Source organism: Lampetra fluviatilis, chromosome 3, assembly GCF_964198595.1.
Source record: "Lampetra fluviatilis chromosome 3, kcLamFluv1.1, whole genome shotgun sequence".
Lineage (NCBI taxonomy): Eukaryota > Metazoa > Chordata > Hyperoartia > Petromyzontiformes > Petromyzontidae > Lampetra > Lampetra fluviatilis.
Genome location: NC_136277.1, coordinates 28,931,155 through 29,047,576, shown reverse-complemented (window position 1 = coordinate 29,047,576; position 116,422 = coordinate 28,931,155). Strand labels below are relative to the sequence as shown.

The 116,422-nt window shown below is 46.0% G+C and overlaps 5 protein-coding genes across 11 annotated transcripts; 3 read left to right on the top strand and 2 right to left on the bottom strand.

Moving 5' to 3' along the window:
- Positions 1-549: 549 nt before the first annotated feature.
- LOC144930975 (histidine decarboxylase-like) lies at positions 550-22,169 on the top strand. 3 transcript variants are annotated; one of them, XM_078854797.1, is made up of 12 exons: positions 550-734; positions 6,821-6,993; positions 7,134-7,247; positions 7,988-8,110; positions 8,538-8,678; positions 8,943-9,086; positions 11,088-11,154; positions 11,435-11,597; positions 12,502-12,592; positions 13,770-13,868; positions 13,989-14,090; positions 19,187-22,169. In XM_078854797.1, exons 1-12 carry the CDS (start codon positions 707-709, stop codon positions 19,415-19,417), a joined length of 1,476 nt encoding a protein of 491 aa, XP_078710923.1. In that variant the 5' UTR covers positions 550-706; the 3' UTR covers positions 19,418-22,169. The 3 variants fall into 3 exon arrangements, with proteins under 3 accessions (XP_078710923.1, XP_078710925.1, XP_078710924.1); XM_078854799.1 differs by lacking the exon at positions 7,988-8,110; XM_078854798.1 differs by lacking the exon at positions 13,770-13,868.
- On the bottom strand, positions 20,974-26,876 carry LOC144950244 (long-chain fatty acid transport protein 2-like). Its single transcript, XM_078880305.1, has 6 exons — positions 26,870-26,876; positions 25,955-26,079; positions 25,297-25,476; positions 24,315-24,405; positions 21,922-22,004; positions 20,974-21,150 (listed from the first exon to the last, which is right to left on the bottom strand). Exons 1-6 carry the CDS (start codon positions 26,874-26,876, stop codon positions 20,974-20,976), a joined length of 663 nt encoding a protein of 220 aa, XP_078736431.1.
- Positions 26,877-31,111: 4,235 nt separating this feature from the next.
- LOC144949670 (histidine decarboxylase-like) lies at positions 31,112-62,548 on the top strand. 3 transcript variants are annotated; one of them, XM_078879669.1, is made up of 12 exons: positions 31,112-31,234; positions 52,150-52,322; positions 52,463-52,576; positions 53,309-53,431; positions 53,954-54,094; positions 55,160-55,303; positions 56,534-56,600; positions 56,881-57,043; positions 57,450-57,540; positions 59,986-60,084; positions 60,206-60,307; positions 61,790-62,548. In XM_078879669.1, exons 1-12 carry the CDS (start codon positions 31,207-31,209, stop codon positions 62,078-62,080), a joined length of 1,536 nt encoding a protein of 511 aa, XP_078735795.1. In that variant the 5' UTR covers positions 31,112-31,206; the 3' UTR covers positions 62,081-62,548. The 3 variants fall into 3 exon arrangements, with proteins under 3 accessions (XP_078735795.1, XP_078735813.1, XP_078735804.1); XM_078879678.1 differs by lacking the exon at positions 31,112-31,234 and adding an exon at positions 35,133-35,241; XM_078879687.1 differs by lacking the exon at positions 52,463-52,576.
- A 2,496-nt stretch (positions 62,549-65,044) lies between these two features.
- On the bottom strand, positions 65,045-71,257 carry LOC144950237 (long-chain fatty acid transport protein 2-like). Its single transcript, XM_078880293.1, has 8 exons — positions 71,242-71,257; positions 70,453-70,577; positions 69,778-69,972; positions 68,187-68,277; positions 67,815-68,013; positions 67,265-67,362; positions 65,945-66,075; positions 65,045-65,221 (listed from the first exon to the last, which is right to left on the bottom strand). The coding sequence occupies exons 1-8, from the start codon at positions 71,255-71,257 to the stop codon at positions 65,045-65,047; spliced, it is 1,032 nt and encodes a 343-aa protein (XP_078736419.1).
- Positions 71,258-75,690: 4,433 nt separating this feature from the next.
- Positions 75,691-109,011, top strand: LOC144949651 (histidine decarboxylase-like). 3 transcript variants are annotated; one of them, XM_078879640.1, is made up of 12 exons: positions 75,691-75,796; positions 98,611-98,783; positions 98,924-99,037; positions 99,769-99,891; positions 100,414-100,554; positions 101,620-101,763; positions 102,994-103,060; positions 103,341-103,503; positions 103,910-104,000; positions 106,448-106,546; positions 106,668-106,769; positions 108,252-109,011. In XM_078879640.1, the coding sequence occupies exons 1-12, from the start codon at positions 75,769-75,771 to the stop codon at positions 108,540-108,542; spliced, it is 1,536 nt and encodes a 511-aa protein (XP_078735766.1). In that variant the 5' UTR covers positions 75,691-75,768; the 3' UTR covers positions 108,543-109,011. The 3 variants fall into 3 exon arrangements, with proteins under 3 accessions (XP_078735766.1, XP_078735782.1, XP_078735774.1); XM_078879648.1 differs by lacking the exon at positions 75,691-75,796 and adding an exon at positions 77,904-77,908; XM_078879656.1 differs by lacking the exon at positions 98,924-99,037.
- The last annotated feature ends 7,411 nt before the right edge of the window (positions 109,012-116,422 follow it).

Below are 116,422 nucleotides of genomic sequence, written 5' to 3'. Positions count from 1 at the left end.
AATGTGCAAATGTGATTGTCAAAGACAAAGATGGTTTATCAGTAGTAGAATTGGGTTTAAGAGAGAGGGTTATTGAATGACCACGCGGATATACCAGTCACATGGTTAATGGCGGCTCGGGAGCAAGATTGGTTGTAACACACGTGTTGTTGCAGTTTACAGAGTGACGGTGCTGTTCTTCTCAAGATTAATATTAACCACAATAAATAAATGTGCTTGCCCTCGATTTGGAGCACCTGCCCACGTCCTTCATTTCGAGTGTGTAACATTTATTTATACCAATTTGTTTTTCAAACTTAATTCGTTATAAGTTTATGTTTCAATGAACACCATAGAGTTCAAAAGATCGTGTATTCACATATATTGCTGGAACGAATGGTGTTTATCTGTTTAATCCTGGAATGTGACGAAAGACCGGGACAGACCAAACGTTCTGGTACTATTTCTGTGGAATGTGTGCTGATACCTTAACCTACGATATAGAATACCGAGCATTCATTATTTATTTTGTCAAATATAAAATGTACACGGGAAATACATGGGCATGACATTTTTTCAGACCACACCGACGGCCCCCACTGCACGTCAACAGCTGCTCGTTCTATAATTAATCTGAGTTTACCAGTCTATTCAACAGCGCAACAGTTGAGGTGTAGTCGCCAACTTACCAACTCGGCATCTACATCAACACCAGCCTGCCACAGCCATGGACGCCGAGGAGTACAAAGTTCGAGGTGAGTTGATTTCTCTTAATAAGCATGGCACCAATTAGTCAAACTTTCTCTCCATGCCTCGATGTCCTCTATAATCTATCGAGACCAAAAGTGTAATTTCTAAGGGCAAAACAATGGCAGTACAGCATAAAAGAAAAAAATGTTTTAAGGTACAACACAGGCATACAGTATTGTCAAGTTTGCAATATGTCTATGATTTACATGGAAGTTGTAGTATTTTATGGTTATTATTGTACATAGGTATAGAGTACTTTTAACGATTTATAGTGGTTGCAAATATGATGCATAAAATATGCTTGGACTTATGGGTGCATAAAATATGTAATTGTTAACCTGTCAGCTATCCTGTAATGTAAGGTTTACATCCACAACTTGGAAAGAGTATATAATCACGTCAGGGTTAACATTTGGAAAGAGAGAAATGGGAAAGCATGAAGAAATACAGGCGCACGGGTAAGAATTTTTAAATAACCACTTGCAATGGCATGTATGTTGAACTTCTTTAGCACTATACGTAGTCAACCGTGCTAATCGGAGGTGCGAATTTACAGTGGCAATTAAGTACACTATTTTACATTTTTTAAATTGACATTGTAAACAAAAAACATTTACAGTAAACACAACAGAGGTACAAAATTAAGAAATAAAATACATTTTACTTGGTTAAAACTCCAAACCAAAGTTAGATTATGCAAATTCTAATCACATTCGTTAATGACACTGCCTTCCGAACATCCTCAGGAAAATGCTATAGGTCCTAATTTTTTTAAATGTTCATCTATAACACGAGCGTTTAAACGTACTTTTGACACGGGCGAACTGACCTCGATTACCGGCCATGATTAACATACATACGTGGATTGGTAAACTCCTGTAAAAATTTTTTTTAAATGTCGACAACAGAAAATGGTTATCATCAGTCTAAAATCGGCTTTAGTATTTATACTGTATTCCTGTCCAACATTTATATAATAGAAACATGTAGTTAGTATAAACTTTGCAACATGTACATATCTACAAAGTATTAAGGTCCACCCTATTGTTTTGTACTGATGATGTGAATGGTATCACAGTGCCCTTGTCCAATCATCAGAAGCTCTTCTGCGTTGCGTCATATTCAGAATTAAATGTTATTTTGGCATCCAGTTTGGACTGAACATTTAATAATCACATGTCATACATCATTAATATTAACTCCGCATATCCGACAACCATCAGTAGTCATAATATGCAACTAATGCCACAATCCACCGGATTGCATCAACACCTGTGTAGTGGGTTCACAAGCGACAAGAGACGGTGTAGTCGAGGCACACTATTATAACTTTATACTCGGCACAGGGCAACGTATACAATACTGGAAGGGGTAACGGCCCCTTCACCCGTACTGGACTGGGATACACCCCTAGGCTATCTGCCTAACTGTTCTGCTCCCAGGTCCTCCGCTAAGGGTACTAGGGGAGGCTATCTGACCCGGCCCTGGTCAAGGCACAGGTCACGACACCCAGCCAGACAGACCCGGCTGTTAGAAGAAGGCTTTGAGGCTCTGGGGCCGCACCACTGGCTTGCTCTGCCCGGTCCTGAGAAGGACAGTGGGTCAGAAGAGTTCCAGGGCCTATCTGCCCGGTCTTCAGTCTTCACTGGTTCTTCGCTCCTTAGCTCCCCAACACTGTTCCCCAAGCTGTCTCGCTGCCCACCTTTTATACCAACTTGCCACCGAGGAGCGGGGCCGCGTGGTATTACAGCATCTCTCCACAGCCCCCCAGAGCAGCAACCGTTTACGGACGTGGATGTAGACACTCCTGTGCACTTGTCCGCTTCCTTCCCGTAACACCCCTACACCTGCATAGGTATGTAGCCATTAAATGAGGAACGTTGGGTCAACGTTGGCCCAATGTTGCAAATTTACTGGGTTTTGAGCACCTGTTGTGGTATGTTTAAGTACAGTTACAAGGCAGATGTTTAAGTGATGAACTCCATTAATGAACTGAAGAGTTATAGTATATGAATGAATGGAACGCCATTAATGGACCACTGTACAGTACAGGTAGTCCTCTACTTACGATGGAGATGCGTTACGACAACCCCATTGTACGTCGAAAATATCGTAAGTCGAGAATGGCATAGCCTACCCAGGAGTCTTAAAGAATGGTGATAATTTAGCAAAACAGAGCAATTTACAGTACCGTACTGTATAAACTATATACTGTATGTATTTATTAATTACAATACTGTATTGCACAGTAAAATGTAAAGTAAAAAACAGGGTAAATTCTTAGCCTACGTATATGAACTGCAATTTAATAGAAAGTTTTTTCAGGAAACAATCGTATCTGCTATAAAAACTTTTAACATGCATTGAACGTATCGTATCGTGGTAACCTTAAAATGAAATCGCTGAAGCTACGTATCACACATGCATTTAACGTATCGTAACGTATCATATTGTACTGTCCTCTCCAAGATTATGTCCGTCGTCTGCATACTTTAACGATGTTAGGTTGTTGATGGCAATTTTGTCGTATCGCCATCGTAAGATCGAAATATCGTAAGTCGGACCATCGTAACTCGGGGACTAACTGTACTTTATTTGTTCTCAATAGCATTTACTACAGAGGTCGTTGGGCTCGCTTCTCAATCTATGTTCTCTGCATCAACATGATAGATGTCACGTTTTACCGAAATATGTTCGAACTAATGTATTGCATCGTGGACTGCATGTTGATAATTCAGCAAAGTTATATTGCAGGATAACGGCAAATACATTGTGCCCCATTATACAGGTAGGAACAACAGTTCCACACTGCCCACCAGGAATTATTTGTCTGTCTGTTGTGCATAGCCACGCCCTCGATTTGTATTTCATAGAGCGCTTCAGGCGGGCTCAGCACCACGTGATGCGCCGCCCCAAGCAGCTTGTGCCGCGTGACACGGATCGCACGAATGCGCTGCAGCGCTGTCCAACCAATTTCCTACCTTCCCACTCCGAATGAACGTGTTTTAAAAAGCTATTTATACTTATTTACACTATTGTCATATACGGAATAAATTACGTTCTTTCACCAACGCACATTTTTATTACGAGCATTACAAATGTGTTATGTATTTGTATTATATTATACAGGGGCGTACTGTGCTGTATAATGCTTGTGGATTACAGTACAGTATAGCTTATCAATTTCAATGGTAACCAGGATAACTGACGTGTATTATTGTAATTCTCTCAAGAGTCATGCTTAAGGGCAACACTTGAATATGCTTTACATGTAGAGGGCGTGCTTGGACACACTGAGGTGATGTAACAGATTATAATATTTACTACAGAGATTATAATCTGTTACATAATTATTTTGTTGCTATACATGTCCACGTGAAAAGCCACTTCCTTGAGCTATTATTTTTGGCAAGGTCACTTCTGAAGTAGAATATAATAGCTCAGTAGGCTTTACCTGGTAAGCATTTTTTTATTTGCATTTGTATATTATTTAAGTAATTTTTTTTATCTCTCCTATATTTTTAACTCCTTTAGTGTTTTGTATTGTTTGTTGTTGTTACATTCTGACCCACCCCTGCTAGAAATCTGTGACAAAGAGCTTTATAGCTCAACAGATTCCCAAAGTATAAATAAATATTCTGATTCTGATGCAGAGGTCATGCAAGGGACAGGGGATCACACCCAGGAAAATAGTTAAAGACGCGAAAAATGGAATTTGGAGAAAAAACCCAAAAGATACATAATGGCGGGGACTGAGAGGAGAGGACTCTGGGAAGAGGCTAGAAGTAAACTACGAGTGTATGTGCCTTACAAGTGTTCTTATCAAACTCACTTCTTCTCCATGGCCCATTCCAATCCTCTTTCTTGCCCTCACCCCTCCACTCCTTCCCGTCCCTCGCCTGCAATTTCGTGACCTCCAAGTGCCTCCTGTTACGGTCACTCATTCCTCGGCCCTTGCACACCTTTGCCATCTAAATCACTTTATTTTTGTTACTTCTGTAATGCGAGCGTAAACGGCCTCACGGATATGACGTAACAGGTGGGAGAAGTTGGGTCACGTGGGGAGAGGGAGTGCTTTTAAGGGCAGGAACCGGAAGGGCTAGGGGAGAGTGTGGGAATAAAGACAGGAGGAGGCCATGCAGGGCAGGAGGTGGAAAGTGGCGTGATCGCCACAGGTCGGGACTCGGCACCGTTGGCCAGCGGTGTCCGGGCACAGAGGAGACGGAGAGCCAGCAGCAGGGCTGCATAGAGAGCAGCCGTGGGGCTGCAGGTCGGAGGCAGAGAGGCTGAGTGAAGAGCCAGCAGCGGGGCTGCATTGTGAGCCAGCAGCAAGTCTGCGGGAGCGACGGCAGCAGTGGGGCTGCCGAGCGGGAGACGGAGGAGACTCTGAGCGAGACGCCGTGCGGGCAAAGTTGTACGAACCACAATGAAGGACAACGGAGACAGACCCAGTGCAAGAGTCCTTTATTACACTTCTTTTAAACTATGTAAAGCGCATCGAGGTAAGGCGCTCTATACATATGTATTGCCATAAGAGGGAGGGGCTGCTGGGGGCTCTGGGATCCTAGCAGGGGCGGTTTCTTCATTAGGGCGATTGGGCGACGCACCACCAATGTCATTCAACCACAGAGTCACGCTAGCCGTCACTGTGCCTCTGGATATAGTCCAATCAGCGTCATGCTACGTTCTGTGGAGTACCGCCTCTTTTTGGGCGATTTCCCTCCAGCTGAGAATCGCCCCGAGTGGTCCCATAGACTTACATTCAAAGATGTTTTTTTTCGAACGGGGGCGCTGCAATGCATTCTCTATGGCTTCCGGGAGGGCTCGCCCTAACGTGCTTACGTCATCATATGTGCTTACGTCATCATACGTAAGTACGTTTCATCCAACAATATAATTTGTCGCCACCTAGTGGAATCTTTAATAAAAGAAACTTGAGTGGTTTGTTTCAATAGTGAGTATAGAAACAAACAAGATGTATTGTAAGAGTCACTTTATTTTTCATTAATATTAAAGAAGTGAAGTTGCCTTTACATGCTTAAGCTGTTAATTTATCCATTGCATGGGTGGACCTTATCCTTATCAATCATCCAGACATTTGCCCCCTGAGAGATTTTGCAGGAGCCGCCACTGGATCCTAGGCAGATAAGCCCTCGGCGCCAGGCACTAGGATCCCAGGCAACCCAGACGCTTAAGCCCCTTGGCGCCACCAACGGGGGGGCTGTGTGTGCTCTGTGGGATATCTGGGGGCGCACACAACCCCACCCCTCGTTGGGGACGAGGCATAAAAGGGCAGCTCCCTGGCCGATCGGGGCCAGTCGCAGTTCAAGACCCAAGACCAGCCAGCTTAGGACCTTGGACCCCCTCGTCCCGCTTGTCCTTGTAAGGGCCGGGATGCTGTGAGGGCCAGTGGTGGGACTCTGGGACTCCCGGCTCTACGTCCTTGTAAGGGCGAGTTCCGAGGAAGCCAGAGTCCAGACCCGCACCTTGGCTCGGTCGGGTCAATTAGCCTACCCTAGGGTAATTGTAGCCGGAGGACCCCAGAGCGTAGCCAGAGTAGTGTATCTAGGCTGTGTACCTAGGCTGTGTACCTAGGTTGTAACAGAGTATCAGGACTGTTGGAGTGTTGTATTGTAATAAAGAAATTACCTCTACAAGTGTCTCCGGAACCCATTACACATATAAAAAGTAAAAAAAAGTGTTTCAACGTACAGACTTTTTTTGCACTCAAAAGTAGAAAATGAATTATTGTCACCCCAGAAAGAGTAAAATTTGATGTGCTGAATAAAAGTGGGTGGCTTGCATAAAGAAAATTAAACATATTGATCGGAGTCTGCATCAAATATCAAATTCCTCGTGTCCTGTCCATATCCCGCCGCTGCTTCACCTTCCCAGCTGATGCTATGATTGGTGAATCCAGAGCTGTTGAGGACTGTTGTTCAGGCTTAGCAACCATAGTCACTTACATGATTTTATTTAAACGTTGTACAGAGAAGCAGCATCGTGCGACAGAGAAGCACCGAGATTCAGATGCAGCTTTGATTCAGTAAATGGTCACATGCAAGTATGTACTGCATTGTTTCATGCACAGGTAAGGAGATGGTGGACTACATCGCCGCGTATCTAACTGGGCTACGTGACCGGCCTGTAAACCCATCCGTGCGGCCCGGCTACCTGCGTCCCCTGCTGCCCCCTGGCCCCCCGCAGCAAGGAGAGCCCTGGGAGAGAATCTTTGAGGACGTGGAGCGGCTCATCATTCCTGGGGTAATGCACCCAGCCACAGAAACGTGAATAAGATAGGATCAAGCCAAGATCATGCCTTACAACATGTGGTGCAACCTGAAAACACATCGGAGCACTATTTAATTTCTGCTGTATTAATGCAAGTTGTGGCGTGCATGCAGATTGTGCACTGGCAGAGCCCACACATGCATGGATATTTCTCGGCACTCAACTCGTACCCATCGCTTCTTGGTGAAATGCTGGCGACTGGGATGAATGGTGTCGGCTTCACATGGGTACGTCTGTGTGTAAAAGTGCCGTATTTGCATAACGACTGCAACGACCATTCACCACTAAGTGGCGGTGACGTCACCACACAGCGCTTGTGCCAGGCTAGGTGCATACAAAATAAGTGACAGTACATATTAAACAGATCGATGAACAACCATCAAAAATCATGTGGGAACTCTTTGAGATATGCATCTTAGTTAAATGAAGACATTTGTAAACATTTTGAGAAAACAAGATGCAAGGGTAACAATACAAATGTACAAATTTAACTAAAGTTTGAAAACATTTGCTAAATCGTTTAAATAGTTTATTACACAATCATTACAGCGAATTAAGTATATACATTTTATATAAAATCGCGTAATGTTGAAGAAAACGTGTTAATGGATATATTTTAAGGTATGTAAGTAAAAATATATATTCAGTGAATAGGGGGGCCCAGGGAAGATCGGATATTGCTTGCCACGAATGTTAAACATGGCCAGACTAAATCTAGAAAGACTTAATCTGGCCCAAAAAAATATTCAGATTTTTTTACTTACAGAATAAAAAAACACGTGCAACAAACATTTTTTTTTACAAATTCAATACAAATTTTATTTGCAAGCTGAGACTGTAGGTAGGTTATTTGACTCAAGTAAAATACCTTGTTTTATTGGTTATTGAGCAGCTCCAACACCATGATTAAAACTATGGTAATAAGGGGACCGTTTGTGTTTTGTAACTGTTGCGTGATTTGGGCCAGGCATCTAACCCGGCCTCCACGGAGCTGCAGATAGTGATGACGGACTGGCTGGTGAACATGCTGTCCCTCCCTGACACCTTTCGACATGATCACCCAGATGGATGTGGAGGTGGAGTCATACAGGTCCTTCATCTATATCATCATCATATTTGCAACACTTTGGTTTACAAAGCAGTACATTTAAAATCTAAATACATCTAAAACGATAAACAGATTAACAAAATAGGCAAGAAAGATTAGGAGCAAACATTTAAGGGGTGGAGAGTGGAGACAGACAGGATAATTGATAGGATGGCGCTGTGGGAAATACAAGTTGGAAGTGATGTGTTTGAGAAGAGATTTGAATGCTGGAAGGGGCCAATTGATATAAATAAGTGATAGCAATTGTCATATTAACCGCAATGTAATAGTGACATACTGTTGCGTGTGTAGCACAGTTGCCTCCAAGGTCAGTGGACCATTTTTTTCAACTTAAGATCAATTATAATTATTAATGGATAAATTTGTTCCACAAATCCCAAAAATGTGTGTGCGCGTTTTTGTTGAACAGAGCTCAGTGAGCGAATCTACCATGCTGGCCCTCCTGGCGGCACGGACACGCGCTCTTACACAGTTACGCGGGGATGTGAACCAAGACGTCGGCAATGACGCACTCCTCAGCTCACGACTTGTGGGGTACACCTCAGACCAGGTGTGCCAGTCTACACTCTCTAATGCCCGTGTCCACCTTATGTTTTAAAATTAATATTTTCACCCCACAAATTGTACTTTTAAGAGAAGAATATTGAGCATTATCGTACGCTTTTGATGCATGATGCTTCAATCAGAGCGTGTGGAAAATGCTCCCTGCTTCTACTTATTTTCGTAACTTTGGCTACGGACTGTGCAAAAGACGTTCAACATATCCATACATAATTAAAGAATACGAATGAAGGTGAATTCTGACTCCCGCCAGGCTCACTCGTCAGTGCTGAAGGCGAGCCTCGTGTCGCTGGTGAGGCTGCGCTCGCTGCCCACAGACTTGGAGTTCTCGCTGCGCGGGGAGACGCTCCGACGCGCCGTGGAGGAGGACCGAGCACAGGGACTTGTCCCGTTCTTCGTGAGTTACTTAACTCCAAGCGTGAATTTGTTTATCGATGCAATGTGCACCAACATTTATGATTACAGTACTGTACTTGATTGGATTACCCAGAAAAACCCCATCACTGAGTGTCTGGGGCAAATTAGACAATTTGTTTTTAGAGAATTTTCATATGTTTATAGGATACTGGAACATCTAAGAGCCTACACATGTGTAGAGGTGATAGCTACTCATTATTCGGGGACCTACGGTACAGTGTTGCCTCCCTCGGTAAACGGCCGGGGTCAGGGAGAGGTGAGAGCGGATCGTAATCACAGATTACCGCCAGACAAACGGCCAAGGGTCAGATAAGGTGAAAGAGGATTCAAACAACAGATTGGGAAGAACCTATCAGAAGGGTCCACAAAGTAGCGTGGGATTGGACAAGCCCAGCCACGAACCAACCAGTATAAAAGCCAGAGCGCTGAGAGACTCACACGAAGACCGAAGCCCAGGCTGAAGAAGATAGGACCCTGGACCAAGCCTTCCAGCCCTTCTAAGGGCTTAGGCTCTGCGTGACCAGAGATCGGGGACCAACCGAGCCAGCGGGGGGTCAGTTAGCCTCCCCTAGGTCCCAGCAACAGGACGCTAGGTTATGCGGGTAGACTCGGGTCTAGTTCCCGCCAAGTCCGGAGGCTGTACCTCCTTAGGTTAGCAGGTAGGCTGTGTGTAGATCCCACCAAGCCCGGAGGTTGTACCTCAGGTTAACGGGTAAGGGGACCGTATACCCCATTGTGTGTTAGGGACCTTGTCGAAAGAAAGGCAATAAACAGTGTGTGCCTCAAAGGAGTTTATTCGTCCGTGATTCAAGACACTACACATGCAAGGCAAAACACTGAAATTCCACACATATGTCAGAAACCTACTTGTCGTACAGTACTGTGTTTGACTGCCTAGAAGTTACTGAATTACTCATAATGGGGTTTGTATTTCTATTGAGATTCTGCACCACATGCTTGAATGTTTGTTCACAATAGTCATATAGTACCTGTATTGATTCTGTTTGAAAGATTCTTAACTTTTAAGCTTCACACACATAGCAACTGTTACTTATCAACATAACTTGATGACATCACGTGCTCTGGAAAACCCATTCATTCAGTCATGCTGCAAGAAAGTGCCTTGTAATACAACCAGGCCACAATATGAACATGACAAGGATGCAACGACTTCCACATTAATTTAAATGTTGGCTTTGGTGTGGTTCAATTAGATGTGGTACTTGGTGTCACTTGCATGGAACAAAATACATGATGGGGGTGTAATTTACCTGCTAATTAGCCATGTAAGCTGACAGGATATATGTATAGAGGTATAAATTGGCTATGTGGGGCAACGAGGAGGGACTGCAGACACTTACCTGCAGGGTCAGTTGCAGTATCACTAGCCCCGGAGCAGGAGGGGCTGCGGGGTCTTCCTGGATCCCACACAGCCCCTCCCAACGGGTGGGGGCTGCGGGGTCTTTCTGGATCCCACACAGCCCCTCCCAACGGGTGGGGGCTGCGGGGGTGTTCCTGGATCCCACACAGCCCCGCTCCTCGGTGGGAAAAACGTATATAAACGGACCTCTCCAGAGGTTCGGGGTCCAGTACGAAGACGGAGCGAAGAGAGGACGGAGCAGCCCAGCTAGGACCCTGGGAACCCCTGGCCCGACGTCCTTATCAGGGCCGGGTTTGAGCAGGCCAGTGGTTGGGACCCGCACCCTGGCTAAATCGGGTTAGATAGCCTCCCCTAGGTAATTGTTAGCCGGAGGACCCGAGAGCGTGACCGGTGTCAGGCACGCTAGCCATTAGTTGTATTCCCGTACGGTGTGTTATAATAAACAAGTGTGCCTCCAAGACAAGTCTCCAGAGTCTGCAACACTACATATGCAACACGAACAGTATGGCTCAGATGATGATAGCTCTCTTGGTAAAATAACTACGTGTGTATAATGCTTTCGTGCTCTCACCACCGTGCATCTTGTGCGTGCGTGTATAGGTGTGCGCAACCCTTGGCACAACAGGCGTGTGCGCGTTTGACAACATGGCTGAACTGGGCCCAATCTGTGAGATCTGGTCTTTGAATTTCTCTTATTCCTAACACCCTAAGTTCATAACGGTTATAATTGCACCTCCGATTATCAAGGTTGGCTACGTACGGTGCGAAAGAAGTTCAACATACATACACACAAACTGAAGTCCTTACCTATGCCATTTAAAAGCAGGAGCTAAATGTTTGCTTACTGTAACTAATTTGTTTAGACCTAGTTTAGGAAACCTTTTTACAAGCAAGAGCCAAACATCAGGGTGAAACACGGTTATTTGCTTTTCTTGCGATCCACTCAGGTCGCCACGAGGGGCTCTGGCTGCACGTGGACGCGGCGTACGCGGGCACTGCCTTCCTGTGTCCCGAGCTGCGTGACCCCCTGCGCGGGGTCGAGTTTGCCGACTCGTTCGTGGTCAACCCGGGCAAGTGGATGATGGTCAACCTGGACTGCGCCATATTTTGGTGAGGCCTCCGTGAATCGTGCAAAATACGTTTTGGACAAGATCGTGTTGGCCTTGTTGCACGAAACACAAGCTGTTAAGGTTTAATAATAGGGTTTTTCCCCTTTTTTTCTGGCAACAAAACTGAAACCTTTTTACAAGGAATCATGTGTGCATTAACCACAATACCTGTGGTCAAAATGCAAACAAAAAACACACTGATAATATATGCATTGTCCTTTAAACTGATTGGTCCACACCGGAGACGGCTTTCTTTTGTGCCTCGTCTCAATTGGTGCTAGACCAGGGGACGCCAAAAGGCGTACAGCTCAAAGACAATGCACTATCAAAATAATGAGGGCTCGGGTAAGCATCTACATCATTAGACCTCCTTTGCCAGTACCAAAATATAATAATAGGGTGTGGACCAATGCATATATTATCAGAGTGTGTTTTTTGTTTGCATTTTGACCACAAGTATTGTGGTTAATGCACACATGATTCCTCGTAAAAAAGGTTTCAGTTTTGTTGCCAGAAAAGGGGGAAAACCCCTATTATTATATTTTGGTACTGGCAAAGGAGGTCTAATGATGTAGACTCTTAAGGTTTGTTCATTTGGATTTTATTTTTCACTGCTCAATGTCAGATATTTATATGACCTGGAAATGACATTTACCTGTTTAATATGCTTCGATTTCCTGTCTTCTCGGAAGTGAAGTGCCAAAGAGTGCCGTGACAGCATTCCCACCCCACTAGCAACCGACTGATCGGTTTCTCGAATGCTACAAGGGCATTGAATTAAAGAGATCCCACCCACTGACACCTCTTTGAACCAACTGTCATAGTTCAACTACGTAATTGCATGTCTCTTATTGGCCAGCCTCCCACACTTAACCGCACGCTAAGAGCCCGACTCACTGTGCCAGGGTGGTGGACAAGCGGAGTCTGCAAAGCACGTTCTGCGTGGAGCCGCACTACTTACAGCACGAGCACTCCGGTTCGGTCACAGACTTCATGGTGGGTGAATCTGCTGCACTAAACATGTTTTGTTCATATAATGGCATGCATTCATGGAAGGGAACAGTGTATGCTCCATTACATTATGTCTAGGCGTACCAAGCCAACAGCTCTGATATTCTTGGTGCAAAGAGTATGATCGTATTCATACAATCTTAAATAATTTCACAAACATACCCGAACATTTTAAGTGGGTATATTTGCTCTGAGAACACAGCAGATAACATCAGAAAGCACCATCTTGTCAAGATGTCAATAAAATTGGTTAATCTTGCTTTCTCTCTTTAAAATAACATAGTTTAGCTATGTCTTTCTTTGGAATTTTCACACTTAAATTCTAACTTAGCAATCTTTGAAATACGTAATCGACCAGGCTATGCGTTAATTGTGTGTTGACCGACTCTCTGTGTCGTTTTACATAACATTTCGATACTTTGCTAGGTTATTTAATTTTAGTGTGTTTCTTTCTCCCTCTAAGCCTGCGTACTTCTCTACGCGTCTCCTCGTACTCATTGACATGTAAATTTTGTCTCTAACCCCTCCCTCTCGCTGCCTCCGCCCCCCTCTGTCTATTTAAGGCCACCCCACAGAGACGATCACCCCTCTCTGTACCTGTGTTGCTCGCTCTATGTATCTTGGTGATATCTGTCTGCTTATATGTCTGTCTATAGTTTTCTGGTTAGATTTTATGTCGCTATTTCATTATACCTGATGATGATTGCTTGTGTTTCAATCGAAACGTCGTATGCTATTATTTAATTTATTATTTTATCTTTATACGTGACTTTACCGAAAGAACCAAAGAATAGTTTAGCTAAACAAATTGACCTTAATATGAAAGTGTATTCTGATGTATTTAACAGCGGTTCCGTTGTATTGAACATGTTTATTGGCATTCTGTAAGAAAACACATATAGAATGTCATTTTTGCTGTAACCAGTGACACCCAAGCCTTTATAATTTTGCTTAGATATGTGGGAACGTTGTGGAAGTTGGGAGGGACGGGAGGTGGACATGGGGGCCCATATCAAGTAGTCAAGGGAGCTAATGAGCACTATTAAATGAAGGGGGCTCATATTTTCACCCACCATGATTCAGCAACTGTCCTCATGCCAAGTACAGTACATGATTGTGCTGTGAAATTTGTGTTAATGATTGGGGTGGTGTTTTCGTGCAGCACTGGCAAATCCCCCTGACTGTGCGTTTCCGCTCGCTCAAGCTGTGGTTTGTGATTCGCTCGTTCGGGCTGGACGGCCTGCAGGAGCACGTGCGCAGGGTGAGGGCCTCGTGTGACACGTGCTCCTAGTCACTGACACTCAGGACAGTTGAAACAATTATCATATTTACTGATACTAATTGTGGAAGGGGTATATCAATGATGTATGTTTTTCTACAGACCAATAAACTTGCAAGGTATTTTGAAAGCCTTGTCAGGGAAGACCCCCACTTCGAAATTCCAGCGAAGAGCAACTTGGGACTCGTTGTGTTTCGTCTCCAGGTGAGATTTTACAGCTTTTCCCCATGAAATTGCAGATGCAATGGAACGCTTTTAATTACTGGTCTCCACGTTAGACTCTCCCCCTCGCTTTCCTCCTTTTGCTCTGCCCTCAGGTCCTTTCTATTTTTCTTCTTGGTTCTTTCGGTAAAGTCACGTAGAAGGGAAGTAATAAAATGATAACAATAAAACACAATAAAATAATTCTCACGACGTTTCGGCCACAACGCAAGCAGCCGTCCTCAGGTGAAAACCAGGTCTGTCGAGGCGACAGAGTCTGAATGAAACAGCACACGAGCTTGGAGCATATATATAAGCTGGGCGCCTTGACAAAGGAATTTGCATATCAAGAGGAATTTAGCATATTTATGGGAAATGCTGCTGCTGCAGTTGCTGCTGCAGTTGCTGCTGCTGCAGTTGCTGCTGCAGTTGCTGCTGCTGCTGCAGTTGCTGCTGCTGCTGCTGCAGTTGCTGCCTTATACATTTTAATATAACACTATGTATTATTCTACCCACCCTAATGTGTATCACACTGCTATATATTCACTATACAATTACGATACCATACACTACTCTGCACACTGCACCAAGCATACAAATGCCTCTTCAGCTGCCGCTATGTCGACCAAATGTAAGGACAACTTGATTTCCAAATTCGATCGCCTCTCAAACAAGAAACCGGACCCACACATTGAAAAGCTAGATGTTAACAAAGTCGTAATTAATCGCAGTAACAGTTCTATTTCTGAAGGCCTGAAATCCGTTTTAGCTAAAGGACTAAACTTTGAAGTCACACCTAGACACATACCAGTTAATGATATAATTACTAGAGTAGATGTAGCTCTCAAGGGCCTGAGTCACATCGCTGCAGACGTAGCAAGATCTGAAATCTCTGCAACCCTCAAAAACGCTAAGATGCCAGCTAGCAACATCAGCAAAGATGAGCGTTTTGAATTAGCTCAATTAAAAAAGAGGGATGACATTGTCATCCTCTCAGCCGACAAAGGCAATGCCACTGTCATCATGGACAAAACAGAATACAACAACAAAATCCAAGAACTACTCAACGATGGCAGCTATACAAAAATAAAAAGAGACCCCACCAACAGCCTTGTCTCTAAAACCAAGCAAATCATTTCTGATTCAACCGCATTAATTGATCAGACCAAACAGTTCTCGTTGAAACCTTCTGCAGCCAGGCCACCAAGATTATACGACTTGCCAAAGATACATAAAGAAGATACACCTCTTCGTCCCATTGTCTCTACTATCAACTCCCCCACCTATAAACTGGCTCGTTTTTTGTCTGAAATCCTACGGCCTTTCACTGGAAAAACCACCTCTGCGGTACTAAACTCTACTGACCTGGTATCGACAATCAAGGGGATTGCCCTGTCCCCAGACGACCTGCTTGTCAGTTTTGATGTGGTTTCCTTATTCACCAAAGTTCCTGTACCTGACACCATCGCAATCATTGAAGACTTGGTTCATCAAGGACTGAATGCTGGGGTACCCCCCCTGGTGAGACACTGCTTAACCAATACATACTTCACCTGGAATGGAACTTTCTACAAGCAAACTGAGGGCACCCCAACATCTTCATGGAGAAATTTGAGACTGACACCATCAAGACTGCCACTCAACGCCCAACCTTATGGAAGAGGTACGTAGATGACACTTTTGTCATCTGGCCACATGGCCGGCCTGCTCTAGACCAATTTCTCGACCACATCAATTCCATACACCCAGCCATCAGATTCACCATGGAAGTCGAAAAAGATGGCAAGCTACCCTTTTTGGATGTCCTAATTAAAAGGAGACCTGATGGTTCAATGAGCCACTCTGTCTACAGGAAAGCCACCCATACGGATGCTTACCTAAAACCGGATTCCCACCACCATCCATCCCAGAAGAATTCCCTCATCAAGACTCCATACCATAGAGCCCAATGCATTTCCGACCAGGAACACATTGGCAGTGAACTCAAACACGTACGCCAAGCTCTTAAGGCTAATGGTTACTCCAACTACACAATCCGCAAGGCCATCACTCCAACCATCAAGAAGGATCCTGTTGAGGAGCCTTTCAAGACCATCACCTTACCCTACATTGCTGGGGTCACAAAAAAGATCTCCAAAATCCTGATTAAACACAAGATCTAGGTCCGATTCAACACAGTACATAAGATCCGTGATCTGGTCCCATCTGTAAAATATGTGGTTCCAGACATACAGTACCCTGGCGTCTACAAACTAAGTTGCCTCTGTGGTAGCAGTTACATTGGAGAAACCAAACGACATGTCTCGGACCGCATCCGTGAACATAAAGCAGACCTGAAACACGGTAGGACAAACACCTCAGCTGTGGCAGATCACTGTTACAATTCAGTGGGCTCACATGACATTGACTTCTCCAAGACAGAGGTTATCTGCAAGCCATCTGGCTATCATGAGAGATTCGTTCATGAGGCGATCCACATATACAAACACAGAGACAATTTCAACCGAGAAGATGGATTCTGGCTTAGTAATCATTGGAAGGACATAATAAACCATTTCTGATCTTAACTGATTGTGTTCACGTTTACGGTGACTTTCAGACCGCGTTCCACTCACTGGCATTGTATTCTCCGCAGGGAATGGATTCTTTGCTCCGCTGCAAGTTTCCTCCCACCACTCACCCATTGACACGACGGTCAATGGTACAGTGTATAGTGGCAGATGGTGTGGCATTTGTATGCTTGGTGCAGTGTACAGAGTAGTGTATGGTGTCGTAATTGTATAGTGAATATATAGCAGTGTGATACACATTAGGGTGGGTAGAATAATACATAGTGTTATATTAAAATGTATAAGGCAGCAACTGCAGCAGCAACTGCAGCAGCAGCAGCAACTGCAGCAGCAGCAGCAACTGCAGTAGCAGCAACTGCAGCAACTGCAGCAGCAGCAACTGCAGCAGCAGCAACTGCAGCAGCATTTCCCATAAATATGCTAAATTCCTCTTGATATGCAAATTCCTTTGTCAAGGCGCCCAGCTTATATATATGCTCCAAGCTCGTGTGCTGTTTCATTTAGACTCTGTCGCCTCGACAGACCTGGTTTTCACCTGAGGATGGCTGCATGCGTTGTGGACGAAACGTTGTGAGAATTATTTTATTGTGTTTTATTTTTATCATTTTATTACTTCCCTTCTACGTGACTTTACCGAAAGAACCAAGAAGATGAATCCCTGCAGTCACGAAAGCTTTAAATCAAAATCCTTTCTCTTTTCTATCACTTATTCACTTCCACTGCCTCCACCCCTACCGGTTCCTTCCCCCGCTTCTAACCCACTCCCGGTCCACTTCCTACTACGACCCTAATTCCTGACCCGGCTCCCACGTCTCATTTTCTCTATGTGCACCTAACCACATCTCTCCCCCAGCCATCCACTGTGCTCCTCAATCAGCTTAACTCTCCGGCCACCAGACCTCTGCCCCTACTACCCTTCACCTACCCTCATCCATGTCCAGCCATACCACCTATCTTACCACTTCACGCATGTGCCCTATAACCAGCTGCCTCTCATCCACGTTGCACCCATCTGTCACCCTCATTCACCATCACACTCCACATTATTACTCCTTCCCTACCCCTGCAACATTATGCTCCATTCCCAGCCCCTATCCCACTATCCCTTCCATCACCCCCCTCACTGACAGCCACTCCACCCCATCCGTTGCTCCACTTTTGCCCCTTTGTGTACCGCCGTTAGCTTGCATTGTAAAGTGCCCTGGAAAGGGCCCTATATAAATCTTAAATGTAATTTATTACTATAATGAGCCAAGAATGTCTGTGTGTCCTGCGTGTGACGTCACTTCATGTTGGCCAGCCCCCCTCATTAATAGTCATGAACAGGTGATGTCTTCCAAATGGACACATCCCCCTCCATTAATAGTAATTAGCGGGTGACGTCACTCCACATGGGGGGCCGAGGTGCCTCCTCCCCCCTCCTCAGCATCAACTTACAACCTTGACTACAAAAGCAGAACCCTCACGTCACGCGATCTCCGTAACGCTATTGAGACATAGACATAAAAAGGACGTTATGATTAACAAGGAATTATAACCTTTAAATGAATTAAGTCTGTGTCACCGCAGCCTTACAAATTGCACACGAATTGATGCAATCACGTCGCGGTCTGCTTTTCGCTTGCAAGTTTCAGATTTACTGAAATACACCCGTCCTTGGACGGGCAAAAGGCTAGGAGAATATAATTAGTTACCTAGCCTGTGGCTTTGTCACTCTTTGAGTTTTCTTATCCATTTGTTGAGTAGTTCCGACGGACTTACTCGGAGACGGAGGTAAGTTATGGGCTTTCGCCAGGGTTTATTAAAGCTTATCAATAATACACAGGGTACACAACTCCCAGGGGCTAGGGGTCCTACTCTGAGTCCGGGTCCCTGCTGGCTAGCTCCGGTCTCTCTCGTGTCGGATCGTGGACTCTGCCGACTTCACCGACCGGAGAGAGAAGCACCTCTACGGCTACCACCGGCTTCTCCCCAGACTCCCTATTCGATCCCTGTCTCTACCCCTGGTTCCCTCTTCACCCTGCTTACTCTACCCGTTCCCACAGTGACCCCGCTTACGTCACAGGGTATCCCTTAAGTACCCTAGGAGACGTGACATCATGTGCACTGTCCAGCGCGCGTGACCCCACGTCCCGTGACGTCATCACACTGGACAGCGCACACGACGCCACTACTCTCCTCTACTCCTCTACACATTTATACCCTCTTACCTTCAGTTGTGGCCTGCAAGGCCGTTAAGCTCATACTCAGAACTCTTCGACTGGTGGAGTGGTAGACTAACACGGTGGATGACAACCAACCGATGTAGATGGCTGCAGGCTAGGAAAGATGTGAGCGTATCTATGGGACCATTTTGCCAATATCAAAGTATGAAAAATAATAATAGGTTTTATTGCCAGAAAGGGTAAAACCTATTCTTATTTTTCATCGCTGTTAACCTGTTGAGATGTACAAAGGTTTAACGGCTGCAATAAAATAGATATTGCTTTATTCAAGCACCTTATTATATTGAGCCTGTTCTCGTTGCAGGGCCCAAACGAACTGACAAAGACACTTCTCAGGCGACTCAATGAGTCACAGCAGCTGTTTGTGGCGCCAGCCATGGCCAGGGACAAGCTCATCATCCGCTTCGCCATCACGTCTCAGTTCACCACAGAGGTGGATGTGCTACGGGACTGGCGGCTCGTGTCGCAGGCTGCTACAGACCTGCTGCAGGGCTCAACAGCCAAGGACGACGCGAGAGGAAGAGACTACCTTTGACCATCAGAGTCAAGTCAAGGGTGTCTAGAGGTCATGGCACTGGCCAGGAGTTAGGAGCTCTCTCGTGCCAGATGGTGGAAATCTCCCTGATATTCACTAAATAATGTTGTATTTACTTGAGGGCCTGACTTAAAAAGTTTTAGATTTTATGATCACCCCCCCCCCCCGCCTCCTAAAAGTGTCTAGATCTGCCTCCATTGATATTTTCAAAATGTTATTTGGAAGCGATGTAATACAAGTTGTGGGTACTGAATGATGGGGGCATATGGATAGATGTTCTTTCCTAAACAATTTTAATGTAATTTTATCTGATACATAGTTTTTAAACTTGAAATACACATTTGTCATTGGGGAAAAAAAGGTCAAGTGATTTCGTTATAAAATATCATTAATTTGGGAATGTACTGTATACTATCACTGCCTGGACATGCTTTAAAACCTCATGCCCATTGGTCTGTATTCCATGGGTCAGAGGAGAAATTGGTACCACCTGTGGTTAAAAGTCTTTAGTTATTGAACAGTTATAATATATAAAGCTATAAACTTTCATTTAGCAGGTCCAACCCGATCAGCTATTAGCTCTTTTTCAGAAGCGACCTGGTCACAAATGATAGCGCAACGAAGTGCTTATCACGTGAAAATGTATAGCAGCTAAATAAACGAAACAAATGTTTCTAAAGTGGAGGGGAAACCACAGGGAGAGAGACACGAAAACTCCAATATACAGCAGGCGTCAGGGTTGGGATCGAACCCACGACCGCTTGCATACCCAGCAAGGGAGATAACATTTCTACACCGCGGTACCCCTCTCACCACCTAGTTTTGGGAGAAGTGGATTCAAGCCATACAATTTAAATTCCGTTTGCACATAAAGGCAACTGCTGAGGTGGCATTGCACAAAATATCTTGAATATCCCTAAGCGCCATGACTGTAATCACCAACAGCACTATGAGATTGCTCAGTTGTAAGTTACATCCATTTAACGAGCAACTGCTGAATGAAAACCTCCCAATTCCATATTAGTCACAGGGGTTGTTTGACCATAATTTAGCATTACGGGCAGTGCAGGTTAGAGAATGGTGGAGGATACCGCCCACCACAAAGTTGGCCATGACCAGGAATTGAATCAGGGTCGCCGAGATCATAGCATAGCACGCTGACCACCATTGGCACATGCAGACTGCGTGAGGATCATCATGTGTTGTAAGGCACCTACCTTCAAGGTTGCCAGCAAATGGCAGTATAGATATTTGTCATTACATATTATGTGTAGGTGTTCGCTCATAACTCTGTTTTCGTATGACACAAAAGACTAAAAAAACTGAGTTGGCGCAGTGGCTCAGGAATTGAGCTGGATTAATACAAATCTCAACTGGTGTCAGATATCAGCCTTATATTATTAAAATGAGGCATTACTTCTGACTGACCTGCCCCGACTGGACATCTATGAAAAAAGAGCTTCATAGCACATCGGATTCCTCCAGGATGAATACAGATTCTGATTCTGATCCCTCATCTGAGAAATGACTTGGCTCAAAACCCTCACGCTCGTCACTCAGAGCTTCACTTTGTCGCTGACGATGCCCTCGTAGATTTGTCGCGTTAGCGGCGTGTAGCTGCATGCTGCATTGTCCAGGTAAAACTGGGGCGCACGGATGAGCGCCGGGTTGAAGCCCTCCTGCAAGAGGTGCGTCTTGATCTGCTTGAATGTGCTCGTCAACTCCAATGCTTCCTGTATGACAAGGGGTTCAGGGTGTGACATCCGGAATGGTAAAATAATTAGGAAAACACACTACGAGTAAACAAAATAATCATAGATAAAACCTGCCACTGCTGGACATCTGTGAAAATGAGTTTTGTAGCTCATCGCATTCCTCCAGTATAAATAAATATTTTGATTATGATTTAGAAATTACAATAAAAATGTGTAAACAAACTAAAGAATGCCTGCTGTTCTTTGGTATAGATTGTATCAAATGCCCATATGTTTATGTAATGATGTTAACATTTTGAGCATGTACAGCAAATATTATTTACAACATTGCCATGATCTGAAAATAACTCCAAAAGCCAGAGTTTTTCTACTCAAGTAACCATGGGGCAGTGATCCTCAGGAGTATGTAGCCCTTAGCAAGTGGTGAAAAGTCTACATTCCTATGGCAGGGTGAGCTAGTATGTACTTCTTTTGCACCATACGTAGTCAACCGTGCTAATCGGAGAGATGTGGGTGAAGGACAAAAAATCTAACACTGTAAAACTCAGTGGTAGCACAGTGGTTGAGTGCAAGCCTTGCAATCAAAAGGTTCTAAGTTCAAAGCCCTGTTGGGGATCGACCTGAGCCCTTCATCCACCCATCCATCACGATCAGCCATAATCAAACTGCTGGATTCAGGCCTCTCCATATCTCACAATCCGGCGACGCCACTCTGTAGGCTCCATGGCAGACAATCTCTACCTGCAAGCGGATGAAGTAAGGGCGGGCCTAGGTTGGCAAGTGTCCTACAACGTGGCGGTACAGCTCCAGGCCGTTGAGCGAGTGGCCCTCCTCGAGGATCACAGCTTCCATGCCGGCCCGGCCCTCGTCATCTGAGAACAAAAAACGCAGCCATCAGAAGCAGTGGTGGTGGTTAATAGTGATATTTTTTTATGGTTTCAAACTAAGGTTCAAAGCGTTTATGCGTTCGCTCTGTTCATCCAGAACTACAACTCTCGTAAAGATGATCCAATAAAAAAATGAACCTGTGGTATAAAGTTGTCTTACTATTTTGGACTTTCCTTATTGAAAACAAGATAAACTGATCAAAGAATTGCTCAAAACGTTTGTCTTGATGGTTACCCATCAATTTCTGTACTGATAATTACACACATTGGTGTTAGAATCCTCTAGGCCAGGCATGTCGAAAGTCCGGCCCGCGGGCCAATCACGGCCCGCGGTCAGATTCCATACGGCCCGCAGCTTCGGTCTAATAAATCATAAAACTTTAAAGATGTAATTCCTCCTTTCACCACACGGTGACAGCACCATTCTAATTCTATCTGGCTCTGCATCCGTGCCGCAAACCCTTCTCGAGTAATTTCTGCCATGGCGACTGCAAAAAAAGAAATGCGGTCATTCGCTAAGAAAATGCTGAGCTTATTCGGCTCCACATATTTGTGTGAGCAAACATTCTCAGTCATGAACTTAAACAAGAACCAATTGAGGTCAAGGATGAGTGACTCCCACTTGCGTGGCATTTTACGCATCTCAACCACTGCCCTCAAGCCAGACCTGGTCTCTTTACTGAAATCTAGATTTCGATTTAAAGCTTTCATGACTGCAGGGATTAATCTTCTTGATTCTTTCAGTAAAGTCACGTAGAAGGGAAATAATAAACTAATAAAAATAAAACATAATAAAATAATGTTTTATTTGTATTTTATTATTTCCCGTTTACGTGTCTTTACCGAAAAAACCAAGAAGATGAAATCTAGATCTCAGTATCACCCTTCTCATTAGTGTCAGCAAGTTATCTGTTCCTTGATCAATCTCAAATTGAGTGTTTTGAACGGTAACATCTGTCACTATTAACAGTGAAAAGCCTAAAGCACACTAATGCACTTGGACTTATGGCACTTGTTTTTATTAAACTCTTGAATAAGATTTGGTTATAACTGTTGATGTTATGTACCTGTAGGTGTGACACAAACTATTGCTTTCTGAAAGATCTTGTAAAAGCCAGGGGAAAATTTCACTTGATTTAAAGTTTAATGATAACAGACCACTTTGCATTACTTGTAACTCCTGTTTAAAATGTTCATGAGGCAAAGATATTTAACTCATAGAAATTTAAGGTATTCCAGACAGTTTGCTCAATGTTATCTGACTGAATGAAAGTAAGAATGGTGTTTTTAGAGTTGTTCACGTCTGCCTGAGTGGCTTATATTTGCTTACATTGTCATTTGAAAAATAAAGGTAATTGTGACAATGAAATTTTTTTATAACAGTGTGTATTTTCACTTAACTTTTGTGGTTAAAAAAATGTAAAAAGGAACTATTGGCCCCCGGGCATCTTCACTTTATCAAATTTGGCCCTCTTTGCAAAAAGTTTGGACACCCCTGCTCTAGGCCTAAGTGTTACTTTTTATAACTTGTTTAACTACGTTCATTATCAACAAGAACAACGAGTGAAGACAAAGATTCATAACATCACAAAATAGAAAATAATATAAATGTATTTAGTGCCTATAAAACGTTTCTTAGCATGTGGTTACTCCCATGAATATCATATTGACTACATAATGATTGATGACCACTTATAGATAATGCGAACATATTATTCATTTGGTGAGGGCGATCCGATACATGTTTTACTTCAATAACTAGGGGGAAAAATGAGATCAACGTTGATTAAGCTCGTCAATAGGGGAAGGTAGAACGTTACAACAATCGATACAAAACACGATAGCAGTGCAAAGTACAAGAAAGATAAAGAAATCAACCAAAAACATACAATTAAAACGAAACACATCCCCACCCTACCAGGCGAAGCCCACTGAGGTAGTAATTAGTCTGGAAGATTGAGTCCCCAACATGGGAGCAGCAGGAATCACTGAGTGAAGTTCACGAGGACAGCGATAGAAGAGTGGCAAGAAGGTGAGCAGGTGCTGAATCATTCATAAATCTGCTTTCCATTGAAGTTTTGTTTTAAAGTCGTTCATTAGCTGCACCACCAACTTGGGATGGTGACACCGTACACTGTGACTTCCTTGATGAAGTCCAGGTCACTCAGAGTGTCTGCCACCTCCATGGTCGAGACTTCTCACCTTTCCACCTTATCGACAGAAACAAGGAATCATTCAATCTTGGTGTGTCTGCCTTGTTATTAAGATATAGTCGCCAGTGTCTGGTGCCCTCACCTCTGGGTAAGGGGATGCAGAAGCCCTTGTCATCACGCACGGTTCCATCCTTTTCATGTTCATACTTAACCAGAGCATACTTTATCAGGAGCTGAAATAAAGCAAAGCCATACGAACAATTTCAAGGTCACTCATCTTTCCCTTGTAGTCCTCCCACACAAGGTATAGTTGTTATCCTTGACTGCTGGGGCAAAGGCTGTCTTACAAATAATTTTTAGGTCTTTCTTTAATTCCACTCAGGAAACAACATTTTTGTGAATTTTAAGACACTAGATTTAAATTACTTTGTTTGCTGCCTTACAGTTGTGATAGTTCATTTTCTGCAAATTATACTTTGTATTGTATTTCTTCTTGATTTGCACTTCATGTCTTGCTTACAAAAGAAATGTTTGTCTTTTGGTATGTATTCATTTGCATTCTTAATCATACAATATTCAACGTGCCAAAGTCCATCTTTGTAAAATGCCTGTGGATTTGTCCAGGGCTTACCTATCGACCGTTGCTCATGATGATCCTAATTTGAACAAACCCTGGAGGGCCCTACTCAACAAGCTCCAAATGCCCAGCAACAGCTAAAGCAGCATTTTCCCGTCTCATGGTGGTCAAGAGTGTTATGGGTCGATAATAACCAGGAAAATAGATTATAGATGATACTGTGTTAGCACAAGTAACAAAAACTCAAAACGTTTCTTAATAACGCTGCCTTAAAATTTAAATATATTAAATATTTGTGCTATAAAGAAGGGTCATTGCCCTACACATCACCAATTTCTACTATTTTCCTTTATAAGGGCTTAGAGTTGTTGACGAACGTGTTGAGTTTTTGTTAACATCGTCCCAAGACAGCACACCCAAAATACAGGCACACTCCCTAAGCTAACCTTGGTCCAGGCAGTCTGCGAAGAAGGAGGTATGGCAAGAAGCCAGGATTTGACTGCGGAATGACAACAATAATAACAACGGCTGAGAAATTACAACGCACACGCAGGAAGGGCAGGTCCCGGCCACAGGCCACGTTGACGAAGCCCACGTTGCCCTCGGTGGTGCCGTAGATCTCGCAGAATCTCACGTCCCCTTGCCGCTCAAGAAAACGCGCCCCCACGTCTGCTCGCATTCCGTTCCCCACGGTCATACGAACCGAGTGCACGCGGTCCAACTTGTTCTTGACACGGCACGCGAGGGAGGTAGGGAGGGTGGGGAAAAGAATGTTCTTTGAGCGAAAGTTTGTTTTCGTAGCATCTATGGAGAGAACATGATAGTGTGTGTGCCATCACTGACAATGCGGAAAATGTATAAGGTGGTGTACTATCAGAGTAGGTATTTTGGCACTTATGCTGTACTGTCTCCGATGTGTTTTCGGTGTTGTTACCGTGTATCGTTGGGCATTATGTCTAACATTTTGCTCCGCGTGCTTAGGAGCTTCTTCACTGAATTCCTGAACTGAATTCACTGAAGTATGGTCAAACCCTCCACACCCCATGACCCACATGCCATTGAGAAGCCCTCCTCATGCAGCAGTGCCTTGACAAAAAGGGCCGTACATGTCCACACACATGGTCCTTATTTTGAGGGCCTATCACCCGCAATTGCTTGATCAATTTTCAACGCGCATTGATCGTTAACGAGACAACACTTGGCACCTTGGGCTGGCTGAGGACGTATCGGCAGATCTCGCTGACGTACTGGAACACAGTGACGCCGTGCTGGCGGCAGTCTCCCCAAAAGTGGCTTGCGGACAACTTCCTCCACAGAACCAAGTGCGCACCTGCAGCCAGAGGGATGAGACGACGAGACAACACGGGGGTGGAGGGGGGGAGAATGGGATCAGTGCTGGTGTCAGTTTAACACGTGGTAGGCTTTCACAACCAATATCATCCATAATAGGGTTTTTTTGGGGTTAGATCACGTACATTTTTAAATGTGTTAAAACCCTCCACCACCCGACACAGCCAACGAGTAAGGGTTGTCACGTACACAGAACGTGCCAATTCTTCACGAGTACATCACACCGGTTTGTTGGAGAGCCAAGCCACAACATTTACAATCTGAGTACGACGTTTCGCCAGTAATTACAACTATATAGAGGCGTAGATGTGGTGACCACGCTTCTGCCCTCTTGCGAGGTCAGGTATCATATGACCTCAGTCAACCCACGGCACCTGGGTCTGTCCCGTTACCTCTTGCCAGCGAGCCTTCGACACGTGGCTTCAAAGTGCACCTGGTCTGGAATAAATGCCGTAAGTCACCGCCACTTCGTGGCGAATTGCAGATGCTGTTGTTGGTCTGGTGTCATCCCATAACCCGAACGCAAACTCTAGACCTTGTCCTAATCTTAACCCAACCCAAGTCGTAACCCTGTGCTCACTCTCATATAAACCCATGTTAAAACCCTATTCATGCCTGACTCCTCACCTCAACCCAAAGCCTCGGGTTAACCCTATTCGTTATGCCCTAATTCGTGGTTCCCACCCTGTGGTCCGAAAAGGCTGTGGGAAGTGGTCCACGGAACTGCTAGATTTTTTTTCTTCTTCACAAAGCACCGTATTTTTTTTTACTGCCCATTGTACAACTATTTCGATTATATCGCGACTCGTACACACAAGTTGGCGATTGACTGAATCTGCTCATTTTCTGACATTGGTTTACTGACGTTATAACGCCTCAAATTGTCACGGTTGGCTACGTACGATGCGAAATAAGTTCAACATACATGCATATTTGCATGGTGGTCCACCAAACTAACCCGAGCACCGAATAATATTCTTACCCTCGGCTTATTTCCAACAACACGAGCGATCACCCTCTCCAAACCAGGGCAAAGATCCCCCGTGTAGCCTTTAACAGACTGTTGGGGTAAGTGCTGTTAGCGAGCACCTGTGAAGGCCGGCACTTGTGGCACACGAGGGGGATGCTGGTTAGCGCCACATCCGGTCACCTTTGTCTCCCTCGTGTGGCGATGTTGACACATCAGACCAGGTACTTATTTTAACGCTGAGTCGACCTTTCAGGAGGAGGCCCAAGAACGGTTCAGATAATCGTCACTGGTCTTGGCCGTGAGCGGGAATGGAACTCGGGCGGCTGGGTTCGTAGTGCAGCGTAGCGCTAACTGCTCCCAACGACATCTCCCCACGCAAGCAGAGAAAGTGAGACCCACAGTGCCCCCTCCTGGATAAAGTTATATAAGTGTGCAAGATGAGCAAGCAGCCAACGTTCATCATTGGAAGTCCCTTGTCAGGATCAAAATATAAGAATAGGTTTTACCCTTTCCGGCAATAAAACAGGTGTGAAGATGTATAAACACCAAACTGTGGTAATATCTGGTTAATGCAGACATGATTCCTTGCAAAAGGTTTCAGTTTGGTGTTTAAACATCTTAACACCTGTTTTATTGCCAGAAAGGGTCAAACATATTCTTATAACCAACGTTCAGTTTAAATCTGAACAATGTAGTGTGTACATGCGAGGCAATGCAACTGACAAATATGCAACTGCCATTGCAACCGTGATTGGCTCTGCTGGTGGAATTCAGTGTAATAAACTCCTCCAGGATAAATAAAGATTCTGAGTAAAGATTCTAAATGACATGGTCAGGTGCAAGTTCACAGTCGGTGGGAAGAAGGGGGGATCAACCTTGGCCCACAGAAGCGCTCTCATGGCCCTGGCTGCTTTCTTGGGCCTGGGTGCGGGGGCCTTGGACTTTATGGTTGCTGAGCAAATTTTAGCACTGGCACAGGCCTTAAGAATAGTTTAGCCAGTCAATGATGAGGACAAGCAGACCTCCTTGTGGATTGCGAAGAGCATAAGAGCCCATGAGGAGGTGATGAGGCCACACCGTGTCGTCACGCAAATAGCAGATCCATCAACCCATCAAGGACTAGAGAGGGTTCAGAGAAAATGGAGCGTGAAAGAAGACGCCGAACCGGGTTGTATTTAGTCGAGGACGACTTTTTTTCAGAAGGGGGGGAGGACTTGATGTAGTATTGATACTTACGTGATCCGAGGGTAGAAATACACGCGTGATTTAAGGGTAGAATATCAGAATGACATCACGAGAAAAGAGAGAGCGGTGACGTCATCGAGAGAGGCGGGGCGATTGTAGCCTTTCTGGGAGAGGAATGGAGCAAGGTGGACACGTACGGCGTGAGCCCACGCGAAATTAAGAAAAGTGTCGACCCTCAATATTCATCTGGTGGACAACTTTTTGGCGTCATCTGGTCCAACCCATGTGAGACTAGGCTCTAAGGAAAGCTGTCTCGGGTGTGGACCAATCAACTTCAAGGACAGTGCACATTATCAGAGTTATGTCTTGTGTTTGTATTATGACTGCAGGTATTGCGGTCTATGCAAACATGACTCCTTGTAAAAAGGTGTCAGTTTTGTTGCCAGATAGAAGGGTAAAAAACCAATTATCATATTTTTACTGGCAAATGAGGTTCCCATAGTGTAGATGCTTGCCCCGAGCTCTCATACTCTGATGGTGCATTGTCTTTGAGTTGTGCGCCTTTTGGCGTCATCTGGTCCAACCCATGTGAGACTAGGCTCTAAGGAAAGCTGTCTCGGGTGTGGACCAATCAACTTCAAGGACAGTGCACATTATCAGAGTTATGTCTTTTGTTTGTATTATGACTGCAGGTATTGCGGTCTATGCAAACATGACTCCTTGTAAAAAGGTGTCAGTTTTGTTGCCAGATAGAAGGGTAAAAAAACAATTATCGACTTACTGGACGTCCATGAAAAAGAGCTTCATAGCTCATCACATTCCTCCAGTCTAAAGAAAGAGTCTGATTCCCTATCCACAAATAAACATGAATAATTAGGATTTACTTTCACTTCCAAGCAGTGCAATGGCTCGGATATTAATGATAGTGGATTGATAATAGGAAATAGCACAGATCACTTGGATAGTATGGATAATAGAAAACATGTATAACACGGCCTCGGATAAGATTCAGGAGTTTCAGTATAAAATATTTACGCTGTGGTTAATGTAGCCCAGTAGAATGTAAGTGCAGAAAAACGAAAGTTGATTATAAAGCTGTGTCCACGAGTGTTCCTTTTTCCACAGCTTTTAGTATTATTGTGAATAATGAACTATATATTTGTGCGACAAACACATTAAATGTATCAAATATTCTACCAATGTGGTGATGGGCATAATATTGTTATTAATGTATTGGGGAACAGACTATAACTGGTGATTGAATGTACAGTACTTGTCAAAAAAATAATGAATTAATTTGATTTCTCTATATTTTGTATAATGTAATGAATTCATAATTGTGAGCAATCCTAGTTAATCTGACATTTTTGTGAAATTTCTCCAAATGACAAATCAGAAGTCGCTGCTAACTAAACTTTATATTTCACTAGCTTTACTACCCGGCTTCGCCCGGCACTTGGATTCACCACGCCCGGCCCGCCTTTGTCTCCCCAGTGGCGATGTTCACACGCCACACCAGTTACTCGTTTGAGGTTGAGTCGACCTAGGGGAGACCCAGTACCGGTACAAATAATCGTCACCGGTGGTGGCCGTGTGCGGGAATCGAACTCGGGTGGCCTGGTTCGTAGCGCAACGCGCTAACCACTACACTACAATACGTTACGCTTCCACATGCGTGGGTCACGTGACAGATTTGACGTCACAGATCACTTGCCGTGCAAAAATATATGCATTATTGAGCTCCCCCCCCCCCCCCCCCCAAAAGTATATATTTATAATTTTTGCATGGTGTACAGTTTGGAAAGTACCCACATGGCAAATTTCCAGTTTGTTGCATGTCGGGAAGTACGCTAAACATTTTGAACAGACACACATTCGCAACTTTGCCTTTTATATATATGGAGTTAAATGAATTCTAAACAAAACTTCAGTCAACATTGACTGATTCACGTATTTTCATTATTTGGTCGTATTTATAACTCTGATCCAAAATTCAGTTGTATTCATTTATACAAATTTGTTTTTCCAACCTAATTCGTTATAAGTTTCTGTTTCAATGGACACCATAGAGTTTAGAAGATCGTGTCTTCATGTAAATTGCTGGAACGAACGATGTTTAGCTATTTAATCCTGGAATGTCACGCAAGAACAACAAACGTTCTGGTACTATTTCTATGGAATATGTGCTCGTACCTTAACCTACAATACCGAGCATTCATTATTTATTTTGTCAAATATAAAATGGACACGGGAAATACATGGGCATGACATTTTCTCAGACCACAACGACCGCCCCCACTGCACGTCAACAGCTGCTCGTTCTATAATTATATAATTATGTAATAAAGGTCGTGGAAGCGACTTCTGGAATCAGGGTCTTTATTTGTCTTTCATTCACAACACTCCTTCATATAAATTCCACTCCTGTCTTACTCCTTCACGCTGCTAACAGACAGCGTGAGAGGAAGAGAGAGACTCGTGCTGCCACGTGGCAGGCCTGGACCCCCGCTCCAGTGTGGCCTCTTCGTTAGTTCCAGATCTGACCACGTGTTGTCCGTCTCCACCCCTTTTAATACCCGGGTCACGTGGTACCTTTCCACCAGTCCTGGTTAACCTCCATGGAATCTTCCAGACTCCATCGTACGATCCCAGGACCACGCCCCTGACTCGTCCCCCCATTGGCTGTGACTAAAGCCAGCAGATCCAATCCTCTACTTGCAGATGTCACCTTCCCATTATGTCAGGGCCACGCCCCTAGACTTCTCCCCATTGGCTATGGGCCAGGACCGGTAGAGCCAATCATCGTAACGAGGTGTGATCATTCAACCCCCCGGTTATACCCTCACATTACAATTAATCTGAGTTTACCAGTCTGTTCAACAGCGCAACAGGTGAAGTGTAGTCTCCAACTTAGCAACTCGGCATCTACATCAACATCAGCCTGCCACAGCCATGGACGCCGAGGAGTACAAAGTTCGAGGTGAGTTGATGTTTCTAAATAAGCATGGCACTAATTAGCCAAACTTAAGTTGTGGTATTTCCCAAACGTGTAACAAGTTGCTTGGGTTTTTTTCTCTCCATGCTTTGATGTCCTCTATAACAGTTTGGAATCTATCGAGACCAAAAGTGTAATTTCTAAGGGCAAAACAATGGCAGTACAGCATTAAAGAAAAAAAAGCATTTAAGGTACAACACGGGCATTACAGTATTATCAAGTTTACAATACGTATTTGATTTACATGGAAGTTGATGTAGTATTTTATGGTGATTATTGTACATGGGTATACAGTACTTTTAACGATTTATAGTGGATGGAAATTATGCGTAAAATATGCTTGGACTTATGGGTGCATACAAGATGTAATTGTTAACCTATCCTGTAAAGTAAGGTTTACATCCACAACTTGGAAAGAGTCTATAATCACATCAGGGTTAACATTTGTAACGAGAGAAATGGGAAAGCATGAATAAATACGGGCACATGGGTAAGATTTTTAAAATAAGCACTGTTGCAATTGTATGTATGTTGAACTTCTTTAGCACTATACATGCTAATCGGAGGTGCGAATTTACAGTGGCAATTCAGTACACTATTGTACATTTTATAAATTGACATTGTAAACAAACAAAAAATTACAGTACACAAGACAACACAACAGAGGTACAAAATGAAGAAATGAAATACATTTTACTTGGTTAAAACTCCAAACCAAAGATTATGCAAATTCTAATCACATTCGTTAATGACACTGCCTTCCGAACATCCTCAGGAAAATGTAATAGGTCCAAATTTTTTTGAATTGTTCATCTATAACACGGGCGTTTAAACGTACTTTTAACACGGACGAACTGAGCTCCATTACCGGCCATGATTAACATACATAAGTGGATTGATAACATCATGTAAATTCTGAAAAAAAATGTCAACAGAAAATAGTTATCATCAGTCTGAAATCGGCTTTAGTATTTATACTGTATTCCTGTCCATCATTTGTATAATAGAAACATGTAGTTAGTATAAACTTTGCAAATGTACATATCTACAAAGTATTAAGGTCCATCCTATTGTTTTGTACTGATGATGTGAATGGTATCACAGTGCCCTTGTCCAATCATCAGAAACTCTTCTGCGTTGCGTCATATTCAGAATAAATTTTCTTTTGGCATCCAGTTTGGACTGAACATTTCATAATCACATGTCATACATCATTAATATTAACCAGCGTTTCTGACAACCATCAGTAGTCATAATATGCAACTGATGCCACAATCCTCCGGATTGCATCAACACCTGCATAGGATTGTAGCCATTAAATAAGGAACGTTGCGTCAACGATGGCCCAACGTTGCATATTTACTGGGTTTTGAGCACATGTTGTGGTAGGTTTAAGTACAGTTACAAGGCAGATTTTTAAGTGATTAGCTTCATTAATGAACTGAAGAGTTATATGAATGAAAGGAACTCCATGAATGAACCACTGTACAGTACTTTATTTGTTCTCAATAACATTTACTACAGAGGTAGTTGTGCTCGCTTCTCAATCTATCTTCTCTGAGGCAGCATTTTAGATACGTCATGTTTTCCCGAGATTGGTTCGAACTAATGTATTGCATCGTGGACTGTATGTTGATCATTCAGCAAAGTTATATTCCAGGATAACTGCAAATACATTAAGTGCCCCATTATTTATAAAGCTATTTATACTTATTTACATTATTGTCATATACGCAATAAATTACGTTATTTCAGCAACGCGCATTTTTATTACGAGCATTACAAATGTGTTATGTATTTGTATTATATTATACAGGAGCGTACTGTGCTGTATAATGCTTGTGGATTACAGTATAGCTTGTCAGTTTGAATGGTAACCAGGATAGCTAACGTGTATGATCGTAAATAATTATCTCAAGAGTCATGCTTAAGGGCAACATTGTAATGTGAGGCTATACCCTCACATTACAATTAATCTAGGTTTACCAGTCTGTTCAACAGCACAACAGTTGAAGTGTAATTTCTATTTAAAGCTTTCGTGACTGCAGGGATTCATCTTCTTGGTTCTTTCGGTAAAGTCACATAGAAGGGAAGTAATAAAATAATAAAAATAAAATATAAAATAATTCTCACGACGTTTCGGCCACAACACAAGCAGCCGTCCTCAGGTGAAGACCAGTTCTGTCGAGGCGATAGCGCCTAAATGAAACACTACCACGCTTGGAGCGTCTATTTAAGCTGGGTTGGAAGGGGGGGAAAATGTGCCTTGACAAAAGAATCTGCATATCAAGAGGAATTTAGCATATTTATGAGAAATGCAGGAATGCGTATAGTGCTAATTTGTGAAATGTGTTGGAGGTGGGCGGGGGGTTTTCAAAGTCATATTATGCCAATGCATTATGCAGGATTAGCAGCATCAAAGGGAGGGGGTAGGTGTAGCATTAATAAAGGGAAGGAATGTTAATAGTATGTAGCTGCAGTAACTAAACAACCACGTAAAAAGTATAAACTACATAGTATTATCAGTATGCTAAATATACTCTCAATAAGCTGAGCTACCAACCGTAAGCAATACATTACAATTCTAGGTCGCAAAAAATATAATGTGCTTCCAGCTAAAATTTTTAAACTTTTTCCTTACATCACACGGGTCTATCCCGTACTATATGTTGCCATAGACAACCCCAACATTAAATTGTATACTGTATTACTATACACTACCCTATGTCTTACAATAATACATAGTGTAATATTACACTATGTATTATTCTACCCACCCAACTGTATACCACACTGCTGTATATTCACTATACAATTACGATACTATATACTACCTTATACATTGTATTAAACATTACACTTTAATACTATTTATTATCATACACTATACCATTGACCGTCGCGTGAAAGGTACTAAGAGGAAGCAACGAAATATCACCACTCTCCCATTGACATATTTCGTTGCTTCCTCTTAGTACCTTTCACGCGACGGTCAATGGTATAGTGTATAATAATAAATAGTATTAAAGTATAATGTTTAATACAATGTATAAGGTAGTATATAGTATCCTAATTGTATAGTGAATATACAGCAGTGTGGTATACAGTTGGGTGGGTAGAATAATACATAGTGTAATATTACGGTTGGTAGCTCAGCTTATTGAGAGTATATTTAGCATAATACATAGTGTAATATTACACTATGTATTATTCTAAGACATAGGGTAGTGTATAGTAATACAGTATACAATTTAATGTTGGGGTTGTCTATGGCAACATATAGTACGGGATAGACCCGTGTGATATAAGGAAAAAGTTTTAAAAGTTTAGCTGGAAGCACATTATATTTTTTGCGATCTAGAATTGTAATGTATTGCTTACGGTTGGTAGCTCAGCTTATTGAGAGTATATTTAGCATACTGATGTTACTATGTAGTTTATACTTTAGCTTTTTACGTGGTTGTTTAGTTACTGCAGCTACATACTATTAACATTCCTTCCCTTTATTAATGCTACCCCTACCCCCTCCCTTTGATGCTGCTAATCCTGCATAATGCATAGGCATAATATGACTTTGAAAACCCCCCGCCCACCTCCTACACATTTCACAAATTAGCACTATTCGCATTCCTGCATTTCTCATAAATATGCTATATTCCTCTTGATATGCAGATTCTTTTGTCAAGGCACATTTCCCCCCCCTTCCAACCCAGCTTAAATAGACGCTCCAAGCGTGGTAGTGTTTCATTTAGACGCTGTCGCCTCGACAGAACTGGTCTTCACCTGAGGACGGCTGCTTGTGTTGTGGCCGAAACATCGTGAGAATTATTTTATGATATTTTATTTTTATTATTTTATTACTTCCCTTCTACGTGACTTTACCGAAAGAACCAAGAAGATGAGTTGAAGTGTAGTCTCCAACTTAGCAAATCGGCATCTACATCAACACCAGCCTGCCACAGCCATGGACGCCGAGGAGTAAAAAGTTCGAGGTGAGTTGATGTCTCTAAATAAGCATGGCACTAATTAGCCAAACTTAAGTTGTGGTATTTCCCAAACGTGTAACAAGTTGCTTGGGTTTTTTCTCTCCATGCTTCGATGTCCTCTATAACAGTTTGGAATCTATCGAGACCAAAAGTGTAATTTCTAAGGGCAAAACAATGGCAGTACAGCATTAAAGAAAAAAAAGCATTTAAGGTACAACACGGGCATTACAGTGTTGTCAAGTTTACAATACGTATTTGATTTACATGGAAGTTGATGTAGTATTTTATGGTGATTATTGTACATGGGTATACAGTACTTTTAACGATTTATAGTGCTTGGTAATGATGCATAAAATATGCTTGGACTTATGGGTGCATACAAGATGTAATTGGTAACCTATCCTGTAAAGTAAGGTTTACATCCACAACTTGGAAAGAGTCTATAATCACATCAGTGTTAACATTTGGAACGAGAGAAATGGGAAAGCATCAATAAATACGGGCACATGGGTAAGAATTTTAAAATAACCACTGTTGCAATTGTATGTATGTTGAACTTCTTTAGCACTATACGTGCTAATCGGAGGTGCGAATTTACAGTGGCAATTCAGAACACTTTTGTACATTTTATAAATTGACATTGTAAAAAAAAATTACAGTACACAAGACAACACAACAGAGGTACAAAATGAAGAAATGAAAGACATTTTACTTCGTTAAAACTCCAAACCAAAGATTATGCAAATTCTAATCACATTCGTTAATGACACTGCCTTCCGAACATCCTCAGGAAAATGTAATAGGTCCAAATTTTTTTGAATTGTTAATCTATAACACGAGCGTTTAAACGTACTTTTGACACGGGTGAACTGAGCTCGATTACCGGCCATGATTAACATACATAAGTGAATTGGTAAAATCCTGTAAATTCTGAAGAAAAAAAGTCAACAGAAAATAGTTATCATCAGTCTGAAATCGGCTTTAGTATTTATACTGTATTCCTGTCCATCATTTGTATAATAGAAACATGTAGTTAGTATAAACTTTGCAAATGTACATATCTACAAAGTATTAAGGTCCATCCTATTGTTTTGTACTGATGATGTGAATGGTATCACAGTGCCCTTGTCCAATCATCAGAAACTCTTCTGCGTTGCGTCATATTCAGAATGAATTTTCTTTTGGCATCCAGTTTGGACTGAACATTTCATAATCACATGTCATACATCATTAATATTAACCCGCATATCTGACAACCATCAGTAGTCATAATATGCAACTGATGCCACAATCCTCCGGATTGCATCAACACCTGCATAGGATTGTAGCCATTAAATAAGGAACGTTGCGTCAACGATGGCCCAACGTTGCATATTTACTGGGTTTTGAGCACATGTTGTGGTAAGTTTAAGTACAGTTACAAGGCAAATTTTTAAGTGATTAACTTCATTAATGAACTGAAGAGTTATATGAATGAACGGAACTCCATGAATGAACCACTGTACAGTACTTTATTTGTTCTCAATAACATTTACTACAGAGGTAGTTGTGCTCGCTTCTCAATCTATCTTCTCTGAGGCAACATTTTAGATACGTCATGTTTTCCCGAGATATGTTCGAACTAATGTATTGCATCGTGGACTGCATGTTGATCATTCAGCAAAGTTATATTGCAGGATGACGGCAAATACATTAAGTGCCCCATTATTTAAAACGCTATTTATACTTATTTACATTATTGTCATATACGCAATAAATTACGTTCTTTCAGCAACGCGCATTTTTATTACGAGCATTACAAATGTGTTAATGTATTTGTATTATAGTATACAGGAGCGTACTGTGCTGTATAATGCTTGTGGGTTACAGTATAGCTTGTCAGTTTCAATGGTAACCAGGATAGCTAACGTGTATTATCGTAATTAATTATCTCAAGAGTCATGCTTAAGGGCAACTCTTGAATATGCTTTACATCTAACCTATAAACGTCACTTTTTGTCTGTCTGTCTGTCCGTCCGTCTGACCGTCTGCGTACGCTCGCTTCCGGGGGATTTGGCTCTCGGACCGTGGGGTTCGACGAGATTAAATTTTGCCCTTGGGCACGCCCCCGGCCCCGCGATGAACATAGGCATTTCCGATTTTTCGTCTCTAAACATTAAATCGGACCATTTATCGATTTAGTGCGATTTCTCTTTATTTATTTACTACTGCCGACCGGCATGTGACGAAGCACGCCGTTGCGCATGCGCGAAGGCGGCTGCACCTGGCAACGGGCGGTTGGCCCCTGGCAACGGGCGGTTGCCCCTGGCAATGGGCAGCAACGCCATTTTTAATTCCCGTAAAAAATATGCACACGCATTAACACGCGACGCTGAGGTAAATTCAAGTTTCACGTCCTCTTCACTCCCCCCCCCACCCCAATGTGTGCAATTACTATTATAGGGTCGGTAGATAATAAAATATAGCGATTAGACAGTATTATTGTAGCGCGGGGGGGGGGGGGTAGCGGCCCAAGCACCCAGCCTCGGCCGGGTGGGCAATCTAGGCGAGGCCGAAGGCTCTGCACGGTTCAAGTTCATTTATTAGGTATAGCCCTGTGAGCCATTGGGCTCTTGAATCGGGTGCAACCACAACAAACAACAAACAAAAACATGAACAAAAAATATCAGAAAGTGAATATGTGACTAAGTGCAAACAGAAAATCCAAGAAAAGACTGCAAAATATTGCAGAAAAAAACACCGTACACCAACGCTGTGTGCAAAAATCCCAGTGGGATGCAAGTCAAACAACAACAACCATAAGACAACTTAGATTAAGGCCATCAGTCTAACTCTGTACTACAACAAACAAACATGGCTAAACCAATACACTTTTCGAAAATCACCAAAATAAAGCCATGAAAGCAATGAAAAAGCAATTATAGGAACTGTGACGGAATTTTCACAATAAATGGCATAAACATGTACAACCAAAACCTTGCAGCCATAGCTGGCTGCATGAGCCACTCCACAACAGCAGGAGCATCAATGGGAGTATTATAATTTTTCAATGCACCTTTAAGATCAGCACACTAAATCAAAACACAGGTCATACTTTGTATCGATCATCCGGAGCGAAACATTTTGTTTTAGGCCACTGAATAGCACTGGCAGCTAGGGGTGTACAACTCCTCTAGAGCAGTTTTGAGTGAAGATCTCATAGGTAGTGACTCAAGTTTCAATTTATTGGCAACAGCATTCTAGACCCTGGGGGCATCAATAGCAAAGGCCCTTCCTCCAGTATATGTACGGCAATAGGGAATGTTAAGCTGGTAAATGAGTGTAGACCTTAGGTCAAATTTGTTCTTTGAAACAGAGATGAGATCCAGCAGGTAATCTGCGGATTTTTTGCAAGTACATCATGAATAAATAAGATCTGGTGCACAAGCCGTCGAACATTCAGAGATGTTAAGTTTGACCCAATGTAGAGATCACAGTGGTGAGTCCTATATGGGCAGTTCAATGCAAATCTTAAAGCCGAGTGATACATTGAGTCAAGCTTCTTCAGTACAGTACTTGGGGCTGATTTATACACAATGTCACAGTAATCAAGTAGAGGCAGTATGGTAGCTTTTATCAATTCCAAACGGAACATAGGGGGGAAGCAGTGCTTGTGTCGATATAGAAAACCAATTTTTATTTTTGTCTTTTTCCCAATATAATCAATGTGATCTTCAAAATTCAGTTTTGAATCCAGGATGACCCCAAGATACTTATAGATCTTGACTTGCTCTATTTGATCATTATTTAAGGAATGTAATTGGGGGAAAAGAACTTCCCGCTTTAGTCTTGGTGAGAAGCATAGCACCTTGGTTTTGGCAGGGTTTAGGACTAGTTTAAGAGCCACTAGCTGATGTTGTAGTTTGTTGAAATCACTTTGAAGCTTAGCAATCACGTCATCTGGAGAGTGGCCAGCAGTAATCATCACCGTGTCATCTGCAAAAAGATTAACCCTGGAATAATCCAGTTCAGTGCCCAAGTCATTTACATAAAGAGAGAACAAGAGGGGGCCGAGAATGGAACCCTGTGGAACCCCTTTTGTTATCTTAACACTGTTTGACCTCCAACCATCTGTGAATACCGTTTAAGTGCGAGAAAAGAGGTAATTTTTTAACCATTCTACTGTGTTTTCGGAAAAACCGAGGCAACTTATTTTACTAAGCAGGATGTTGTGGTCTACTGTATCAAAAGCTTTGGACAAGTCAAGAAAAAGACAGGCGCAGTACTGCTTATTATCAAGGCTACTGTAAATGTGATTCAGAGAGTCTAATGCAGCAGATGTGGTGCTGTATTTTTTTCGGAACCCAGATTGTTTTAGATGTAATAGATTGTTGGCGGACAGGAAACTGCTAATTTGGTAGTTCAATAATTTTTCTAAAATTTTCATCAACGGGGACAAAATTGAGATAAGTCGGTAGTTATTTGGATCATCTTTAAGGCCCCCTTTGTGGACGAACATAGGAATGTTTCCAATCTAGAGGAACTGATGCTTCTTTGATGGACAGGTTGAAAATATGGGCTATAGGTTTGTATATTAGGTGACCAACAGTTAGTAGAGCAAAGACGGGAATACTATCTGCTCCGGTAGAGGAAGACCCTTTGAGGTAGGACAGTTGTTTCAGAACATTACTTTCGTGGATTGGCTGAAAACTAAATTCGCTTAATGTTTGGATAGGGGTGTAGGAATTTGCATGAGCAGGGGTGACTCCCAATACATGATCAAATAGGGTACCAGCTTCAGAAAAATGAAGGTTAAAATTGTCAACTATTTTTTGGGGATCTGAAAAATATTGCCCATTTCGGTTAAGCTGAACGAGCAGATTATCTGTTTTGGATGCCTTTTCGATACATTTGATTGTTTTCCAGAAAATCCTGGCATTTCCATGAGATTCAAGGAGAGTGGAAGAGAAGTAGTCATTTTTTGTATGCCATATTTTTTTGACGCATCTATTCCTTAAAATCCTGTATTCTAGCCAGTCATTGACCAAATTACTTTTCTAGGCCTCGACACCCCACACTTGTCAGGCGAAGACTTTGTGCTATAAACTCGATATACCCAGCGTTGCCCAGGGGAAAAATACATTTAAAATCTTCTGAAAACTTTAAAACATAACATACCAATGAAAATACAACTGTGTAATTTTAAATTTAAAACCGACCGCGCCAAGAATCGATTCTCTGAATTGCGCAAAGGAATCAAAGGTTGTCTGTGGACTCCTTTAGAATCGGCTTATTCCCGTTTAATATAAGTTGGTTATAGAGTTGATATAAACTGCTACGAATGGGAAATATCCGGCGTTGATCGGGGCAAAAATATAATTAAAAACTCCTGAAAACTTTTAAACATAACACACCAATGAAAATAAAACTCTGTAATTAAAAATGTAAACCTCCTACGTGCCAGGAATCGATTCTTTGAATTGCGCAAAGGAATCATCGAAGGTTGTGGATTCCTTTAGAATCGCCCTATTCCCGTTTAATATACTTACGTGTCGCCAAGTTTGCTTAACATTTCCAACAGACACACACATTCACACATTTAGCTTTTACATTTAATATACAAAACGTCAGCATGTACTGCTGTCATCATAGGCAAAAATATATACACCTTCACTACTCTCCCTCACCACTCTCCCTCACTCACTATCACTCACCACACACTATCAGTGACCACTCACACTCACCACTCACACTCACCCTCACCACTTACCCTCACAACTCACCCTCACCACTATTCCTCACTACTTACCCTCACCACTCTCCCTCACCAATCACCCTCACCACTCACCCTCACCACCACCACTCACCCATACCACTCACGCTTACCACTCACCCTCACTACTCACCCCTCACCCTCACTACTCACCACTCACCCTCACTACTCACTAATCACCCTAACCACTCACCCTCACCACTCACCACTCACCACTCATTCCCACCACTCATCCTCACCACTCACCCATCACCACTCACCCTAACCACTCACCCTCACTACTCACCCCTCTCCTTCACCACTCACCCCCACCACTCACCCCTCTCCATCACCACTCTTCCTCACCACTCACCCTTACTACTCACCCTCACCACTACTCACCACTCACTCTCACCCTCACCGCTCACTACTCACCCTCACCACTCACCATCACTGTGGTGGTGGTACCTGCTATGATGACAGTAGTAGTACAAGCTGACGTTTTGTATGTTAAATGTCAAAAGCGAAATTAGTGAATGTGTGTGTCTGTTCAAAATGTCAAGCATACTTGGCGACACGTAAGTTTTTAAAACGGGAATAGGGTGAGTGGTGGTGGTGAGTGTTGAGGGTGAGTGGTGAGTGGTTAGGGTGAGTGGTGAGTGGTTAGGGTGAGTAGTGAGGGTGAGTGGTGAGCGTGAGTGGTGAGTGGTGAGCGTGACTGGTGAGCGAGAGTGGTGAGGGAGAGTGGTGAGGGAGAGTGGTGAGGGAGAGTGGTGAGGGAGAGTGGTGAGGGAGAGTGGTGAGGGAGAGTGGTGAGGGAGAGTGGTGAGGGAGAGTGGTGAGGGAGAGTGGTGAGGGAGAGTGGTGAGGGAGAGTGGTGAGGGAGAGTGGTGAGGGAGAGTGGTGAGGGAGAGTGGTGAGGGAGAGTGGTGAGGGAGAGTGGTGAGGGAGAGTGGTGAGGGAGAGTGGTGAGGGAGAGTGGTGAGGGAGAGTGGTGAGGGAGAGTGGTGAGGGAGAGTGGTGAGGGAGAGTGGTGAGGGAGAGTGGTGAGGGAGAGTGGTGAGGGAGAGTGGTGAGGGAGAGTGGTGAGGGAGAGTGGTGAGGGAGAGTGGTGAGGGAGAGTGGTGAGGGAGAGTGGTGAGGGAGAGTGGTGAGGGAGAGTGGTGAGGGAGAGTGGTGAGGGAGAGTGGTGAGGGAGAGTGGTGAGGGAGAGTGGTGAGGGAGAGTGGTGAGGGAGAGTGGTGAGGGAGAGTGGTGAGGGAGAGTGGTGAGGGAGAGTGGTGAGGGAGAGTGGTGAGGGAGAGTGGTGAGGGAGAGTGGTGAGGGAGAGTGGTGAGGGAGAGTGGTGAGGGAGAGTGGTGAGTGGTGAGGGTGAGTGGTGAGGGTGAGTGGTGAGGGTGAGGGTGAGTGGTGAGGGTGAGTGGTGAGGGTGAGTGGTAAGTGGTGAGGGGTAAGTGGTGAGGGTGAGTGGTAAGTGGTGAGGGTGAGTGGTAAGGGGTGAGTGGTAAGTGGTGAGGGTGAGTGGTGATTGGTGAGGGTGAGTGGTGAGGGTGCGTGGGGAGAGTGAGTGGCGGTTGTGAGTGGTGATTAGTGAGTGGTGAGGGTGAGCGTGAGTGGTGAGGTTGAGTGGTGAGCGGTGAGGGGTGATTGGTGAGGGTGCGATTGGTGAGGATGAGTGGTGAGGGTGAGTAGTGAGGGTGAGTGGTTGTTGTGAGGGTGAGTGGTGAGGGTTAGTGGTGAGCATGAGTGGTGAGGGTGAGTGTTGAGCGTGAGTGGTGAGTGGTGATTGTTGAGGGTGTGATTGGTGAGGATGAGTGGTGAGTAGTGAGTGGTGAGGGTGAGTGGCGGTTGTGAGTGGTGATTAGTGAGGGGTGAGTGGTGAGGGTGAGCGTGAGTGGTGAGCAGTGAGGGTGAGCAGTGAGGGTGAGCAGTGAGGGTGAGCGGTGAGGGTGAGCGGTGAGGGTGAGCGGTGAGGGTGAGCGGTGAGGGTGAGCGGTGAGGGTGAGCGGTGATTGGTGAGGGTGTGATTGGTGAGGATGAGTGGTGAGTGGTCAGGGTGAGTGGTGAGTGGTGAGGGTGAGCGGTGAGGGTGAGTGTTGAGGGTCAGTGGTGAGTAGTGGGGGTGAGGGGTGAGCGTGACTGGTGAGTGGTGAGGGAGAGTGGTGAGGGTGAGTGGTGAGTAGTGAGTGGTGAGGGTGAGTGGTAAGTGGTGAGGTGAGTGGTGATTGGTGAGGGTGAGTGGGGAGGGTGAGTGGGGAGGGTGAGTGGCGGTTGTGAGTGGTGATTAGTGAGGGGTGAGTGGTGAGGGTGAGCGTGAGTGGTGAGGTTGAGTGGTGAGCGGTGAGGGTGAATGGTGAGGGTGAGTGGTGATTGGTGAGGGTGTGATTGGTGAGGATGAGTGGTGAGGGTGAGTAGTGAGGGTGAGTGGTTGTTGTGAGGGCGAGTGGTGAGGGTGAGTGGTGAGGGTGAGGGTGAGTGACGGTTGTGAGAGGTGATTGGTGAGTGGTGAAGGTGAGTGGTGAGGGTTAGTGGTGAGTGTGAGTGGTGAGTGGTGAGGGTGAGTGGTGATTGTTGAGGGTGTGATTGGTGAGGATGAGTGGTGAGTAGTGAGTGGTGAGGGTGAGTGGCGATTGAGTGGTGATTAGTGAGGGGTGAGTGGTGAGTGGTGAGGGTGTGATTGGTGAGGATGAGTAGTGAGTGGTGAGGGTGAGTGGCGGTTGTGAGTGGTGATTAGTGTGGGGTGTGTGGTGAGGGTGTGATTGGTGAGGATGAGTGGTGAGTAGTGAGTGGTGAGGGTGAGGGGCGGTTGTGAGTGGTGATTAGTGAGGGGTGAGTGGTGAGTGAGGGTGAGCAGTGAGGGTGAGCAGTGAGGGTGAGCAGTGAGGGTGAGTGGTGATTGGTGAGGGTGTGATTGGTGAGGATGAGTGGTGAGGGTGAGTGGTGAGGGTGAGTGGTGAGCGGTGAGGGTGAGTGAGGGTCAGTGGTGAGTAGTGAGGGTGAGTGGTGAGCGTGACTGGTGAGTGGTGAGGGAGAGTGGTGAGGGAGAGTGGTGAGGGAGAGTGGTGAGGGAGAGTGGTGAGGGAGAGTGGTGAGGGAGAGTGGTGAGGGAGAGTGGTGAGGGAGAGTGGTGAGGGAGAGTGGTGAGGGAGAGTGGTGAGGGAGAGTGGTGAGGGAGAGTGGTGAGGGAGAGTGGTGAGGGAGAGTGGTGAGGGAGAGTGGTGAGGGAGAGTGGTGAGGGAGAGTGGTGAGGGAGAGTGGTGAGGGAGAGTGGTGAGGGAGAGTGGTGAGGGAGAGTGGTGATTGGTGAGGGTGAGTGGGGAGAGTGAGTGGGGAGGGTGAGTGGGGGTTGTGAGTGGCGGTTGTGAGTGGTGATTAGTGAGGGGTGAGTGGTGAGGGGTGAGTGGTGAGGGTGAGCGTGAGTGGTGAGGTTGAGTGGTGAGCGGTGAGGGTGAATGGTGAGGGTTAGTGGTGATTGGTGAGGATGAGTGGTGAGGGTGAGTAGTGAGGGTGAGTGGTTGTTGTGAGGGTGAGTGGTGAGGGTGAGTGGTGAGGGTGAGTGGTGAGGGTGAGTGGTGAGGGTGAGTGGTGAGGGTGAGTGACGGTTGTGAGAGGTGATTGGTGAAGGTGAGTGGTGAGGGTTAGTGGTGAGCATGAGTGGTGAGGGTGAGTGTTGAGCGTGAGTGGTGAGGGTGAGTGGTCATTGTTGAGGGTGTGATTGGTGAGGATGAGTGGTGAGTAGTGAGTGGTGAGGGTGAGTGGCGGTTGTGAGTGGTGATTAGTGAGGGGTGAGTGGTGATTAGTGAGGGGTGAGTGGTGAGGGTAAGGGTGTGATTGGTGAGGGTGAGTAGTGAGGGTGAGTGGTTGTTGTGAGTGGTGAGGGTGTGGTGAGGGTGAGTGACGGTTGTGAGAGGTGATTGGTGAGTGGTGAAGGTGAGTGGTGAGGGTTAGTGGTGAGGGTGAGTGGTGAGGGTGAGTGGTGATTGGTGAGGATGAGTGGTGAGTAGTGAGTGGTGAGGGTGAGTGGCGGTTGTGAGTGGTGATTAGTGAGGGGTGAGTGGTGAGGGTGTGATTGGTGAGGATGAGTGGTGAGTAGTGAGTGGTGAGGGTGAGTGGCGGTTGTGAGTGGTGATTAGTGAGGGGTGAGTGGTGAGGGTGAGCAGTGAGGGTGAGCAGTGAGGGTGAGTGGTGATTGGTGAGGGTGTGATTGGTGAGGATGAGTGGTGAGTGGTCAGGGTGAGTGGTCAGGGTGAGTGGTGAGGGTGAGTGGTGAGGGTGAGTGGTGAGTGGTGAGCGGTGAGGGTGAGTGAGGGTCAGTGGTGAGTAGTGAGGGTGAGTGGTGAGCGTGACTGGTGAGTGGTGAGGGAGAGTGGTGAGGGAGAGTGGTGAGGGAGAGTGGTGAGGGAGAGTGGTGAGGGAGAGTGGTGAGGGAGAGTGGTGAGGGAGAGTGGTGAGGGAGAGTGGTGAGGGAGAGTGGTGAGGGAGAGTGGTGAGGGAGAGTGGTGAGGGAGAGTGGTGAGGGAGAGTGGTGAGGGTGAGTGGTGAGGGTGAGTGGTGAGGGTGAGTGGTGAGGGTGAGTGGTGAGGGTGAGTAGTGAATGGTGAGTGTGAGGGGTGAGTGGTGATTGGTGAGGGTGAGTGGTGAGGGTGAGTGGCGGTTGTGAGTGGTGATTAGTGAGGGGTGAGTGGTGAGGGTGAGGTTGAGTGGTGAGGGTGAGGTTGAGTGGTGAGGGTGAGGTTGAGTGGTGAGGTTGAGTGGTGAGGGTGAGTGGTGAGCGGGGAGGGTGAGCAGTGAGGGTGAGTGGTGATTGGTGAGGGTGTGATTGGTGAGTGGTGAGGTTGAGTAGTGAGGGTGAGTGGTGAGTGGTGAGCATGAGTGGTGAGGGTGAGTGGTGATTGTTGAGGGTGTGATTGGTGAGGATAAGTGGTGAGTGGTGAGGGTGAGTGGTGAGGGTGTGATTGGTCAGGGTGAGTGGTGAGGGTGAGTGGTGAGCGGTGAGGGTGAGTGGTGAGGGTGAGTGGCGGTTGTGAGTGGTGATGGGTGAGGGGTGAGTGGTGAGGGTGAGTGGTGAGGGTGAGTGCTGAGTGGTGAGGGTGAGTGGTGAGAGAGTGGTTAGTTTTGAGGGTGAGTGGTGAGGGTTAGTGGAGAGTGGTGAGTGGTGATTGGTCAGTGGTGATTGGTGAGGATGAATGGCGAGTAGTGAGGGTGAGGTTGAGTGGTGAGGGTGAGTGGTGGTTGTGACGGTGAGTGGTGAGGGTGAGTGGTGAGGCTGAATGGTGAGAGTGAGTGGTGAGGGAGAGTGGTGAGGGTTAGTGGTGAGGGTTAGTGGTGAGGGTTAGTGGTGAGGGTGAGTGGTGATTGGTGAGTGGTGATTGGTGAGTGGTGATTGGTGAGTGGTGATTGGTGAGTGCTGAGGGTGAGTGCTGAGGGTGAGTGCTGAGGGTGAGTGCTGAGGGTGAGTGCTGAGGGTGAGTGCTGAGGGTGAGTGCTGAGGGTGAGTGCTGAGGGTGAGTGCTGAGGGTGAGTGCTGAGGGTGAGTGCTGAGGGTGAGTGCTGAGGGTGAGTGCTGAGGGTGAGTGCTGAGGGTGAGTGCTGAGGGTGAGTGCTGAGGGTGAGTGCTGAGGGTGAGTGCTGAGGGTGAGTGCTGAGGGTGAGTGCTGAGGGTGAGTGCTGAGGGTGAGTGCTGAGGGTGAGTGCTGAGGGTGAGTGCTGAGGGTGAGTGCTGAGGGTGAGTGCTGAGGGTGAGTGCTGAGGGTGAGTGCTGAGGGTGAGTGCTGAGGGTGAGTGCTGAGGGAGATTGGTGAGGGAGATTGGTGAGTGGTGAGTTGTGAGGGTGAATGGTGAATAGTGATTGGGAGTGGTGAGGATGAGTGGTAAGGGTGAGTTGTGAGTGGTGAATGGTGAGGGTGAATGATGAATACAGTCAATATGCACTGCTGTAATCATAGCAGGTACCACCACCATAGTATGTACTGCTCTCATCAGAGCAGGTACCACCACCATAGTATGTACTGCTCTCATCAGAGCAGGTACCACCACCACAGTATGTACTTCTGTCGTCATAGTAGGTGCCACCACACTCGGTATGTACTGCTGTTATCATACCAGGTACCACCACCACAATATGCACTGCTGTCATCATAACAGGTACCAACACAGCAGTATACACTGCTGTAGTGATAGCAGGTACCACCTCAGTCGGTATACACTGCTGTAGTGATAGTAGATACTGCTATCGAGTTGGTAGATACCGCTATAGTAAATACTAAAACAGTCAGTATATACCACTACAGTCAGTCAATACTGCTACAGTCAGTATATACTACTATACAGTCAGTACATACTACCACGGTGAGTAGCTACTAGAGTCAGTAGATACTATTATAGAGTGAGTAGATACTGCTATAGATTTTGTAGTTACTACTATAGTCAGTGGATACAACTATAGAGTCAGCAGATACTATACAGTTAGTCGTTACGAGTATATAGTCGGTAGATACTACTGTAGGCCCAGTAAATACTACTATGGTCAGTAGTTATTACAGTCACTAAATACTACTACACAGTCAGCAGCTACTACTGGCTCAGTAGATACTACGGTACAGTCAGTAGATACTACTACAGAGTCAATAGATACCACTTCCTCTGTTGTATGTAAGGTGTTGTTAGTATATATACTTACGAGGGGTAAATATATTTTTTGAGGTGGGGGGAGACCACAATTTTCGGAAACCTTTTGACATCAACTATTTACCCCACACTTTCTGCAACTTTTTGGACTTGTGAAAGCCTCTTATATATTTGTTGGTGGAGAAATGTACAAACAGCCCACCGGGCTTTGACAATACCTTAGTATCTGTGTATATATATATGTAAGGTTTTTAAGAAATATATTTTTCACCCGGGCAAAGCCGGGTACTTCCACTAGTATGTAATAAAAGACTTCCACGACAGGTTGAGACTTGCGTCCTGTATTTAGTGATGACTGCTCAGCTCCGCACTCCCTTCTGTATGGTCACCCTCTTTCTCTCTCGTCACATGCACGCGCTCACTGCTCCTCCGTTCCCACGCGGCTTCCCTCGCTCTCGCTTCCCCGCGCACCGCTGGTCGACGGCGCGCCGGGAGTCAGGAGAGCTTCGGCCCTCGAGGCTGCCACGTGGCATGACGAGATGGCGGAAATGCAGTCCGAACCCAGGCTTCCACACCGACCCCAAGTCCTCCCCTTGCCTCTTCTTATATCCCTCTCGGTGGAGCAAAGCGCCACCTCTAACCACGCCCCCCCTCAGAACCTTACCGATGGTTCCCACATGTACCCATGAGCTCCGCCTATGAACTTTGGCCCAGATGGAACCGTTTGCCCTGATTGGCTATGACCGATTCAGAAGTGCATATGCAGCCCTCCGTCGCCCGTCGGTGTGCTCTCATTACACCCCCCGCCCCTCCGGGATAAAAAACACTAGCCATCCCGGCTAGGAAGAAGGTTAACCCAAATTTCGATTTAAATCTTTCGTGACTGCAGTCTTGGAGAAGTCAATGTCATGTGAGCCCACTGAATTGTAACAGTGATCTGCCACGGCTGAGGTGTTTGTCCTACCATGTTTCAGGTCTGCTTTATGTTCACGGATGCGGTCCGAGATATGTCGTTTGGTTTCTCCAATGTAACTGCTACCACAGAGGCAACTTAGTTTGTAGACGCCAGGGTAGTGTATGTTGTGGTTCCAGACAAGACAGAGGTTCTCTGCAAGCCATCTGGCTACCATGAGAGATTCGTTCATGAGGCGACCCACATATACAAACACAGAGACAATTTCAGCCAAGAAGATGGATTCTGGCTCAGCAATCATTGGAAGGACGTAATAAACCATTTTGAATCTTAACTGATTGTGTTCACGTTTAAGGTGACTTTCAGACTGCAGTCCACTCACTGGCATTGACTATATATCTTTTATTCTCCGCAGGGAATGGATTCTGTGCTCCGCTGCAAGTCTCCTATCACCACTCTCCCATTGACATATTTCGTTGCTTCCTCTTAGTACCTTTCACGCGACGGTCAATGGTATAGTGTATAGCAGATTGTATAATAATAAATAGTATAAAAGTGTAATGTTTAATACAATGTATAAGGTAATTGTATAGTGAATATACAGCAGTGTGGTATACAGTAGGGTGGGTAGAATAATACATAGTGTAATATTACAATGTATAGTCTATAAGCATATTAGTTGCTGCAGCTCCATACTATTAACATTCCTTCCCTTTATTAATGCTAACCATACTCCCTCCCGTTGATGCTGCTAATCCTGCATAATGCACGGGCATATTATGACTTTGAAACCCCCCGCCCACCACCTACGCATTCCACAAGTTATGACTAATCCCATATCTGCATTTCCCATAAATATGCTAAATTCCTCTTGACATGCAAATTATTTTGTCAATGCGCTCTTCCCCCTCCAACCCAGCTTAAATATACGCTCCATGCCTGGTGGTGTTTCATTCAGACGCTGTCTTTCCGACAGACCCGTTCTACACCTGAGGACGGCTGCTTGCGTTGTGGCCGAAACGTCGTGAGAATTATTTTATAATGTTTTATTTTTATTATTTTATTATTTACCTTCTACGTGACTTTACCGAAAGAACCAAGAAAAAGGTTAACCCAGATAATGGAGATAATGGGAGAGCAATACCGCAGAACCCGGCGAGAATCAGAACAACAATAACAGAATGCATAAAATTGAACGCAACGAACGAACACGAAAAAACCAGCGTGAAATAGGAAGGATTAACGAAATCGGCTCGACTTGGAACGTGCGGCCTCGCTGGCTCCGACGCAGCCAGAGGTGGAAGTGCCGACAGTGCGGCAGCGGATGCAGCCAACGTAGGGCTGGCTCGAGCGGAGTTGTCAGCAGCAGAAGTCCTCAGGGCCTGGGCGGCTGTGGGCGGCAAAACAGAGTCTTTCGGGGGATCAACCGGCAACTGGGTTGGCGCGTCGGATGCATCAGTCCCCGGCAAGCCAATCTTTGGAGATGACGAACCGACGCGCGGAGGAAAGAATGGTTTCAACCGGGACGTGTGAACGAACCAACGACGGGATCCCGCCCGGATGTGCACACAATGAGGATGCCGAATTTCAACCGACTCCACAGGCCCCTGCCACAGCCTGCAAAATTTGAGAGAGATGCCCAATGGCCAAAGGCACCTCTCCCAAAGGCATCTGAGGGCAATGAAGCCAGGCCCGATCACCCACAGACCACGGCATTCCGCGGCCAGACCTTCGTGCACAACGCTCGTTACGAGCTTGAGTTTTGGGCGATGATGGTGATCCGTCGGAGAAACAGCAGGAGCCGGAGCAGCAGGCAGAGTCGGCGATCGAGGGCAGCCCCTACACTCCCTCACGAAGTGGCCCAAGCGGCCACACCTGAAGCAAGTGATGGCCGTCCGCCGGGCATCCCCATCCTCCTGCTGATGCAGACCACCGAACCTCCGGCATCGCGAAGGGTCATCTGAACCCCGACCCCAACGAGGCACAGCAGTGGCCAACTGCCCTCAGCAGTTGCGTGCTCCGGTGGGATGTCCACCACTTTAGTCGGTGACCACCCCTTGGGCTCACCATCCCGAGCATGGTCGCCCGTCCACGCAGCCATCTGGGACCAGCACTGCAGGCTCTTATGCGCGTGAAGACACCTAGCACATCATGCCCGCAAGAGGGCAAGACCACTCCAATGTCCCTTGCCAAGGCCAACATGCAGTCCATGACCAATGAGTCAAGAACCTCCTGCTTAACATCGGGGTAGGCGGCCAAAGCCAATGCTATAAGGGCACTTCAGTAGGCGAGCGGAGACTCTGAGCTTCCCCTTCTCCGTTGCATAAACTTTCATCAGGTGCTGGAAGGTGGTTCATAGACCTCCGCAATTTTGGCATAAACACTTTCAAGCGTCTTCTTCTTCTCAGGAGGGATCGATCTAAAGACCGCTAGAGCATTGTCGTCCAGGACAGTTGGAAAAGCGACCAGCGCCTCCTCCTCTGACCATTGCACCGACTGGAACGCTGCATCAAACCTCCAAGTGAAGGCACTCCAATCACCGCCGGCAGCGATGAATTATTTTACGTGCGGAAGCTGGCGGGTACGCTCAGCCCCGTGTTGCCTAGCAGGAGCAGCAGCCCCCGCAGCCAGCGCGCACCGCGGTTCACTGGAAATGGCGGGCTCCGACCGCGCCTCAGCCACGCCGCCCAAGATGGCGGCGTCCTGCCGCGTGGTCTCCACAGCGCGCGTAATGGCAGAAGCTTCCCCAGTGCCCGCGACGGCGGCCGTCGTTTCCGCAGGGGGACTCTCTGAGGCTCCAGTCTGGAGCCTCTGCACGTCACCCCTCAGCAGTACCTTCTGCGGGCGCCCTGACGACGTGGACGAGGTGACGAGCGATACCAGCTGGAGAAGCACTGTCCGCAGCGACTCCAGCTGCTCTGGCGCGGCAACTTCACCAGCCGTGGTTCCTGTAACCGGGACCATGGAACCCGGGGTCGGCAGGTCCTGGGTCACCGCCTCGTCATCGTCGGAAGAATCAACAGGTGGGTTCTTCTTCTTGAGATGCTTGGACATTTCTCTTTCTGTTGTATGTTTCCGTCTCCAGAAGAACCACTTCTGACTCCAATGTAATAAACGACTTCCACAACGACTCTGGACTGGTGTCTTTTATTTAACAGAATGTCCACACAGCACTGCTCTCTCTCTCTGGATGGCTTCTCTCTCTCTACTGCCGTGACGCACGCTCTCCCTCTTCCACCGTCGCGGCACGTCTCTTTCTCTCTCCACGCTAGCTGCAGGCTGGCAGCGCGCTGGGAGGAGAGAAGGCTTCGCTGGCAGAGCCCGCCACGTAGCCGTTGGCGAGTAGAGGTAGGTGATGATGCAGACCGGACTCCAGGCTCCCCACACCAACCTCGAGTCCTCTACTGCCTCTGCTTATATGCCCCCCGGCAGAGCTAAGCTCCGCCTACAGCCACGCCCCCTCGTGGAACCCTCTAGTTGATTCCCGAATATTCTCCGTAGCTCCGCCCATTACCTTTGGCCTAGATTTAATCCCTATTCCCGATTTGGATACCGGTTACCCAGCGGTGGCCGTGCAGATGTCCCCTGTAACCCCCTAGGTGGCGCTCTTTCATTACACAAGTATTGTATTGTTTCTAAACAGGTAAGGAGATGGTGGACTACATCGCCGCGTATCTAACTGGGCTACGTGACCGGCCTGTGATCCCATCCGTGCGGCCTGGCTACCTCCGTCCCCTGCTGCCCCCTGGCCCCGCGCAGCAAGGAGAACCCTGGGAGAGAATCTTTGAGGACGTGGAGCGGCTCATCATGCCTGGGGTAATGCACCCAGCCAGAGAAACGTGAATAAGATAGGATCCAGCCAGGATCATGCTTTACAACATGTGGTGTAACCTGAAAAAACATCGGACCACTATTTATTTTCTGCTGTATTAATGCAAGTTGTGGCGTGCATGCAGATTGCACACTGGCAGAGCCCACACATGCATGGATATTTCCCAGCACTCAACTCGTACCCATCGCTTCTTGGTGACATGCTGGCGACTGGGATGAATTGTGTCGGCTTCACATGGGTACGTCTGTGTGTAAAAGTGCCGTATTTGCATAACGACAGCAACGACTATTCACCACTAAGTGGCGGTGATGTCACCACACAGCGCTTGTGCCAGGCTCGGTGCATACACAATGAGTGACAGTACATATAAAACAGATCGATGGACAACCATCAAAAATCATGCGGGAACTCTTTGAGATATGCATCTTAGTTAAATGAAGACATTTGGAAACGTTTTGAGAACAAGATGCAAAGGTAACAATACAAATGTACAAATTTAACTAAAGTTTGAAAACATTTGCTAAATAATTTTAATAGTTTATTACACAATCATTACAGCAAATGAAGTATTTACATTTTATATAAAATCGCGTAATGTTGAATAAAACGTGTTAATGGATATATTTTAAGATATGTAAGTAAAAAATATATATTCAGTGAATTGGGGGGGGGGGGGTCCAGGGAAGATCAGATATTGCTTGCCACGAATGTTTAACATGGGCAGACTTAATCTGGCCCAAAAAAAATTCAGATTTTTTTTATTTACAGAAAAAAAAACACGTGCAAGAATTGTTTTTTTTACAAATTCAATATACAATTTATTTGCAAGCTGAGACTGTAGGAAGGTTATTTGATTCAAGTAAAATTCCTTGTTTTATTGGATATTGAGGAGCTCCAACGCTATTATTAAAACTATGGTAATAAGGGGACCGTTTGTGTTTTGTAACTGTTGATGCGTGATCTGGGCCAGGCATCTAACCCGGCCTCCACGGAGCTGCAGATAGTGATGACGGACTGGCTGGTGAACATGCTGTCCCTCCCTGACACCTTTCGACATGATCACCCAGACGGATGTGGAGGTGGAGTCATACAGGTCCTTCATCTATATCATCATATTTGCAACACTTTGGTTTACAAAGCAGTACATTTAAAATCTAAATACATCTAAAACGATTAACAGAATAGGCAAGAAAGATTAGAAGCAAACATTTAAGGGGTGGAGAGTGGAGACAGACAGGAGACCATACTCAAAAGAGTATGGATTCCTGCAGTCACGAACGCTTCAAATCAAGACAGACAGTAGAATTGATATGATGGCGCTGTGGGAAATACAAGTTGGAAGTGATGTGTTTAAGAAGAGATTTGAATGCTAGAAGGGGCCAGTTGATATAAATGAGTGATAGCAATTGTCATAGTAACCGCAATGTAATAGTGACCTACTGTCACATTTGTTCATCAGGGTGCTTGCATTGCCTGCATGTGTAGCATAGTTGCCTCCAAGGTCAGTGGACCATTTTTAAAAAAACTTTTGATCAATTATAATTATTAATGTATCAGTTTGTTGCACTCATCCCAAAATTGTGTGTGCGTGTGTACTTGCGTATTTGTCGAACAGAGCTCAGTGAGCGAATCCACCATGCTGGCCCTCCTGGCGGCACGGACACGCGCTCTTACACAGTTACGCGGGGATGTGAGCCAGGACATCGGCAATGACGCACTCCTCAACTCACGACTTGTGGGATACACCTCAGACCAGGTGTGCCAGTCTACACTCTCTAATGCTCGTGCCCACCTTATGTTTAAAAAAAAAATTATTTCTCCCCCCCCACACACAAATTTTCATTTTAATTCACATATATAATAGCCCAGATCTGTCCTTCTGTGACTGTGATTAACACCCCCGGATTGGTTGAAGTGCGTCACGTGACCGCAAGCTAGCAGCCAACCAGAGGTACGCCCTCCCAAACATGTACGCTCCCAGATTGGTTGAAGTGCGTCACGTGACCGCGAGCTGGCCACTTCCGTATGTGGTGCACCCCGCACCTCGGAGGCCCGAGAAGCAGCAACATGACGGCCACAGCGCCGGAGACGCAGCCACGGAAAGCTGACGGTCGATCCACTCACACACGGCTCACTCATACACACAGCTCACTCACACACACACGATCACATGCAGCTCAGAGGAGATGGGTGAGTCAGAGTGAGGCAGAGCCATGCTCCGTCCACTGCTGCCCTGAGGGACCCCCGTGCTCTCCACTGCTGGCTTGAGGGAGAGCCGCGCTGTCTCCACTGCTGCCGTGAGGGAGCCAGACGCACTCTCTCCACTGCTGCCCTGAGGCAGAGCCGTGCTCGCTCCGCTGCTGCCCCGAGGGAGAGCCATGCTCTATCCACTGCTGCCCTGAGGGAGAGCCGTGCTCTGTCCATTACATTAGTATTCGAGTTTTTTTGGTGCTTAAATCCACTGCTGGATCAAGGCCCACCGCACGCTGTGCGAGTGGATCACTTGACCAGTCTGTTGGGGGGTGCTGCAGGCTGTGGTTGTTCAGGGACGTTGCAGGCTGTGGTTGTTAGGGGGCGCCTTAGGCGCCCCCTAACAACCTAGTAAAAGAATATTGAACATTATCGTACACTTTTAATGAATGATGCTTCAATCAGAGCGTGTGGAAAATGCTGCCTGCTTCTACTTATTTTCCCTCTCTAAACTTAAATCTAGTCACACCTCCGATTAGCACGTTTGGCTACGGACTGTGCGAAAGACGTTCAACATACATCCATACATAATTAAAGAGTACGAATGAAGGTGAATTCTGACGACCGCCAGGCTCACTCGTCAGTGCTGAAGGCGAGCCTCGTGTCGCTGGTGAGGCTGCGCTCGCTGCCCACGGACTTGGAGTTCTCGCTGTGCGGGGAGACGCTCCGACGCGCCGTGGAGGAGGACCGAGCACAGGGACTTGTCCCGTTCTTCGTGAGTTACTTAACTCCAAGCGTGAATTTGTTTATCGATGCAATGTTCACAAACATTTATTATTACAGTACTGTACTTGATTGGATTACCCAGAAAAAAACCCCATCACTGAGTGTCTGGGGCCATTTAGACAATTTGTTTTTAGAGAATGTTCATATGTTCATAGGATACTGGAACATCTAAGAGCCTACACATGCAAGGCAAAACACTGAAATTCCACACATATGTCAGAAACCTCCATGTTGTACAGTACTGTATTTGACTGCCTAGAAGTTACTGAATTACTCATAATGGGGTTTGTATTTCTATTGAGATTCTGCACCACATACTTGAATATTTGTTCACAGGAGTCATATAGTACTTGTATTGATTCTATTTGAAGGATTCTTAACTTTTAAGCTTCACACATATAGCCACTGTTACTTATCAACATAACTTGATGATATCACGTACTCTGGAAACCCCATTCATTCAGTTATGCTGCAAGAAAGTGCTTTGCAACACAACCAGGCCACAATATGAACATGACAAGGATGCAACAACTTTCACATTAATTAAAATTTTGGCTTTGGTGTGGTTCAATTAGATGTGGTACTTGGTGTCACTTGTGTAATACGAGAGTTCACCGACGGTCGCCGATCGGTGGGATAGGCTCCGCCGCTTCAGCCATCAGCCAATTAGATGGATACGCCAAGTTCAAGGGCGGAGCTGAATGGTTCTTGTGGGTAACCATCCAGAAGGTTCGTGAGGGGGCGTGGCTATAGGCGGGGGAAGCTCGGGGTCAGTGTGTGGAGTCTAGAGGCGAGACCATGTCTCGCGCCTCCGGCACGCCAGCGGCCACGTGGCGGGCTGGAGCGGGGAAGCGTGAGCGAGTTGTGCGCGGAGCAACAACATCTAACGCACGGAACGAGAGTGGAGCGGTGTCTGTGTGAAGAGAACACGGAGCTGTCCAGCCGACGAGAAATACACAATAAAGAAGACACGAACTACAGATCATCGTAAAAGTGCTTTATTACACTTGTATGGAACAAAAGATATGATGGGGGTGTAATTTCCCTGCTAATTAGCCATGTAAGCTGACAGGATATATGCAACAGAGCTACTCGGTTTGTTTGATCGTTTCCACAAACAATATGGCTCAGATGACGATAGCTCTCTTGGTAAAAGAACTACGTGTGTATTAATGCTTTCGTGCTCTCACCACCATGCATCTTGTGCGTACGTGTATAGGTGTGCGCAACCCTTGGCACAACAGGCGTCTGCGCGTTTGACAACATGGCTGAACTGGGCCCAATCTGTGAGATGTGGTCTTTGAATTTCTCTTATTCCTAACACCCTAAGTTCATAACCATTCTAATCGCACCTCCGATTATCACGGTTGGCTACGTACGGTGCGAAAGAAGTTCGACATACATACACACAAACTTAAGTCCTTACCAATGAGATTTTAAAGCAGGAGCAAAATGTTTGCTTACTGTAACTCATTTGTTTAGACCTGGTTTAGGAAACCTTTTTACAAGCAAGAGCCAAACATCAGGGTGAAACACGATTATTGGCTTTTCTTGCAATCCACTCAGGCCGCCAGGAGGGGCTGTGGCTGCACGTTGACGCGGCGTACGCGGGCACTGCCTTCCTGTGTCCCGAGCTGCGTGACCCCCTGCGCGGGGTAGAGTTTGCCGACTCGTTCGTGGTCAACATGGGCAAGTGGATGATGGTGAATCAGGACTGCGCCGTATTTTGGTGAGGCCTCCGTGAATCGTGCAAAATACGTTTTGGACAAGATCATGTTTGCCTTGTTGCACGAAACACAAGCTCTTAAGGTTTGTTTATTTGGATTTTATGTTTCACTTCTCAATGTCAGATATTTATATGACCTGGAAACCAATCATATATACCTGTTTAATATGCTTCGATATCCTGTCTTCTGCGAAGTGAAGTGCCAAAGAGTGCCGTGACAGCATTCCCACCCCACTGGCAACCGACTGATCGGTTTCATGAATGCTACAAGGGCATTGAATGAAAGATATCCCACCCACTGTGACACCTCTTGAACCAACTGTCACAGTTCAGCTACGTAATCGCATGCCTCTTATTGGCAAGCCTCCTACACTTGACCGCAAGCTAAGAGCCCGACTCACTGTGCCAGGGTGGCGGACAAGCGGAGTCTGCAGAGCACGTTCTGCGTGGAGCCGCACTACTTACAGCACGAGCACTCCGGTTCGGTCATAGACTTCATGGTGGGTGAATTTGCTGCACTTAACATGCTTTGCTCGTAAAATGGCATGCATTCGTGGAAGAGAACAGATTATTTCTAGATTTGAAGCTTTCGTGACTGCAAGGAATCATACTATTAGGTTTTTTCGGTAAAGTCACGTAGCTAAAAAAATTAATAAAAGTAAAAATAGAAATAAAATAATAAATCACGTTTCGGAGGCAACACAAGTCTCCGTCATCAGGTAGAACCGTCACAGCTAGATTTAGTGTATCAAGTGTGGCAAAAAATTTCAAAATACAAGTTCATAAATACAAGTTGAGAGGGGGAGGAGCTTATCTGAGTGTTGTAGCCAATGAATGGAACGTATTGCGGGGGGGGGGGGGGCTAAAAGAGAACAACAGGTCACATGCTAAAGGTGCACATGATGCTAGAAGAGAACGACAATGCACATGTTGTTTTACCCAGTGTTGGTGGCCATCCAAATACAAAAAAGGAGAGTGCTGTTAAACACTGGGGATGTTAACACTCGGTAAAGTAGAATAGTACCTGTCAAATAAGATGGTCCAAAATGTGTAGTTAAATCTTTTTTTCATGGTTAATAATATCTTTCCAATGATTACTCAGTTTGTACCCATCATCACGGTTGAAATTATGTCTGTGTTTGTATATCTGGATGGCTTCGTGTACAAACCTTTGATGGTAGCCAGAGGGTTTGCCAGAGCACCTTGGTCTCGGAAAAAAAACAATATCATGAGAGCCCACAGCGTTGTAGCAATGATCGGCAACGGTGAAAGACTCAATTTTGCCGTGTTTCAGATCTGACTTGTGCTCGCGGACACAATCAGAGACATGACGTTTCGTTTCCCCAATGTAACAATCACCACAGCTGCAACTCAGTTTATAGACTCCAGGGTATTGCAAGTCAGGGATGACATCCTTCACAGATGGAATTAGATCACGGATTTTATGTACTGTACTGAATCGGACTTGGATCTTATGTTTGTTTAGAAGTTTGGAGATCTTTTTGGTCACGCCTGCTATGTATGGCAACGTGATAGTTTTGATCGGAGTTTCAAGTGGCTGTTTCTGTATGGTGGGAGAAACAGCTTGGCGGATGGTGCGGTCAGAGTATCCGTTCATCCTGAGGGCCTGATGTACATGTCTTAATTCACTGGCCAGGTCGTGTTGGTCAGAAATGCCATGAGCTCTGTGGTATAGCGTTTTGATGAGATAATTCTTTTGAGATGGGTGGTGGTGGGAATCGGGTTTCAAGTAGGAATCTGTGTGGGTGGCTTTCCTGTAGACAGAATGTCCCAAGGATCCGTCAGGTCTCCTCTCAAACAGAATATCTAAGAATGGTAGTTTGCCATCTTTCTCCACTTCCATGGTGAATCTGATGGATGGGTGTCTGGAATTGATGTGGTCCAAGAAGTGGTTCAATGCTGGGAGGCCATGTGGCCAAATGACGAAAGTGGCATCCACATACCTTTTCCACAGGGAAGGACGCAGGGTGGATGTCTGGATGGCGTCTGATTCAAACTTTTCCATGAACATATTGGCTATCACTGGTGACAAGGGGGAGCCCATAGGGGTACCCTCATTCTGTTTGTAGAAGGTGCCATTCCAGGTAAAATAAGTGTTGGTGAGGCAATGCCTAACCAGCGCAGGTACATCCGAATTCAATCCATGTTGGACCAAGTCCTCAATTATTGTTAGGGTGTCAGGCACTGGGACTTTGGTAAACAGAGATACTACATCAAAACTGACGAGGATATAATCAGGAGATAGTACCATGTCCTTGACCATAGAGACCAATTTTTATTTTATTTTTTTACCTACGTGACTTTACCGAAAAAACCTAAGAACAGTTTATGCTCTATTACATTATGTCTAGGCGTACCAGGCCAACAGCTCTGATATTCTTGGTGCAAAGAGTTTGATCGCCTTTATACAATCTTAAATTATTTCACAAACACACTCGAACATTTTATGTGGGTATATTTGCTCTGAGAATACAGCAGATAACATCAGAAAGCACCATCTTGTCAAGATGTCAATAAAATTAGTTAAACTTGTTCTCTCTCTTTAAAAAAACATAGTTTAGCTCAGCAATTGACCTTAATATGAAAGTCTATTCTGATGTATTTAACAGCGGTTCCATTGTATTGAACATGTTTCTCTGCATTCTGTAAGAAAACACAGATAGAATGTCATTTTTGCTGTAACCAGTGACACCCACGCCGTTATAATTTTGCTTAGATATGTGGGAACGTTGTGGAAGTTGGGGGGGGGCGGGAGGTGGACATGGGGGCCCATATCAAGTAGTCAAGGGAGCTAATGAGCACTATTAAATGAGGGGGGCTCATATTTTCACCCACCATGATTCAGCAACTGTCCTCATGCCAAGTACATTACATGATTGTGCTGTGAAATTTGTGTTAATGATCGGGGTGGTGTTTTCGTGCAGCACTGGCAGATCCCCCTGACTGTGCGTTTCCGCTCGCTCAAGCTGTGGTTTGTGATTCGCTCGTTCGGGCTGGACGGCCTGCAGGACCACGTGCGCAGGGTGAGGGCCTCGTGTGACATGCGCTCCTAGTCACTGACACTCAGGACAGTTGAAACCAATGATCATATTTACTTATACTAATTGTGGAAGGGGTATATCAATGTTGTATGTTTTTCTACAGACCAATAAACTTGCAAGGTATTTTGAAAGCCTCGTCAGGGAAGACCCCCACTTCGAAATTCCAGCGAAGAGCAACTTGGGACTCGTTGTGTTTCGTCTCCAGGTGAGATTTTACAGCTTTTCCCCATGAAATTGCAGATGCAATGGAACGCTTTTAATTACTGGCCTCCACGTTAGACTCTCCCCCTCGCTTTCCTCCTTTTGCTCTGCCCTCAGGTCCTTTCTTTTTTCTATCGCTTATTCACTTCCACTGCCTCCACCCCTACCGGTTCCTTCCCCCACTTCTAACCCACTCCCGGTCCACTTCCTACTACGACCCTAATTCCTGACCCAGCTCCCACGTGTAATTTTCTCTATGTGCACCTAACCACATCTCTCCCCCAGTCATCCACTCTGCTCCTCAATCAGCTCAACGATCCGGCCACCAGACCTCTGCCCCTACTACCCTTCACCTACCCTCGTCCATGTCCAGCCATACCACCTATCTTACCACTTCATGCACGTGCCCCATAACTAGCTGCCTCTCATGCACGTTGCACCCATCTGTCACCCTCATTCACCATCACACTCCACATTATTACTCCTTCCCTACCCCTGCAACATCATGCTCCATTCCCAGCCCCTGTCCCTCTATCCCTCCATCACCCCCCTCACTGACAGCTGCTCCACCCCACCCGTTGCTCCCCTTTTGCCCCTTTGTGTACCGCCGTTAGCTTGCATTGTAAAGGGCCCTGGAAAGGGCCCTATATAAATCTTAAATATAATTTACTACTATAATGAGCCAAGAATGTCTGCGTGTCCTGCGTGTGACGTCACTCCATGTCGGCCAGCCCCCCTCATTAATAATCATGAACAGGTAACGTCTTCCAAATGGACACCACCCCCTCCATTAATAATAATTAGCGGATGACGTCACTCCACATGGGGGGGCGAGGCGCCTCCTACCCCCTCCTCAGCGTCAACTTACAACCCTCACTACAAAGGCAGGTCCCTCACGTCACGCTATTGAGACATAGACGTAAAAAGGACGTCATGGTGAACAAGGGATTATAACCTTAAAATGAAATAGGTCTGTGTCACCACGGCCTTACAAATTTCACACGAATTGATGCAATCACGTCGCGGTCTGCTTTTCGCTTGCAAGTTTCAGATTTACTGAAATACACCTGTCCTTGCCGGGCAAAAGGCTAGGAGAATATAATTAGTTACCTAGCCTGTGGCTTTATGTCACTCTTTGAGTCTTCTTATCCAGTTAAACCCTCTTACTTTCAGTTGTGGACTGCAAGACCGTTAAGCTCATACACAGAACCCTTCGATTGGTGGAGTGGTATACTAACACGGTGGATGACAACCAACCGATGTAGATGGCTGCAGGCTAGGAAAGATGTGACCATATTTATGGGACCATTTTGCCAATATCAAAGTATGAAAAATAATAATAGGTTTTATTGCCAGAAAGGGTAAAACCTATTCTTATTTTTCATCGCTGTTAACCTGTTGAGAGGTAGAAAGGTTTAACGGCTGCAATAAAATAGACATTGCTTTATTCAAGCACCTTATTATATTGAGCCTGTTCTCGTTGCAGGGCCCAAACGAACTGACAAAGACACTTCTCAGGCGACTCAATGAGTCACAGCAGCTGTTTGTGGCGCCAGCCATGGCCGGGGAGAAGTTCATCATCCGCTTCGTCATCACGTCTCAGTTCACCACAGAGGCGGATGTGCTACGGGACTGGCGGCTCGTGTCGCAGGCTGCTACAGACCTGCTGCAGGGCTCAGCAGCCAAAGACGACACGAGCGGAATGGAGACCTGCATTGTGGGCGGCAGAGAGGAAGAGACTACCCTTGACCACCAGAGTCAAGTCAAGGGTGTCTAGAGGTCATGGCACTGGCCAGGAGTTAAGAGCTCTCTCGTGCCAGATGGTGGAAATCTACCTGATATTCACCAAATAATGTTGTATTTACTTGAGGGCCTGATTAAAAAAGTTTGAGATTTTATGATCACCCCCCCCCCCACCTCCTAGAAGTTTCTAGATCTGCCTCCATTGATATTTTCAACATTTAATTTGGAAGCGATGTAATACAAGTTGTGGGTACTGAATGATGGGGGCATATGGATAGATGTTCTTTCATAAACAATTTTAATGTCATTTTATCTTTTATTATTTGTTTCTTTCGGTTAAGTCACGTCTAAAGATAAAATAATAAATTAAATTAAATAATAGAATACGACGTTTCGATTGCAACACAAGCAATCATCATCAGGTATAATGAAATAGCGACATAAAATCTAACCAGAAAACTATAGACAGACATATTAGCAGACAGATATCACCAAGATACATAGCGAGAGCAACACAGGTAACAGAGAGGGGTGATCGTCTCTGTGTGGTGGCCTTAAATAGACAGAGGGGGGGGCGGAGGGTTAGAGAAAAAATTAGCATATCAATGAGTGGTCAACAGACGTGGTGCTGCGAATGCGATGGCACGGCAAGCAAGCCTGAAAATCAGGAGAAGGACACACTAAAATTAAATAACCTAGTAAAATATCGAAATGTAATGTAATACAACACAGAGGGTCGGTCAACACACAATTAACGCATAGCCTGGTTGATTACGTATTTCAAAGATTGCTAAGTTAGAATTTAAGTGTGAACAATCTAAAGAGAGGACACAGGCAGAGAAAACAAGTCGCCAGAGAGAGAGAAAAAAGATAAGCTTAAAACTTCCCCGTAGAAGTGGTTCAATCTTAATTTTAGAACTTTCGTGACTGCAGGAATTATTATTTGTTTCTTTCGGTTAAGTCACGTCTAAAGATAAAATAATAAATTAAATTAAATAATAGAATACGACGTTTCGATTGCAACACAAGCAATCATCATGATGATTTATTATTTTATCTTTAGACGTGACTTAACCGAAAGAAACAAATAATAATTCCTGCAGTCACGAAAGTTCTAAAATTAAGATTGAACCACTTCTACGGGGAAGTTTTAAGCTTATCTTTTTTCTCTCTCTCTGGCGACTTGTTTTCTCTGCCTGTGTCCTCTCTTTAGATTGTTCACACTTAAATTCTAACTTAGCAATCTTTGAAATACGTAATCAACCAGGCTATGCGTTAATTGTGTGTTGACCGACCCTCTGTGTTGTATTACATTACATTTCGATATTTTACTAGGTTATTTAATTTTAGTGTGTCCTTCTCCTGATTTTCAGGTTTGCTTGCCGTGCCATCGCATTCGCAGCACCACGTCTGTTGACCACTCATTGATATGCTAATTTTTTCTCTAACCCTCCGCCCCCCCCTCTGTCTATTTAAGGCCACCACACAGAGACGATCACCCCTCTCTGTTACCTGTGTTGCTCTCGCTATGTATCTTGGTGATATCTGTCTGCTAATATGTCTGTCTATAGTTTTCTGGTTAGATTTTATGTCGCTATTTCATTATACCTGATGATGATTGCTTGTGTTGCAATCGAAACGTCGTATTCTATTATTTAATTTAATTTATTATTTTATCTTTAGACGTGACTTAACCGAAAGAAACAAATAATAATTCCTGCAGTCACGAAAGTTCTAAAATTAAGATTGTCATTTTATCTGATACATAGTTTTTAAACTTGAAATACACATTTGTCATTGGGGGAATAAAGGTAAAGTTATTTTTGGTATAAAATATAATTTGGGAATGTACTGTATACTATCACTGCCTGGACATGCTTTAAAACCTCATGCCCATTGGTCTGTATTCCATGGGTCAGAGGAGAAATTGGTACCACCTATGGTGAAAAGTCTTTAGTTATTGAACAGTTATAATATGTAAAGCTATAAACTTTTATTTATCAGGTCAAGCCCGATCAGCTATTAGCTCTTTTTCAGAAGCAACCTGGTCACATATAATAGCGCAACGAAGTGCTTATCATGTGACAATTTATAGCAGCTAAATAAACGAAACAAATGTTTTTAAAGTTGAGGGGAAACCACAGGGGAGAGAGACACGCAAACTCCAAATATCAGCAGGCGTCAGGGTTGGGATCGAACCCACGACCGCTTGCATACCCAGCAAGGGAGATAATTTTACACTGCGGTACCCCTCTCGCCACCTAGTTTTGGGAGAAGTGGATTCAAGCCATACAATTTAAATTCCATTTGCACATAAAAGCAACTGCTGAGGTGGCATTGCACAAAATATCTTGAATATCCCTAAGCGCCATGACCATAATCACCAACAGCACTATGAGATTGCTCAGTTGTAAGTTACAGCCATTTAACGAGCATCTGCTGAATGAAAACCTCCCAATTCAATATTGGTCACAGGGGTTGTTTGACCATAATTCAGCATTATGGGCAGTGCAGGTTAGAGAATGGTGGAGGATACCGCCCGCCACAAACGTTGGCCGTGACCAGGAATTGAATTCGGGTCGCCGAGATCATAGCATTGCACGCTGACCACCATTGGCACATGCAGACTGCGTGAAGATCATCACGTGTTGCCAGCAAATGGCAGTATAGATATTTGTCATTATATATTATGTGTAGGTGTTCGCTCATAACTCTGCTTTCGTATGACACAAAAGACTAAAAAAACTGAGTTGGCTCGGTGGCTCAGGAATTGAGCTGGATTAAAACAAATCCCAACTGGTGTCAGATATCAGCCTCTTATTATTAAAAAGAGGCATTACTTCAGCACCATGGTTCCACCTAACTTTATGACTAACCTGACCCAACTGGACATCTGTGAAAAAAGAGCTTCATAGCACATCGGATTCCTCCAGGATGAATACTGATTCTGATCCCTCCTCTGAGGAATGACTTGGCTCAAAACCCTCATGCTCGTCACTCAGAGCTTCACTTTGCCGTTGACGATGCCCTCGTAGATTTGTCGCGTTAGCGGCGTGTAGCTGCACGCTGCATTGTCCAGGTAAAACAAGGGCGCACGGGTGAGCGCCGGGTTGAAGCCCTCCTGCAAGAGGTGCGTCTTGATCTGCTTGAATGTGCTCGTCAATTCCAATGCTTCCTGTGTGACAAGGGGTTCAGGGTGTGACATCCGGAATGGTAAAATAATTAGGAAAACACACTACGAGTAAACAAAATAATCACAGATAAAACCTGCCGCTGCTAGACATCTGTCAAAATGAGTTTTGTAGCTCATCGTTTTCCTCCAATATAAATAAATATTCTGACTATTATTTTGAAATAAAAATAAAAATGTGTAAACAAACTAAAGGATGCCTGCTGTTCTTTGGTATAGATTGTATCAAATGCCCATATGTTCATGTAATGATGTTAACATTTTGCGCATGTACAGCACATATTATTTACAACATTGCCATGATCTGAAAATAACTCCAAAAGCCAGAGTTTTTCTACTCGAGTAACCATGGGGCAGTGATCATCAGGAGTATGTAGCCCTTAGCAAGTGGTGGAAAGTCTACATTCCTATGGCAGGGTGAGCTAGTATGTACTTCTTTTGCACCATACGTAGTCAACCGTGCTAATCGGAGAGATGTGGGGGAAGGAAAAAAAATCAAACACTGTAAAACTCAGTGGTAGCACAGTGGTTGAGTGCAAGCTTTGCAATCAAAAGGTTTTAAGTTCAAAGCCCTGTTGGGGATCGACCTGAGCCCTTCATCCACCCATCCATCACGATCAGCTATAATCAAACTGCTGGATTAAGGCCTCTCCATATCTCACAGTCCGGCGACGCCACTCTGTAGGCTCCATGGCGGACAACCTCTACCTGCAAGCGGATGAAGGGCGGGCGGGCGTAGGTTGGCAAGTGTCCTACAACGTGGCGGTACAGCTCCGGGCCGTCGAGCGAGTGGCCCTCCTCGAGGATCACAACTGCCATGCCGGCCCGGCCCTCGTTATCTGAGAACAAAAAACGCAGCCACCAGCAGTGGTGGTGGTTCATAGTGATATTTTTTATGGTTTCAAACTAATGTTCAAAGCGTTTATGCGTTCGCTCTGTCCGTCCAGAACTACAACTCTCATAAAGATGATCCAATATATATGGACCGGTAGTATAAAGTTGTCTAGCTATTTTGGACTTGCCTTATTGAAAACAAGATAAACTGATAAAAGAATTACTCAAAACGTTTGCCCTAAAGGTTGCCCATCAATTTCTGTACTGATAATTACACACATTGGTGTAAGAATCCTCTATGCTTAAGTGTTACTTTTTATAACTTGTTTAACTACGTTCATTATCAACAAGAACAACGAGTGAAGACAAAGAAAACGTTCATAACATCACAAAATAGAAAATAATATACATTTATTCAGTGCCTATAAAACGTTTCTTAGCATGTGGTTACCCCCATGAATATTATATTGACGACAATGATTGATGACCACTTATATATAATGCGAACATATTGTTAATTTGGTGAGGGCGATCCGATACATGTTTTACTTCAATAACTAGGGGAAAAAATGAGATCAACATTGATTAAGCTCGTGATATATGATTGCCGAGGACAGGCCCAGAGGCCCAACATGCAAAGCGGCCAGCAACACCCCACCCCGCATTATTGAAAGTAGATAGGTCATCGTTAATACATCTCTTGAATTGAGCAAAGTTATAAGAACTTGAACAGTTGCGAGGGAATAAGAAGACAGAGGTATTTTAAACTGCAGTGTGGTGTGGATGAGACAAGAGTAGTCTGAATAGGAATATTTATTTATACTGGAGGAATTCTACGAGCTATACAGTTATCTTTCACAGATGTCCAATAGGGGCAGGTAAGAACGTTACAACAACAATCGATACAAAAACACGATAGCAGTACAAAGTACAAAAAAGGTAAAGAAATCAGCCAAAAACATACAAATAAAACGAAACCATCCCCACCCTACCAGGCGAAGCCCACTGAGGTATTAATTAGTCTGGAAGATTGAGTCCCCAACATGGGAGCAGGAGGAATCACTGAGTGAAGTTCACGGGGGCAGAAACCATGGTAGTAGCGATAGAAGAGTGGCGAGAAGATGCTGAATCATTCATCAATCTGCTTTCCATTGAAGTTTTGTTTTAAAGTCGATCATTAGCTGCGCCACCAACTTGGGATGGTGACACCATACACTGTGACTTCCTTGATGAAGTCCAGGTCACTCAGAGTGTCTGCCACCTCCATGGTCGAGACGTTCTCACCTTTCCACCTTATGGACAGAAACAAGGAATCCACACGAGTTCAAGCCAGTCGGGTGTACCCGAGGTCGCTCGCAATGGCCTAGCTCTGATCACTGAGCTGACATTTCCAAAATAACTACACCTACATATATGAACCATAACCAAAAGTAGGAATACACGACTTCCATTTGGGAGGAAACTAAAAACCACAACTGTAATATGATGATGCTGATGATAATTCCAGATGCTGATGATTGATGAGTGTCCTAGGTACAGCATTATAATTTATCTGGAGATAATCTAATAGAACACAATCGATGAAGACCAGGGGAAATCACCTCTACTCTGCTTTCTGGGATCATCCAAAGCAGGGACAGAGGGGAAGCAGGAGGTAGATGAGACATCAGGAGCGTGAACTATGGACCTGTCTCTTATGCGTTGAACTGAAGACAGAGATAATGAAAATGAGAGCGACAATCACCTGAAAGTATCCCCAACCCTGTCGATGAAGTAGATGAAGCCTTCTTCGTCGATGCGCATGATGTCTCCCGAGTTGAAGTAGCGGTCCCCATGCATGCAAACGTTGTGCAGAACCTTCCTCTGCGTGAACTCGGCGTTCCCCAAGTAACCATCGAATGGCATGTGCTTCGAGATCAGGGCCACCAGGAGACCTGGCTGTCCTGCTCCATTAACCCACATGCCGACAAATACAAATATCCCACATATAAGCTTTAACAAACTTAGGGCAAGTACTGTTCGGGAGCAGCTATGAATGCAAATAATATTTATGAATCTCCTCTTGGTGTGTCTGCCTTGTTATTGAGCTATGGTCGTCAGTGTCTGGCGCCCTCACCTCTGGGTAAGGGGATGCAGAAGCCTTTGTCATCACGCACTGGTCCATCCTTTTCATGGTCATACTTAACAAGAACATACTTTATGAGGAGCTGAAACGAAGTAAAGCCACACGAACAATTTCAAGGTCACTCATCTTTCCCTTGTAGTCCTCCCGCACAAGGTATAGTTACGTAGTGCCGTAGATGGGCCGAACTTACCGGTAGTGGTAGACGGGGCCCATCTGCAGGCGGTACCTCATACCGCCAATGGAGGGGCTGCAGTACCAGCCCAATAGGGGAGGGGCTGCTGGGGGCTCAGGATCCCAGACAGCTAAGCCCCTCGGTGCTACCAACGGGGGGGGGGGAGGCTGCTGCATAAAAGGGCACCTCCCCAGCCGATCGGGACCCAGTAGAAAACAGAAGCCGAAGACCAGCTAGATAGGACCCTGAGACCCCTAGCGCGGCAGTCCTTATCAGGGCCGGGACTCTGTGCGGCTCAGTGGTGAGACCCTGGGAACCCCTGGCCCGACGTCCTTGTAAGGGCCGGGTCCAGTGGGTCAGTGGTCGGTACTCGCACCCTGGCTATGGCGAGTTAGAATAGCCTCCCCCTACGCACCCAGAGCCGGAGGACCCTGAGTGTAGTCCTGTGTTAGGGCACGTTAGCTCGGAGGCAGTACCTCCCCAGACAGTGGTATAGGAGGACAGTAACCCTGAGTGTTCTGGGACTGTACTGCCGAGCGAGGTGGTTTAATAAATACTGTTGCCTCCAAGAACCGTCTCTGGCGTCTCCTGAATCCACAACACTACAGTTGTTACCTTTGACTGCTGGGGCAAAGACTGTCTTACAAATATTTTTTAGGTCTATCTTTAATTTCAATCAGGAGACTTACATTTTTGTGAATTTTAAGACACTGTAGATTTAAACTACTTTGTTTGCTGCCTTACGATTATGATAGTTAATTTTCTGCAAATTATACTTTGTAGTGTATTTCTTCTTGATTTGCAGTTCATGTCTTGCTTACCTTGTGGTATGTATTCATTTGCATTCTTAATCATACAATATTCAACGTGCCAAAGTCCATCTGTGTAAGATGCCTGTGGATTTGGCCAGAGCTTACCTATCGACCGTTGCTCATGATGATCCCAATTTGAACAAAACCTGGAGGGCCCCACTCAACAAGGTCTAAATGCTCAGCAACAGCTAAAGCAGCATTTTCACCTCTCATGGTGATCAAGAGTGTTATGGGTCGATATTAACCAGGAAAATAGATTATTTACGATACTGTGTTGGCACAAGTAACCCAAACTCAACACGTTTCTTAATAACGCTGCCTTAAAATTTAAATATATTAAATATTTGTGCTATAAAGAAGGGCCATTGCCCTACACATCACCAATTTCTACTATTTTCCTTTATAAGGTCATAGTGTTGTTGACGAACGTGTTGAGTTGTTGTTAACATCGTCCCAAGACAGCACACCCAAAATAGAGGCACACTCCCTAAGCTAACCTTGATCCAGGCGGTCTGCGAAGAAGGAGGTGTGGCAAGAAGCCAGGATTTGACAGCGGAATGACAACAATAATAACAACGGCTGAGAAATTACGACGCACACGCAGGAAGGGCAGGTCCCGGCCGCAGGCCCCGAGCTTTCCATCCACGTTGACGAAGCCCACGTTGCCCTCAGTGGCGCCGTAGAGCTCACAGAATCTCACGTCCCCGTGCCGCTCAAGAAAACGCGCCCACACGTCTGCTCGCATTCCGTTCCCCACGGCCATGCGTACCGAGTGCACGCGGTCCAGCTCGTTCTTGACACGGCACGCGAGGGAGGCAGGGAGGGTGGGGAAAAGAATGTTCCTTGAGCGAAAGTTCGTTTTCGTAGCATCTATGGAGAGGACATGATAGTGTGTGTGCCATCACTGACAATGCAGGAAATTTATAAGGTGGTGTACTATCACTGAGTAGGTGTTTTGGCACTTATGCTGTACTGTCAATTGCTCCGATGTGTTGTCGGTGTTGTTATCGTGTGTCGTTGGGCATTATGTCTGACATTTTGCTCTGCGTGCCTAGGAGCTTCTTCACTGAATTTCTGAACTGAATTCACTGAAGTATGTTCAACCCCCCCATGACCCCCATGCCATTGAGAAGCACTCCTCATGCAGCAGTGCCTTGACAAAAAGGGCCGTACATGTCCACGTACATAGTCCTTATTTTGAGAGCCCATCACCTGCAATTGCTTGATCCAAATATAAACGCGCATTGATCGGTAACGAGGCAGCACTTGGCACCTTGGGCTGGCTGAGGAGGTAGCGGCAGATCTCGCCGACGTACTGGAATACGGTGACGCCGTGCCGGCGGCAGTCTCCCCAAAAGTGGCTCACGGAGAACTTCCTCCGCAGAACCAAGCGCGCACCTGAAGCCAGGGGATGAGACGACGAGACAACACGGGGGGTGGATAATGGGATCAGTGCTGGTGTCAGTTTAACACGTGGTAGGCTTTCGCGACCAATATCACCCATAATAGAGGTTGTTTTTTTGGGTTAGATTGCGTAAATATATAATTGTGCCGTTAAGCCCGCCACCACTCGACACAGCAAACTAGTAAGGGTTGTCACGTAAACAGAACATGCCAATTCGTCATTTGTACAGCACACCGGTTTGTTGGAGAGCCAAGCCACAACATTTACAATCTGAGTACGAAGTTTCGCCAGTAATTACAACTAGCTTCATTAGGCGACAGCCAAATTTGTGAAGTCTAACTCTTTCGTTCCTTATATAGAGGCGTAGATGTGGTGATCACGCTTCTGCACTCTTGCAAGGTCAGGTGTGTGCGAGGTCAGGTATCATATGACCTCAGTCAACCTACGGCACCTGGGTCTGTCCCGTGACCTCTTGCCAGCGAGCCTTTGACCCGGGCTTCAAAGTGCACCTGGCCTGGAATAAATGCCATAACGTCACCGCCACTTCGTGGCGAATTGCGGATGCTGTTGTTGGTCTGGTGTCATCCCATAACCCGAACGCAAACTCTAGACCTTGTCCTAATCTTAACCCAACCCAAGCCGTAACCCTGTGCTCACCCTCATATAAACCCATGTTAAAACCCTATTCATACCCGACTCCTCACCTCAACCCAAAGCCTCCGGTTAACCCTATTCGTTATGCCCTACATTCGTGGTTCCCACCCTGTGGTCCGAAAAGGCTGTGGGAAGTGGTCCACGGAACTGGTCGATTTTTTTCTTCTTCACAAAGCACCGTATTTTTTTTTACTACCCATTGTACAACTATTTCGATTGTATCGCGACTCGTACACACAAGTTGACGATTGACTGAATGTGCTCATTTGCTGGCATTGGTTTACTGACGTTATAACACATCAGATTATCACGGTTGGCTTTGTACGATGCGAAATAAGTTCAACATACATGCATATTTGCATGGTGGTCCACCAAACTAATCTTAGCACCGAATCATTTTCTTACCCTCAGCTTATTTCCAACAACACGAGCGATCACCCTCTCCAAACCAGGGCAAAGATCCCCCGTGTAGCCTTTAACAGACTGTTGGGGCAAGTGCTGTTAGCGAGCACCTGTGAAGGCCGGCACTTGTGGCACACGAGGGGGTGTGGTTGGTTAGCGCCACACCCGATCACCTTTGTCTCCCTCGTGTGGCGATGTTGACACATCAGACCAGGTACTTATTTTAACGCTGAGTCGACCTTTCAGGAGGAGGCCCAAGAACGGTTCAGATAATCGTCACTGGTCTTGGCCGTGAGCGGGAATGGAACTCGGGCGGCTGGGTTCGTAGTGCAGCGTAGCGCTAACTGCTCCCAACGACATCTCCCCACGCAAGCAGAGAAAGTGAGACCCACAGTGCCCCCTCCTGGATAAAGTTATATAAGTGTGCAAGATGAGCAAGCAGCCAACGTTCATCATTGGAAGTCCCTTGTCAGGATCAAAATATAAGAATAGGTTTTACCCTTTCCGGCAATAAAACAGGTGTGAAGATGTATAAACACCAAACTGTGGTAATATCTGGTTAATGCAGACATGATTCCTTGCAAAAGGTTTCAGTTTGGTGTTTAAACATCTTAACACCTGTTTTATTGCCAGAAAGGGTCAAACATATTCTTATAACCAACGTTCAGTTTAAATCTGAACAATGTAGTGTGTACATGCGAGGCAATGCAACTGACAAATATGCAACTGCCATTGCAACCGTGATTGGCTCTGCTGGTGGAATTCAGTGTAATAAACTCCTCCAGGATAAATAAAGATTCTGAGTAAAGATTCTAAATGACATGGTCAGGTGCAAGTTCACAGTCGGTGGGAAGAAGGGGGGATCAACCTTGGCCCACAGAAGCGCTCTCATGGCCCTGGCTGCTTTCTTGGGCCTGGGTGCGGGGGCCTTGGACTTTATGGTTGCTGAGCAAATTTTAGCACTGGCACAGGCCTTAAGAATAGTTTAGCCAGTCAATGATGAGGACAAGCAGACCTCCTTGTGGATTGCGAAGAGCATAAGAGCCCATGAGGAGGTGATGAGGCCACACCGTGTCGTCACGCAAATAGCAGATCCATCAACCCATCAAGGACTAGAGAGGGTTCAGAGAAAATGGAGCGTGAAAGAAGACGCCGAACCGGGTTGTATTTAGTCGAGGACGACTTTTTTTCAGAAGGGGGGGAGGACTTGATGTAGTATTGATACTTACGTGATCCGAGGGTAGAAATACACGCGTGATTTAAGGGTAGAATATCAGAATGACATCACGAGAAAAGAGAGAGCGGTGACGTCATCGAGAGAGGCGGGGCGATTGTAGCCTTTCTGGGAGAGGAATGGAGCAAGGTGGACACGTACGGCGTGAGCCCACGCGAAATTAAGAAAAGTGTCGACCCTCAATATTCATCTGGTGGACAACTTTTTGGCGTCATCTGGTCCAACCCATGTGAGACTAGGCTCTAAGGAAAGCTGTCTCGGGTGTGGACCAATCAACTTCAAGGACAGTGCACATTATCAGAGTTATGTCTTGTGTTTGTATTATGACTGCAGGTATTGCGGTCTATGCAAACATGACTCCTTGTAAAAAGGTGTCAGTTTTGTTGCCAGATAGAAGGGTAAAAAACCAATTATCATATTTTTACTGGCAAATGAGGTTCCCATAGTGTAGATGCTTGCCCCGAGCTCTCATACTCTGATGGTGCATTGTCTTTGAGTTGTGCGCCTTTTGGCGTCATCTGGTCCAACCCATGTGAGACTAGGCTCTAAGGAAAGCTGTCTCGGGTGTGGACCAATCAACTTCAAGGACAGTGCACATTATCAGAGTTATGTCTTTTGTTTGTATTATGACTGCAGGTATTGCGGTCTATGCAAACATGACTCCTTGTAAAAAGGTGTCAGTTTTGTTGCCAGATAGAAGGGTAAAAAAACAATTATCGACTTACTGGACGTCCATGAAAAAGAGCTTCATAGCTCATCACATTCCTCCAGTCTAAAGAAAGAGTCTGATTCCCTATCCACAAATAAACATGAATAATTAGGATTTACTTTCACTTCCAAGCAGTGCAATGGCTCGGATATTAATGATAGTGGATTGATAATAGGAAATAGCACAGATCACTTGGATAGTATGGATAATAGAAAACATGTATAACACGGCCTCGGATAAGATTCAGGAGTTTCAGTATAAAATATTTACGCTGTGGTTAATGTAGCCCAGTAGAATGTAAGTGCAGAAAAACGAAAGTTGATTATAAAGCTGTGTCCACGAGTGTTCCTTTTTCCACAGCTTTTAGTATTATTGTGAATAATGAACTATATATTTGTGCGACAAACACATTAAATGTATCAAATATTCTACCAATGTGGTGATGGGCATAATATTGTTATTAATGTATTGGGGAACAGACTATAACTGGTGATTGAATGTACAGTACTTGTCAAAAAATAATGAATTAATTTGATTTCTCTATATTTTGTATAATGTAATGAATTCATAATTGTGAGCAATCCTAGTTAATCTGACATTTTTGTGAAATTTCTCCAAATGACAAATCAGAAGTCGCTGCTAACTAAACTTTATATTTCACTAGCTTTACTACCCGGCTTCGCCCGGCACTTGGATTCACCACGCCCGGCCCGCCTTTGTCTCCCCAGTGGCGATGTTCACACGCCACACCAGTTACTCGTTTGAGGTTGAGTCGACCTAGGGGAGACCCAGTACCGGTACAAATAATCGTCACCGGTGGTGGCCGTGTGCGGGAATCGAACTCGGGTGGCCTGGTTCGTAGCGCAACGCGCTAACCACTACACTACAATACGTTACGCTTCCACATGCGTGGGTCACGTGACAGATTTGACGTCACAGATCACTTGCCGTGCAAAAATATATGCATTATTGAGCTCCCCCCCCCCCCCCCCAAAAAGTATATATTTATAATTTTTGCATGGTGTACAGTTTGGAAAGTACCCACATGGCAAATTTCCAGTTTGTTGCATGTCGGGAAGTACGCTAAACATTTTGAACAGACACACATTCGCAACTTTGCCTTTTATATATATGGAGTTAAATGAATTCTAAACAAAACTTCAGTCAACATTGACTGATTCACGTATTTTCATTATTTGGTCGTATTTATAACTCTGATCCAAAATTCAGTTGTATTCATTTATACAAATTTGTTTTTCCAACCTAATTCGTTATAAGTTTCTGTTTCAATGGACACCATAGAGTTTAGAAGATCGTGTCTTCATGTAAATTGCTGGAACGAACGATGTTTAGCTATTTAATCCTGGAATGTCACGCAAGAACAACAAACGTTCTGGTACTATTTCTATGGAATATGTGCTCGTACCTTAACCTACAATACCGAGCATTCATTATTTATTTTGTCAAATATAAAATGGACACGGGAAATACATGGGCATGACATTTTCTCAGACCACAACGACCGCCCCCACTGCACGTCAACAGCTGCTCGTTCTATAATTATATAATTATGTAATAAAGGTCGTGGAAGCGACTTCTGGAATCAGGGTCTTTATTTGTCTTTCATTCACAACACTCCTTCATATAAATTCCACTCCTGTCTTACTCCTTCACGCTGCTAACAGACAGCGTGAGAGGAAGAGAGAGACTCGTGCTGCCACGTGGCAGGCCTGGACCCCCGCTCCAGTGTGGCCTCTTCGTTAGTTCCAGATCTGACCACGTGTTGTCCGTCTCCACCCCTTTTAATACCCGGGTCACGTGGTACCTTTCCACCAGTCCTGGTTAACCTCCATGGAATCTTCCAGACTCCATCGTACGATCCCAGGACCACGCCCCTGACTCGTCCCCCCATTGGCTGTGACTAAAGCCAGCAGATCCAATCCTCTACTTGCAGATGTCACCTTCCCATTATGTCAGGGCCACGCCCCTAGACTTCTCCCCATTGGCTATGGGCCAGGACCGGTAGAGCCAATCATCGTAACGAGGTGTGATCATTCAACCCCCCGGTTATACCCTCACATTACAATTAATCTGAGTTTACCAGTCTGTTCAACAGCGCAACAGGTGAAGTGTAGTCTCCAACTTAGCAACTCGGCATCTACATCAACATCAGCCTGCCACAGCCATGGACGCCGAGGAGTACAAAGTTCGAGGTGAGTTGATGTTTCTAAATAAGCATGGCACTAATTAGCCAAACTTAAGTTGTGGTATTTCCCAAACGTGTAACAAGTTGCTTGGGTTTTTTCTCTCCATGCTTTGATGTCCTCTATAACAGTTTGGAATCTATCGAGACCAAAAGTGTAATTTCTAAGGGCAAAACAATGGCAGTACAGCATTAAAGAAAAAAAAGCATTTAAGGTACAACACGGGCATTACAGTATTATCAAGTTTACAATACGTATTTGATTTACATGGAAGTTGATGTAGTATTTTATGGTGATTATTGTACATGGGTATACAGTACTTTTAACGATTTATAGTGGATGGAAATTATGCGTAAAATATGCTTGGACTTATGGGTGCATACAAGATGTAATTGTTAACCTATCCTGTAAAGTAAGGTTTACATCCACAACTTGGAAAGAGTCTATAATCACATCAGGGTTAACATTTGTAACGAGAGAAATGGGAAAGCATGAATAAATACGGGCACATGGGTAAGATTTTTAAAATAAGCACTGTTGCAATTGTATGTATGTTGAACTTCTTTAGCACTATACATGCTAATCGGAGGTGCGAATTTACAGTGGCAATTCAGTACACTATTGTACATTTTATAAATTGACATTGTAAACAAACAAAAAATTACAGTACACAAGACAACACAACAGAGGTACAAAATGAAGAAATGAAAGACATTTTACTTGGTTAAAACTCCAAACCAAAGATTATGCAAATTCTAATCACATTCGTTAATGACACTGCCTTCCGAACATCCTCAGGAAAATGTAATAGGTCCAAATTTTTTTGAATTGTTCATCTATAACACGGGCGTTTAAACGTACTTTTAACACGGACGAACTGAGCTCCATTACCGGCCATGATTAACATACATAAGTGGATTGATAACATCATGTAAATTCTGAAAAAAAATGTCAACAGAAAATAGTTATCATCAGTCTGAAATCGGCTTTAGTATTTATACTGTATTCCTGTCCATCATTTGTATAATAGAAACATGTAGTTAGTATAAACTTTGCAAATGTACATATCTACAAAGTATTAAGGTCTATCCTATTGTTTTGTACTGATGATGTGAATGGTATCACAGTGCCCTTGTCCAATCATCAGAAACTCTTCTGCGTTGCGTCATATTCAGAATAAATTTTCTTTTGGCATCCAGTTTGGACTGAACATTTCATAATCACATGTCATACATCATTAATATTAACCAGCGTTTCTGACAACCATCAGTAGTCATAATATGCAACTGATGCCACAATCCTCCGGATTGCATCAACACCTGCATAGGATTGTAGCCATTACATAAGGAACGTTGCGTCAACGATGGACCAACGTTGCATATTTACTGGGTTTTGAGCACATGTTGTGGTAGGTTTAAGTACAGTTACAAGGCAGATTTTTAAGTGATTAACTTCATTAATGAACTGAAGAGTTATATGAATGAAAGGAACTCCATGAATGAACCACTGTACAGTACTTTATTTGTTCTAAATAACATTTACTACAGAGGTAGTTGTGCTCGCTTCTCAATCTATCTTCTCTGAGGCAGCATTTTAGATACGTCATGTTTTCCCGAGATATGTTCGAACTAATGTATTGCATCGTGGACTGCATGTTGATCATTCAGCAAAGTTATATTCCAGGATAACGGCAAATACATTAAGTGCCCCATTATTTATAAAGCTATTTATACTTATTTACATTATTGTCATATACGCAATAAATTACGTTCTTTCAGCAACGCGCATTTTTATTACGAGCATTACAAATGTGTTATGTATTTGTATTATATTATACAGGAGCGTACTGTGCTGTATAATGCTTGTGGATTACAGTATAGCTTGTCAGTTTGAATGGTAACCAGGATAGCTAACGTGTATGATCGTAAATAATTATCTCAAGAGTCATGCTTAAGGGCAACATTGTAATGTGAGGCTATACCCTCACATTACAATTAATCTGAGTTTAGCAGTCTGTTCAACAGCGCAACAGTTGAAGTGTAGTCTCCAACTTAGCAACTCGGCATCTACATCAACATCAGCCTGCCACAGCCATGGACGCCGAGGATTTCAAAGTTCGAGGTGAGTTGATGTTTCTAAATAAGCATGGCACTAATTAGCCAAACTTAAGTTGTGGTATTTCCCAAACGTGTAACAAGTTGCTTGGGTTTTTTCTCTCCATGCTTTGATGTCCTGTATAACAGTTTGGAATCTATCGAGACCAAAAGTGTAATTTCTAAGGGCAAAACAATGGCAGTACAGCATTAAAGAAAAAAAGCATTTAAGGTACAACACGGGCATTACAGTATTATCAAGTTTACAATACGTATTTGATTTACATGGAAGTTGATGTAGTATTTTATGGTGATTATTGTACATGGGTATACAGTACTTTTAACGATTTATAGTGGATGGAAATTATGCGTAAAATATGCTTGGACTTATGGGTGCATACAAGATGTAATTGTTAACCTATCCTGTAAAGTAAGGTTTACATCCACAACTTGGAAAGAGTCTATAATCACATCAGGGTTAACATTTGTAACGAGAGAAATGGGAAAGCATGAATAAATACGGGCACATGGGTAAGAATTTTAAAATAAGCAGTGTTGCAATTGTATGTATGTTGAACTTCTTTAGCACTATACATGCTAATCGGAGGTGCGAATTTACAGTGGCAATTCAGTACACTATTGTACATTTTATAAATTGACATTGTAAACAAACAAAAAATTACAGTACACAAGACAACACAACAGAGGTACAAAATGAAGAAATGAAAGACATTTTACTTGGTTAAAACTCCAAACCAAAGATTATGCAAATTCTAATCACATTCGTTAATGACACTGCCTTCCGAACATCCTCAGGAAAATGTAATAGGTCCAAATTTTTTTGAATTGTTCATCTATAACACGGGCGTTTAAACGTACTTTTAACACGGACGAACTGAGCTCCATTACCGGCCATGATTAACATACATAAGTGGATTGATAACATCATGTAAATTCTGAAAAAAAATGTCAACAGAAAATAGTTATCATCAGTCTGAAATCGGCTTTAGTATTTATACTGTATTCCTGTCCATCATTTGTATAATAGAAACATGTAGTTAGTATAAACTTTGCAAATGTACATATCTACAAAGTATTAAGGTCCAGCCTATTGTTTTGTACTGATGATGTGAATGGTATCACAGTGCCCTTGTCCAATCATCAGAAACTCTTCTGCGTTGCGTCATATTCAGAATAAATTTTCTTTTGGTATCCAGTTTGGACTGAACATTTAATAATCACATGTCATACATCATTAATATTAACCAGCGTTTCTGACAACCATCAGTAGTCATAATATGCAACTGATGCCACAATCCTCCGGATTGCATCAACACCTGCATAGGATTGTAGCCATTAAATAAGGAACGTTGCGTCAACGATGGCCCAACGTTGCATATTTACTGGGTTTTGAGCACATGTTGTGGTAGGTTTAAGTACAGTTACAAGGCAGATTTTTAAGTGATTAACTTCATTAATGAACTGAAGAGTTATATGAATGAAAGGAACTCCATGAATGAACCACTGTACAGTACTTTATTTGTTCTCAATAACATTTACTACAGAGGTAGTTGTGCTCGCTTCTCAATCTATCTTCTCTGAGGCAGCATTTTAGATACGTCATGTTTTCCCGAGATATGTTCGAACTAATGTATTGCATCGTGGACTGCATGTTGATCATTCAGCAAAGTTATATTGCAGGATGACGGCAAATACATTAAGTGCCCCATTATTTAAAAAGCTAGTTATACTTATTTACATTATTGTCATATACGCAATAAATTACGTTCTTTCAGCAACGCGCATTTTTATTACGAGCATTACAAATGTGTTATGTATTTGTATTATATTATACAGGAGCGTACTGTGCTGTATAATGCTTGTGGATTACAGTATAGCTTGTCAGTTTCAATGGTAACCAGGATAGCTAACGTGTATGATCGTAAATAATTATCTCAAGAGTCATGTTTAAGGGCAACATTTTAATGTGAGGCTATACCCTCACATTACAATTAATCTAGGTTTACCAGTCTGTTCAACAGCACAACAGTTGAAGTGTAATTTCTATTTAAAGCTTTCGTGACTGCAGGGATTCATCTTCTTGGTTCTTTCGGTAAAGTCACATAGAAGGGAAGTAATAAAATAATAAAAATAAAATATAATAAAATAATTCTCACGACGTTTCGGCCACAACACAAGCAGCCGTCCTCAGGTGAAGACCAGTTCTGTCGAGGCGATAGCGCCTAAATGAAACACTACCACGCTTGGAGCGTCTATTTAAGCTGGGTTGGAAGGGGGGGAAAATGTGCCTTGACAAAAGAATCTGCATATCAAGAGGAATTTAGCATATTTATGAGAAATGCAGGAATGCGTATAGTGCTAATTTGTGAAATGTGTTGGAGGTGGGCGGGGGGTTTTCAAAGTCATATTATGCCAATGCATTATGCAGGATTAGCAGCATCAAAGGGAGGGGGTAGGTGTAGCATTAATAAAGGGAAGGAATGTTAATAGTATGTAGCTGCAGTAACTAAACAACCACGTAAAAAGTATAAACTACATAGTATTATCAGTATGCTAAATATACTCTCAATAAGCTGAGCTACCAACCGTAAGCAATACATTACAATTCTAGGTCGCAAAAAATATAATGTGCTTCCAGCTAAAATTTTTAAACTTTTTCCTTACATCACACGGGTCTATCCCGTACTATATGTTGCCATAGACAACCCCAACATTAAATTGTATACTGTATTACTATACACTACCCTATGTCTTACAATAATACATAGTGTAATATTACACTATGTATTATTCTACCCACCCAACTGTATACCACACTGCTGTATATTCACTATACAATTACGATACTATATACTACCTTATACATTGTATTAAACATTACACTTTAATACTATTTATTATCATACACTATACCATTGACCGTCGCGTGAAAGGTACTAAGAGGAAGCAACGAAATATCACCACTCTCCCATTGACATATTTCGTTGCTTCCTCTTAGTACCTTTCACGCGACGGTCAATGGTATAGTGTATAATAATAAATAGTATTAAAGTATAATGTTTAATACAATATATAAGGTAGTATATAGTATCCTAATTGTATAGTGAATATACAGCAGTTTGGTATACAGTTGGGTGGGTAGAATAATACATAGTGTAATATTACGGTTGGTAGCTCAGCTTATTGAGAGTATATTTAGCATAATACATAGTGTAATATTACACTATGTATTATTCTAAGACATAGGGTAGTGTATAGTAATACAGTATACAATTTAATGTTGGGGTTGTCTATGGCAACATATAGTACGGGATAGACCCGTGTGATATAAGGAAAACGTTTTAAAAGTTTAGCTGGAAGCACATTATATTTTTTGCGATCTAGAATTGTAATGTATTGCTTACGGTTGGTAGCTCAGCTTATTGAGAGTATATTTAGCATACTGATGATACTATGTAGTTTATACTTTAGCTTTTTACGTGGTTGTTTAGTTACTGCAGCTACATACTATTAACATTCCTTCCCTTTATTAATGCTACCCCTACCCCCTCCCTTTGATGCTGCTAATCCTGCATAATGCATAGGCATAATATGACTTTGAAAACCCCCCGCCCACCTCCTACACATTTCACAAATTAGCACTATTCGCATTCCTGCATTTCTCATAAATATGCTATATTCCTCTTGATATGCAGATTCTTTTGTCAAGGCACATTTCCCCCCCCTTCCAACCCAGCTTAAATAGACGCTCCAAGCGTGGTAGTGTTTCATTTAGACGCTGTCGCCTCGACAGAACTGGTCTTCACCTGAGGACGGCTGCTTGTGTTGTGGCCGAAACATCGTGAGAATTATTTTATGATATTTTATTTTTATTATTTTATTACTTCCCTTCTACGTGACTTTACCGAAAGAACCAAGAAGATGAGTTGAAGTGTAGTCTCCAACTTAGCAAATCGGCATCTACATCAGCACCAGCCTGCCACAGCCATGGACGCCGAGGAGTAAAAAGTTCGAGGTGAGTTGATGTCTCTAAATAAGCATGGCACTAATTAGCCAAACTTAAGTTGTGGTATTTCCCAAACGTGTAACAAGTTGCTTGGGTTTTTTCTCTCCATGCTTCGATGTCCTCTATAACAGTTTGGAATCTATCGAGACCAAAAGTGTAATTTCTAAGGGCAAAACAATGGCAGTACAGCATTAAAGAAAAAAAAGCATTTAAGGTACAACACGGGCATTACAGTGTTGTCAAGTTTACAATACGTATTTGATTTACATGGAAGTTGATGTAGTATTTTATGGTGATTATTGTACATGGGTATACAGTACTTTTAACGATTTATAGTGCTTGGTAATGATGCATAAAATATGCTTGGACTTATGGGTGCATACAAGATGTAATTGGTAACCTATCCTGTAAAGTAAGGTTTACATCCACAACTTGGAAAGAGTCTATAATCACATCAGTGTTAACATTTGGAACGAGAGAAATGGGAAAGCATCAATAAATACGGGCACATGGGTAAGAATTTTAAAATAACCACTGTTGCAATTGTATGTATGTTGAACTTCTTTAGCACTATACGTGCTAATCGGAGGTGCGAATTTACAGTGGCAATTCAGAACACTTTTGTACATTTTATAAATTGACATTGTAAAAAAAAATTACAGTACACAAGACAACACAACAGAGGTACAAAATGAAGAAATGAAAGACATTTTACTTCGTTAAAACTCCAAACCAAAGATTATGCAAATTCTAATCACATTCGTTAATGACACTGCCTTCCGAACATCCTCAGGAAAATGTAATAGGTCCAAATTTTTTTGAATTGTTAATCTATAACACGAGCGTTTAAACGTACTTTTGACACGGGTGAACTGAGCTCGATTACCGGCCATGATTAACATACATAAGTGAATTGGTAAAATCCTGTAAATTCTGAAGAAAAAAAGTCAACAGAAAATAGTTATCATCAGTCTGAAATCGGCTTTAGTATTTATACTGTATTCCTGTCCATCATTTGTATAATAGAAACATGTAGTTAGTATAAACTTTGCAAATGTACATATCTACAAAGTATTAAGGTCCATCCTATTGTTTTGTACTGATGATGTGAATGGTATCACAGTGCCCTTGTCCAATCATCAGAAACTCTTCTGCGTTGCGTCATATTCAGAATGAATTTTCTTTTGGCATCCAGTTTGGACTGAACATTTCATAATCACATGTCATACATCATTAATATTAACCCGCATATCTGACAACCATCAGTAGTCATAATATGCAACTGATGCCACAATCCTCCGGATTGCATCAACACCTGCATAGGATTGTAGCCATTAAATAAGGAACGTTGCGTCAACGATGGCCCAACGTTGCATATTTACTGGGTTTTGAGCACATGTTGTGGTAGGTTTAAGTACAGTTACAAGGCAGATTTTTAAGTGATTAACTTCATTAATGAACTGAAGAGTTATATGAATGAACGGAACTCCATGAATGAACCACTGTACAGTACTTTATTTGTTCTCAATAACATTTACTACAGAGGTAGTTGTGCTCGCTTCTCAATCTATCTTCTCTGAGGCAACATTTTAGATACGTCATGTTTTCCCGAGATATGTTCGAACTAATGTATTGCATCGTGGACTGCATGTTGATCATTCAGCAAAGTTATATTGCAGGATGACGGCAAATACATTAAGTGCCCCATTATTTAAAACGCTATTTATACTTATTTACATTATTGTCATATACGCAATAAATTACGTTCTTTCAGCAACGCGCATTTTTATTACGAGCATTACAAATGTGTTAATGTATTTGTATTATAGTATACAGGAGCGTACTGTGCTGTATAATGCTTGTGGGTTACAGTATAGCTTGTCAGTTTCAATGGTAACCAGGATAGCTAACGTGTATTATCGTAATTAATTATCTCAAGAGTCATGCTTAAGGGCAACTCTTGAATATGCTTTACATCTAACCTATAAACGTCACTTTTTGTCTGTCTGTCTGTCCGTCCGTCTGACCGTCTGCGTACGCTCGCTTCCGGGGGATTTGGCTCTCGGACCGTGGGGTTCGACGAGATTAAATTTTGCCCTTGGGCACGCCCCCGGCCCCGCGATGAACATAGGCATTTCCGATTTTTCGTCTCTAAACATTAAATCGGACCATTTATCGATTTAGTGCGATTTCTCTTTATTTATTTACTACTGCCGACCGGCATGTGACGAAGCACGCCGTTGCGCATGCGCGAAGGCGGCTGCACCTGGCAACGGGCGGTTGGCCCCTGGCAACGGGCGGTTGCCCCTGGCAACGGGCAGCAACGCCATTTTTAATTCCCGTAAAAAATATGCACACGCATTAACACGCGACGCTGAGGTAAATTCAAGTTTCACGTCCTCTTCACTCCCCCCCCCACCCCAATGTGTGCAATTACTATTATAGGGTCGGTAGATAATAAAATATAGCGATTAGACAGTATTATTGTAGCGCGGGGGGGGGGGGGGTAGCGGCCCAAGCACCCAGCCTCGGCCGGGTGGGCAATCTAGGCGAGGCCGAAGGCTCTGCACGGTTCAAGTTCATTTATTAGGTATAGCCCTGTGAGCCATTGGGCTCTTGAATCGGGTGCAACCACAACAAACAACAAACAAAAACATGAACAAAAAATATCAGAAAGTGAATATGTGACTAAGTGCAAACAGAAAATCCAAGAAAAGACTGCAAAATATTGCAGAAAAAAACACCGTACACCAACGCTGTGTGCAAAAATCCCAGTGGGATGCAAGTCAAACAACAACAACAACCATAAGACAACTTAGATTAAGGCCATCAGTCTAACTCTGTACTACAACAAACAAACATGGCTAAACCAATACACTTTTCGAAAATCACCAAAATAAAGCCATGAAAGCAATGAAAAAGCAATTATAGGAACTGTGATGGAATTTTCACAATAAATGGCATAAACATGTACAACCAAAACCTTGCAGCCATAGCTGGCTGCATGAGCCACTCCACAACAGCAGGAGCATCAATGGGAGTATTATAATTTTTCAATGCACCTTTAAGATCAGCACACTAAATCAAAACACAGGTCATACTTTGTATCGATCATCCGGAGCGAAACATTTTGTTTTAGGCCACTGAATAGCACTGGCAGCTAGGGGTGTACAACTCCTCTAGAGCAGTTTTGAGTGAAGATCTCATAGGTAGTGACTCAAGTTTCAATTTATTGGCAACAGCATTCCAGACCCTGGGGGCATCAATAGCAAAGGCCCTTCCTCCAGTATATGTACGGCAATAGGGAATGTTAAGCTGGTAAATGAGTGTAGACCTTAGGTCAAATTTGTTCTTTGAAACAGAGATGAGATCCAGCAGGTAATCTGCGGATTTTTTGCAAGTACATCATGAATAAATAAGATCTGGTGCACAAGCCGTCGAACATTCAGAGATGTTAAGTTTGACCCAATGTAGAGATCACAGTGGTGAGTCCTATATGGGCAGTTCAATGCAAATCTTAAAGCCGAGTGATACATTGAGTCAAGCTTCTTCAGTACAGTACTTGGGGCTGATTTATACACAATGTCACAGTAATCAAGTAGAGGCAGTATGGTAGCTTTTATCAATTCCAAACGGAACATAGGGGGGAAGCAGTGCTTGTGTCGATATAGAAAACCAATTTTTATTTTTGTCTTTTTCCCAATATAATCAACGTGATCTTCAAAATTCAGTTTTGAATCCAGGATGACCCCAAGATACTTATAGATCTTGACTTGCTCTATTTGATCATTATTTAAGGAATGTAATTGGGGGAAAAGAACTTCCCGCTTTAGTCTTGGTGAGAAGCATAGCACCTTGGTTTTGGCAGGGTTTAGGACTAGTTTAAGAGCCACTAGCTGATGTTGTAGTTTGTTGAAATCACTTTGAAGCTTAGCAATCACGTCATCTGGAGAGTGGCCAGCAGTAATCATCACCGTGTCATCTGCAAAAAGATTAACCCTGGAATAATCCAGTTCAGTGCCCAAGTCATTTACATAAAGAGAGAACAAGAGGGGGCCGAGAATGGAACCCTGTGGAACCCCTTTTGTTATCTTAACACTGTTTGACCTCCAACCATCTGTGAATACAGTTTAAGTGCGAGAAAAGAGGTAATTTTTTAACCATTCTACTGTGTTTTCGGAAAAACCGAGGCAACTTATTTTACTAAGCAGGATGTTGTGGTCTACTGTATCAAAAGCTTTGGACAAGTCAAGAAAAAGACAGGCGCAGTACTGCTTATTATCAAGGCTACTGTAAATGTGATTCAGAGAGTCTAATGCAGCAGATGTGGTGCTGTATTTTTTTCGGAACCCAGATTGTTTTAGATGTAATAGATTGTTGGCGGACAGGAAACTGCTAATTTGGTAGTTCAATAATTTTTCTAAAATTTTCATCAACGGGGACAAAATTGAGATAAGTCGGTAGTTATTTGGATCATCTTTAAGGCCCCCTTTGTGGACGAACATAGGAATGTTTCCAATCTAGAGGAACTGATGCTTCTTTGATGGACAGGTTGAAAATATGGGCTATAGGTTTGTATATTAGGTGACCAACAGTTAGTAGAGCAAAGACGGGAATACTATCTGCTCCGGTAGAGGAAGACCCTTTGAGGTAGGACAGTTGTTTCAGAACATTACTTTCGTGGATTGGCTGAAAACTAAATTCGCTTAATGTTTGGATAGGGGTGTAGGAATTTGCATGAGCAGGGGTGACTCCCAATACATGATCAAATAGGGTACCAGCTTCAGAAAAATGAAGGTTAAAATTGTCAACTATTTTTTGGGGATCTGAAAAATATTGCCCATTTCGGTTAAGCTGAACGAGCAGATTATCTGTTTTGGATGCCTTTTCGATACATTTGATTGTTTTCCAGAAAATCCTGGCATTTCCATGAGATTCAAGGAGAGTGGAAGAGAAGTAGTCATTTTTTGTATGCCGTATTTTTTTGACGCATCTATTCCTTAAAATCCTGTATTCTAGCCAGTCATTGACCAAATTACTTTTCTAGGCCTCGACACCCCACACTTGTCAGGCGAAGACTTTGTGCTATAAACTCGATATACCCAGCGTTGCCCAGGGGAAAAATACATTTAAAATCTTCTGAAAACTTTAAAACATAACATACCAATGAAAATACAACTGTGTAATTTTAAATTTAAAACCGACCGCGCCAAGAATCGATTCTCTGAATTGCGCAAAGGAATCAAAGGTTGTCTGTGGACTCCTTTAGAATCGGCTTATTCCCGTTTAATATAAGTTGGTTATAGAGTTGATATAAACTGCTACGAATGGGAAATATCCGGCGTTGATCGGGGCAAAAATATAATTAAAAACTCCTGAAAACTTTTAAACATAACACACCAATGAAAATAAAACTCTGTAATTAAAAATGTAAACCTCCTACGCGCCAGGAATCGATTCTTTGAATTGCGCAAAGGAATCATCGAAGGTTGTGGATTCCTTTAGAATCGCCCTATTCCCGTTTAATATACTTACGTGTCGCCAAGTTTGCTTAACATTTCCAACAGACACACACATTCACACATTTAGCTTTTACATTTAATATACAAAACGTCAGCATGTACTGCTGTCATCATAGGCAAAAATATATACACCTTCACTACTCTCCCTCACCACTCTCCCTCACTCACTATCACTCACCACACACTATCACTGACCACTCACACTCACCACTCACACTCACCACTTACCCTCACAACTCACCCTCACCACTATTCCTCACTACTTACCCTCACCACTCTCCCTCACCAATCACCCTCACCACTCACCCTCACCACCACCACTCACCCATACCACTCACGCTTACCACTCACCCTCACTACTCACCCCTCACCCTCACTACTCACCACTCACCCTCACTACTCACTAATCACCCTAACCACTCACCCTCACCACTCACCACTCATTCCCACCACTCATCCTCACCACTCACCCATCACCACTCACCCTAACCACTCACCCTCACTACTCACCCCTCTCCTTCACCACTCACCCCCACCACTCACCCCTCTCCATCACCACTCTTCCTCACCACTCACCCTTACTACTCACCCTCACCACTACTCACCACTCACTCTCACCACTCACTCTCACCCTCACCGCTCACTACTCACCCTCACCACTCACCATCACTGTGGTGGTGGTACCTGCTATGATGACAGTAGTAGTAGTACAAGCTGACGTTTTGTATGTTAAATGTCAAAAGCGAAATTAGTGAATGTGTGTGTCTGTTCAAAATGTCAAGCATACTTGGCGACACGTAAGTTTTTAAAACGGGAATAGGGTGAGTGGTGGTGGTGAGTGTTGAGGGTGAGTGGTGAGTGGTTAGGGTGAGTGGTGAGTGGTTAGGGTGAGTAGTGAGGGTGAGTGGTGAGCGTGAGTGGTGAGTGGTGAGCGTGACTGGTGAGCGTGACTGGTGAGGGAGAGTGGTGAGGGAGAGTGGTGAGGGAGAGTGGTGAGGGAGAGTGGTGAGGGAGAGTGGTGAGGGAGAGTGGTGAGGGAGAGTGGTGAGGGAGAGTGGTGAGGGAGAGTGGTGAGGGAGAGTGGTGAGAGAGAGTGGTGAGGGAGAGTGGTGAGGGAGAGTGGTGAGGGAGAGTGGTGAGGGAGAGTGGTGAGGGAGAGTGGTGAGGGAGAGTGGTGAGGGAGAGTGGTGAGGGAGAGTGGTGAGGGAGAGTGGTGAGGGAGAGTGGTGAGGGAGAGTGGTGAGGGAGAGTGGTGAAGGGAGAGTGGTGAGGGAGAGTGGTGAGGGAGAGTGGTGAGGGAGAGTGGTGAGGGAGAGTGGTGAGGGAGAGTGGTGAGGGAGAGTGGTGAGGGAGAGTGGTGAGGGAGAGTGGTGAGGGAGAGTGGTGAGGGAGAGTGGTGAGGGAGAGTGGTGAGGGAGAGTGGTGAGGGAGAGTGGTGAGGGAGAGTGGTGAGGGAGAGTGGTGAGGGAGAGTGGTGAGGGAGAGTGGTGAGGGAGAGTGGTGAGGGAGAGTGGTGAGGGAGAGTGGTGAGTGGTGAGGGTGAGTGGTGAGGGTGAGTGGTGAGGGTGAGTGGTGAGGGTGAGTGGTGAGGGTGAGTGGTGAGGGTGAGTGGTGAGGGTGAGTGGTAAGTGGTGAGGGTGAGTGGTAAGTGGTGAGGGTGAGTGGTAAGGGGTGAGTGGTAAGTGGTGAGGGTGAGGGTGAGTGGTGAGGGTGCGTGGGGAGAGTGAGTGGCGGTTGTGAGTGGTGATTAGTGAGTGGTGAGGGTGAGCGTGAGTGGTGAGGTTGAGTGGTGAGCGGTGAGGGGTGATTGGTGAGGGTGCGATTGGTGAGGATGAGTGGTGAGGGTGAGTAGTGAGGGTGAGTGGTTGTTGTGAGGGTGAGTGGTGAGGGTGAGTGACGGTTGTGAGAGGTGATTAGTGAGTGGTGAGGGTGAGTGGTGAGGGTTAGTGGTGAGCATGAGTGGTGAGGGTGAGTGTTGAGCGTGAGTGGTGAGTGGTGATTGTTGAGGGTGTGATTGGTGAGGATGAGTGGTGAGTAGTGAGTGGTGAGGGTGAGTGGCGGTTGTGAGTGGTGATTAGTGAGGGGTGAGTGGTGAGGGTGAGCGTGAGTGGTGAGTGGTGAGCAGTGAGGGTGAGCTGTGAGGGTGAGCAGTGAGGGTGAGCAGTGAGGGTGAGCAGTGAGGGTGAGCGGTGAGGGTGAGCGGTGAGGGTGAGCGGTGAGGGTGAGCGGTGAGGGTGAGCGGTGAGGGTGAGCGGTGATTGGTGATTGGTGAGGGTGTGATTGGTGAGGATGAGTGGTGAGTGGTCAGGGTGAGTGGTGAGTGGTGAGGGTGAGCGGTGAGGGTGAGTGTTGAGGGTCAGTGGTGAGTAGTGGGGGTGAGGGGTGAGCGTGACTGGTGAGTGGTGAGGGAGAGTGGTGAGGGTGAGTGGTGAGGGTGAGTGGTGATTGGTGAGGGTGTGATTGGTGAGGATGAGTGGTGAGGGTGAGTAGTGAGGGTGAGTGGTTGTTGTGAGGGCGAGTGGTGAGGGTGAGTGGTGAGGGTGAGGGTGAGTGGTAAGTGGTGAGGTGAGTGGTGATTGGTGAGGGTGAGTGGGGAGGGTGAGTGGGGAGGGTGAGTGGCGGTTGTGAGTGGTGATTAGTGAGGGGTGAGTGGTGAGGGTGAGCGTGAGTGGTGAGGTTGAGTGGTGAGCGGTGAGGGTGAATGGTGAGGGTGAGTGGTGATTGGTGAGGGTGTGATTGGTGAGGATGAGTGGTGAGGGTGAGTAGTGAGGGTGAGTGGTTGTTGTGAGGGCGAGTGGTGAGGGTGAGTGGTGAGGGTGAGGGTGAGTGACGGTTGTGAGAGGTGATTGGTGAGTGGTGAAGGTGAGTGGTGAGGGTTAGTGGTGAGTGTGAGTGGTGAGGGTGAGTGAGCGTGAGTGGTGAGGGTGAGTGGTGATTGTTGAGGGTGTGATTAGTGAGGGTGAGTGGCGATTGAGTGGTGATTAGTGAGGGGTGAGTGGTGAGTGGTGAGGGTGTGATTGGTGAGGATGAGTAGTGAGTGGTGAGGGTGAGTGGCGGTTGTGAGTGGTGATTAGTGTGGGGTGTGTGGTGAGGGTGTGATTGGTGAGGATGAGTGGTGAGTAGTGAGTGGTGAGGGTGAGTGGCGGTTGTGAGTGGTGATTAGTGAGGGGTGAGTGGTGAGTGAGGGTGAGCAGTGAGGGTGAGCAGTGAGGGTGAGCAGTGAGGGTGAGTGGTGATTGGTGAGGGTGTGATTGGTGAGGGTGAGTGGTGAGGGTGAGTGGTGAGCGGTGAGTGGTGAGCGGTGAGGGTGAGTGAGGGTCAGTGGTGAGTAGTGAGGGTGAGTGGTGAGCGTGACTGGTGAGTGGTGAGGGAGAGTGGTGAGGGAGAGTGGTGAGGGAGAGTGGTGAGGGAGAGTGGTGAGGGAGAGTGGTGAGGGAGAGTGGTGAGGGAGAGTGGTGAGGGAGAGTGGTGAGGGAGAGTGGTGAGGGAGAGTGGTGAGGGAGAGTGGTGAGGGAGAGTGGTGAGGGAGAGTGGTGAGGGAGAGTGGTGAGGGAGAGTGGTGAGGGAGAGTGGTGAGGGAGAGTGGTGAGGGAGAGTGGTGAGGGAGAGTGGTGAGGGAGAGTGGTGAGGGTGAGTGGTGATTGGTGAGGGTGAGTGGGGAGGGTGAGTGGGGAGGGTGAGTGGGGAGGGTGAGTGGCGGTTGTGAGTGGCGGTTGTGAGTGGTGATTAGTGAGGGGTGAGTGGTGAGGGTGAGCGTGAGTGGTGAGGTTGAGTGGTGAGCGGTGAGGGTGAATGGTGAGGGTTAGTGGTGATTGGTGAGGATGAGTGGTGAGGGTGAGTAGTGAGGGTGAGTGGTTGTTGTGAGGGTGAGTGGTGAGGGTGAGTGGTGAGGGTGAGTGGTGAGGGTGAGTGGTGAGGGTGAGTGGTGAGGGTGAGTGACGGTTGTGAGAGGTGATTGGTGAAGGTGAGTGGTGAGGGTTAGTGGTGAGCATGAGTGGTGAGGGTGAGTGTTGAGCGTGAGTGGTGAGGGTGAGTGGCGGTTGTGAGTGGTGATTAGTGAGGGGTGAGTGGTGATTAGTGAGGGGTGAGTGGTGAGGGTAAGGGTGTGATTGGTGAGGGTGAGTAGTGAGGGTGAGTGGTTGTTGTGAGTGGTGAGGGTGTGGTGAGGGTGAGTGACGGTTGTGAGAGGTGATTGGTGAGTGGTGAAGGTGAGTGGTGAGGGTTAGTGGTGAGGGTGAGTGGTGAGGGTGAGTGGTGATTGGTGAGGATGAGTGGTGAGTAGTGAGTGGTGAGGGTGAGTGGCGGTTGTGAGTGGTGATTAGTGAGGGGTGAGTGGTGAGGGTGTGATTGGTGAGGATGAGTGGTGAGTAGTGAGTGGTGAGGGTGAGTGGCGGTTGTGAGTGGTGATTAGTGAGGGGTGAGTGGTGAGGGTGAGCAGTGAGGGTGAGCAGTGAGGGTGAGTGGTGATTGGTGAGGGTGTGATTGGTGAGGATGAGTGGTGAGTGGTCAGGGTGAGTGGTGAGGGTGAGTGGTGAGGGTGAGTGGTGAGCGGTGAGGGTGAGTGAGGGTCAGTGGTGAGTAGTGAGGGTGAGTGGTGAGCGTGACTGGTGAGTGGTGAGGGAGAGTGGTGAGGGAGAGTGGTGAGGGAGAGTGGTGAGGGAGAGTGGTGAGGGAGAGTGGTGAGGGAGAGTGGTGAGGGAGAGTGGTGAGGGAGAGTGGTGAGGGAGAGTGGTGAGGGAGAGTGGTGAGGGAGAGTGGTGAGGGAGAGTGGTGAGGGAGAGTGGTGAGGGTGAGTAGTGAATGGTGAGTGTGAGGGGTGAGTGGTGATTGGTGAGGGTGAGTGGTGAGGGTGAGTGGCGGTTGTGAGTGGTGATTAGTGAGGGGTGAGTGGTGAGGGTGAGGTTGAGTGGTGAGGGTGAGGTTGAGTGGTGAGGGTGAGGTTGAGTGGTGAGGGTGAGGTTGAGTGGTGAGGGTGAGGTTGAGTGGTGAGGGTGAGGTTGAGTGGTGAGGGTGAGGTTGAGTGGTGAGGTTGAGTGGTGAGGGTGAGTGGCGGTTGTGAGTGGTGATGGGTGAGGGGTGAGTGGTGAGGGTGAGTGGTGAGGGTGAGTGGTGAGGGTGAGTGCTGAGTGGTGAGGGTGAGTGGTGAGAGAGTGGTTAGTTTTGAGGGTGAGTGGTGAGGGTTAGTGGAGAGTGGTGAGTGGTGATTGGTCAGTGGTGATTGGTGAGGATGAATGGCGAGTAGTGAGGGTGAGGTTGAGTGGTGAGGGTGAGTGGTGGTTGTGACGGTGAGTGGTGAGGGTGAGTGGTGAGGCTGAATGGTGAGAGTGAGTGGTGAGGGAGAGTGGTGAGGGTTAGTGGTGAGGGTTAGTGGTGAGGGTTAGTGGTGAGAGTGAGTGGTGAGGGTGAGTGGTGATTGGTGAGTGGTGATTGGTGAGTGGTGATTGGTGAGTGGTGATTGGTGAGTGCTGAGGGTGAGTGCTGAGGGTGAGTGCTGAGGGTGAGTGCTGAGGGTGAGTGCTGAGGGTGAGTGCTGAGGGTGAGTGCTGAGGGTGAGTGCTGAGGGTGAGTGCTGAGGGTGAGTGCTGAGGGTGAGTGCTGAGGGTGAGTGCTGAGGGTGAGTGCTGAGGGTGAGTGCTGAGGGTGAGTGCTGAGGGTGAGTGCTGAGGGTGAGTGCTGAGGGTGAGTGCTGAGGGTGAGTGCTGAGGGTGAGTGCTGAGGGTGAGTGCTGAGGGTGAGTGCTGAGGGTGAGTGCTGAGGGTGAGTGCTGAGGGTGAGTGCTGAGGGTGAGTGCTGAGGGTGAGTGCTGAGGGTGAGTGCTGAGGGAGATTGGTGAGGGAGATTGGTGAGTGGTGAGTTGTGAGGGTGAATGGTGAATAGTGATTGGGAGTGGTGAGTGGTGAGGATGAGTGGTAAGGGTGAGTTGTGAGTGGTGAATGGTGAGGGTGAATGATGAATACAGTCAATATGCACTGCTGTAATCATAGCAGGTACCACCACCATAGTATGTACTGCTCTCATCAGAGCAGGTACCACCACGACAGTATGTACTTCTGTCGTCATAGTAGGTGCCACCACACTCGGTATGTACTGCTGTTATCATACCAGGTACCACCACCACAATATGCACTGCTGTCATCATAACAGGTACCAACACAGCAGTATACACTGCTGTAGTGATAGCAGGTACCACCTCAGTCGGTATACACTGCTGTAGTGATAGTAGATACTGCTATCGAGTTGGTAGATACCGCTATAGTAAATACTAAAACAGTCAGTATATACCACTACAGTCAGTCAATACTGCTACAGTCAGTATATACTACTATACAGTCAGTACATACTACCACGGTGAGTAGCTACTAGAGTCAGTAGATACTATTATAGAGTGAGTAGATACTGCTATAGATTTTGTAGTTACTACTATAGTCAGTGGATACAACTATAGAGTCAGCAGATACTATACAGTTAGTCGTTACGAGTATATAGTCGGTAGATACTACTGTAGGCCCAGTAAATACTACTATGGTCAGTAGTTATTACAGTCACTAAATACTACTACACAGTCAGCAGCTACTACTGGCTCAGTAGATACTACGGTACAGTCAGTAGATACTACTACAGAGTCAATAGATACCACTTCCTCTGTTGTATGTAAGGTGTTGTTAGTATATATACTTACGAGGGGTAAATATATTTTTTGAGGGGGGGGGAGACCACAATTTTCGGAAACCTTTTGACATCAACTATTTACCCCACACTTTCTGCAACTTTTTGGACTTGTGAAAGCCTCTCATATATTTGTTGGTGGAGAAATGTACAAACAGCCCACCGGGCTTTGACAATACCTTAGTATCTGTGTATATATATGTAAGGTTTTTAAGAAATATATTTTTCACCCGGGCAAAGCCGGGTACTTCCACTAGTATGTAATAAAAGACTTCCACGACAGGTTGAGACTTGCGTCCTGTATTTAGTGATGACTGCTCAGCTCCGCACTCCCTTCTGTATGGTCACCCTCTTTCCCTCTCGTCACATGCACGCGCTCACTGCTCCTCCGTTCCCACGCGGCTTCCCTCGCTCTCGCTTCCCCGCGCACCGCTGGTCGACGGCGCGCCGGGAGTCAGGAGAGCTTCGGCCCTCGAGGCTGCCAGGTGGCATGACGAGATGGCGGAAATGCAGTCCGAACCCAGGCTTCCACACCGACCCCAAGTCCTCCCCTTGCCTCTTCTTATATCCCTCTCGGTGGAGCAAAGCGCCACCTCTAACCACGCCCCCCCTCAGAACCTTACCGATGGTTCCCACATGTACCCATGAGCTCCGCCTATGAACTTTGGCCCAGATGGAACCGTTTGCCCTGATTGGCTATGACCGATTCAGAAGTGCATATGCAGCCCTCCGTCGCCCGTCGGTGTGCTCTCATTACACCCCCCGCCCCTCCGGGATAAAAAACACTAGCCATCCCGGCTAGGAAGAAGGTTAACCCAAATTTCGATTTAAATCTTTCGTGACTGCAGTCTTGGAGAAGTCAATGTCATGTGAGCCCACTGAATTGTAACAGTGATCTGCCACGGCTGAGGTGTTTGTCCTACCATGTTTCAGGTCTGCTTTATGTTCACGGATGCGGTCCGAGATATGTCGTTTGGTTTCTCCAATGTAACTGCTACCACAGAGGCAACTTAGTTTGTAGACGCCAGGGTAGTGTATGTTGTGGTTCCAGACAAGACAGAGGTTCTCTGCAAGCCATCTGGCTACCATGAGAGATTCGTTCATGAGGCGACCCACATATACAAACACAGAGACAATTTCAGCCAAGAAGATGGATTCTGGCTCAGCAATCATTGGAAGGACGTAATAAACCATTTTGAATCTTAACTGATTGTGTTCACGTTTAAGGTGACTTTCAGACTGCAGTCCACTCACTGGCATTGACTATATATCTTTTATTCTCCGCAGGGAATGGATTCTTTGCTCCGCTGCAAGTCTCCTATCACCACTCTCCCATTGACATATTTCGTTGCTTCCTCTTAGTACCTTTCACGCGACGGTCAATGGTATAGTGTATAGCAGATTGTATAATAATAAATAGTATAAAAGTGTAATGTTTAATACAATGTATAAGGTAATTGTATAGTGAATATACAGCAGTGTGGTATACAGTAGGGTGGGTAGAATAATACATAGTGTAATATTACAATGTATAGTCTATACGCATATTAGTTGCTGCAGCTCCATACTATTAACATTCCTTCCCTTTATTAATGCTAACCATACTCCCTCCCGTTGATGCTGCTAATCCTGCATAATGCACGGGCATATTATGACTTTGAAACCCCCCGCCCATCACCTACGCATTCCACAAGTTATGACTAATCCCATATCTGCATTTCCCATAAATATGCTAAATTCCTCTTGACATGCAAATTATTTTGTCAATGCGCTCTTCCCCCTCCAACCCAGCTTAAATATACGCTCCATGCCTGGTGGTGTTTCATTCAGACGCTGTCTTTCCGACAGACCCGTTCTACACCTGAGGACGGCTGCTTGCGTTGTGGCCGAAACGTCGTGAGAATTATTTTATAATGTTTTATTTTTATTATTTTATTATTTACCTTCTACGTGACTTTACCGAAAGAACCAAGAAAAAGGTTAACCCAGATAATGGAGATAATGGGAGAGCAATACCGCAGAACCCGGCGAGAATCAGAACAACAATAACAGAATGCATAAAATTGAACGCAACGAACGAACACGAAAAAACCAGCGTGAAATAGGAAGGATTAACGAAATCGGCTCGACTTGGAACGTGCGGCCTCGCTGGCTCCGACGCAGCCAGAGGTGGAAGTGCCGACAGTGCGGCAGCGGATGCAGCCAACGTAGGGCTGGCTCGAGCGGAGTTGTCAGCAGCAGAAGTCCTCAGGGCCTGGGCGGCTGTGGGCGGCAAAACAGAGTCTTTCGGGGGATCAACCGGCAACTGGGTTGGCGCGTCGGATGCATCAGTCCCCGGCAAGCCAATCTTTGGAGATGACGAACCGACGCGCGGAGGAAAGAATGGTTTCAACCGGGACGTGTGAACGAACCAACGACGGGATCCCGCCCGGATGTGCACACAATGAGGATGCCGAATTTCAACCGACTCCACAGGCCCCTGCCACAGCCTGCAAAATTTGAGAGAGATGCCCAATGGCCAAAGGCACCTCTCCCAAAGGCATCTGAGGGCAATGAAGCCAGGCCCGATCACCCACAGACCACGGCATTCCGCGGCCAGACCTTCGTGCACAACGCTCGTTACGAGCTTGAGTTTTGGGCGATGATGGTGATCCGTCGGAGAAACAGCAGGAGCCGGAGCAGCAGGCAGAGTCGGCGATCGAGGGCAGCCCCTACACTCCCTCACGAAGTGGCCCAAGCGGCCACACCTGAAGCAAGTGATGGCCGTCCGCCGGGCATCCCCATCCTCCTGCTGATGCAGACCACCGAACCTCCGGCATCGCGAAGGGTCATCTGAACCCCGACCCCAACGAGGCACAGCAGTGGCCAACTGCCCTCAGCAGTTGCGTGCTCCGGTGGGATGTCCACCACTTTAGTCGGTGACCACCTCTTGGGCTCACCATCCCGAGCATGGTCGCCCGTCCACGCAGCCATCTGGGACCAGCACTGCAGGCTCTCATGCGCGTGAAGACACCTAGCACATCATGCCCGCAAGAGGGCAAGACCACTCCAATGTCCCTTGCCAAGGCCAACATGCAGTCCATGACCAATGAGTCAAGAACCTCCTGCTTAACATCGGGGTAGGCGGCCAAAGCCAATGCTATAAGGGCACTTCAGTAGGCGAGCGGAGACTCTGAGCTTCCCCTTCTCCGTTGCATAAACTTTCATCAGGTGCTGGAAGGTGGTTCATAGACCTCCGCAATTTTGGCATAAACACTTTCAAGCGTCTTCTTCTTCTCAGGAGGGATCGATCTAAAGACCGCTAGAGCATTGTCGTCCAGGACAGTTGGAAAAGCGACCAGCGCCTCCTCCTCTGACCATTGCACCGACTGGAACGCTGCATCAAACCTCCAAGTGAAGGCACTCCAATCACCGCCGGCAGCGATGAATTATTTTACGTGCGGAAGCTGGCGGGTACGCTCAGCCCCGTGTTGCCTAGCAGGAGCAGCAGCCCCCGCAGCCAGCGCGCACCGCGGTTCACTGGAAATGGCGGGCTCCGACCGCGCCTCAGCCACGCCGCCCAAGATGGCGGCGTCCTGCCGCGTGGTCTCCACAGCGCGCGTAATGGCAGAAGCTTCCCCAGTGCCCGCGACGGCGGCCGTCGTTTCCGCAGGGGGACTCTCCGAGGCTCCAGTCTGGAGCCTCTGCACGTCACCCCTCAGCAGTACCTTCTGCGGGCGCCCTGACGACGTGGACGAGGTGACGAGCGATACCAGCTGGAGAAGCACTGTCCGCAGCGACTCCAGCTGCTCTGGCGCGGCAACTTCACCAGCCGTGGTTCCTGTAACCGGGACCATGGAACCCGGGGTCGGCAGGTCCTGGGTCACCGCCTCGTCATCGTCGGAAGAATCAACAGGTGGGTTCTTCTTCTTGAGATGCTTGGACATTTCTCTTTCTGTTGTATGTTTCCGTCTCCAGAAGAACCACTTCTGACTCCAATGTAATAAACGACTTCCACAACGACTCTGGACTGGTGTCTTTTATTTAACAGAATGTCCACACAGCACTGCTCTCTCTCTCTGGATGGCTTCTCTCTCTCTACTGCCGTGACGCACGCTCTCCCTCTTCCACCGTCGCGGCACGTCTCTTTCTCTCTCCACGCTAGCTGCAGGCTGGCAGCGCGCTGGGAGGAGAGAAGGCTTCGCTGGCAGAGCCCGCCACGTAGCCGTTGGCGAGTAGAGGTAGGTGATGATGCAGACCGGACTCCAGGCTCCCCACACCAACCTCGAGTCCTCTACTGCCTCTGCTTATATGCCCCCCGGCAGAGCTAAGCTCCGCCTACAGCCACGCCCCCTCGTGGAACCCTCTAGTTGATTCTCGAATATTCTCCGTAGCTCCGCCCATTACCTTTGGCCTAGATTTAATCCCTATTCCCGATTTGGATACCGGTTACCCAGCGGTGGCCGTGCAGATGTCCCCTGTAACCCCCTAGGTGGCGCTCTTTCATTACACAAGTATTGTATTGTTTCTAAACAGGTAAGGAGATGGTGGACTACATCGCCGCGTATCTAACTGGGCTACGTGACCGGCCTGTGATCCCATCCGTGCGGCCTGGCTACCTCCGTCCCCTGCTGCCCCCTGGCCCCGCGCAGCAAGGAGAACCCTGGGAGAGAATCTTTGAGGACGTGGAGCGGCTCATCATGCCTGGGGTAATGCACCCAGCCAGAGAAACGTGAATAAGATAGGATCCAGCCAGGATCATGCTTTACAACATGTGGTGTAACCTGAAAAAACATCGGACCACTATTTATTTTCTGCTGTATTAATGCAAGTTGTGGCGTGCATGCAGATTGCACACTGGCAGAGCCCACACATGCATGGATATTTCCCAGCACTCAACTCGTACCCATCGCTTCTTGGTGACATGCTGGCGACTGGGATGAATTGTGTCGGCTTCACATGGGTACGTCTGTGTGTAAAAGTGCCGTATTTGCATAACGACAGCAACGACTATTCACCACTAAGTGGCGGTGATGTCACCACACAGCGCTTGTGCCAGGCTCGGTGCATACACAATGAGTGACAGTACATATAAAACAGATCGATGGACAACCATCAAAAATCATGCGGGAACTCTTTGAGATATGCATCTTAGTTAAATGAAGACATTTGGAAACGTTTTGAGAACAAGATGCAAAGGTAACAATACAAATGTACAAATTTAACTAAAGTTTGAAAACATTTGCTAAATAATTTTAATAGTTTATTACACAATCATTACAGCAAATGAAGTATTTACATTTTATATAAAATCGCGTAATGTTGAATAAAACGTGTTAATGGATATATTTTAAGATATGTAAGTAAAAAATATATATTCAGTGAATTGGGGGGGGGGGGTCCAGGGAAGATCAGATATTGCTTGCCACGAATGTTTAACATGGGCAGACTTAATCTGGCCCAAAAAAAATTCAGATTTTTTTTATTTACAGAAAAAAAAACACGTGCAAGAATTGTTTTTTTTACAAATTCAATATACAATTTATTTGCAAGCTGAGACTGTAGGAAGGTTATTTGATTCAAGTAAAATTCCTTGTTTTATTGGATATTGAGGAGCTCCAACGCTATTATTAAAACTATGGTAATAAGGGGACCGTTTGTGTTTTGTAACTGTTGATGCGTGATCTGGGCCAGGCATCTAACCCGGCCTCCACGGAGCTGCAGATAGTGATGACGGACTGGCTGGTGAACATGCTGTCCCTCCCTGACACCTTTCGACATGATCACCCAGACGGATGTGGAGGTGGAGTCATACAGGTCCTTCATCTATATCATCATATTTGCAACACTTTGGTTTACAAAGCAGTACATTTAAAATCTAAATACATCTAAAACGATTAACAGAATAGGCAAGAAAGATTAGAAGCAAACATTTAAGGGGTGGAGAGTGGAGACAGACAGGAGACCATACTCAAAAGAGTATGGATTCCTGCAGTCACGAACGCTTCAAATCAAGACAGACAGGAGAATTGATATGATGGCGCTGTGGGAAATACAAGTTGGAAGTGATGTGTTTAAGAAGAGATTTGAATGCTAGAAGTGGCCAGTTGATATAAATGAGTGATAGCAATTGTCATAGTAACCGCAATGTAATAGTGACCTACTGTCACATTTGTTCATCAGGGTGCTTGCATTGCCTGCATGTGTAGCATAGTTGCCTCCAAGGTCAGTGGACCATTTTAAAAAAAACTTTTGATCAATTATAATTATTAATGTATCAGTTTGTTGCACTCATCCCAAAATTGTGTGTGCGTGTGTACTTGCGTATTTGTCGAACAGAGCTCAGTGAGCGAATCCACCATGCTGGCCCTCCTGGCGGCACGGACACGCGCTCTTACACAGTTACGCGGGGATGTGAGCCAGGACATCGGCAATGATGCACTCCTCAACTCACGACTTGTGGGATACACCTCAGACCAGGTGTGCCAGTCTACACTCTCTAATGCTCGTGCCCACCTTATGTTTAAAAAAAAAATTATTTCTCCCCCCCCACACACAAATTTTCATTTTAATTCACATATATAATAGCCCAGATCTGTCCTTCTGTGACTGTGATTAACACCCCCGGATTGGTTGAAGTGCGTCACGTGACCGCAAGCTAGCAGCCAACCAGAGGTACGCCCTCCCAAACATGTACGCTCCCAGATTGGTTGAAGTGCGTCACGTGACCGCGAGCTGGCCACTTCCGTATGTGGTGCACCCCGCACCTCGGAGGCCCGAGAAGCAGCAACATGACGGCCACAGCGCCGGAGACGCAGCCACGGAAAGCTGACGGTCGATCCACTCACACACGGCTCACTCATACACACAGCTCACTCACACACACACGATCACATGCAGCTCAGAGGAGATGGGTGAGTCAGAGTGAGGCAGAGCCATGCTCCGTCCACTGCTGCCCTGAGGGACCCCCGTGCTCTCCACTGCTGGCTTGAGGGAGAGCCGCGCTGTCTCCACTGCTGCCGTGAGGGAGCCAGACGCACTCTCTCCACTGCTGCCCTGAGGCAGAGCCGTGCTCGCTCCGCTGCTGCCCCGAGGGAGAGCCATGCTCTATCCACTGCTGCCCTGAGGGAGAGCCGTGCTCTGTCCATTACATTAGTATTCGAGTTTTTTTGGTGCTTAAATCCACTGCTGGATCAAGGCCCACCGCACGCTGTGCGAGTGGATCACTTGACCAGTCTGTTGGGGGGTGCTGCAGGCTGTGGTTGTTCAGGGACGTTGCAGGCTGTGGTTGTTAGGGGGCGCCTTAGGCGCCCCCTAACAACCTAGTAAAAGAATATTGAACATTATCGTACACTTTTAATGAATGATGCTTCAATCAGAGCGTGTGGAAAATGCTGCCTGCTTCTACTTATTTTCCCTCTCTAAACTTAAATCTAGTCACACCTCCGATTAGCACGTTTGGCTACGGACTGTGCGAAAGACGTTCAACATACATCCATACATAATTAAAGAGTACGAATGAAGGTGAATTCTGACGACCGCCAGGCTCACTCGTCAGTGCTGAAGGCGAGCCTCGTGTCGCTGGTGAGGCTGCGCTCGCTGCCCACGGACTTGGAGTTCTCGCTGCGCGGGGAGACGCTCCGACGCGCCGTGGAGGAGGACCGAGCACAGGGACTTGTCCCGTTCTTCGTGAGTTACTTAACTCCAAGCGTGAATTTGTTTATCGATGCAATGTTCACAAACATTTATTATTACAGTACTGTACTTGATTGGATTACCCAGAAAAAAACCCCATCACTGAGTGTCTGGGGCCATTTAGACAATTTGTTTTTAGAGAATGTTCATATGTTCATAGGATACTGGAACATCTAAGAGCCTACACATGCAAGGCAAAACACTGAAATTCCACACATATGTCAGAAACCTCCATGTTGTACAGTACTGTATTTGACTGCCTAGAAGTTACTGAATTACTCATAATGGGGTTTGTATTTCTATTGAGATTCTGCACCACATACTTGAATATTTGTTCACAGGAGTCATATAGTACTTGTATTGATTCTATTTGAAGGATTCTTAACTTTTAAGCTTCACACATATAGCCACTGTTACTTATCAACATAACTTGATGATATCACGTACTCTGGAAACCCCATTCATTCAGTTATGCTGCAAGAAAGTGCTTTGCAACACAACCAGGCCACAATATGAACATGACAAGGATGCAACAACTTTCACATTAATTAAAATTTTGGCTTTGGTGTGGTTCAATTAGATGTGGTACTTGGTGTCACTTGTGTAATACGAGAGTTCACCGACGGTCGCCGATCGGTGGGATAGGCTCCGCCGCTTCAGCCATCAGCCAATTAGATGGATACGCCAAGTTCAAGGGCGGAGCTGAATGGTTCTTGTGGGTAACCATCCAGAAGGTTCGTGAGGGGGCGTGGCTATAGGCGGGGGAAGCTCGGGGTCAGTGTGTGGAGTCTAGAGGCGAGACCATGTCTCGCGCCTCCGGCACGCCAGCGGCCACGTGGCGGGCTGGAGCGGGGAAGCGTGAGCGAGTTGTGCGCGGAGCAACAACATCTAACGCACGGAACGAGAGTGGAGCGGTGTCTGTGTGAAGAGAACACGGAGCTGTCCAGCCGACGAGAAATACACAATAAAGAAGACACGAACTACAGATCATCGTCAAAGTGCTTTATTACACTTGTATGGAACAAAAGATATGATGGGGGTGTAATTTCCCTGCTAATTAGCCATGTAAGCTGACAGGATATATGCAACAGAGCTACTCAGTTTGTTTGATCGTTTCCACAAACAATATGGCTCAGATGACGATAGCTCTCTTGGTAAAAGAACTACGTGTGTATTAATGCTTTCGTGCTCTCACCACCATGCATCTTGTGCGTACGTGTATAGGTGTGCGCAACCCTTGGCACAACAGGCGTCTGCGCGTTTGACAACATGGCTGAACTGGGCCCAATCTGTGAGATGTGGTCTTTGAATTTCTCTTATTCCTAACACCCTAAGTTCATAACCATTCTAATCGCACCTCCGATTATCACGGTTGGCTACGTACGGTGCGAAAGAAGTTCGACATACATACACACAAACTTAAGTCCTTACCAATGAGATTTTAAAGCAGGAGCAAAATGTTTGCTTACTGTAACTCATTTGTTTAGACCTGGTTTAGGAAACCTTTTTACAAGCAAGAGCCAAACATCAGGGTGAAACACGATTATTGGCTTTTCTTGCAATCCACTCAGGCCGCCAGGAGGGGCTGTGGCTGCACGTTGACGCGGCGTACGCGGGCACTGCCTTCCTGTGTCCCGAGCTGCGTGACCCCCTGCGCGGGGTAGAGTTTGCCGACTCGTTCGTGGTCAACATGGGCAAGTGGATGATGGTGAATCAGGACTGCGCCGTATTTTGGTGAGGCCTCCGTGAATCGTGCAAAATACGTTTTGGACAAGATCATGTTTGCCTTGTTGCACGAAACACAAGCTCTTAAGGTTTGTTTATTTGGATTTTATGTTTCACTTCTCAATGTCAGATATTTATATGACCTGGAAACCAATCATATATACCTGTTTAATATGCTTCGATATCCTGTCTTCTGCGAAGTGAAGTGCCAAAGAGTGCCGTGACAGCATTCCCACCCCACTGGCAACCGACTGATCGGTTTCATGAATGCTACAAGGGCATTGAATGAAAGATATCCCACCCACTGTGACACCTCTTGAACCAACTGTCACAGTTCAGCTACGTAATCGCATGCCTCTTATTGGCAAGCCTCCTACACTTGACCGCAAGCTAAGAGCCCGACTCACTGTGCCAGGGTGGCGGACAAGCGGAGTCTGCAGAGCACGTTCTGCGTGGAGCCGCACTACTTACAGCACGAGCACTCCGGTTCGGTCATAGACTTCATGGTGGGTGAATTTGCTGCACTTAACATGCTTTGCTCGTAAAATGGCATGCATTCGTGGAAGAGAACAGATTATTTCTAGATTTGAAGCTTTCGTGACTGCAAGGAATCATACTATTAGGTTTTTTCGGTAAAGTCACGTAGCTAAAAAAATTAATAAAAGTAAAAATAGAAATAAAATAATAAATCACGTTTCGGAGGCAACACAAGTCTCCGTCATCAGGTAGAACCGTCACAGCTAGATTTAGTGTATCAAGTGTGGCAAAAAATTTCAAAATACAAGTTCATAAATACAAGTTGAGAGGGGGAGGAGCTTATCTGAGTGTTGTAGCCAATGAATGGAACGTATTGCGGGGGGGGGGGGGGGGGCTAAAAGAGAACAACAGGTCACATGCTAAAGGTGCACATGATGCTAGAAGAGAACGACAATGCACATGTTGTTTTACCCAGTGTTGGTGGCCATCCAAATACAAAAAAGGAGAGTGCTGTTAAACACTGGGGATGTTAACACTCGGTAAAGTAGAATAGTACCTGTCAAATAAGATGGTCCAAAATGTGTAGTTAAATCTTTTTTTCATGGTTAATAATATCTTTCCAATGATTACTCAGTTTGTACCCATCATCACGGTTGAAATTATGTCTGTTTGTATATCTGGATGGCTTCGTGTACAAACCTTTGATGGTAGCCAGAGGGTTTGCCAGAGCACCTTGGTCTCGGAAAAAAAACAATATCATGAGAGCCCACAGCGTTGTAGCAATGATCGGCAACGGTGAAAGACTCAATTTTGCCGTGTTTCAGATCTGACTTGTGCTCGCGGACACAATCAGAGACACGACGTTTCGTTTCCCCAATGTAACAATCACCACAGCTGCAACTCAGTTTATAGACTCCAGGGTATTGCAAGTCAGGGATGACATCCTTCACAGATGGAATTAGATCACGGATTTTATGTACTGTACTGAATCAGACTTGGATCTTATGTTTGTTTAGAAGTTTGGAGATCTTTTTGGTCACGCCTGCTATGTATGGCAACGTGATAGTTTTGATCGGAGTTTCAAGTGGCTGTTTCTGTATGGTGGGAGAAACAGCTTGGCGGATGGTGCGGTCAGAGTATCCGTTCATCCTGAGGGCCTGATGTACATGTCTTAATTCACTGGCCAGGTCGTGTTGGTCAGAAATGCCATGAGCTCTGTGGTATAGCGTTTTGATGAGATAATTCTTTTGAGATGGGTGGTGGTGGGAATCGGGTTTCAAGTAGGAATCTGTGTGGGTGGCTTTCCTGTAGACAGAATGTCCCAAGGATCCGTCAGGTCTCCTCTCAAACAGAATATCTAAGAATGGTAGTTTGCCATCTTTCTCCACTTCCATGGTGAATCTGATGGATGGGTGTCTGGAATTGATGTGGTCCAAGAAGTGGTTCAATGCTGGGAGGCCATGTGGCCAAATGACGAAAGTGGCATCCACATACCTTTTCCACAGGGAAGGACGCAGGGTGGATGTCTGGATGGCGTCTGATTCAAACTTTTCCATGAACATATTGGCTATCACTGGTGACAAGGGGGAGCCCATAGGGGTACCCTCATTCTGTTTGTAGAAGGTGCCATTCCAGGTAAAATAAGTGTTGATGAGGCAATGCCTAACCAGCGCAGGTACATCCGAATTCAATCCATGTTGGACCAAGTCCTCAATTATTGTTAGGGTGTCAGGCACTGGGACTTTGGTAAACAGAGATACTACATCAAAACTGACGAGGATATAATCAGGAGATAGTACCATGTCCTTGACCATAGAGACCAATTTTTATTTTATTTTTTTACCTACGTGACTTTACCGAAAAAACCTAAGAACAGTTTATGCTCTATTACATTATGTCTAGGCGTACCAGGCCAACAGCTCTGATATTCTTGGTGCAAAGAGTTTGATCGCCTTTATACAATCTTAAATTATTTCACAAACACACTCGAACATTTTATGTGGGTATATTTGCTCTGAGAATACAGCAGATAACATCAGAAAGCACCATCTTGTCAAGATGTCAATAAAATTAGTTAAACTTGTTCTCTCTCTTTAAAAAAACATAGTTTAGCTCAGCAATTGACCTTAATATGAAAGTCTATTCTGATGTATTTAACAGCGGTTCCATTGTATTGAACATGTTTCTCTGCATTCTGTAAGAAAACACAGATATAATGTCATTTTTGCTGTAACCAGTGACACCCACGCCGTTATAATTTTGCTTAGATATGTGGGAACGTTGTGGAAGTTGGGGGGGGGGCGGGAGGTGGACATGGGGGCCCATATCAAGTAGTCAAGGGAGCTAATGAGCACTATTAAATGAGGGGGGCTCATATTTTCACCCACCATGATTCAGCAACTGTCCTCATGCCAAGTACATTACATGATTGTGCTGTGAAATTTGTGTTAATGATCGGGGTGGTGTTTTCGTGCAGCACTGGCAGATCCCCCTGACTGTGCGTTTCCGCTCGCTCAAGCTGTGGTTTGTGATTCGCTCGTTCGGGCTGGACGGCCTGCAGGACCACGTGCGCAGGGTGAGGGCCTCGTGTGACATGCGCTCCTAGTCACTGACACTCAGGACAGTTGAAACCAATGATCATATTTACTTATACTAATTGTGGAAGGGGTATATCAATGTTGTATGTTTTTCTACAGACCAATAAACTTGCAAGGTATTTTGAAAGCCTCGTCAGGGAAGACCCCCACTTCGAAATTCCAGCGAAGAGCAACTTGGGACTCGTTGTGTTTCGTCTCCAGGTGAGATTTTACAGCTTTTCCCCATGAAATTGCAGATGCAATGGAACGCTTTTAATTACTGGCCTCCACGTTAGACTCTCCCCCTCGCTTTCCTCCTTTTGCTCTGCCCTCAGGTCCTTTCTTTTTTCTATCGCTTATTCACTTCCACTGCCTCCACCCCTACCGGTTCCTTCCCCCACTTCTAACCCACTCCCGGTCCACTTCCTACTACGACCCTAATTCCTGACCCAGCTCCCACGTGTAATTTTCTCTATGTGCACCTAACCACATCTCTCCCCCAGTCATCCACTCTGCTCCTCAATCAGCTCAACGATCCGGCCACCAGACCTCTGCCCCTACTACCCTTCACCTACCCTCGTCCATGTCCAGCCATACCACCTATCTTACCACTTCATGCACGTGCCCCATAACTAGCTGCCTCTCATGCACGTTGCACCCATCTGTCACCCTCATTCACCATCACACTCCACATTATTACTCCTTCCCTACCCCTGCAACATCATGCTCCATTCCCAGCCCCTGTCCCTCTATCCCTCCATCACCCCCCTCACTGACAGCTGCTCCACCCCACCCGTTGCTCCCCTTTTGCCCCTTTGTGTACCGCCGTTAGCTTGCATTGTAGAGGGCCCTGGAAAGGGCCCTATATAAATCTTAAATATAATTTACTACTATAATGAGCCAAGAATGTCTGCGTGTCCTGCGTGTGACGTCACTCCATGTCGGCCAGCCCCCCTCATTAATAATCATGAACAGGTAACGTCTTCCAAATGGACACCACCCCCTCCATTAATAATAATTAGCGGATGACGTCACTCCACATGGGGGGGCGAGGCGCCTCCTACCCCCTCCTCAGCGTCAACTTACAACCCTCACTACAAAGGCAGGTCCCTCACGTCACGCTATTGAGACATAGACGTAAAAAGGACGTCATGGTGAACAAGGGATTATAACCTTAAAATGAAATAGGTCTGTGTCACCACGGCCTTACAAATTTCACACGAATTGATGCAATCACGTCGCGGTCTGCTTTTCGCTTGCAAGTTTCAGATTTACTGAAATACACCTGTCCTTGCCGGGCAAAAGGCTAGGAGAATATAATTAGTTACCTAGCCTGTGGCTTTATGTCACTCTTTGAGTCTTCTTATCCAGTTAAACCCTCTTACTTTCAGTTGTGGACTGCAAGACCGTTAAGCTCATACACAGAACCCTTCGATTGGTGGAGTGGTATACTAACACGGTGGATGACAACCAACCGATGTAGATGGCTGCAGGCTAGGAAAGATGTGACCATATTTATGGGACCATTTTGCCAATATCAAAGTATGAAAAATAATAATAGGTTTTATTGCCAGAAAGGGTAAAACCTATTCTTATTTTTCATCGCTGTTAACCTGTTGAGAGGTAGAAAGGTTTAACGGCTGCAATAAAATAGACATTGCTTTATTCAAGCACCTTATTATATTGAGCCTGTTCTCGTTGCAGGGCCCAAACGAACTGACAAAGACACTTCTCAGGCGACTCAATGAGTCACAGCAGCTGTTTGTGGCGCCAGCCATGGCCGGGGAGAAGTTCATCATCCGCTTCGTCATCACGTCTCAGTTCACCACAGAGGCGGATGTGCTACGGGACTGGCGGCTCGTGTCGCAGGCTGCTACAGACCTGCTGCAGGGCTCAGCAGCCAAAGACGACACGAGCGGAATGGAGACCTGCATTGTGGGCGGCAGAGAGGAAGAGACTACCCTTGACCACCAGAGTCAAGTCAAGGGTGTCTAGAGGTCATGGCACTGGCCAGGAGTTAAGAGCTCTCTCGTGCCAGATGGTGGAAATCTCCCTGATATTCACCAAATAATGTTGTATTTACTTGAGGGCCTGATTAAAAAAGTTTGAGATTTTATGATCACCCCCCCCCCCCACCTCCTAGAAGTTTCTAGATCTGCCTCCATTGATATTTTCAACATTTAATTTGGAAGCGATGTAATACAAGTTGTGGGTACTGAATGATGGGGGCATATGGATAGATGTTCTTTCATAAACAATTTTAATGTCATTTTATCTTTTATTATTTGTTTCTTTCGGTTAAGTCACGTCTAAAGATAAAATAATAAATTAAATTAAATAATAGAATACGACGTTTCGATTGCAACACAAGCAATCATCATCAGGTATAATGAAATAGCGACATAAAATCTAACCAGAAAACTATAGACAGACATATTAGCAGACAGATATCACCAAGATACATAGCGAGAGCAACACAGGTAACAGAGAGGGGTGATCGTCTCTGTGTGGTGGCCTTAAATAGACAGAGGGGGGGGCGGAGGGTTAGAGAAAAAATTAGCATATCAATGAGTGGTCAACAGACGTGGTGCTGCGAATGCGATGGCATGGCAAGCAAGCCTGAAAATCAGGAGAAGGACACACTAAAATTAAATAACCTAGTAAAATATCGAAATGTAATGTAATACAACACAGAGGGTCGGTCAACACACAATTAACGCATAGCCTGGTTGATTACGTATTTCAAAGATTGCTAAGTTAGAATTTAAGTGTGAACAATCTAAAGAGAGGACACAGGCAGAGAAAACAAGTCGCCAGAGAGAGAGAAAAAAGATAAGCTTAAAACTTCCCCGTAGAAGTGGTTCAATCTTAATTTTAGAACTTTCGTGACTGCAGGAATTATTATTTGTTTCTTTCGGTTAAGTCACGTCTAAAGATAAAATAATAAATTAAATTAAATAATAGAATACGACGTTTCGATTGCAACACAAGCAATCATCATGATGATTTATTATTTTATCTTTAGACGTGACTTAACCGAAAGAAACAAATAATAATTCCTGCAGTCACGAAAGTTCTAAAATTAAGATTGAACCACTTCTACGGGGAAGTTTTAAGCTTATCTTTTTTCTCTCTCTCTGGCGACTTGTTTTCTCTGCCTGTGTCCTCTCTTTAGATTGTTCACACTTAAATTCTAACTTAGCAATCTTTGAAATACGTAATCAACCAGGCTATGCGTTAATTGTGTGTTGACCGACCCTCTGTGTTGTATTACATTACATTTCGATATTTTACTAGGTTATTTAATTTTAGTGTGTCCTCCTGATTTTCAGGTTTGCTTGCCGTGCCATCGCATTCGCAGCACCACGTCTGTTGACCACTCATTGATATGCTAATTTTTTCTCTAACCCTCCGCCCCCCCCTCTGTCTATTTAAGGCCACCACACAGAGACGATCACCCCTCTCTGTTACCTGTGTAATAAACGACTGGACCACGATGTCTGGCTCAGTGTCCTTTATTATTCGGTTCGTGCTGTACACCCACACGGCTGTCTTTACTCTGTAGCTTCTCCACGGTGCTGACTCCAATGTCGGCCCGATCCACAACAGCAGCTCCGCTGCTGTTTCTCTCACACAGCCCCCCTTGGCTGTACTCTCTGCTGCTCTTCTCCCTCCGCAGCTCTCACAGCTTCTTGCTCTCTCTCTCTCTCTCCGCAGCTCCTCCTGGCAGCCACACCGCTGCCTCTAACAAGCAGCCCCCTCTCTCTCTCTCTCCGCAGCTCCTCCTGGCAGCCACACCGCTGCCTCTCACACGCAGCCCTCCTGGCTGTCTCCTCCCCAGCTGCACACCACTCCGCAGCTTCCTCTTATCTTCGGGGTTGGCTCCCGATGGCCGTCGGCGCCCCCCCCCTCTCCACACTTGCCCGCGTGGCCTCACTCTTTTCCGCTCACACCCCGACTGCCTTCCCCTTCCGGTTTACCCGCTTAAGGCCCCCGAACCTTCCCCCCACGTCACATGACTCCACCCCCCGTGACGTCACCTCCGGAAGGTCGCTTACGCCCGCATTACACCACCCTCCCCCGTAGAAAAATCCCAGCCGACCTCGGCTGACCAATAGCAAATCGTAATGCGGCGAACCGAGCTTCCCCCCCTAAAGGACACTAAGCATATAGTGTAACAGCAAGAACAACAACAACGCAATTAACATCAACGAACGTACAAAAGCATGCAATAAATACAACTGTAAGAAAAAAATAACAAGACAGCAACAATCAACGAAACGTAAGCGATTTGGAACGTGTGCGGGTCGCCGGCCCGTCCCGGACGGTCGGCGGCCCACTCGCAGAACGGGAACGCGATGAAAGTCGAGGAATGACAGGGGGTAATCCCCCTGTCGTAGCCGGAAGTCCACCGACGTCCCGTGTCCCTAAAGAGTTAGTCTTGGGCTTGTCCTGTGACCGTGCCCGCAGCTGGGTCGGAAGAGCTGCAGGGCTCGAAGGTCCCGCAGACCTGGCAGGCGTCCTCCGAGCAGGGCCCCTCGTCCCCCGCAATGTCACGGCCGGCCTGTCTGGAACAGGTACGACAGGCGCTCTAGCGAGATCAATGGACGCAGGCAGGGGAGAGTCAGCAGCAACAGACCCCGGCAAGGCAACATTGGGGGATGACGCATCATGTAAGGGAGCAACATATGGTTTCAAGCGCGACGTATGCACAACCCAGCGACGAGACCCAATCTGGACGCGTGCTGACTGTGGGTTGGGAACCGCAATGAGGCGTACGGGACCATGCCAGGGTTTGTGCAATTTCGGCGAGGTCCCCGGACGTACCTGTGGACAATGAAGCCAGGCTAGGTCCCCAACCTTCCAAGGGCACTCCCCCTCAGACCGTCGCGCATATCGCTCGTTCCGGGCCTGGGCTTTGGCCGTAGCCACGCGGGCATTCTCCCGCGCCTCCGTGACTCGGCGAACCGTGTCCTGAATGTATTCAGGAAGTGGTTTACGCGGTCCCTTCACCCCAGTTCCCAATTGCACATCCACCGGCGGCACGTTTTCCCGACCATACATAAGGTAAAACGGCGAATATCCTGTAGCCGCATGAGGCGTCATCCTGTACGCCGAAAGCACCCCGGGGATGTGCAGATCCCAATCTGATTGTTGTTCACTCACGGTATGGCAAAGCATGGCAGACAACGTCCTGTTCAGCCGTTCAACCATACCATCCGTCTGCGGATGGTATGGGGATGTCCGTACTTTCTTAGTCCCAAGGCCCGCGCACACTTCCGCCAATAATTTAGAAGAGAAATTCCTGCCCTGGTCCGTGAGGAGTCTCTCAGGCGCCCCCTTATCCATAATATACCCAAACAAAAAGGCGTCGGTAATGGCCGCGGCCGACTGATCGGGCAACGGCCAGGCCATCGGCCAACGGGAGAGGTACTCAACCCCTACCAGCAAATATTTATTACCCCTCGCCGATGGTGGAAAAGGTCCCAATATGTCCAGCGCCACCAATTCATTGACTCGAGACACCTGAATCGACTGGAGAGGCGGCACGTAAGGATGTTTCGGCGGCTTACGTTGTGCACACGCAGGGCACGCGCGCACGTGCCCTACGACATCTGTCGCCATGCCGTGCCAAAAATAATGACGTTGCAACGTCAACAAGGTCTTCTGCACCCCCAAATGTAAGAGAGTGTCACAATGGAGGGTTCTAATCAACTCGAACCGCAAGGACGTTGGTACCACCAGTCGCCAACGTTCCTGGAACCCCTCCCGCCACATAAGCAGACCATCTCGGAGAGCGGTTTGCGGCCCCACAGCCGTACTCGGACTCCCATTGTCCTTAGCAGACCGCTTCCGCAAGGACACCAATGACTCATCCATCATCTGTTCCCGGATCCAGACAGACCGCGGCAGATTCAAAACCCCGTCAGCCGGTCCCGGTTCCATCGGAGTGTCCGACTTCTCGACAGCCAACGTGAGCGGCTGAGGGGGGTTTGGAATCGGCGAACACCTATGCGTCCCCGACTCACATTTACAAGGGGCGCGCCGCGGTAATCTGGAAAGTGCGTCAGCGTTCGCATGGCGCACTCCCTTCCGATGTTGAATTTGGAAGGAAAATTCCTGTAGCGTGTCCAACCAACGTGCTAACTGTCCGGATGGCTGGTCAATTTTAAGGGCATATTGCAAGGCCGCATGATCCGTACGCACAATAAAAGAACGACCGTAGAGGTATGGTCGAAATTGCCGTAGGAAAAAAACAACCGCCAATAGTTCTCTGCGAGTGACACAGTAGCGGGTTTCCGCAGGAGACAAGACTCGGCTACCATACGCCACGACACGCTCTACACCCCCTTTAGACTGTGATAACACCGCCCCAATACCTGTGTCACTCGCGTCCGTATCAAGAATGAATGGGTGATCGAAATCGGGATAATCCAATGTTGGGGCCGTGGCCAATAGATCACGCAGACTCCGAAAGGCCGCCTCCTCCGGCTGTCCCCAAACAAACTTCCGTCCTTTACCCGTAAGGAGATGCAAGGGCCTCGCAATCGTCGCAAAACCCGGCACGAATCTTCGGTAATACGAGGCAAATCCCAAAAACCGCCGAACATCCCCCACGGTGGCCGGAGTCGGCCAATCCCGGACGCACGCCGTCTTTTCCGGATCCGTGGACACTCCCTCAGCGCTCACGATGTGCCCCAAATAGCGGACGGACCGTTGCAGTAGGTGACATTTCTTTGGTTTGAATTTCAATTTGGCAGAACGCATCCTCGTGAACACTGTCTCCAGCCGCGTCAAATGTTCATCGAATGTGCGGCTGAAGACAATGATATCGTCCAAATATATAAGACATGTCTCCCACTGCAACCCCGTCAAAACGAGCTCCATCAATCTTTGAAATGTAGCAGGGGCCGCATTCAATCCCATCGGGAGACAGTTGAATTGAAATAACCCCTGCGGCGTACGGAATGCGGTTTTCTCCCGTGAGGACTCGTCAAGGGGAAGCTGCCAAAATCCCGAAGAGAGGTCCAGTGTGGAAAAGAACTTAGCCCCCGACAATGCGTCGAGGGAGTCATCCATACGCGGCAGGGGGTACGCATCTGCCACCGATATCTTATTCAATTTGCGGAAATCAACACAAAATCGCAATTTGCCATCCTTCTTCTTAACCAAAACGACTGGAGCGCCCCATGGGCTGTTAGATGGCGATATAATGTCCGCAGCCAACATGTCTTCCACTGCCCCCCGTACGTGTTCACGCTCCGCAGGACTCATCCGATGCGAATTTAATCGAATAGGGGCAGCATCGCCCGTCTCAATGTGATGGTAAAGCAAGGAAGTGCGGCCCAAATCCAAATCATCGGAGCTGAACACATCGGAATATGTCAACAACAATTTACGCAGCGCACCACGTTGCTCCATGGACAGGGAAGAATTTTCGTCACATAAATGAGCAACCCAACGATCATCCGAACTCCTTGGCTCGGAAACCCCAGCAACAACTCCCCGGCTATGTGGACAATCATGGGTCGCAAACGCCGTAGTGGCATGTGCCACAACCGTACCGGCCGGGACACGGACGTTTTCTCCCCCCGCATTAAGCACCTGTAAAAACGGTAATTGATCCGGCCGGACGATGGTCTGTGCCCCCACTAACGCCAACCCGGTTGATATCGTGGCGGACGGTGACAACAAGACCCCTACTGCTCCTAGCCGATCAGGCAGGGGCTTCCGATACCGCAAGGGTATAAGCATCTGTGTACCAGGTGGGATGTCCACAGATGCGACGGACAGCGCCTGCACTTGTACGGCCGAAGCAGGTCGCCCCCAGGGCGACGGCAGGAACGAGATTTGACGGCCCCCCGGCAGTTCAATACAATTCTCATTGATTTTGATCAAAATGGGCCTAACAAACAAGGAACCGCCAAAGATCTCGATATCAACACAACACCCGAGGCCGACACATCCCCAATAGATATCTTAGCATCCACCTGACCCACGATACCCATGCTACCCCCGTTCGCAGCGACGCACGACCCATAAACCGGACGCACAGCCCCCGACGGAATGCCCAACAGATGGAAAATGACATCCGATATAATAGTCGCAGACGCCCCCGAGTCAACCAAAATGCGCACGTCCACACCTTGTATGGACCCCGGTACAGTGGACGAACCCGTAGCGGCCGCGACAACTCTCCGTGCCAATTTGCGCCACTGCGTAACTGAATGAAAAGGCCCCGTCGATGGCCTTTCTTTAACAACAACAATAGGATCGCGCAACACAGGTGGTGGGTGAGGTGGAAAGCCTTGCCGAGTGTCTGGTGCGTGCCGACATGCCTGTTTCGGAGGATCTTTAGCCGACTTGACCGGTGCCGAGGCCTCCTGCTGCGGCGGAGCCGGGAAGCGGGCCCAGCAGTCTCTGGCGTAGTGGCCCCTACGCCCGCAGCGGAAACATTCGGCCTCGTTGCGCCGAAGCGCAGGCCTCGCCTCCTGACGGCCCCGTTCTGGTAGCACCGCGCGCGGTCTCGACCCGCCGCGTCCCGTCCATGGAGCGGAGGCGGCCGTCAGTTGTTGAGGGCCCCGGTCATCCGGAACATAGACGGCCTGCGCAGGGTTCCACCCCAGCGCCTCCCCTTCCTTGACGGGCCCCCCCGTCCACGCCGTCACTTGTTTCCAGCGACGGAGGTTGAATTGCGCATCGAGACACTTAGCAGCCATCCGGGAAGTTAGCTTCTCATGCCCACACACAGGCATGGGGATCCCTAGATCCCGAGACAGCTCCAACATTTTCCCTAATATGAGAGGCTCAAGCAGGTCCTGTGGCGTCTCAGGATAAGCTGCCATGGCCAGCTCCAGCACCGCACCCCTGAACGCCACGGGCGACTCCTCTGGTGCTCGTTGTCGTTGAGCGAATCGCCGATGCGCATCATCTGGTGGCTCATAAGCATCGGCCATTTCTTGAAAAACACCACGTAAAGTTGCCTTCTTATCGGTCGCTATGGAACGGAAGAATCGGACAGATTCGTCGTCCAGGAGAGTCGGCAACACCTCCAAAGCCTCCGCATCGGTCCATCTTGCTGTGCGTACCGCCGCCAAGAAGCGGCAGGCGAACGCGCTCCAGTCCCCACCGACGGAAAATTCTTTAACCGTTGTAAGGTGGCGACTCCGACTCCTCTTCCCGCCGTCTTCCAATGGTGGTGGTTGTGATGGCAAATTCAAAATGGCGTCGGCCCGCGGCGTGGCCAAGATGGCGGTTTGGCGCCACGGAGCGCGCAAAATGGCGGCCTCTTGCCGCGTGGGCAATGGCGGCGGCAGGACAGGCAACGAGGCGGCCCGCGGAGCACCACTTGCATCATCCATCGTCCCTGGCGCGACGAGATGGCATAGATGCGCCAGGACGTCCTTAAGTGCCTCCAGTTGTACCGCCATCGCTTGCCATCGTTGATCCGCGTCTGATGATGTGGACGGACCCGCCACCGCGCCAACATCCTCCACTCCTGTTCCCGTGGTCGCCTCAGCCGGGCTCTCCTCCACCACCCCAACAGGATCCGTGGTTGGAGGGAGTTCGTCGTCGTCGGACGAAGAAGCCGATGCAGGCGCCGGAGTAACTTTCTTCCTCACTTGTTTCGACATGCCGTTGCACTTCCGACACCAGTGTAATAAACGACTGGACCACGATGTCTGGCTCAGTGTCCTTTATTATTCGGTTCGTGCTGTACACCCACACGGCTGTCTTTACTCTGTAGCTTCTCCACGGTGCTGACTCCAATGTCGGCCCGATCCACAACAGCAGCTCCGCTGCTGTTTCTCTCACACAGCCCCCCTTGGCTGTACTCTCTGCTGCTCTTCTCCCTCCGCAGCTCTCACAGCTTC

What these genes read in the sequence shown, in the direction of transcription:
- LOC144930975 (XM_078854797.1), top strand. Translation starts at nt 707, where the DNA reads ATGGACGCCGAGGAGTACAAAGTTCGAG. An exon ending in ATGGTGTCGGCTTCACATGG is followed by an intron (nt 7,248 to 7,987) that starts GTACGTCTGTGT and finishes GATTTGGGCCAG; the next exon opens with GCATCTAACCCGGCCTCCAC. An exon ending in TCGTTGTGTTTCGTCTCCAG is followed by an intron (nt 14,091 to 19,186) that starts GTGAGATTTTAC and finishes TTCTCGTTGCAG; the next exon opens with GGCCCAAACGAACTGACAAA.
- LOC144950244 (XM_078880305.1), bottom strand. An exon ending in GGGACCTGCCCTTCCTGCGT is followed by an intron (nt 24,406 to 25,296) that starts GTGCGTTGTAAT and finishes GCTTTATTTCAG; the next exon opens with CTCCTGATAAAGTATGCTCT. An exon ending in CTGCATCCCCTTACCCAGAG is followed by an intron (nt 22,005 to 24,314) that starts GTGAGGGCACCA and finishes TTTTGTTCTCAG; the next exon opens with ATGACGAGGGCCGGGCCGGC.
- LOC144949670 (XM_078879669.1), top strand. Translation starts at nt 31,207, where the DNA reads ATGGACGCCGAGGAGTACAAAGTTCGAG. An exon ending in CGAGGAGTACAAAGTTCGAG is followed by an intron (nt 31,235 to 52,149) that starts GTGAGTTGATGT and finishes GTTTCTAAACAG; the next exon opens with GTAAGGAGATGGTGGACTAC. An exon ending in CAGGACTGCGCCGTATTTTG is followed by an intron (nt 57,044 to 57,449) that starts GTGAGGCCTCCG and finishes TCACTGTGCCAG; the next exon opens with GGTGGCGGACAAGCGGAGTC.
- LOC144950237 (XM_078880293.1), bottom strand. An exon ending in ACCTCCTCAGCCAGCCCAAG is followed by an intron (nt 69,973 to 70,452) that starts GTGCCAAGTGCT and finishes TGCCGTGTCAAG; the next exon opens with AACGAGCTGGACCGCGTGCA. An exon ending in AGGGTTGGGGATACTTTCAG is followed by an intron (nt 67,363 to 67,814) that starts GTGATTGTCGCT and finishes TCTGTCCATAAG; the next exon opens with GTGGAAAGGTGAGAACGTCT.
- LOC144949651 (XM_078879640.1), top strand. Translation starts at nt 75,769, where the DNA reads ATGGACGCCGAGGAGTACAAAGTTCGAG. An exon ending in CGAGGAGTACAAAGTTCGAG is followed by an intron (nt 75,797 to 98,610) that starts GTGAGTTGATGT and finishes GTTTCTAAACAG; the next exon opens with GTAAGGAGATGGTGGACTAC. An exon ending in ATTGTGTCGGCTTCACATGG is followed by an intron (nt 99,038 to 99,768) that starts GTACGTCTGTGT and finishes GATCTGGGCCAG; the next exon opens with GCATCTAACCCGGCCTCCAC.